General features: G+C 37.7%; 2 protein-coding genes and 2 long non-coding RNA genes across 6 annotated transcripts; 1 reads left to right on the top strand and 3 right to left on the bottom strand.

Moving 5' to 3' along the window:
• Nucleotides 1-21,376: 21,376 nt before the first annotated feature.
• LOC118498589 lies at nucleotides 21,377-30,343 on the bottom strand. The gene is made up of 2 exons (XR_004901077.1): nucleotides 28,930-30,343; nucleotides 21,377-21,632 (listed from the first exon to the last, which is right to left on the bottom strand). It is a non-coding gene; the product is annotated as an uncharacterized LOC118498589 (long non-coding RNA).
• A 3,232-nt stretch (nucleotides 30,344-33,575) lies between these two features.
• HPRT1 (hypoxanthine phosphoribosyltransferase 1) lies at nucleotides 33,576-63,746 on the bottom strand. Of its 2 annotated transcripts, none has more exons than XM_036017111.1 (9): nucleotides 63,490-63,746; nucleotides 52,733-52,839; nucleotides 51,278-51,461; nucleotides 42,636-42,701; nucleotides 39,174-39,191; nucleotides 37,255-37,337; nucleotides 35,748-35,794; nucleotides 35,518-35,594; nucleotides 33,576-34,976 (listed from the first exon to the last, which is right to left on the bottom strand). In XM_036017111.1, the coding sequence occupies exons 1-9, from the start codon at nucleotides 63,583-63,585 to the stop codon at nucleotides 34,929-34,931; spliced, it is 726 nt and encodes a 241-aa protein (XP_035873004.1). In that variant the 5' UTR covers nucleotides 63,586-63,746; the 3' UTR covers nucleotides 33,576-34,928. The 2 variants fall into 2 exon arrangements, with proteins under 2 accessions (XP_035873004.1, XP_028378617.1); XM_028522816.2 differs by having other exon boundaries at nucleotides 63,559-63,744.
• A 4,444-nt stretch (nucleotides 63,747-68,190) lies between these two features.
• LOC118498575 lies at nucleotides 68,191-81,201 on the top strand. Its single transcript, XR_004901064.1, has 3 exons — nucleotides 68,191-68,334; nucleotides 79,104-79,178; nucleotides 80,608-81,201. It is a non-coding gene; the product is annotated as an uncharacterized LOC118498575 (long non-coding RNA).
• Nucleotides 81,202-82,445: 1,244 nt separating this feature from the next.
• PHF6 (PHD finger protein 6) lies at nucleotides 82,446-134,587 on the bottom strand. 2 transcript variants are annotated; one of them, XM_028522206.2, is made up of 11 exons: nucleotides 134,416-134,587; nucleotides 130,373-130,558; nucleotides 130,045-130,146; nucleotides 115,074-115,207; nucleotides 114,764-114,807; nucleotides 98,070-98,239; nucleotides 97,760-97,903; nucleotides 96,665-96,769; nucleotides 93,590-93,723; nucleotides 85,916-86,045; nucleotides 82,446-85,593 (listed from the first exon to the last, which is right to left on the bottom strand). In XM_028522206.2, exons 2-10 carry the CDS (start codon nucleotides 130,508-130,510, stop codon nucleotides 85,916-85,918), a joined length of 1,101 nt encoding a protein of 366 aa, XP_028378007.1. In that variant the 5' UTR covers nucleotides 130,511-130,558; nucleotides 134,416-134,587; the 3' UTR covers nucleotides 82,446-85,593. The 2 variants fall into 2 exon arrangements, with proteins under 2 accessions (XP_028378007.1, XP_028378005.1); XM_028522204.2 differs by having other exon boundaries at nucleotides 98,070-98,236.
• Between the last annotated feature and the right edge of the window lie 9,592 nt (nucleotides 134,588-144,179).

The following is a 144,179-nucleotide window of genomic DNA, read 5'->3' as shown; positions in this document are numbered from 1 at the left end:
GCTTAGACCCCTGTGGGGATTGTAAATTTATCCATTAGGGAGAAGCCTGGAGAAGACTCCCATTTCCCTTGGTTGCTCAATGTGGAGCTCTATAAACTAAGCAGTGGTGGGAGTTCAGGAGGTGGCCCTGGGAGCTGAGAACTAAGGTAGTGAGAGTCTTGATTATTTTGAAGTGTGATTCTCCCAAGGCAGCTTCTTCACCTATTCCCCATCCCTACACCTACCTCCTCCCTAGACCAGACTGGTATCCCAAGAGCAGACCTTTTAAAGGCCTGGCCACAAAAACCACAATAACGAAAATCATAATAATTCCAACATCTTGCTTTTACAAATGCTTTCATATTTTCTACTCACGACAACCTCAAGAGATAAATAGGATAAGGCGGTCAAAATAAACAACTATAGAAAAGAAAAGTGGGACTTCTGGAATTTAAGGATTTGTTGTTTGAGGCCTCTTCCTCCAGACCTTGTGTTGTAGGGACTGCACATTAGTGACTAGAGCAGGAAATGGAGGTGAATTAGTTTGGTTAGAAAAATTCAATGTGAAACTGATTAGTTTTATAACCGGCTTTTGCCTACACACTGTACACTTCCTGGGGCAGTCTCAAGTTTGGCCCCAGGATGACTAAGTAGTGACTATAAAATACCTAGCTGTGTACAAGTCCCCTCCCACCCCAAAGGCATGATTTAACTCCATTTAAAATCTCTGGCCCATATTTGGTACTTTCTATAGTTTCAACCAAATGGAATGTTCAACCATAAGGGTTAACTTACTCAATGGAAACTTTTTCAGTCATTGCAAATAATATTTATAAAGACTATATAGAAACCTGGAAAATGCTTATGATATCAAGTTTTAGAATTCAGGGACATAAAATCACATGGATACCACTATTGAAAAGTGGAAAGGACATGTAACAAGCATACTGGTTGCTTAAGTTGGTGGGATTTGAGCTGAAGTTTTTCTTTCTTTACTTTTTTATGTGTTTTTGTTATGCCATGTTTTTTGTAACACTGTGAAACGTAATTCTCTAAAAAGTCTTTAGGAGTCATGGGTGACATGGAAACCTTGGATCAAGGATGCACAGACCTCAGACATCTCGGGGATCATCATGTCACGAGATACCACTGTGCACTTGTGACAGATTGATAACTGAAAGGTCTGGGAGCCACTTCTTCATAGCAGAACAACTGGTAAGTATTACAAGACCAATCAAATGACAACATCAGGAGAAAAATGGGCCCTGAGCAAGGAAGAAAATGGCCGCCATGGTGGGAGGAGGGGAACACCAGTTATATTTTCATAGTTTAATGGGAGGTGGGGGAGGGTCACCGTTTGTGTCCTTCACTATTATTTTAAGTTTCTTTTTAGTGAATTGAAACTTACATAAGGCATAGGATTTTATATTCATGCTAGAATGTTAAAACAAAGAGTTTATGCTCAGGCAAACAACAACTGAAAAAACATTAGCTATAAGTATTGCAGACACAGGGTCATCTTTAATATGTTGGGTTCATTTACGTGGTCAAGAAAAAAAACATTAAAACTACATGAATAGAACATCACAGAAAAAGAATACATAAAAATGTTCATTTCAGTACTTTTAAGGATGGAAATTAGAAACATCCTGAATGACGAACAACAAAGGATTGGGTTAATAAAATGTGGTACCTTTAATAAGTGACATGAGAATGTGCTCCTGGTGAAATATTTGGTGATTTTAAAAAAGGGGGTAGGATCGAGGGTGGGAGGTGGGGATGGATGGGGCAGGGGGGAGTGGTGGGGGGGAAAATGGAAACCACTGTACTTGAACAACAATAAAAATATAAAAATAAAGTGCAAAATTTTTGCACTGTTTCCATTAAGCAATCCAAGTATATAGGGAGCAATCTATATGCAGCTTTGTTTCAATATACAGGCTGGGAGGAAATATACCAAAACTTTAATAGTGGTTATTTCTAAATTGTGGAATATTAAGTGATCAAAGAGATGCTAACACTATTTTTGCGATATGTTCCTAATATGTAATATAAATGTATTGGGAACATTTTGCATTCATAGTTTTGTATCAATAATATGGGAAGACAGCTAGGAGGAAGTCTACATCAAAAGTCTATCAAAAGAAAGATGCTAAACTATTTTTGCGATGTGTTCCTAATATGCAGTATAAATATATTGGGAGCATTTTGCATGCATGGTTTTGTATCAATATACGGATAAAAGGCTGGAGGGAATAAACCAAAAATCTTATAATGCTTATTTGGGGGTTGTGATATCACAAAGTGATAAAAGTAAGGTACAAAATTATTTTTGCAATATGTTCCTGAATATGTAATATAAGTGTATTGGGGACATTTTGCATCCATAGTTTTGTATCAATACTTAGAAAAAAGGGTAGGAAGAAATATACCAAAATTTAATAGTTGTTGTTTCTGTGTTCTGGTATTATAGATGATATCTGGTTTTCTTTTTATACTTTTATGTATCTTCCAAGTAATATTGGTATAAACAACAAAATGCATTACTTTAATAGTGATAATAAAACTTATTTTATGTTTTAAAAGAGTTTTGTTGTTTTGTTTTTTTTTTAAATAAAAAGCATGGACCCCTGATCTGAGGATGGGGAGGTGGGGAAAGGCTTTCTGTTTAGGCAGCAATAGGCCTAGAATACGTTTTCAAACCTGTCTGGGCAAACCCTACACAGCTTGGGTTGGCTCTGCAGTGCAAATCTGTGTTATCATTTGCTCTTGGCAAAGCAAAAAGAAAGTATAATTTAAAAATATAACCATGACAGAGTAATAATAGCAATATTTCTAAACAGACTCCTTGCTATCTCCTGTCCAATCAAAGTAACACTTTAAGAAGTACAGAGTTGAAACAGGCTTCTTTTCCTCTAGGAGCAATTTAGGACGGCAGGACTTGGATGCTTGCCCAGGGCCTCAAGACACAGTAGCCAGTTTGGGACATGCCTGAGTCAGGAAAACATCTTACCAAAAGTCTAATTCCATTTAGCTAACTTTCTACAGTTGCAGATGAAGCCCCCTGTCTTTTCCTACCTATTCCACTGAACTCCATGACAACCCTGGTATTGGAGAATACATTTGACACCCAAATGTAGGCTTTCCATGTTCTGTTAAGAAAGATACAACCATTTGAAAATATAGCAGGCCCACAGCCTGACAAGACACCTACATTAGCATTTTATTTAATCTCTACTGTATTTTTAAAGATTTTATTTATTTATTTTACAGAGAGGGGGAGGGCGGGAGAAAGACATCAATGTGTGCTGATCTCTCGCGTACCCCCTACTGGGGACCTGGTCCACAACCCAGGCATGTGCCCAGACTGGGAATCAAACTGGTGACGCTTTGGTTCTCAGGCCAGCACTCAATCCACTGAGTACACCAGTCAGGGCTTTATTGTATTATTTTCCATTACCTTTTAGTCCCCTTATACCTCCTCCCCCAGCAATCACCACACTGTTGTCCATGTTCACGAGTCCTGTTTCCATTTTGCTCAATCCCTCCCACCCCCTAATCTTCCCCACCCCCCACTAGCTGTCTTCCTGTTCTCCATCTATGAGTCAGTCCCCATTTTCCTTGTTAGTTCTGTTTGTTCATTAGATTCCACATATGAGTGAAATCATATGGTATATGCTAGGTCTTTCCCTGACTGGCTTATTTTATTTAGCATAATGTACTCCAGGTCCATTCACACTATTGCAAAGGTTAAAAATTTCTTTTTTATGGCCTGGCCCACAGGTGGCAAACACAAGGCCCATGGGCCAAATCCAGCCCTCCACTTTGTTTTATCTGGCCCAGCACCTTGTCTCTACCCGACGGCAGCGCCGAGCTCTTGCTTAACTATTAAAGAGTAGTTACACTTATACAGTCCTAAAATTGCATTTAGCCCTTTGAAGGCAACCGTGAGGCTGATACGGACCCCAGTGAAAATGAGTTTGACACCCCTGGCCTAGAAGTATTCCACTGGAGACACAACATTAGAAGAGGACCTAGGTTCCTTCCCATCCTTTTAGAATCACTATGGGGAAACATTTTCCCCCAGATAATTATTTGTACTCTGTAGCAAGTCCATACTACTAGCTATTACTTCATAGTATATGTCTATACTATTCATAAAAGCAGAAACTAAAGTTTTGAGGCAAAAATATACTTTGAGAACATTCTTCCAATTTTCTCATGCCATACCCTTCCTTGTCCTGCTTGAGAATGAATAATCATAAAATCAAACTTGTCCTTTTGTGAATTGTGTGCTCTTCTTTAAATCTTTCATAAGCAATTTTCTCTGCCACATCCTATCATTCAGAACACATTTTCTGGGTGCTTAGCTCTGTGGTATTTATTGGGAGAGGAGAGGGCAGGAGACAAGAGAGAAGAGGAGTCTAAGGTGATACTGAGCCACAGCAGCCTTGACCACAAGAATATCCTTTGCTACCAGGTACAGAGCAGGAGTCAGCTGGGGCTTTGACCTTCTTCTGAGCCAGATGGGATCACACAGAGAATATGCTTGGCTCAGCCATATTATCTAGTGTCCTTCTTTTCCTAGGCTTCACTCCAGTCCCTGCTAGAAAAAGAATAGGGGAAGGGGAAGAATGTGGAGGGCCCTCTTCCTAAATGAGAGAGAGAGGGAGGTAGGGATCCTTAATATAAACACTGACCTTAAATTCTTTACATTTACCAGTAAAAAAAAAAAAATAAGCTCTAGCTCCTGAATTTCTAAACTAATAGAGTGTCCTAGAATTTGGCTAGTACAGCGAATGATCCTCCTAGCTGGAAGATTGCCAAGACGGGATGGGGAGATGGGGAGCACCTGGGCAGGCACAGAAGGAGCTGGGAGTTGCACTTTGTTAGCTAACAGGGTCAATGCTGTCCCTCATTTCACAAAAAAAGGAAGCTCAATTACAGACAGAGGAAATAACTTGCAGAGAGATCATGCAGAGAACTGGTGACAAAGTTAGAACTTGAAGCTTGATCTTAAGGGCCCTTTCCACTGTAATATGCTGTGTCTAAGAGATGCAGGGAGTGACCCAGGAAGACACTATAAAGGATGTGGGACTGGGTAAGCACCTTGAAGGTGTGCAGGGCCAGAAGAGGCAGAAAGGGCAAGGGAGGACAACCCAGAGAGGGGAGAATAGATGTGGCATGACTCTAAGGCAGTCAGGAAACAGGTCTGGAGAAAATAGTTAAGGTCAAGTCTGGCTTCTCAAGGTGGGCTATACAGACCTTAGAGGGTACAAGACAGTGTCCAAAGAGGTGCAAAAAAAATAAAAACAACACAGAATAGTTAATGGCACAACTTCCTAGAGCATAGATTTGATTCAATGGTGAGTTCTTTAAAGCATTGCTTTTCTGATAAAATAAGCACAGATTCAAAAAGATAAAACAGACCTCAAAGCCGTTTTATGTATGCTGTAGGCCCTGTGGGCTGTCCCACGACTCCCACCCGACTCTCCTTCTGAGGGAGTATTTATGCACTAATCTCTAGATATTTGGAGGTTTATTTGTTTTTCCTGCCAGTACCAAGGACCTCAACTCCTGATAACAGCTCTTTCCTTTGTTGAACTGCTCCTCCTTGGCCCCAATCACAGTATACTGCTTGAGCCTCCCACCAGACACATGATCCAGGTCAGGGCAATGGTCTCCCATGCCTCTTTCCACATCGATTGTGGTAGAGAAATCTCATGTGACCCTAGCCTAATCAATGAGAGTACTTCCCTGGGAATTTTTTAAAAATCGTTAACGGAGACAGCCTTTCTTCTGCAGTTTAAGCCTGGAGCTGTATGTGGCTTTGTCTTCACGCACTGGCTCTACCATGTCCATCACCTGGAGGAAAGCCAACTTGAGCAAGATAGAATGACAACAGCATGCACACAGAAGCACATGGGAGGGAGGGAGGGTGAGACAGAGAGTGATAGAACTAGAGCTAGAGACAGGAATAGAAACAGAGATAGAGGAATGATGATGCATGAATCCCTGGACCCAGGTAGTTCTGAGTCAGCTACAGTCTTGTGTCTCTTAGTTACAAAGGCATGCATGTATTGCCCCTTTTTTGTTTAACCTCATTTCATTTATTCATTTAACAAATGCTTATTGAGTGCCTTCTCATGCCGGGCATCATTTTAAGGTCTGGAAATAGAGATATGGAGAAAAGAGACAATGGTCCTGCTCTCAGGTTCGCATTCTTGATTGACTTGTATGTCTGTCACTTGCAACTGAAACAGTGCTGCCTTCCAGATCATGCAAGACTTTATATGCTAGGTTAAGGACCAGAGAGAGTCTATACTATAAACAAGGGAGAGTCTTTTAAAATTCTTGAGCAGAGGAATCACACAATCTTCCACAAAATCTAGACTTGAGGCAGGCCAGATTGGAAAATGTGACTATTGAAAAAAGCTGGAGTGGCTGGGACTTGGACATGCTCCATTTTTGAAATAGCCTCATGAAGAGGATGTCATACCTAAATCAAGGTCTCTGAGATGAAACCCAACTTTGAAGGAAAATAAAGTGCTTCCAGGAAGTGCTCCAGGCACAGTTCTTCCAGCACTCCCCCATCATCCTTGATTGGTTGGTTCAGCCTTCACTGGTCTGCTCCATTTTCCTGTCCTTTGCCTATGTGCTTCCCAGACATTTACCTGCATACATAATGCATACGTCACTGACTGGAACATGTTAGCTGAAGCAAAGACCCACAGGGACTCCTGCCTAGGCTGCCCTCTCCCTGCCCCAGCCCACTGCAACTTCAAGACTCATTCCAAGTGCCTCCTTCTCCAGAGGACTTCCTTCACTGCCTCCAACCACACTGAATCTCCCTTGAACTCCCGTAACACCCATGTCCGGGCACTCAATCACAGTAGATGTGAATTTTTTCAGCTGTGCCTCCTATAATTCAGTAGGAAGCTGCATAAAGGCAAGAACCAGTCTTCCCTTCACCACCTCCTGCATGGAGCCTACCTGCCCTGGGGGGGTGCCTGACACAGCAGAGGGGATGCTCACCCCAGGCTTGTTGAAGGGACTGGTTGTAAAAATGGATGACGGATAAAAATATCTGAAGTCCTTTTCTGGGTATAGTCCTGGTTTAGGCTCATTTTATTGTCACTACTATCAATAGCAACCTCTTACCCTCAAAAGTGTCCCATGATGAAATACATTGTCACCTACTCACCTGAAGAATACCAAAGGGGCTGTTGTCACAGCCAAGTTGAAGTGGCTTCTAATATATGACAGAATATTTATAAAATCAAAACAGCACTATATTGCAATTCCATGTTCTGTCATTTGGAACTGAACATGCTCCTTCTAGAGCTCCGGAAAGTCTTGCCTGCTTGACTGCATCTGGCTCCTATACACTCCCTAGCACATGAGTCATTAAAGCCACAGTCCAGCCTGTCACAAGATTCAGATATTGCCTCCATTTATTTCACACCATGGGTGTGTAAAATAACACTGTTATGTCCCACAAAGACTGGAAAGGCACACAGGCTCAGCTCAGGACCAGAAAGAATTCAAAGGAAATGATGAATAAACTGCAAGTCCAAAAGATAGGGCAGACTGCAGCTTGATTATTGTTTTCAGCTCTTAGCTTGTGAAAGTTGGCCTCACAGAGGCAACCAGGAACAAAAAGCATTCTCAGTCCATCAGCCTCCCATTTCCCTATCTACGTCTCTCTCCCCCAAATCATGGTTTCATTCTGCTCCTCACACTCAAATTGGGATGTTCTATTTGCGTAGGATACTCATGGTCTCAGAGTGCAGCACCTGCAAAACAAATGTCTCCCTTTGGTGGATTAAAGGCAGCCACAGAATCTTTGACATTCCTTTCACTGGACTATGGGGTCTATGTCCTTTCCCCTCAAATCTGGGCTAGCCCAAGTGACTTGCTGCCCCTTGTGGCAGAAGTGGCCTTGCAGCTTCTACCTTGGTCTCTTGGGGCCCTGAGCTTCCGATTAGGAGTCTAGCTACTCTGAGAGACTCGTGCTGGAGAAACCATGGAGAGATGCTACAGGGAGGCCCTGAGACTCCATTAAGGAGAGAAAGATGCCAGGCAGCCCCTAACTGTTCCAGCCCCTGGTAGTTCAAGTCAACCCAGCTGAGTCCTTAAATATCACAAGTAATCCCTGCCAGATCACAGATTCTTAAGCAAAGTAAATAACTGTTGTTGTTTTAAGAGAATAAGTTTTGGGGTGTTTTTTATGCAGCTATTGATAAGCAGGGCACTACTTCTTGCCAGTATTGATTTATCACTTCTTATAGCATAGGTCTGATGTGCAATTAAGCTTTAGGACCTTAAAAAGTGAAGATGAGAAAGGACACAGGAGGTAAAGGGAACAGAGAACCTGTTATAGTCACACTCCTAGTGCAGTAATGTATGAGCAGTATTGGTGGTAGGTGAGGAGATGATTAGACCATAAAGAGGAAAACTTAAAATTTAGTACTATGTTTTTTCAGTTTCCTTTAATTTGTGGCAAGTGAAAATGGCTTTGTGTTAACCATAGTGAAATCAAATTATACTTAAGAATAAATTTATGTCACAGCCATTAGGGTGGCTACTCTAAAATAAAACAAAACAAAACAAAACAAAAACAGAAAATAAGTGCTGGCAAGGATACAGAGAAATTGGAACCTTTGTGTGTTTTTTGTAAAATGGTACAGCTGCTGTTGAAAACCACATGGCAGTTCCTCAGAAAAATTAAGCATAGAATTACCATACAATCCAGCAATGCCAGTTCTGGGTATAGGCACAAAAATAAGGGAAAGCACAGGTTCAAGCAGATACTTGTACACCAGTGTTCATTGCAGCATTATTCACAATAGCCAAAAGGTAGAAACAACCCAAATGTCCACTGACAGATGAATGAATAAAAATGTGATCTATCTATACAGTGGAATATTCTTCAGCCTTACAAGGAAGGAAATACTGACATGCTACAATGTGGATGAACCTTGAGGACATACTAAGTGAAAGAAGCCAGTCACAGGACAAATACTGTGTGATTCCACTTATATGAGTTATATTACTTATGTGAGCAGTCAAACTCATAGAGACATTAATTCTGAAAGCTAGCTGCATTCTTCAGCTACTCACGAGCATTGTGATCTGCTACTAACAGTCCCCTGATTTTATTGGATGTGGGGGCGGGTGGGGGGAAGAGGAAGAGCCTCCCTCACCCAGCATAGCCAGTAAGAGACAAAAACAGACTCCAAGAGGTCTCAAGGTTTAATCACAGGACACCTGCATGGTCCATGGGGGTGAGCTGGGACAACCCACAGGTGCCCATGGGTCCAGCCTCCTCCAAAATGCAGAGCCAGTGCAGGTCCCTATGACCTCTGATCTCTGAGTTGCCCCACTCAAAGGTCCCTCCCAACGGCTGTGGGGATGGCAGATGGCAGGGCGGCGCATTAAGGGCCACAACCAGGGCTTGCCTGGGCTGAGTCTGAGAGAGAAGGGCTAAATGATCAGACCCAAAGGTGATCTCCCAAGGGTCTTTAAACTTCTGTGCCCTGATGCATTGGCTACCTGGAGACCAGTTAGGGGGGTGCAAGGGCACCTTCTCAATGTTTACCCTCTGCACCTGTATGCAGGACACAAACCTCAGCTAGCCATGAAGGGACATACATGTGGACAGGCTCCTTAGCATTAGGTGCCTGGGCTGAAAGGGTTAAAGCAGGCATCAGTATTGGGTAGGGGTGAATTAAGGAAAATCTGTTCTTGATAACACAATGTAGCTGAGAGGAGTTATTTGCCAAACCCAAATTAGAACAATTAATTCCACTGCCTTCACACCCAGCCTCCTCTTCCCACTATGCACCCACAATGCTGGTAACCTGGTTTATAACCCCCAGACAGGAGACTGGATTTTATTCTAGGTAGTAGACACCTCTGGTGCCCCATGTCCCTTCCCCTTGAGCCACATCTGATTTCAGTTTGCATAAGTGTACCATTTGATACGAGATCACACTGACCTCATGCTGGCATCATTTGACCTTCAGGAAACATTAGATCGCTTTCTGCTTCAGTTTCAAGGCTGTATCTAATGCTGTGTGCTATGGTCTAAACGTTTGTGTCCCTCCCACACCAAATCCGTATGTTGAAACTTAACCCCTAAGGTGATAGTATTAGAAGGTGGGGCCTTAGAGAGATAATTAAGAGGGTAGAGCCATTGTGAATAGGACTAGTGTCCTCATGAAAGAGCCTCCAGAAAGAGCCCTTGCTTATTCTGCCATGTGAGGACACAGCAAAAAATAACAACAACAACAACAACAACAACAACAACAACAAAAACACAGCAGCCTGTGAACCAGGGAGTGAATCATCACCAGACACCAAACCTTCTAGTGCCATGATCTTGGACTTCTAGCCTCTGGAAATGTGAGAGATAAATTTCTGTTGTTGAAAAACCTCTCAGTGTATGGTATTTTACCAGCCTGAATGGAATAAGACACTGTAGGAGAGCCTACCTGGCTCACTTTTAAGAGCAGCCAGTAAATGTGGTCAGTTAACACCCCAGGGTTAACCCTTAACTGATGGGGAGATGGGAGCTGTAGGGGACCACTCTGTGTGGTTTCCAGGACTGTAACCCCACAAGAGCCAGACCTGAAAGGGGCTAGTATGTCTCCCTGGAAAACCAGGTAAAAACACAGGTGGCAGGAATGACCCAACTCTTAACACCAAGGGTTCCTGTGGGAATCAAGCCTGATAAATACATGGTATCCTTTGAAGCTTGTTCTGCTTAGTTTTGTATAGCCCTGCTGATATAAGCCGAATGTTTAAGTACAAGGCATAAGGAGGAAACTCCTTATTTTGTGAAATACATCTTAAAGACCCTGTGGTGTCAGCATGACTAACAGACCAAGATCTATGACAGATCTGTGTTCCTTCAATTTTTATCTATATATAATACCTGTTTTTGTATGACTATAGCCTTTTGACATTGATTGATGAACTATGCATGTATGCTGTGTACACCTACACATACCATTCCCAATACAAGCCATTTGGGAGAAGGGCTCAGGGCATTCTCCACTAGAGAGAATTGCCACCCCCCTTCCTGCCAGAACAGCAAGATTGTGTCTGGGATGACTTATTTCTCATCCGTGGCAGACGGGAGGATTCTGCAGGCTAGAGTTCCTCCCACAGGGGGGTGGTAGTGAAATGCTCTAGTTTCCTGTTCTTCACTGGTCAATATTGTGTGGCCTCTGAATGATTCTAAGGAGGATGAGGTTCTCCAAAGGAGTAACCTCAATAACACACTTTTATATTGGCTTTTTCCCCTTGTGTCACTCTCTCAGCTCCCTCACTCCAAATTCCCAGGATCTACTCCCAAATAAACTACTGGCTCTCAAATCCTTTTCTCAGTTTCTACAGTTGAGGGAACCCAAATTAAGGTATTCCTCATGAGGAGAGGCCATAATGAAATGTCTGTGTCCTAATAAGCACAATCAGAAATGAAAGAAGAGAGATTACAATTGATACCACAGAAATACAAAGGATTGTAAGAAGTTACTATGAAGAACTGTATGCCAAGAAATTTGAAAACCTAGGTGAAATGGACAAATTCCTAGAAAAATATAATCTTTCAAAATTGAATGAAGAAACAGAAAGCCTGAACAGACCAATAACAGCAGATGAAATTGAAGCAGTAATCAACCTCCCGACACACAAAAGCCCTGGACTAATTGGCTTCACAGGAGAATTCTACAAAGCATTTAAAGGAAGAGCTAACCCCTATCCTTCACAGACTATTCCAAAAAAAAATCGAAAATAATGGAAGACTCCCAAACTCTTTTTATGAAGCGAGCATCATCCTAATCCCAAAACCAGATAAAGACACAACCAAGAAAGAAAACTTCAGGCCAATATCGCTGATGAACATAGACACTAAAATCCTCAACAAAATACTGGCAAACTGAATCCAGCAATACACTAAAAAGATCATACACCATGACCAAGTGGGATTCATCCCAGGGATGCAAGGATGGTAAAAGGAAAGACAAAAATTACATGACCATATCAGTAGATGTGGAAAAAAGCATTTGATAAGGTACAGCACCCATTTAGGATAAAAACACTCAGCAAAGTGGGAATAGAGGGAGCATTCCTTAACATGATAAAGGCCATATATGAGAGATCTACAGCCAACATCATACTCAATGGGCAAAAACTAAAGTCTTTTTCCACTAAGGTCAGGAACAAGACAAGGTTGTCCACTTTCACACTTCTATTCAACATAGTATTGGAAATTTTAGCCACAGTGAACAGACAAGAAAAAGAAATAAAAGGCATCCAAATTGGAAAGGAGGAAACAAAACTGTCACTGTTTGCAGATGACATGATAGTGTACATAGAGAATCCCATACACTCTGCCAAAAAACTGCTTGAACTAATAAATGAATTTGGCAAAACAGCAGGATACAAAGTCAGTATCCAGAAATCAAAGGCATTTTTGCACATCAACAATGAAACAGCAGAGGCAGAAATCAAGAAAAAAAAATCCCATTTGATATAGCAACAAGAAAAATAAAATACCTAGGAATACACTTAACCAAGGAGGTAAAAGACCTGTATTTAGGAAACTACACAAAACTGAAGAAAGAAATCAAGGAAGACACAAACAAATGGAAACATATACCGTGTTCATGGATCGGAAGAAGTAACATCATCAAATGTTCATACTACCCAAAGCAATTTACACATTCAGTGCAATACCTATTAAAGTGCCAATGGCATATTTCACAGACATAGAACAAACATTTCAAAAATTTAGATGGAACCATAAATGACCCTGAATAGCTGCTGCAATTTGAAGAAAGAAGAGCAAAGTAGGAGGGATCACAATACCTGATACCAAACTGTATTACCAGGCCACTGTAATCAAAACAGCCTGGTACTGGCATACAAACAGGCACATAGACAAATGGAACAGAACAGAGAGCCCAGAAATAAGCCCAAGTCTCTATGGTCAATTAATATTCGACAAAGGGGGCAGCAACATAAAATGGAGTAAAAAAAGTCTCTTCAACAAATGGTGTTGGAAGAACTGGACAGCAACATGCAAAAAAAAAAATGAAACTTAAGCACCAGCTTACACCATACACAAAAATAAATTCAAGGTGGATAAAAGATTTAAATATAGCCCTGGCTGGTGTGGCTTAGTGGTTGAGTGCCAGCCTGTGAACCATAGGTTCGCAGATTCGAGTCCCAATCAGGGCATATGCCTGGGTTGCAGGCCAGATCCCCAGGAGGGGTCATGTGAGAGGCATCCATATATTAATGTTTCTCCCCCTCTCTTTCTCCCTCCCTTCCTCTCTCTAAAAAATAAGCAAATAAAATCTTAAAAATAGATTTAAATATAAGCCATGACACCATTAAAGTCCTAGAGGAGAACATAGGCAGGAAAATCTCACATATTTCACACAGCAACATTTTCACTGACATGCCCCCTAGAGTAAGGGACATAAAGGAAAGAATAAACAAATGGGATCTCATCAAAATAAAAAGCTTCTTCATGGTTAAAAAAAACAGTATTAACATAAAAAGAGAACCTACCATATGGGAAAACATATTTGCCAACGATACCTCAGACAAGGGTTTAATCTCCAAAATATATAAAGAACTCACAGGACTCCACTCTAAGAAGACAAGCAACCCAATTTAAAAAATGGGCAAAGGACTTGGACAAACATTTCTCCAATGAGGACATACAGAGGATACAGAGACACGTGAAAAGATGCTCAGTATTGCTAGTTATCAGAGAGATGCAAATTAAAACCACAATGACATACACTTCACACCAGTCAGAATGGCCATCATAAACAAAGCAACAAACAACAAGTGCTGGTGAGGATGTGGAGAAAAGGGAACCCTAGTGCACTTTTGGTGGGATTGCAGACTGGTACAACCACTATAGAAAACAGTATGGAATTTTCTCAGAAAACTAAAAATGGATCTGCCTTTTGACCCAGCATTTCTACTGCTGGGATTATATCCTAAGAACCCTGAAACACCAATCCAAAAGAACCTATGCACCCCAATGTTCATAGCAGCACAATTTACAATAGCCAAGTGTTGGAAGCAACCTAGGTGCCCATCAGCAAATGAATGGATCAAAAAACTATGCTACATTTACACAATAGAATTGTATGCAGCAGAAAGAAAGAAGGAGTGCCTACACTTTGCAACAGCATGGATGGAGCTGGAAAGCATTATGCTAAGCGAAATAAGCCAGGCGGTAAAAGACAAATATCACATGATCTCACCTTCAACAGGAACCTAAACAACAAAACAAACAAACAAGCAAAATACAACCAAAGACACTTAAATAGAGAACAGGCTGACAGTGACCAAAGGGGAGAGGGGAGGAAATTTCAGGTGAAAAGGGGAAGGGTTTGCAGGAACAAGTATAAAGACACATGGACAAAAACAGTGGAGGTGGTGGAAACAGGAGAGAGGTGGAGAGGGCTGCGGGGTGGGCTGGGATGGGAGTAAAAGGCAGAAAACTGTACTTGAACAACAATTAAAATAAAAAAAAATTAAAAAGAAATGTCTGTCTTGCACCAATCATTCTAGATTGAAGCAGTACACAGGCCCCACCCATGCCACAGAGCTTCCAGTCAGCATTTTATTGTCTCATCTCTAAATATGGATCAATATACAGGATTGGGACTAGAATCAGGCAAATGAGGTGGCCAGGGAGCAAAATTCAAGGACACACTCACTTTCAGGTGCTGACCCTGCACCTGCATCAGCCTGAAAACTGAGTGCCGCCTTTGGGGTCCTGTTTGCCTCACCCTAGCATTGGCTCTGGCCAAGACATTAGTAGCAGCCTCTAAGTATAAAACAGACAAAAAAGAAACTTAAATGAAAAGGAAGTAATGCACACAGAAGAAAACAACTTTAAAAGACCAACAGTATTCTCAAAGACTTAAGATAATTTATGCATTCATCAAGAAGGGAAAAAAGGGAACTTCTAGCTCTCCCTGGCTGGTGTAGATCAGTGCAATATCTGAATCCCCATCAACTTGGCTATCACTATTCACCCTGCCCTGGTGATTCCTTCAGACCTAGCCCCACAAAATTTTGGTCCCGCCCAAGCTATTTCCAGTGGCTTTTCCATATGAATGACCTCCTTGGCTCACCCTTCTGCCTTTCCTAAAATTTCTCAAACAATCAGCATCTGGTCTCAGTGTGCCCTGTAACTACTGATAAGTGGCCCCAGGCTCAGCAGTAGAGACAGCTGGCCTTGGTTTGCATGTTGGCCTCTGCTGGGTACTTCCAAGCCCAGTACAAGTAGTAGGCAGCTGCAGATTGTTTTATATCTCATGCTTGCTGGCCCCTGGGCAGAACACAGGTGGTAGCTGACCTTGGCATGCACCTCCTGAGAGGCCCCAGAGCCACTGCACCTAATAGACAGGTTCAGACCATGTCGAAGCACCACCACCCAACCACCTCCACAAGGAAGAAACTCAGGGGACAGACTCAGCAGACACAAGAGAACTGGTGAAGTAAGTCATGCTCCACAAGGTGGGCCCCTGCACAGCTGATCCTCCACAGTGGTCACAGCCAGTCCTTGCAGCTGATTGTCCTTGGGGTCAATCTCTCCCATTGGCATGCCAACAGCAATCAAGGCTCAACTACAACAGGAGGGTGCACACAGCCAGTGGAGTGGGGTATGGTGGGATGTACCTAGAGTTTCCAGCTCAGATGAATGGGGAGGCTGTGCCACTAGACCCTAGAGGACCTACTACCTTAGGCCATTCTACCAAACCCGAGATATATAGCAGTTCTACCTAACACATAGAGACAAACACAGGGAAGCAGCGAAATAGACAAAAAAAAAATGTCCCAAATGAAAGGACATATAAAAACTCCAGAAAAAGAACTAAACAGAATGGAGGCAAGCAATCTACTACATACAGGGTTCAAAACACTGGTTATAAAGATGTTCAATAAATTTAGGGGAAGAGTCAATGAACTTGGTGAGAACTTTAGCAAAAAGATGAGAAACAGAAAAATAGCCCTGGCTGGTGTAGCTCAGTGGATTGAGCATGGGCCTATGAACCAAAGGATTGCTGGTTGGATTCCCCACCAAGGCACATGCCTGGGCTGCAGGCCAGGTCCCCAGAAGAGGGTCTGTGAGAGGCAACCACACATTGATGTTTCTCTCACTCTCTTTCTCCTTCCCATCCCCTCCCTCTAAAATAAACAAACAAACAAATAAATAAATAAAACCTTAAAAATAAAAAAGCCATCTTTAAATAAAAGAAAACATAAAAACAAACCACTTAGACATGAAGAATACAATAACTGAAATAAGAACACATTAAAGGGGGGTGGGGAGAAAATACAGACAACTGTAATTGAACAACAATAAAATAATTTAAATAAAAATATTTTTTAAAAAGAACACATTAAAGGGAAATGAACAGTAGATTAGATGAATTAGAGAAGCAAATCAACAATTTGGAAGACAAGGTACCGAAAAGCATCCAATTGGAAAAGCAAAAAGAAAATATAATTTTAAAGTATGAGAATAGCTTAAGGGACCTCTGAGATAAGATCAAGTTTAACAACATATGCATCATAGGGGTACCAGAAGGAAAAGAGAGAGAACAAGTGATTGAAAACCTATATCAAGAAATACTGACTCAAAACTTCCCTATCCTGGTGAAGAAAATAGACATAGAAGACTAGGAAGTACAGAAAATCCCAAACAAGATGTACCCAAAGAGGCCCACACCAGAGCCATCATAATTAAATGCAAAAGTTTAAGAACAAAGAGAGAATCTTAAAAACAGGAAGAAAAAAGCAGTTAATTACCTACAGGGGGGTTCCCATAAGACTGTCAGCTGATTTCTCAAAAGAAACTTTGCACACTAGAAGGGATTGGCAAGAAATATTCAAAGTGATGAAAAGCAAGAATCTACAACCTAGGTTACTCTACCCAGCAAAGCTATCATTTAGAATGGAAGGGCATATAAAAAGCACCCCAGAGAAGAAAAAGCCAAAGGAAGTCATCACCATCAAACCAGTAATACATGAAATATTAAAGGGTCTTCTTGAAGAAGAGAAAAGGAGGAGGAGGAGCAATAAAAATATTAACAATAGCCCTGGCTGGTGTTGCTCAGTGGATTGAGTGTGGGCCTGTGAACCAAAGGGTCGCAGGTTTGATTCCCAGATCGAGGTACATGCCTGGGTTGCAGGCCAGGTCCCCCGGTACGGGGTGCATGAAAGGCAACCACACGTTGATGTTTCCCTCTCTCTTTCTCCCTCCCTTCCCTTCTGTCTAAAAATAAATAAAATCTTTTTTTAAAAAAATATGAACAATAAAATGGCAATAAATATATATCTATCAACAATTGAACCTAAATAACAACAAAAAAACAAAATAAATGAACAAGCAGAACAGAAACAGACTCATAGATACAGAGATCATTTTGATAGTTGGCAGCTCGGAGGGGGGTTGGGGGAATGGGTGAAAAGGTGAAGGGATTAAGAAGTACCAATTGGTACTATCAGAATAGTGATAGGGATGTAAAGTACAGTATAGGGAATATAGTCAATAATATTGTAATTATGTACGATATCAGATGGGTATGAGATTTATCAGGATGATTACTTAGTATGTTATATAATGTCTATTCACTGGGGTGTACACCTGAAACTAATATTATATTGTATATCAACTGTAATATAAAAATAAAAAATGATTTCAAACAAATAACAAGAAAAAGTTGTTGGAAATTAAAAGATTAGGACATCTCTCACAGAGGAAAACAAAAAGGCAAAATGAAGAAAAATAGGGTTAAAAAAAAAGGATATCGGTAAAATGAGTAAGAGGATACTATAGGATTGTTCCAGGAGAAAAATAATAGGTGCTCTAGAAAGAAAATAAATGTGGAGAGAATATTATCAAAGAAATAATACTTGAAAATGTCCAGAGCTAAAGGACATGAATTTCCAGTTTAGAAGAATAAACTGAGTGCCCAGCATAGTGAATGAAAAAAGCACACAAAAGGTACCTCATAATGAAAATTTCACACACCAGAATATAGAGAAGATTCTATGAGCTTCCAGGACCAAAAAAAAAAAATTGATTACATACACAGGATCAGAAATCAGAATGGATTTTTCATGAGAAATACTGGCAGCTAGATGACAAGAAAAAAAAATCCCTTTAATATCCTGAAAGAAAATTGATATTCAAACTCAAATTCTATTGTATATCCAGTCAGAACAACAATAAAATGTGAGTATAGAATGTAAACATTTTCAGGCATGCAAGGTCTCAAAAAATTACTTATTATGCACTCTTTCTCAGGAAGCTACTAGAGGATGTGCACCACCAAAATAAGGAAGAGAGACTTCAGCTTCTGTAAATGGCAGACTAGGTCATTTTTTTCAAGATTTTATTTATTTATTTTTAGAGAGAAGGGAAGGGAAGGAGAGAGGGAGAGAAACATCAGTGTGTGGTTGCCTCTTGCATGCCCGCTACTGGGTACCAGGCCCGCAACCCACGCATGTGCTCTGGTGGGGAATTGAACCAGCAGTCCTTTGGTTCACAGGCCCACGCTCCATCCACTGAGCTATACCAGCCAAGGCAGGCTAGGTCATTTTGATCAACACCCCTGCTGAAGACATCAAAGAAGGTGGACAGAATGATTTCAAAATATCTTTAAAAGCATAAAATACTTAAGAAGACAATGAGAAAATAGTGGGCCAAGATCCAGGAGAGGACAAAAACCCAGAGAGATGTGTCTAGGTATTCAGGTCACTTTAGCTCAGGGAGATTTTTCCAATCAGAAGGAGGAAGTAGATCCAGGGCTTCTACTGGCCTCCTAGTGACAAAGAGCAAAAGTCAGAGTCCAGAGTCAGCTCAAAACAAAGACTCTGGTAAACCATTGCTTTCCTTGGGCTGTTATCCTGAAAAGCTGTACCCTACAAGAAATAATGGCTTGGAAATAATCCAGCTCTCACACACATTGCAGCCTGCCTTCCATTCATCTGAGTAACTTAGAAAATGTCATACTCTAAAATTGTATTAAGTTTCTTTCAGATAGCTAGTAGCCACAGGCATCTGGGGAAAATAAACCAAAATCTTGTTTGGAAGAATATAACAATATCCCGGGATCCAATTATTTCTTTAAATTAGAATCTACTGTGCAACATATAATCAAAGATAATCAAATGCATAAAGGCTTAAGATATAATGAGCAAGAAATAATAGCCCATAGAAATACGTACAGGGCTCCAAATATCAGAATTTTCCAGCATGACTGTGAAACAGTATTGCTTTTTTTTTTTTTTCAGGTAGAAAATGCCAAGTTCTACAATCGTGACAGGAAGCAGAAAAGTATAAAATAAGACACAAGATTTTGGGGGGAAAAAAGAAACCAAAATGTTAGGGTAAACCAATTAAGAGAAAGATATGGGATCTATCAAATAGGGAATACAACACAGGAAATATACAAAGGGAATTCCCAAGATGATAGTGAAAGGAAGATGCCAGGATGAAACCAGTGCCCTAGACCTTGAGAGCTACCAGGACAGATTAGAGCAGGGGATGGAAGTCCTCAAAAAGGTTGTTTTACAGAAGGCGGTAAAAAGTGAAACTGATAAGCTAATGTGTTGCCCATATAAAAAATTGGGTTTGCCCTGGCTGGTGTGGCTCAGTGGATTGAGCACTGGCCTCCAAATCGAAGGGTCACCAGTTCAATTCCCAGTGAAGGCACATGCCTGGGTTGTGGGCAAGGTCCCCAGTACGGGATGCATGAGAGGCAACCACACATTAATGTTTCTCTCCCTCTCTTTCTTCCTCCCTTCCCTTCTCTAGAAATAAATTAAAAGTCTTTTTAAAAAGGAAAAGGTGAAAAGTTGTGTTACAAAGTTATTAGACATTGTGAGTAAACTTAGGCAAGGATTTAAAGAAATTCAAAAGGGGGGAAAGGCAAAAGAAACAAAATATTTTGCATAAAAGATATGTAATCACTCAGCAGTAAATAATATTTACATAGTCATAATAATTAAAACAACAAATATGAATTAATCAAAATTTGTCAACATGTCACTGACAGGATAGAGGGAGCTTAAATGTAATCCTCATCTTTAATAGTAGTCGATGGAAAATATTTAAAGTTGTAAAATCTGGAAAGAGCAGCATTAGCACAGCATTTTATTGTTTACAAATCTAATTTCTCACATAATGTCTCCTTTGATACATGGGTTATTTAAAAGTGTGTTAATTTACTAACATTTGGGAATGCCCTCCCTTCTTTAAGGTTAATACAATATTTTTAGTGAGACATGTTATTTCTTCTATTGTCTTCTTAGTTATACCTTTTTGTTATTTTTCTAGCAGTCCTCTAGGGTTAACAATATGCATCCTAAAGTATTATAGAACCTATTTAGAGTTAACATTGTATCTCTCACAATTCATGCCTGAAGCATCAAACTTCCGTTTATTGACTACCTACCCCATGTTGGAAATGGACTCCCAGCAGAAACTGGGTTCAGATAGGTTAAGAGCCTTCCTCAGACTCCATGGGCAGGAAAGAAGTGAAGGTGAGTACAGGAATCCATTTCTGTCAGTAGATACATATTGGCTTCTTGGGCAACAGCCTGGAAATGCGTGTAACACACAAAGCTAAGCAGAAAAAAAATTTTCAATCATATATAAATTATGACTACAATTAGGGTAAAAAACACTCTACTTATGATTATGTTTGGATAACTTATTTCCTACTTTTCTATATTTTCCACATTTTTAGAAATCAGAGAACATTAAAAGTCATAGAAGCACAAATTGGGAATTTCTTCTTGGTGCAATCAGAATGATTGAAAAATAATTAAAAAGAGAAAAAAGTCAGAGAGTATTAGCTTCATTTTAAAATTACTTTCTTCTTTCTCAGTTTTAACTACAATAAAGTTTCATTTTTCTATGAATGTATGTGTGTGTGTGTGTTCAAGAACCAACCAACCTTATTTACAAATGGACTAATGACTTGAGTAGACGTTTCTCCAGAGAAAATATGCAAATGACCACTAATCACATGGAAAGTTGCTCAACATCACTAATCATTAAGGAAATATGAATTAAAGCCACAATGAGATACCAAGAAAACAGACAATAACAAGTGTTGGTGAAGATGTGGAAATATTGGAACCCTTGTGCACTGCTACTGGGAACATAAAATGGTGCATTCAGTGTGGAAAACAGTATGATAATACCTCTAAAAATTAAACTTAGAATTATCATATGTACCAGCATTTTCAATGATGAATATATACCCAAAAGAATCAAAAACAGGGATTAAAACAGGTATTTGTATATCTATGTTCATAGAAGCATTATTCACAATAGCCAAAAGGTAGAAGGAAGGAAACCAAGTGTTGTATGATTCAAGGTGCCCTAACAGAATACTGCAGACTATTATTTAAGCCAATAACAGAAATTTTTCTCACAGTTCTGGAGGCTAGAAGTCCAAGGTCAAGGTGCCATCATGGTTGGTTTCTCCTGAGACCTCTCTCGGCTTATAGATGGCCACTTTTCTTGCTGTGTCCTCATTAGGCCTTTTCATACATCCTTGGTGTGTCTTCCTTTTCTTATAAGGATACCAGTCCTGTTGGAGTATGGCCCCATCCTTATGACTTCATTTAAACTGAATTACCTCTTCAAAGGTCCTGTCTCCAAATATAGTCACATTGGGGGTTAGGGTTTCACATATGAATTTGGGGGAGGACACAATGCAGTCCATAAAACCAAATGTCCATCAATGGATAAATGACTAATCAAAATGTGGCATATCCATATAATGGAATGTTATTCAGCCTTAAAAAGGAAAGAGATTCTGACACATGCTATATAAGGATGAACCTTGCAAACAACATCATGCTAAGTGAAAGACGCCAGTCACAGAAGGACAAATTTTGTATGATTCAACTTATATTAGGTGACTAGGGTTGTGAAATTTATAGAGATAGAAAGTAGACTGGTGGTTGCCAGGGGATGGAGTGAAGGGTTACTGGGAAATTATTTTTAATGGCTTCAGAGTTTCAGTTTTGGAAGATGAAAAAGTTCTAGAGACCAATAGTGCTGATGGCTGTACAACAGCATGAATGTAATTAATGTAATTGAATTATATATTTAAAAATGGTCCTGGCTGGCGTAGCTCAGTGGATTGAGCACGGGCTGTGAACCAAAGTGTCGCAGGTTCGATTCCCAGTCAGGGTACATGCCTGGGTTGCAGGCCATGACCCCCAGCAACCGCACATTGATGTTTCTCTCTCTTTCTTTCTCCCTCCCTTCCCTCTCTGAAAATAAATAAATAAAATCTTTTAAAAATGGTTAAATAGTAATTTTTATGTATGTTACTACAATAAAAAAGTACAAGAACCTCCCTGAAATAATAATCATTAAAATTTTAAAGACTCATCCTCTCATGAATTTGTCTACATTTAGGTATACACATATTATGTTTTTCCTTTTTGTCCTAGTAGAAGTAGTCTTATTCATTATTTTAAAAATGTTTTTATTATATGATATTTCAAACAAAATATAGTCACAATGTAGATGCCCATGTAATCAGCATGCAGCTTTAACAAAATTTTAACATTTTGCCATGCTTGCTTGAGCTCTTATATAAAAGTTGTTTTTACTATATAATATTCAGCCCCTATAATAGTATATCATGAATGTAGGCTTTTAATTTTAATAAGCTATAATGCATACTTGAATTATATACTTTAATGTTATATAATATTCAGCTCCTATAATAGTATATCATGAATGTGGAATGTTTAATTTTAATAAAATTAAAATGCATACTTGAAAACTCACCACAATACCCAACATCAGAACTAGGCCATTATGGATACCTTTGACTCTGCCTGTGTTCTTCCCCATCTCATCCCCCTACCTGTACCTCCCTCTCTCCCCAAGTACTATCCTGACTTTTGTGTTTATTATTCCTTGCTTAAAACAACAAGTTCTATAATATATATATTATATATAGATAGATACAGATATATATATAGTTCTATATATATATATTATAGATATAGATATAGATAGATATAGTTCTATATATATATTATAGATATAGATATAGATAGATAGATAGATAGATAGATAGATAGATAGATATTCTTGCTGGCAGACACACTACCTCAAAAGTTAGTGACTTAAATCATCAACCATTAATTATGTCTCATGATTCCGTGGGTCAGGATTTCAGGCAGGATTCAGCTGGGTGATTCTCCTATTTGTGTGGCAGAGGGACCAGTCTGGAAGGTCCACGTCAGCCCCACTCAAGTCAGGAGCCTTGGTGGTAATGAGTAGAACACTGAGTTAACTGGGACTGTCTACTACAGCATAGCCACCAGAATGATAGTCTCTGGGTAGTCAGACTTCTCACATGGTAGCTTAGGAGTTCCAGAGTGTTCAAAAAGAGCCAACAAAACTATCAGCCTTCCTACGACTTAGCCTCAGAAGTCCTGGAATGTCATTTCTGCTGCAGCCTATTGGTCAGGCAAGTCTCTAAGACCAGACTGTATTCAAGAGGAGGGAAATTTGTTCTATTTCTTAATGGGAGGATTGGAAAAGACGTTGTGGCTACCTTTAATGGAACTTTTAACCATCACAGCCTCTAGAAAATATGGTTCTTAGTTTTTTTAATGCTATATGGTGGCAGGGGCCCTGTACATGCTGAGCATTCCACAGCAAATGTCACCTTCTGAATAAGGCTTATCCTAATATGTTGCTTTTCATCCTTTCTTTAAAAAAAAAAAAACTTGCTATGGAAAATTTCAAACATATAAAAAGGCAGAATATACCACCCAGCATCAATAGTTATCAGCTCATGTCCAACTATGTAGCCATATCCCCACCCATTTCTCCCATTCCTGTATTATTTTGAAACAAATCTAGACATCAGCCATTTTCATCTGCAAATAATTTAGTATGTATTTTTTAAGAGATGGCTTTAGAAAACATAACCACTATATTATACCACATTTTAAAAGCCACAATAATTCCTTGATATCAATGTATACTCAAGTCAGTCTTCAAATTCCCATCTCATAAGTATCAAAAAAGTGTGTGTGTTAGTTTGTTTATTTGAATTGAGATGTAAATGAGGTCCGTACACCACTACAGGTTGATATTTCTTGAAGTCTCTTTTAATCTATAGGTTCCGCCTTCATGTCTGTTTTCCTTGTAATTTTTAAATTGATTTGAGAGACAGACATACACTTGTCATCTCATTTATTTATGCATTCACTGGTTGACTCTTGCATGTGTTATGTCCGGGATCCAACCACAACCTGGGCATATAGGGATGACAATCTAACCAATTCAGCTACCCAGCCAGCGCCTTTTTCCCTTATAAGTTACTTGTTGAAGAAAGCAGACTGTTTGTCTTGAAGAAAAACAATTCAAAGCATCTTAGATGCAATGAAACAGGAATATCTTGGGTTTATTAAAACTAACATTTTTTCATGTTCCCCATTTTTCACTTAACTAGCACAATACTGCACTTTCCTGGCACTTGAGGCCACAGAGGTCATTGTTGGCACCTCCACTGTACCAATTCCCTGCTTCTTCTTTCTTCATTGAATCCAGATTTTGTTCAATGTGTCTCAAGGGAAATTAACTCTAATCTGAGCTCCCACTGTGGGTCTGACTGGGTGAAGGGCAATCCCACCCCCAATTGCCAGTTACTGGTTAAGAATTGGACATTTCAGCCCATTTGGGCTAATGAAATTGAAAGAGATTTTTCACCACTTCTAAGAGAGAATTTACACAGAAAGCCTTTCTTGAGGAAGCCAGATGACTGCTGGCAGCCCTCACCTGACCACAAGAAGGACCAGCCTTAGGATGAAACTGGCACTGCAGGCAGCACAGTAGTGTGATGGAAACCACGTGACAGAGATAATGGAGCAGAGGATCAAACTTATCAGGCCTGAGCTACCTCTGGACTTTCCAATTATGTAGTTAATAAACCTTACTGTAAACCGAGCTTGAGCTAGGCGAACTGACTGGAAGCCTAAAATATGTTAACTGATAGAGGCCCTTAAGATGACCCCAATCTATCTGTTTGGCTTTTCTCTAATCAGTCCCCTCTACATCCTCACTGCCACACCCAAAACAGACTACTCATCATTTCTCACACTGCCTTGTGATTTCTTTCTTTACCTACGCCTTTGCCTAAGCAGACCTTTTGGCTGAAACATTTTTTCCCCAGCCTTCCTTCCTCTATTTCTACCCATACAAACCTTTCCTATTCTCCAAGTCTCATTTTAAATGTTGTTTCTCTCTGAAACTTCTCCCAGAATGCCCCCCACCTTTCCACTCCCTGCCCCCTACTTCTGAGTTTCCTCTCTGAATTCCCACTACATTAGTTGTGCCCCCTCTTTTAGCACTTGTTTTGCATTGTAATCACTTATATACTTGACCACTCTCCCCCACTAGACCTTAAGACCCTCAAGAGCAGGGACAATTTTCATTCATCTTATCCTCCAAGCACCTAGCAGAGCCTGTGGCCCAGGAAGGCCTTATAATTCTGAATTGAACAGCAACAATGATGAATGTGGTTGCTCCTTTAATTTATGTGACCCCAGTTGTTTTCTTGAAGGCTCTGTGACCTTTCAAAGAAATTGTTATGTCTCCAAATTACAAGTAACACATGTACACAGTTTTGTAATAGGGAGGGCAGAATCTACTGAAGGTGACATCTGCCCCCAGGTTCCAACCAAAGGCCAGGTAGCCTCTTGTGAATCTTGTTTAATTGCATCTGAATAACTAGAAGAAGGGTCCCAACAAGTATGTATTCAGAAAGGTGACTTGGGAGGGCTGGGCTTCAGGAAGAGCCAGACTGAGGCAGAACCAGACAATTTTAAGAAAAAGGTGGTTCAAACACAGGCCCTGGCATCAGATGCTGGTTTGAGTATGCTTATGTTCCAGATGTGTCATATTGGACAAGTTCCTTAGGCTCTCTGGGGTCAGCTCCCTCATCTAATGAAATGAGGGTAATAATAGTACCTACCTCAAGGGGTTGTTGTGAACTCTGAATGAAGTAATGTGTACAAAGTGCATATCTATAGTATGCACTCGATAAAGATAAAGATGTAACTGCCATTAAAAACAAAAAAGATGGCCCTGGCTGGTGTGGCTCAGTAGTTGAATCCCGGCCTGCGAATCAAGGGGTCGCTGGTTCGATTCCCAGTGGGGAGTGCTTGGGAGGCAACCACACATCAATGTTTCTCTCCCTCTCTTTCTCTCCCTCCCCCTCTCTAAAAAATAAAATGAATGAAATCTTAAAAATAAAAAAATAAGAAAGATGATGCTCACAGAGTAGTTGGGAAAAAAGTTGAAAGTAGGAGTAGTGGAAACAGGATAGTGGGAGTGGGGAGGGAACAAAATATCTCAGAGCAGACTTTTTTATAGCTCTCTTAGTGTGTTTCACCATAATAACTAATTAATTACAACTAGGGAATGGAAGTCGGGGTCTAAATGGAATACAAACACTAACAAATAAATCAAACTGTGCTACAGATTAATAACAAAGCCACACTGAAAGGGATGGAGAAGAAAATAACTAATAAAGTTTATGACAAAAAAGATCTGTCCACAAACACTAGACTTTAGCTGGTAAATCTGTTATAGGCATATGTAACTACTTTATGATACTAGGGTGAACAAATAAGTGAATGAAGCCACATTCTTGTTGTCAAAGAAAAAAAAAAGGGCCCCTGACTGGTGTGGCTCAGTGGATTGAGTGCCAGCCTGTGAACCACAAGGTCACTGGTTCGAGTCCCAGTCAGGGCACAAGCCCAGGTTGTGGGCCAGGTACATGGTGGGGGGGTGCATGAGGCAACCACACATTCATGTTTCTCTCCCTCTCTTTCTCTCTCCCTTCCCCTTCCTCTAAAAATAAGTAAATAAAATCTTTAAGAAAAATAATGAAAAGGGGTCCTAGTTGGTGTGGCTCATTAGTTGGGCATCTTCCTGCAACCCAAAAGGTCTGGGCACATGCCTGGGTTGCGGGTTGTCTCCAGTTGGGGCATGCAAGAGGCAACTGATCAATGTTTCTCTATCACATTGATGTTTCTCTCCCTCTTTTTCTCCCTCCCTTCCCCTCTCTTTAGAATCAATAAAAGAAAAAAAACTAAGTAAGGAAACAAGGAAGGCTAGCGAGGATCTTGTGGTGTGGATTAAAGTGGAAAATCATGATGTTTATTTTTGTATATATACAGATAGACAGAAATAGGTATAGGTGTGTGTGTGCATGGGTTAGTATGCTTGATTATATTGCATAGAGCTGTCCACTGGGAGGACCTAGAAGCAAACACCCCAATAATAAACACACTTAGCTCCCAGATCTTGGTTTCTAATACCATTCTTCAATAAAGGAACCAGGGCTCCTTGGAGTCATGGCTGTTTATGGACCAGACCAGGGCAAATAAAAGGTGAACCTGTAATATCTTGTGGTGCCAGGAAATTGGGAAGTGCTTGAAAAAGAGTGGAGGCATGACAAGACGACACAGGAGCCCTATGGGAAGATGTGGGGGAAATGCTTCAGAGGAAGCCATGAGCAATATAACTGAAACTTTGATCTATGTTCAGAGCCCTCAAAATACTGTCAAAATGAAAGCAATAGAAAAAAAGGTTGGGAAAGGAAGTTCTACCGAAAAACTACCAAGTTTGAAAGTCACTTCAATCATAAATCTTAACAAGGAAGCTCATTATGAAGCACACCCATATTGTTTAAAGAGAAAACTTGAAACTTAATTTGGCAGTTTTTATCAGTTAGTGCTTGAAGTTACAAATAATAATGAAAAAACATTAGAAAACCATTATTCTTTCAAGTGGTTTGAAGTATCTATAAAATTCACATTTAAAAATGGCAAAGAGCACATACAATCCTTCATGCCAGAAAGATATTTTGTCTAAAGCTGCCCACAGGGCCATAAAAATAAGCCAGCAGAAAAATTTAAAGATCACATTGAAGGAACTTTGTAATTATCTTTGAAAACGTTTCCTAATGCCAGAGGAAGACAGTTTACATTCTTAAAAATTATCTGTGACCTCAAAAAGCTGTTTTATGTACAAGTCATTTGGAAGTATTACCTTCAAAGAGCTTAATATTTTCCTCTATGCTGTCAGTTGTATTTGTTTCCACACAAGAGCTGGGGACTAAAGGTTAAGTGGCAATGAAATAAGAGCGCAGGTTCTGGAATAAGATCGCCTGGTTCAAGCAAACCTACCACTTTCTAGCTATGCGATCCTGGGCACATAATGCAACTTCTCTTGGCCCAAATTTCCTCATGTATAAAATTGGAATTTAAAAAACCCCACTTCACTGGAATTATCATAAAAATTTGAAAGTGCATAGTACAGTTCCACTGCATATGGTAATAATTCAGCAAATGTTAGCTATTATTAATAAATAGGGGTTGCTTTGCTCAACCTGAAAAATATAAGCTTTGCTTGTAATAGTAGGTAATTCGGATATAATTTCAAAATCTTATTTGGTTTTAAACTATCATTTATACAACAAATATGCATTGAGCACTATAATTTGCAGGCACTCTTGTAGGTGCTGGGAATATGGCAGTGAACAAGACCAGCAAGGCCCTGCCCTCATGGAGCTGCGTCTACAAGGGGAGACAGACAAAAAGTAGAGAAATAAAGGAAAAGGTCAATTTGGCGGGTGCTTTTAAGGGAACAACTCTCCCATGGACATCTCCACATAAGGCCATGCACACAAGGTCAACTGCAGTCTGACCCAGGTCTCAGAGGAATACCCTGTGACCCTCCCAGGAACATGGCAACATAAGCAGCCTTCTGAGGAGCTGTCTCAAAGCCACTTGTTATCCACCTCCCAATCTTGTAGGAGCCACCATAGGGCAATTTCTCACCTGTCTCCCTGGTGCTGGTGAGGCATGAGACTTTCAAACTTGCCTCCCCACTTAGGGTAGAGCTGCAGGCTGTAAAATCATTTAGCTGGAATATGGAGCCAGCTCGTTCACAATAGGGCAATCCACTACTTGTGTCATCTGTCCTTTCTGGTTTGGTGTCATCCTGTGGGACTGGGGATGAGGGAAGCTAACATCATGATCTTGCTCATACTAAGTAATAAACTATGTGTATTCACTTGGGCTCTTTCCTTCCCTGCAGAATCTATGGCAAAGTAGCAAGTCCAACCTAGCAACTGTAGTAGTTGCCATTTAAGGACTGCTTGACTGCTGACAGTGCTAAGGACCAGGAGGAAACTAAAACAGAGGTAATGTAATAATGAGTAACTTTGAGGCAGTTAAGGGAGGCAGATCAGAGAAAGGTTCATCGAGGTGATACGTGGGCCAGCCAGGTTGATCTAGGAGAATGGAGTGATAGGCAGAAGGAGCAGGAGTTACAAAGGCCCTAAGGCAAGGGGGAGATGTGAATGGCAGGCTTCAGGAACTGAAGAGAACAGCAGTGTGGTTGAAGTGAGCAAGGCGGGGGATACATTTAGACACGTGGGCAGTGGCCAGTTTACAGATGGACCAAATGATAGAGTTTTTGAGTGTTAAGCAGGCAAGTGATATAATCTGAAATATATTTTTCAAATATCATCATCCAAAAAAAGAGAAGAGGAGAAAAAAAAAACAATGATTTTCCAAAACCCTAACTGCAGGGTGGGGGCAAGAGTGGAGGCAGGGAGAGCAGCTGGGAGGCTCTGGCAGCAGTCTGAGCACTCTTGCAAATAGTTAAGGTGGTGGTGCACACAGAAGGGGAGTGATTCTGGAGCTTGCTCAGCATGCTTGTGGTACAGTGGCAGCCAGGGTGCTTGAAGCACTGAGGTGGGGAAGAGTAGATTATCCACCATTGTAAGGACTTTGGCTTTCACTCCGAGATGCGGAGCCAAAGAGTGACTCATTCTGACTAATGTTTTAGTTAGGATCACTTTGGCTGCTGTGTTAAGACTGTGTGTGTGTGTCAGGCAGGGGAAGGGGGGCAAGGATGGAACTGGAGATCTGGTGGGAGGCTACCGCAATAATCCAGAGAAGAAATGCTGGCCAATTTGTCCATGGCAGCCTTCCCTCCATTAATTTGGCCACTGAACCTCTAAAACAGTCTCTTCTGTGAAATGTGCTGCAAATCAATAAAACTAACGTATATAAATAAAATAATGTATATAAAGCACTTAGCACAACATCTGACACACATTAAAAGTATTAAATACTGGCTACTACTGGCATTGCCAGTTTTACTCCTGAAGCCCCTGCACCTACTTGTAGAACAGTTTAGAGGTTCTTGTGCCTTTAAAATGCAAATAAAATCTTTTCATTCCCTAGTTTATTTTTTATTTCAATTTTAGTAAATTTATTTCCATAAATTCTGGTTTTCTTTTATTTTAGTATTTTTAATTTTTTATGGGGGTGACATGGGTTAATGAAATTGTATGTTTCAAGTATATGATTCTGTAATACATCACTTATATATTGCATTGTGTGTTCACGACCCACAGTCAATCTCCTTCTGTCACCAATTATTTGACCCCCTTTACTATCCCTCCAACCTCCTTCCCCTCTGGTAACCACCATACGGTTGTCTGTGTCTATGAGGGTTTCTTTTGTCTTGTTTGTTCATTTGTTACTTTCAGTTTTATATCCCACATGTGAGTGAAATCATATGGTTCTTGACTTTTTCCATCTGACTTATTTCACTTAGCATACCACTCTGAACGTGCCGTATCTCCTCACTCCCTACACTAAAAGTATCGGTGCCTTCCCATAGCAGAATGCAGAAAATCCAAAGGCCTTGCCACAGCCTGCCAGGTTGTCCATGGTTTGGCCCTGACCTTCCTCTCTAATCTCAGGTCCTACCACTCTCCTTAATTGCAGACACTGGCCTTCCTTCTTTTCCTCCAATGCCTCAGATATTTTGCCATGTCAAAAAATAATTAAAAAGCCCTGGCTGGTGTGGTTCAGTGGATTGAGTGCCAGCCTGCAAACCGAAGGGTCATTGGCTCAATTCCCAGTCAGGGCACATGCCTGGGTTGTGGGCCAGGTTAGGCCTCCAGTAGGCAACCACACATTAATGTTTCTCTCCCTTTCTCCTTCCCTTCCCCTCTCTCTCAAAATAAATAAAATATTTAAAAAATAATAATAATAATAAAAAGACCATTGAAATGGAGCTGGGGCTGCTATTGCAGAAAAACTGTCTTGCACATCTCATTCTCAAACCTTTGGAATGTTCAAACAGGGCAAAATGACCTAAAGACCGGGTCTAAAGCAAGCTTGTGTCCCAAAGAACTGTTTGCAAAGATGAACAGAAAGCAGGTATGACTACAGGACCAATGACTACTGAACTGAAAATTAGAAACACTGTTTAGAATTAACACCACCATGTTCATGTTGTGTGTATCTATGGAAATGCCTTCCTTCTATTGATATAATTGTTCCTCCTCATGAATATCCATTGTCTTTGTCTCCTAATTGGAACATTATTTGGGCTTCTGCCTGAATTAGTACTTCCCAAATGGCTATTATTTGATCTCAAATAAATGCCTGTTGCTTACTTTGAACTGCCTTTTTATTTTCAGGTTAACAGTCACCATCTCAGCACCTTTTGGATTTGCTATTCCTACTGGAAGAACTGTCTATACCTAGCCCTTCACGTGGCTGGTTTCTTTTCTATTCATTTGAAGCTCAACCAAGACCTTCCCTAGCTACCTTATCTAATACATGGTACCTACACCTCATCCTGGCCCCAGGACATTGCTGTTCCAGGTTCTTCACAGCCTACCCCTCTCCTCCAGCACACTGCTGTGTTAGGTTCTTCACACCTGCCACTATTTGAAATTATCTTGTTTACTGTCCCCCTTTGCCCAGAAATGTCTAGAATGAAATCTTCATGAAATCAGGAATCTTGCCCTGTCTTCCCCAGTACCCAGTTTCCAAAATCTGAAATATAGGGAAGGACATTAATTGATTAACTTTCCAAGCTAATAAATTAGAGCAGTGGCCAAATTATCTATAAATCTTTTATACATGGAATTAAAATGGAGACAACTATATTTATAGGTATGATACACATATAATATTCTAAGCATTCACAATACAGGAAAACACGATGGGTTCAAAACATGAATTTTCTGGGTCAATACCTCTTCTTTAAGTAAGCACCAACTTCCCTTGGATGGTAATACTTGTATTCCTAAAACAGATCCCATGCTTCCCTATCTCCAAGAAACAAGCAAATGAAGTTTCATTTTCTTTTCCTTATGAAGGTCCTTTATTATACAGGGTTGTAATGAAAGTGCAGCCCTTAGGGATTACTGAGGTGTGACATTTATGATCATTTGCTACTATACTGAATGACTAAATGACCCCAGGAGGCTATGCCTTATGTCTTATTAATATTTCTTTTCAACCTTTGATGGACTTATCCTAAGAATTACTGCTGCTCCTATCAGCATCACCCTTTCCCCATACTATGAACAGACTATGTCTAATCTGTTGAAAATTGATTAAATAAATCATTAGAATTGTATGCCCAAAGAGCAGGTTAAAGAAGGTCTGAGGAGGGTTGGGTGGAGGGGCTGGAATGGGAGTAGGGGGCAGAAAACTGTACTTGAACAATGATTGAAATAAAAAAAAAAAGAAGGTCTGAGGAATATTCTTATCAGAAAAGTACATGAGCTTCAGGAGGTTCCTTCCTAGGTGTTAGCTGGGTTTCTTGTTGGGTTTGCCAACCAGCTAAAACATTCCTTAACCACAAACTAAAGATTTTTGGTAAATCAGAAGGAGAAACAGTTCAGCTTCTTTATGATATTGTAGCAAGAATCAGTCAGATTTTGGGTTCAAGCTTTGCCTCTTACTAGCCATGCACCTAACTTCTCAAATCATTCATTGTTTGAAGTAGCAACTAATGTTTAAGAAGCACTTGGTATGTCCCAGGCCACTGTTCTATTTTGCCTGTGCTATCACATCTAGTTATTTCTTACAATAAGTCTGTGAAGGAGACAGCAGTGTCCCCATTAGTCAGTTGGGTAAACTAATTCCAAAGTTAAGTAACTCGATGTCATATAGCTATATAAGCCAAGGTCAGGACAGTCTAACCTCGAGCTCTTAGCTATTTATTCATTCATTCAACAACAATCTGAGCTCCTATTATCTTTGAGGCAGTAAAACATACATCAGTGAACAAGACAGATAAAAATTCTTGCCTCCCTTTATGGAGCTTACATTTTAAGATGTGGAGGGGAGAGATAGTGAGCAATAAATACAAATGTAAATTATACCACCTATTATTAGGTTACACCACTCAAAATTGCCAATAGCCAACTACTTTTACCTACAAAAATGGTAGTTTCACAGGGGAGAGTAGTAAGGGGGGGGGATAGGAACAACTTGGGGGTACTTGAACAATAAAAAACAGAAAAAAATGGTAATTTTATATGGTTCAACCTAATAAAATGGTTAAGTGCAATGGAAAAGTGATGGGTAAGGAGGATCAGCAGTGGCAGAAGGCTGCAGTTATAAATTACATCAGTGAGTTGACATATTGGGGTGGGGTGGGGAGGAATGAGGAGTTATCTTAGATACTACACTCCCATGTGGTAACACCAACTTCAACCTCACAGGGTCATGAAGATCAGATAACAAAAATAAAAATTTTTATAAACTAGAAAGTTCTAGTACTGTAACAAACTATTATTAAAGTTTCCTACTTTGCTGCTGGGAATTGCGACAAACATTTAAGGCATAAATATAACTGGATGGCTCACAAGATTGCTAGTTCACACCTTAGTTGAAACAAAGAAACAATTAACAGGGGAATTTTTTTTTTGGTTTAAAACTTTTCTTCCTGCTCCCAGAAAACAAAGGTTTTGTTGTTCTTGTTCTCTAGTCAATAAAGTATTATCTACCTAAAGAAGGTGATAGTACATGTCTGGAAACAAATTGTTGCGATGCAGATGAGATTGCAATCCAAACGATTTCCAGCAGAATTCCAAGAGAAAGTCATGTTATTTTAGCATAGTAAAATGTAATAAAGTATACCATGTGTCTGAAATTTAACATCTCTGGAGAGGGTAAGAATTTCACTAGCTTCACCAATCCATTCTACCAGATAATCATTATTCGCCATGCTTGGGAAAGATTACAGTTAAACTAGCTACTAAAACTTAACAGACAAGGAAAAAGTAACCAAAAGAAAACTATACTAGGTTAATCTGTAGAGAAGTGATAGGTATGCATAGTTTCTTTTAAAGAGACAGCCTTTATTTTAAGGATTTTTACACTGAAGAATTCAAAAGGTGGTAAAGTTTTTTTTAATTTATTGATTTGTATTTAAAAGGAACTGTTGACAAAGAGTCACTGAAAATAATCTGAACAAGCAGGAAAATACAGTTAGTGATACTGAAACACTACTAAAATAATTCCAGAACATATGGTTTATCTGCCATAACAATATCTCTTAGATGTGATCATTAATACAAAATCTGACTGCTTTTTACTTTTCTCAACACACAGTGGTATAATGAACAATATTCAATCGCTTCTGTACTTTCCTGAATATATAAAAATTAAAATACCTATTAAAAACTAATATATCTTCTCTTTAATTTTTTTCTTACAGATACAATTACAATATTTCCATTCAATAGTGGTGTGGTTTAAGAGATTTTTCATTCACAAGTCAAATAACAATCCACCCAAAGGGAACTGATAGTCTTTAGGCTCATAGTGCAAATAAAGAGCTCAAGAATGCAGCAACTGACATTTCTAAAATACAAAACAGATAAAATTCTTAGAAGATACATGCAACAAGCTCTACTAAGCAGCTGGCCACAGAACTAGAACATTTGATAACTTTACTGGTGATTTCAATAGGATTCCAGATGTTTCCAAACTCAACTTGAACTCTCATCTTAGGCTTTGTATTTTGCTTTTCCAGTTTCACTAATAACACAAACATGCTAAAAAATAAAAATCCAGAAATTCACATTAGAAAAGTGTGTTCTGAAATGGAAGGCAAGAATAGAACTTTGCATATCTTATGTGAATAGTATTATGCTGCAGGGTTTGTTTGTTTTGTTTTGTTTTTTACTAAACAAACTGAAGTTTGTGCAGTCTCCCGAATATTCTTCACTTATATTTAGAAATGCATTCTCAGGACTCCTGCCTCCAGAGGAGACAGGCATTTGAAGGACAGTGAAATAAAAGACTTAAACTAGTTCATTTATTTCTTACTTACGACCACATCTATCATCTGAAATAATAATGGGACAGTTAGTGTATATGAAAGCTGTTCAACTATTTCAGCCAGCAAGAAGTGTCACTGTAGCCTGGCCAAATTCCAGATCTAAGGACGTCTTTACTTGACTACAGCTTTATGTGACTAATGGGAACCATCAGTCTGCTCAAATTATGAGGTGCTGGAAAGAGAAAACAATTCTCTTTCATAAATTTTTATATGGGTTCTGAAAAATGAGAGTGAGAAAAATAAGTTTTACTTACATTCAAATCCCTGAAGTATTCATTATAGTCAAGGGCATATCCTACAACAAACTTGTCTGGAATTTCAAATCCAACAACTAAAAAGAATCATAATTCATCATTTAGATATGGAAAACATCACTTTCAAATCACATGTACCTTCTCTAAAGTAATTCTAAACCATTTCATTTATAAAACTTGTTTGGGTTAAAGATGATGGTTAAATGATTGACAAGAAGTAATTCACTTACAGTCTGGTCTATATCCAACACTTCGAGGGGTCCTTTTTACCAGCAAGCTGTTAATTTAAAAAATGTGATATGTGACATTTTTAAACACTATAGGGCATTACAAAAGAGAACATAAATGTTCTGAAACCTAGTTTCATCTGAATTTAGCATACCATGGTCAGTTTTAACATACCCAAAGAAAGACCATGAAACCCTGTCTAAATAAATCACAGGGATCACTGAGCAAGGGCAGCAATGAGTTCACACTACAGATGAAGCCCTTGATTGATCTCCACCTGGAACATGATGGACTCTTCTGAGAACTGCACCCGACTACCCACGCACCCATTGAAGGACAGCTAATCAGGAGGATACATAGCGGGAGAGTGCCAATGAGCAAAGAAAGGCGCTCCCAGTCCAGAATCCCTAGAAACACAATCCCTTAACCACAAAGGGTGTGGGAGAGGTGAGCATCACCTTTCAAGAGTTTTAATACTTTGCTTACAAAGAGGAACTTTAGGTTAAAAAGTAACTACCATACTAAAGGAGCCAGTATTTATGTTTCAGAGCAAAAACTGCAGACAGGATGAGTGAATTCTAACAAAAGCTAATTTCATAATTCAAGTGTTGCCTGCTAAAATTTTTTAGCCATTAAAAAAAAAGTTGTAGAGTGACAGTGCTTTGAAAGCCTTGCTGTGTGTTAAAGGCAGTCTCAGTAAAACTTATGATTTCATACCTTCCTAGATAAATATGTTTAAAGAACTGGAAATGACCTAAAAGTGATTCTCAGCCTTAACTGCACATGAGAATCATCTGAGAACTTTAAAATAAACAAAACAAAACAACACTCAGATACCTAGGCCACACCCCTAACCAATGACATCAGAATCACTAGCCATGGGACACAAATTTTTTAAAAAGTCTCAGGTAATTCCAAAGTGCCACTGAAGGTGAGAACCACTGGCCTAAGTCCTAGGCTCCAAGGGATCATCTAATCAAATCCTTCATGATTCTCTTCCATTAATTAAACAGATTCACTTGGAGTGAATTTCCATTTAGAAAGAAAAACAATGAACTACTCACAGCAAAACCCATCACTCTACCTTCACTCACTGAGGAACACTCCAGAAAAGATACCATCAAATTCAGTGCAAGCTTTACTAAGGGTTCAGGGGAACTCAGCACTTCATACGCCTGTAGATCTGAATGTTTAATAAAAAGTTCTATCTGTAAGGTATGATGGTAACTTGTTTTTTAAGCAATTTCAATACTTTAAGTGTGTAACCACTCCAGAGAAGACATACAAATGGTCAATAAACAGATGAAAAGAATCTCAAGATCACTGTGTATCAGAGAAATGCACAATCATTTACAAAGGATACTAAGTTTTATTTGAGATCACATTGCTTTTTGAAGATAAAACAACTGTTGAGAGCATTTACCCTTACAAAGGAATAACTACTTAATCCCCTTGCAAATGAAAAAAAAATCCTATGACAAAACGTTATATATATATATATATATATACCTTGCAACCTTCACCATCTTCGGATTATACTGCTTGACCAAGGCAAGCAAGGTTTGCATTGTTTTGCCAGTGTCAATTATATCCTTTAAAAAAAGACATTTAAATGGTAAATAAAACCATCAAAACTTTAAATTCAGAGTCATCATATGAGCACAAAATACCCAAACCTCATGTATAACTGGAATAATGCCATTTTTTCTCAGTACAGTAATCCTCACCACAATTCATACACTAGATATTCTAGAATCTGTAAAGCATCTGGCTCTCAGCAAGCAGTAGGAATACTGGTCCTCCAAACTGGATTTCAGCAGGCACCAAGAAGTCAATGACAACTAACCTAAATATATAACTTATTATAGATTATATATTACTTATGTATATTTATTATATACTATTACCTAATATACTTATTTTATATTATTTATTATATATAATTAAATTTATACTATTTAAATGTATTTATTCAAAACAAACCCATCTCTCATTGGGAAAATATTTCTTAAACCATAACCCTAACACTCTTCATTGAAAATACTCTCTACAAACAGTATAAAGCAGTGCTTTACAAAATGGGGTCTATGAGTCATCAGAAACAGCAGGGCTGGAGACTTGTAAAAAATGTGTATCTCTGGACTGTGGCAGACAGAATTCTGATGGCTTCCAAGACACTCCTGCCCTCTGGTGTACACACCAGGAAAAATTCCCTCCTGCTAAGGATGAAGACGGAACTGTGAAGAAGATGGGATGGTCACTCCTGTGACGAGTAGGTTATATTGTGCAAGATAGTTGTTAACAGACTGGAGAGGATTCTCCAGCTGGTTTTGAAGAAGTCAGCTGCCACGTGCAACAGCCATGTGCTACAACATGAGGATGGCCTTTAGAAGCTGAGAGCAACTCCCGGCTCTCAGTCCTGCACCCACAAGAACTAAATTCTGCCAACAACGTGAGTGAACTTGGAAGGGGCTCATAGGCCACAGGTGAGATTGTAGCCCCAGTTTTGATTCAGCATGATGAGACCCAGAGCAGAGGACTCAGAGCAGAGGACCCACCTAACCTGTACTTGGGCTACTGACCCATGGAAACAGATAATAAATGAGTGTTGTTTTAAGCTGCTAATTTAGGCATTGCCCCAGAAAAAATGAATCAATCTGAAATGGAATTAATGAAGCTACATTTTAAGCTACATTGTTGCTCTTAAGCCTTAAACCATTTTTACGAAAGAGAATGAGAATGTATTCCATTGCTCAGAGTATAAAGTATACACCACTTTGATAAGTCATTTGGCAATAATAGTAAAATTAAAAATGTACAAATTCTACAACCCAGTCATTCTACTTCTAAGCGCCAATATTTAGAAGGAATTCATATAAATGCACGTCAGGACATCAAAGGAAGGCTCTTAGCAGCCCTACGGTAGTAGGAAACATTGTAAGCTAAATCCCTATTTGCAGGGTATAAATTGGTTGATTTCTATACTGCAATGCTATACAGCATTTTAAAGCCAACTGACTCTATATGTGTCAACACAAATAACCTCAAAACCAATTTTGAGTGACAATAACAAGCTGCAAGAGAGAATATATATAGTGTGGTACTATATCAACTTTTGAATCAAAATATATTTTGTATATGGATACATATATGCAATTGAAGCAATAAGAACATGCATGTGAATAATAAACATTAACTTTAAAAGAAAAAAAAATTTCAAGCCAAAAAGAGGGGTAAGAAATATTCCAAAATGTTTTCCATTATCCAGTACAAATAAATTAAAGTATTTTTGACAACCTCACTCTCTTATAACACAAGCTCACCATTAAAATTGAATAAGAGGAATTTCTTTTCCTAGCTTACCTCTATGACTGTGCATACTAAGTTAGAAAATCACAAACACTATATCAAAAGTATGGAGAACTTACTTCAACAATCAAGACATTCTAGAAAAAAAAAGAGAAATGAAAATCAGTACAATGAATCAGACGGTGTTTCTAATTATAACTCAAATCATAACATAACAAATTCCATCTGTTGAGATTTGGAACTCTTTAATATGAAATTTTCAGTGCAATGGAATTTTAAAAAATAAAATTTGACCCATATGTTCATTTTTAAAAGTTTTTATTACTTAAACAGAGATCTAATCTTGGACAAGTCATAAAATTTCTCTGAGCCTCAGTTTCCCACGAGTAAAATGAGGGACTTGAATGAATACACATCTTCAACTCTAAAAGTCAATAACTATAATTCAGAAAATAATTCCAAAATCATGCATTTAACTTACCATATGGAATCTAATTCAAAACCCATTTACTCATTAGACTGAAATTGTTCTATATTTTCTGCATGTGTTCATATTCTTAGACTAAACTAAAGAAAAATACGAATCTTTGCTTCCTCCCACCATAAATTCTCACCCCAATTTCTACCTCTCAGAATTTTATAGCTGGAAGAACCCATACAGAAAATACCACTGGACTACCTCCAAGGTACAGAAGAATCCTACTTATTCTTACATTAGTTATAGAAATGAAGCAGCATTTCACATACTGGTTATAATCACTAGCATAAGATCCATACTACATTATTTATTTTATATTCCATTTCTCTGTCATATACATATAACATCAAAATTTTAATGTTCTATATATTCTTCTAAGTCAGTGGTTACCAATGGAGGGCACACAAGATCCATTTAGTTGCAAGAAAGGAAAATTAGAACTTTCTAAAAACCTCAATTTGCATAATCTGTAATGCTCCCTGTACTTTACAATACACATAATATTACTACCACAGTTCATATATAATTTACTCCGCTCTTCATATCACAACTAATTTATCTTTCAAAAGATACTGCAATCTAAATCTTTAGTAAAACTGAATATAGTAATTAATACACCAATAATTTTTTCACCACTATGTGGTTCTTTCTCAACACTCTCTACCCTAGCTAGCACATCTGAAGGATAACAATTTGCTGTCAGTAACTGTGGCTCATTGCTGCAGCGATGTGCACCATGGGATGATATTATAGTTTGAAAACACTGAATTAGGAGAAAGAAAAACTGGATTTTAGTCTTGGATCTAATACTAAATACCTGCATAACCTTGATTACCAGTAATTCATAATCATAGACTTTTGGTGGTATGAGACAGTTTATACAAATCAAAATCCAGAGACGTTAATACTATTTTTTAAAAATAAAAGAATGAGAATTGCTACCATTGTTGAGGGCTTATTTTATGTCAAATAGCTACATCATCACTTAATAAATTAAAAAATTAAAGCTCAGAGGTCTGTGACTTGCCTAAAGTCACAAAAATAGCCAAGTAATAAATAGAGATTTGAAGAGGTGTTTTCACATATTCTTATCCATTAACTTCAAAAAGAGTGGAGAGGATATTTATATACGTATCTGCATATATATAGTGTCCCAAAAAGATGAATATAAACTCTAAATAACCCATAATCTAACCAGCAAGAAATAACTTCATCCAATTTATGTCTTGATTTTTTCCACAATAAATTGTGCTTTACTGTGACTAACATGAAAAGAAAGTTATTTTAGAAATAGAGATCTTTTAAGATCACAGAGCTACATAGTGGAACAGAGCCATTAGATGGGAAAGGCAAGGTCAAATAAAATCACAGAAGGTGAAATCTAGGCCCCCTCCAGCACTAAAAACTGACAGTAAGAGTAAGGTTTTCAAATGACTTCAAAATATGGGCAAACCATACTGAAAGGGAAGGAGGACAGGTCTGGCAGTGGTGTATAGGATGGACAGGGAGGGAAAAGAATCCATAGATTATAATTTCTCCTTTAAAAGTCTTCCAGAGATGTTGAGCAGAACAACATTAACTTAGCATGACTCTGATAAGGGATCACAGAGTATGACACAAGTGCTGTATGCTGAAATTTCCTTGCAAAGTCAAATAAGCTGTAAACATTAACATGTAAAAAGCCAGGTCTTGAGCCTGACAGACCTAGATTCACAAACAAGCTCTACCACTTACTGGCAGTATGACTTAGAATAAGTCCTTCAACCTAGCTGAGTCTTATTTTACTGATCTGTAAAATGAGAATAGTATTTACCTCACAGAATTCTTCTGAAAATGTAAAATTATGCATTTATATTTGGCACAGAGTCATTAAGTAAAAAAGTAACCGGCCACTTAAAAATGTAGCATTCTAGCCCCGGCTGGCATAGCTCAGTGGATTGAGCGCGGGCTGGGAACCAAAGTGTCCCAGGTTCGATTCCCAGCCAGGGTACATTCCTGGGTTGCAGGCCATAACCCCCAGCAACCGCACATTGATGTTTCTCTCCCTCCCTCTCCCTCTCCGTCTCCCTCTCTCTCCCCCTCCCCGCCTTCACTCCCTAAAAATAAATAAATAAAATATTAAAAAAAAAGTTATAAAAAAAATGTAGCATTCTATCATTTATCACTGGTTACTCAAAAAAACATTTCATTGTATCAGAAGAAAAATATTCAGACATCTTAATATCTCTATTAGTTCAGCCAATTGTCTATACTGGAAGAATTTTGATGTTTTTTAAATTATTTTTGAGATCTCTTAAAATAGTCATATGCTTGAATTTACTGGGTGTTCTAACTATCAAAAACTGTTGTAAGAACTTGATGTGCAGCCCTGGCTGGTGTGGCTCAGTGGATTGAGTGTCGGCCTGCGAACCAAAGGGTCACCAGTTCAGTTCCCAGTCTAGGGCACCTGCCTGGGTTGAGGGCCAGGTCCCCAGAGGGGGGCATGTGAGAGACAACCACACATTGTTTCTCTCCCTCTCTTCCTCACTTCTCCTTTCTCTAAAAATAAATAAAATATTTTTTAAAGAACTCTACACTCATTGTTTCACTTAATCTTCTTAACTGTGTGAGGGGAATGCCATTATCACCCCGACCTTACGTATGGGAGACAGAGAGGTTAAATAAACCGACCATGGTCACATGTTAGGAAGCAATGAGCCAGGCTTTGAATCAAAGCTGTCTGGCTGCAGAACCCACACTTTCAGCCACTACACTATTACTGTTTCTCTATCTTTTAAGAAATTATGTGTGAGTCTATTTTTAAAAAGAAGACTGTCTTTCTCCCCATACATATCCTTTCAAAGGATCCGAAATTAGATCCTCAAAGAGGCAGCGAACAGTACTTGGCAACATGGACTTTTAAATTTAATGGTGGATTCTGCTGCCTTGTGGACATCTGGCCTAAAGAAAGATACCTAACCTAGATTGTTCCCAAGGGTTAAATAATCCTGATTTATGTGCATAAGTAACTATGTAAACTGCCTCTTAGTGACTGATTGACCACACAGTGTTACTAATTGACTTTTGGTAGAAAGGGCTATTTTTTCCCCTTCAAGATACATACCTTTCCAGTTAAAGTTGAGAGATCATCTCCACCAATCACTTTTATGTCCCCTGTCGACTGGTCATTCTAGTAAAAAAAAAAGATATAAATATATATGTACATCCTTTTGTGTATACACACATTCACATTTTGTATTATCAAACGGGAACTAGAAGATTTAAGAAGTTAGCTTTCTAATGTCATAGCATTATGAACACATTGTAAGAATTATGTTTCTAGAAATGAATGACTAGGTAACTTTCAAATAGAGATTAGTAAAAACTAAAAAGTCCTAATTAGCTATTACTGACTTGATGCTTTAGGAGTCTTAAAAATAGGGTGCACCCATTTTCAAGTGGGCAGTAGTACAGCAGCCACCCATTTTCAGTCACAGTAATTTCTGAACCACGGGGGAAGTTATTAGCATGGCAGGTGTCTGGTTCTGGCCCTAGACCATTCCCATGAATTAAACAAGTTGAAGGGTCTGGTCTACAACACACTCAACCCCAAAGATATTTCCCTGAAAAGTATAGCCCAGGTCCAGTTCATCTTCGGCAGGGTCTGGGAAATGAGGTCTCATCAGTAGTCCTTTAAGGCATCCCTCTTAGGTTCCCAGTTTTCCAGTATCACAGAATCCAGTAGAAACTCTTATAGGAGTTTCAAAGGAGAATGCTCCACACCCACTGTAGTGGGCGGTGATAATGATCATCACTTGGCTGCACTGGATTCAAGACAGAAAACTGGGGCGAAAGAGCAGGTAAACAAAAGAGCTTGGACTTGCCCTACCAGAGAACAAACCATATCAAAGCTACAGCAATTACAACAGCGCTGTACCAGCACAGTCATAGAGAAAGAAATCAAGGAACAAAATAGAGCCCAGAAACAGATCCAGGAAATATATGAGGATTTAGTATATGATAAAGATGGTATTTCAAGTCAGTAAGTAGAAGATTAATTATCTAACAAATGATGTTTGATCAACTAGTTATCCACTTGGGAAAAAAGTAAAGCATGATCCCTACCTCACAGCATACACAAAAACAAATTCCAGATGGATTAAAATCTGAATGTGAAAAATAAAGCCATAAGCAGAATGGAAGAAAATAGACTATTTTCACATTCTTAGAAAGGATAAAAACCTAGGCATGATATGAACCCAAACTGAAAGAAAAGATCTATAACTAATATTCCCATTGGGTTCCAACAATAACCACCCAATAGGAAAATGAAGAACAAACACAAACAGGCAATTCACAGAAGAGAAAGCCATAACATATAAAATTAGATCTATCTGAGAAACAAATGCTAAAACAATGTGATTCTACTGTTTGCCCATTCATGCTGGCAAAACTTAAGCCTCATGATACATGTGGGCAAAAGTGAGAGAAAAAAAGAACTCTTGTTGCTGCGAGTACCAATTTATATTGGTACAACTTCTTTTGAAAACAATACAGCAATACCTATTAAAATTGTAAATACACATGCCATTTGCCCCAGCAATCCACTTTCAGGAATCAATGCTACAAAAACACCTGTGAGTATGCAAATGTACATAAAAGGAAGTTCACAGTATCAATTGTTTATAAAAAAGAAATACTGGAGACAACCATGTCTTTTAATAGACAACTGTTTAAATTAAGTCCTCGTAAAGTAAATACCATGCACCTACTGCAAAGAATCTGATAATCTATCCAAACTGACATGGAATAATGATAATTAAAAACATCTACTAGTACAGCAATATGTTGCCCATGAAATCACTTTTGTTCAGCATTTTAAAAAAGTCTGTAACAGCAATTACATCTAAATGGTGAGAATGGGGATAACAAGACTTTTTACTTTTACTTATTTCTATTTTTGTCATATGCTTCTATATACATGTTCAATTTTTATGGAGTGTTGTTTTTTTTTTTTTTGAAAAACACAAATGGGCCAATACTGTTAAGTGTTGCAAACTAAACAGAAGATGTAAGTATGACTTCTGATATAAAAAAAATAGCTCATATTACTTCTAATTTTAAGGAAATTAAGGCCCTGGCTGGTGTAGCTCAGTGGATTGAGTGTGGGCCTGTGAACCAAAGGGTTGCCGGTTTGATTCCCAGTCAGGGCACATGCCTAGGTTGCAGGCCAGGTCCCTAGTAGGGAGTGCGTGAGAGGCAACCACAGATTGATGTTTCTCTCCCTCTCTTTCTCCCTCCCTTCCCTCTCTCTAAAAATAAATAAATACAATCTTTTTTTAAGAAAAAGGCAGCTATGCACACCCTTTATGCTAACTTAGACCCTAGATTTTCAAATACAGAGAGAACTGATAAATAGAAAAAAATTATACAAAACCTTTCAATGAGAGTGACTCATACTAAAGGATTTACACTGTAAATTAAGTTAAACAGTGACATCTTCTGTAGAAATTTGGTATTACAGTCCAACTTCAATTGACCCTCTTTTACAGAGAAAAGGAGTAAAGATCTGAGAACTAAAAAGTATGGAGACACAGAAAACCCCCAGTGATCCAAAGGCTATGGCAATAGGGTAAGAGACATAGAAACTCTAAAAATTCAAGACACTGCTGATCCACTAGCCTCCCAAATCTCCATATTCCTGTTGGCCCTAAGGTTTTTAGCTTAAACCAATTCTCTTCTGGGGCTTTTTTTCACGGAAACAACACCATCTTTTAAATGGAGGCTAATAAAGAAGACTCATTTAAGAAAAACATTGCAGCCCAATGTGCTAGAAGACAGGTAGTAAGTGCCCAGATTACATATAAATGGTACCCATGGATCAATTACCCCACCAGAAGAACTTCTCTCTCTTCCTCCCTTCCTGTCTAGAACAAGCTTCCCATTGTACCCCTACTTCATTACATTACTGAGTGGTCCTTTTGTGCCTAATCTTAAGATAATTGGACTGGCAGAGTAGAGGGGAGAGATTCCCCTCTCCTTCCCTCCCCTGTCCTGAGTTGGTCTTCCTTCTCTATCATCCCACCTCCTTTTTCCTCCCAGCCAGAGAACCCAATCTGTCAACTACATAAAATTCCCACAGAAACAATTTGGGTCTACCAAATCATACCCTTAGCACTTGTGTTTCTATTTTGTCTACTTTTCTTGAGTCCAGGTGAAAAAAAAATAGAAAGAAAATAGAAAGGAACTATGCTTCTTTCTATTTGTCTGTCTCTAGACATTTTGAAAACCTCTAAGTACCAACAAGAACTGCAGCTTGGTATAGGGAAAGAGCAAAGCTGTGTAAAACCATATAATGAATGGGCTGGCAAAAGAATTACTGGAACAAACAGGTTGAGGCCATAAGCAGAAGACGCATAGAGGCCAGTCACCAAGGCTGGGGTCCCAAGAAAGCAAGGCTAGGAGTATTAGTAAGGTAGAAGTGTGGCCTTAACATTTAGTGGCTTTGCACTCTGCAGAGCTTGCTTTTTGCTGTGAACTTCCGATCATTATTTCAGGAGCCTACAGTGGAGTTACTGGGGAAAGAGCCATTCCCTTGAACATCCAGTGAGGCTTCAAGTCCACCACACCATCACACTTTTCCTTCACATAATAATCTCAACTATCCTCTCTCCTTTAACTCTTTTCCTATACCCTGATTAAACATCAACAAAAGTGAGAATATTAGAATCATATACTTTTAGATGTAGACTGCACCTCAGATGAAAAGTGGCAGATATCTGATTTTCTAAAATAATATGCAGAATAAAGCATATCTGGAAGGATATATGTTGAGATAATAAGTTAATTTATTTACTGTATCTTATAAGGTATTTTAAAAGAACGGATCCCTTTAAAAAAGCTATTATGTTTAAAAATATGCTGATGTAGCTGGGCCCTTATAGATTGTCCAATCCTGCACTATTCAATACAGTAGCCCCTAAGCATATGTGGCAATTACTTACAATTAAATAAAATTAAAAATTCAGTTCCTTTGTTGTACAACACGTATTTCAAGTACTCAACGGCCACATGTAGCTAGCAGCTCTATATTAGACAGCACATATAGACTATCTATATCATTATAGAAAGTTCTACTTGTCTGCACTGATCTAATCAAATCAAAGATACCACTTAGCAATAATAGAACACCTGGGAAAATTGAAGAGTTAGTACTGATATTTAATACCTAGCATTTTCAAGTATACTGTTTTCAAAGTTTCAGAAATTATTGCATCTTTTCTTTATGTTTTTCAATCCATGCCTGATTTGGGACTAGTACCCAGTATAATAAATATGTTCAACAGAACTACTTTTCAGGGCCTAAGATAGTACTTTGTATATAACACATGATCAATACATGTTCGCTAAGTGGATCAATCTACTTCCTTAATTTATCACAGCATCTGTAGTTTCATGGGCCCAAACTGTAACTCTGCTCTTATATTCTAAGAATCAGAGTGCTTACATAAACCTTAACTTGTCCAACAAGGACCACATCAAAGTGAAAATGCACAGGGAAGGGCTAGAAAGTATACTCTGACCCTAGTTCTGTTAAAGTTTCCTTATAACACAGATAGCAAGCATATATCCCTATTCCTGCTAAACTAAATAAAAAGTAGGAGAAAAGTATAAATCACTTCACTAGCTTTATATACACATAAACATGGATTTATAGAAGATAAGATTTACATTATATAGTGTCAAATTTAAAAAGATACACATATTTAATTTCAACTGTTCTGAAGAAAGCACACCTCAAAAGCAATTTACCAAATACAGAGAAAAAGATCAGAATGAAAATACTGATCTCTTCTAAGAGACACATTAAAAAACTACTGCAATAGTCCTGACTGATGTGGCTCAGTTGGTAGGGTGTCATCCCACAAAGTGAAATGTCATTTGTTTGATTCCCAGTCAGGGCACAATGTTTGGTCTCCAGTCGGGGCCATTTGAGAGGCAACTGATCCAACCAATCGATGTTTCTCTCTCATATCAATGTTTCTCTCCCTCTCCTTACCCTCCCTCTCCATATCTCTAAAAATAAATAAATAAAACATTTTAAAAAAGTAACTGCTGCAATATTTTCTACATTGTCTTTAACAAGCTTACTCAAATAGCCACCTTCTTAAAAATTACAATAAAGTAATTTGCATCTTCGATATATTAAACATCCCAATTAAGCTATTAATCAAGCAAATTCTAAGATCAAGACTGAAAGTTACAGCTTATATATCTTGAGTACAACCGAGGGAAAAACTCCGTAATTGGTTAAATGAATTTTGGTTGCATGTAAAACTTCTGACTAATAGAGAATGAAAATAATAGGAAGCCAGCCCTGGCTGACATAGCTCAGTAGATTGAGTGTGGGCTGCGAACCAAAATGTCGCAGGTTCGATTCCCAGTCAGGCCATATACCTGGGTTGCAGGCCACAGCTCCCAGAAACCGCACATTGATGTTTCTCTCTCTCTCTTTCTCCCTCCCTTCCCTCTCTAAAAATAAATAAATAAAATCTTAAAAAAAAGTTCTTTAAAATAAAAATCGGAAGCCTATATTACAGGATCCAATTCAGTTAAAAGTTTTCCCAAATAAGACTCTGAGTTCTGCACACAGAGTTAAATGTTTGGGTTCCAATCAAAGACCTGTATGATCTTGGGCAAGATATTAATCCCTCTTTACATCATTGTTCTCAAATATACATGGAGACTAAAAGAAAGTGTAACAAAGGAAAAAAATAACAGGCTAATTTTCCCTTTTCTTAAGGCCCACACAAAAATATTCCCACAAAAAATTTCCTTGTCTGACAACTTTTCCTCCTGAAGTGTCATCATTTCTTATGAAACTATTTTAGTAAAAAAAAATTACTAAAAAATTGAACTGACAATAGAGAAACTACATTTCCATACTTATCAACTGCTTAATTTTTCTGAAAATCACAGAGCTTTAGGGATAGAAAAGGCCACTGACTATATAGTACTAACACTGCATTGTTCTAAGATGCACATTCACATTTTAATACCTCTGAAATCAACATACTACAACTGATCACAACTTACTACCATAACTGACAGTGTGTTGTTTTTTTTTTCTTAACAGTAAAAAAGCACTAAGCCTTAAAATCAGTGGTATCTTAGAATTAAAGAAAATGGTATTTGGAATCCCCAATTTTCCATCTAGGCACTAAGCAAATAAAATCCTGCCTAGCTTCTTTGATAAACAGTAGGTAAACTATAATATATGTGTGATATGTATGTGTGTATTCAAAGAAAAATCATTAAAATATTAGAAATAAAAGTGCTGGTGAAATTTAGAATGACTTACCTCCTTTATACTTTTTGTGGTTGTATGTTTTTATAATGGGCTTTTTAATCAGAAAAATGCAATTTTTATTTTGAAGAAAAACACGATGGGGTGTGTTGACATTGCTAGTGCTTTTTAAATAATCCAGTAATACTTAACAGCTATGAAACATTTCTTTAGGATTAGTGCAAACCAGTCAATGTTTAATTCACTATTTCAAACTGAAATCAGCATGTAAAACTATACTAACATTAATTAATGTTACTGATACTACAAACAATTTTAAATTTCCATTTTACAACTTCATCAAATTAAGTTGCCTAGATTTTTATATGGATGTGTGAATATCTTCCATGACAAACTGAAACATTAAAGCACATGGATGGTTTTCTTAATTTCTGTTGCTTAGCAGCAAATCCACATAATTTTCCACAGAATTTCACATAAAACAGAAAATATTATTTTCATCTATGTGAAAATTAAGCTAAAAATCTGCTTTGCTTATGTTTAAGATTTCACATTTTTTAATCAGTTGACAAGTTCAGTTTAATAATCCTCTAAGATCTAAAACTACTAAGAGAAGAAACTACAAGTAGAAAATGGAATTAAAATGTCCAAGTGCTCCTTTCCGTCAAATTGCTCTTACAGCTATAAAATACTTTTTTAAAAACTTGTTTTAAAAACTTATTTTTATGAGTTTTCTTTTCAAAGAAAGAACATTCTGCCCAATTTCCCAGAGGAATGAAGTATGGGTCATAAAGTAACAAGATTTTATTTTTATGTGTGTGTGGGTGGGGTGCCTAAGAAGATCAAAGAAAAATCATGCCATGGACTTTGAGTACATGTTTTGACTCTAAGGAATAATATATTAAAAACTGGGCAGCTATACTGTCTAAAATTAAATCTTAATTTAAACCAGCAAAATAAATAACCTATGATGAGTAAAAATCCAAGTTTTTTGCCCTGGCTGGTGTGGCTCAGTGTATTGAGCGCCGGCCCGTGAAGCAAAGAGTCATCAGTCCAATTCCTAGTCAGGGCACATGCCTGGGTTGCTGAACAGGTCCCCAGTACTACAGGGCATGGGAGAGGCAAGCACACATTGATGTTTCTTTCCCTCTCTTTCTCCTTCCCCTCTCTATAAAATAAATAAATAAAATCTTAGTTTAAAAAAACCCACATTTTGTATTAAATAAGTCTTTACTTCAAACAAGACTGACAAGTTAAAAGGAGCTTATAAATATGAAATAATGTTATGATGTATAAGCATAAATGGTTTTAATGGGATAGGGAAAATGTCTATAATACTTAAGTAGTTATGTAGTCACCCACAGGACTGGTGAAAACGTGAAAAAGATCAAAGACTTGGGTCAAATAAATGATTAACAAAGAGAATGAAGGTTGAAAGTTAAATGTGGATAAGTGGTCTTATTCTCAATAAAAATGTGAAAATAGGTGATTTTCTACAAAGATGTACTAGAATACTGATTCATGAAAGAGCAAAGACTGAACATTTATGAGAACTTTTGAAGAAGCTAGGAGAAATCCCATTTTTTAAGGAAAAATAGTAATTCACAGACACCACACTGCTAACTTATAACCAGAAGCAAAGCAACAGTATAAAGTAATAAAAATTAAACATGCACATGATTAAAGAAATCATCCACATGTGGATGTTCATGTGCAAACATCACACCGATCTTTGTTCATTCCAGTGTCAATATTCTGAAGCATTTGAGTTCGTGTAACACAGATAGAGTATCTGTGAACTAAAAGTGTTTTTTTCAATGTGCTAATGCTCTCACTCCATATGTTTTCTAGAAATAACTGTTGACCCATCTTATTTATCAGAGCTAACTAGGACAACTTCCCCACAAAGCAATCTAGTTCCAGAGAAGATATCTGCCACCAGTAAGTAGAGTTAAACAAACAAACAAACAAACAAACAAACAAAAAAACTATCACCCAAGTCCCAACAGCAACTCTTAAAGGGGTTATAAAAACTACAAAAAATAGCCCTGGCTGCTGTAGCTCACTAGATGGAGCATGAGCCTGTGAACCAAGGGATTGCTGGTTCGATTCCCAGTCAGGGTACATGCCTGGGTTGTGGGCCAGGAACTCAGTAGGGGGCACAGGAGGGACAACCACACATTGACGTTTCTCTCCCTCTCTCCTTCCCTTTTCTCTACAAAATAAATAAATAAAATCTTTAAAAGAAAATCCAAAAAACAAAACCAAAAAATTAAAGGCTTTAAAATAAGTACATAATCTCTAATCTGACTAGTTTGAAAAAGATAATATTCACTTGGATATAAAGTACTGGTAAATATATTAGAAAATCTCTAACCAACTGAAATGAACAGGAAACCCTACAACTGCCATGTTTTTAAAAAATTTTCATTGAGTAAACATGTATTAGCTGTACTTACACAGTAGCTTTTCAGTCTGATAAAATCTACAGTCATAGGAATGGATCTATCACTATTTCTGTTCAGTGCTTTGATGTAATCCAGCAGGTCAGCAAAGAATTTATAGCCCCCCTTGAGCACACAGAGGGCTACAATATGATGGCCTCCCATCTCCTTCATCACATCTCGAGCAAGACGTTCGGTCCTATGGAGATAAAATTAGGAATTTAATAGAAATTTATTTATAATAAAAATGCACATACCTTTATAACAAACGTTCTTTAAACATTAAACTTCCACAAAATACATCCTTGGCCCATATAAAGTATATCCTTGCTTCATAATGCAAAGGCAAAAATTTCAAAAACTTTCAAAAGCCAGGTAAACTATAATACCTATAATAAATTTTTAAAATGTCATTTAGAATAAGATACCATTTTCACTTATCAGATTGACAAATTTTGATTCACTGAAATTTCCATGGTAATACACACTATTAGACGAGCTTGTGAGGAAAACAGGACTCTCATATACCAGTGGGACTATAAATTAACATAACTTTCTGGAGGATGATTTGGCAGTATCAGAACATTCAAGAAACACCTTTCCCTTGACTCAGAATTTCCACGTGAATAAAGTTGAGCAAGTGCCCGAAGGTGTATAAAAGGATGCTCCCTTCAAGTATGGTCTATAAAAGCAAAATAATGAAGAGATCTTGTATGTCCATCAATAGGGAACTAGTTAAATTAATTATGGTACAGCCAGACAATGGAATGCTCTGCTATCTTTAAAATACATAGGTATATGGAATACCTCTGGATATACTAATATGAAAAAATGTCCAATAAATGTTAGACCTTTATGATAGTACATACACATGTGTTAAAATATATCTGTATATTTGCATATAGTATATATGCATAGCCAGTAGGTAGAGAGGAATATACACAGCAGGCTGAAAATAGAGAACTCTACTCTTATTCATAGCCTCTACTATTAGAATATTTCACAACACAAATGTATTATTGTAATTTTAAAATCAAAACCAAACTAACCTGACACACAAGGCAAGTATTTAAATACCAAGTAAACTGTTTCTCTGTGATTCATTTGAGGGGAAATTTCAAGCTAAATGTGCATACCAATCAACATCTGACCTTGCCTTCTTGTGATTCAAGCCCAGCCAATTACCCTATTCAGAGCTGAGAAATCAAAGACTGTGACTAGAGTTCATTCTTCCAATCTCCTTTCAATGTTTACTTTATTCTACTCCCTACAGATTCCCAGTACACCATGACTGATGTTGAATGATTAGTAAGCCCTCCCTGCCCTTATTGTAAAGAGGGCTTTTAAAATAGAAAACATCTATTATGTGACAAGCTGGTCTGGTTTATGATCAAATAACAATTACTTAAAACATTTGCTGACACCTACAATTAATATAAGACAAAAACTTCAATTTAAGATCTTACTAACCTGTCCATAATTAGTCCATGTGGAATAAACACCTTTTCCAAAACCTCGGTGTAATGCTTAGGTATACAGAATAAATCTAGGTCATAACCTGGTTCATCATCACCAATCTGAAAAAGAAGTATCACTGTTTCAATGACAGCATTACAGGACACAAACACTTGATTGAATTTAGATGTTAAAAACTTTAGCCTTCCAAGAGAAATTTAGGTATCAGATATCAAGAACTTTCATTAACTTTGTAGGTATAATGAATTATAGTTATATAAGAAATCAACCAAACTTCTGGTCAAGATGGCGGTGTAGGGAGACATGGATTGCCTCTTCCCACAACCACATCAATATTGCAACTAAAATAGAGAACAGCCATCACTCAGAACCATCAGAAATTGAGTTGAATGGAAGTCTGACAACTATGGAATTACAGAAACCACATCCTTCCAGACAGGTAGGAGGGGCACAGAAGTGGAACAGGCTGGTCTCGCTTCCATGTATAGTGGATAAAAATTAGGGAAGGCTATCTCGGGAGTGAGGAGTCTGAGACCCACACCAGGCCCACACCAGTCTGAGACTCCATCAACCTGGCTAACACTGTTTGACTTGCCTTGGAGATCCCCAGAGGCTCTGTCCTACCCAATTTACGGGCCCCACCCAAGCTGCTTTTCCACATGAATTGCTGGTCTTAGCTCATGCTGCACAACTTACTAAATCCTATCAAAGAAGCAACAGCTGGCCCTCTTTAAGCCCCATGCCCTGCACTAGCAACAGCCAGCATAGATTCACAGCTTGGCTTTTCCTGGGAATCTCTAAGTCCAACACAAGTGGCAGCCATCTCAGACTGCTTTAGAGCAAACCCAAGGTGGCCCTGGGCAAAACACAGCTAGGGACTGATCTTGGCCTGCACCACCCAGGAAACCCCAGAGCCAGAACACCCAGTGGACAGCTACAGACCATGTCGGAGCACCACCACCCAGCCCCTGCACAGCTGATCCTCCACAGAAGGCAGAGGTTGGTGGTATGTGGTCACAGCCAGTCCTTGCAGCTCACTGGCCTGGATAAGTCCCTCCCATTGATCTGCCAACAACAACCAAGGCTCAACTGCAAGAGGAGGATGTACTCAGCTTACACAAAGGACGCACCTGAGTACCCAGCTTGGATGACAGGAGAGGCTGTGCCACTGGACCCTGCAGGACACCTACTACACAGGCCACATTACCAAGACAGAATCAAAGCAGTTCTACCTAATACATAGGAACAAATATGGGGAGGCTGCCAAAACAAGGAGACAAAGAAACATGGCCCAAATGGAAGAACATCAAAATTCCAGAGAAAGAGCTAAACAAAATGGAGATAAGTAATCTATCAGATGCAGAGCTCAAAACACTGGTTATGAGGATGCTCAAGGAACTTAGGGAGGACCTCAGCAGCATAAAAAAGATCCAGTCAGAAACAAAGGCTACACTAAGTGAAATAAAGAACAATTTACAGCCCTGGCTGGTGTAGCTCAGTGGATTGGGCACAGGCCTGCAAACCAAAGGGTTGCCGGTTCAATTCCCAGTCAGGGCATATGCCTGGGTTGCAGGCCAGATTTCCAGTAGGGGACACACAAGATGCAACACACACTAATGTTCCTCTTCCCTTCCTTTCTCTCTATAAATAAATATAATATTTTTTTTAAAAAATAACAATTTAGCCCTGGCTGGTGTAGCTCAGTGGATTGAGCGCAGGCCTATAAAACATAAGGCTCACTGGTTCAATTCCCAGTGAGGGCGCATGCCTGGATTGTGGGTCAGGTCCCCAGTAGCGGGGCATGGGAGGCAACCACACACTGATATTTCACTCCCTCTCCTTCTCCTTTCTTTTCCCTCTTTCTAAAAATAAAGAAATAAAATTTTTTTTAAAAAGAACAATTTACAGGGAAACAATAATAGAGTGGATGAAGCTGAGAATCAGATCAAGGATTTGGAACATAAGGAAGCAAAACACAACCAATGAGAACCACAAATTAAAAAAAAAAAAGAGGAGCCTCTGAAACAACTTCAAGATGTCCAACATTCACACCACAGGGGCACCATAAGGAGAAGAGAAAGAGCAAGAAACTGGAAATCTATTTGAGAAAAACAGTGAAAGAAAACTTCCCTAATTTGGTGAAGGAAATAGACATTGAACTCCAGGAAGCACAGAGAGTCCCAAACTATATGGACCCACTACAAGACACATCATAACTAAAATGCCAAAGGTTAAAGATGAAGAGAGAATCTTGAAAGCAGCAAGAGAAAAGAAGTTTGTTCCCTACAGAGGAGTTCCCATTAGACTGTCAGCTGATTTCTCAAAAGAAACTTTGCAGGCTTGAAAGGACTGGCAAGACATATTCAAAGTCATGACAATCAGAGATCTACAGCCAAGACTGCTTTACCCAGCAAAGATATCATTTAGAATGGAAGGACAGATAGAGAGCTTCCTAGGCAAGGAAAAACTAAAGAAGTTCATCATCACCAAACCATTATTATGTGAAATGTTATAGGGACTTATTTAAGAAAAAGTAGATCAAAACTATGAATGATAAAATGGCAAAAAAATGCATCTTTCAACAACTAAGTCTAAAAACCAAACTAAGCAAACAAGAACAGAGACAGAATCATGGATACTGAGGGTGTTTTGATGGTTGTCAGATGGGAGGAGGTGTGTGGGAATGAATGAAGAAGTGAGGGGATTAAGAAGTACAAATAGGCAGTTACAGAACAGCCATGGGTTATAAAGTACAGTGTAGGAAATGGAGTAGCCAAAGAACTTATATGCATGACCCCTGGACATGAACAATGGTGGGGGGATTGCCTGAGGGAGTGTGGGGCACTGGGTGGAGGGGGACAGAGGGGCAAAATCAGGACAACTCTAATAGCATAATCAATAAAACATAATTTAAAAAGAAATCAATCATATGTTTTACAGATGAATGGTTAAGATTGTAGAAGTAAAATAACATATGAAATTTCCTTTAGCTCAGCAAAGAAAAAAATTTTAAAGAGCTAAGACAAATGTGGCAAATCTTGATAATATTTTTTAAAGATTTTATTTATTTATTTTTAGAGAGGGAAGGGAGGGAGATAGAGAGAGAGAGAGAGAGAGAGAGAGAGAGAGAGAGAGAGAGAGAGAGAGAGAGAGAAACATCAATGTGTGGTTGCTGGGGGTCATGGCCTACAACCCAGGCATGTGCCCTGACTGGGAATCGAACCTGCGACACTTTGGTTCGCAGCCCGTGCTCAATCCACTGAGCTACACCAGCCAGGAAATCTTGATAATATTTTAAACATGGGTGATGAGTCTATGGAGATACAATATTCTCTCCACTTTGAGTATGCTTGGAAATTTAGTTTAAAAAAATCTTAATATACTGTAGTCTATCATATTAAAATAGCACTCCGAACAAGAAAATCTGCTGTTCCCCACCCCACATCCAAATACCCTCTCATCTCACAATGGGGAAATTTTTTTTAATATTTTACTTATTTATTTTTTAGAGAGGGAAGGGAGGGAGATAGAGAGAGAAACATCAATGTGCGGTTGCTGGGGGTTATGGCCTGCAACCCAGGAATGTACCCTGGCTAGGAATCGAACCTGGGACACTTTGGTTCCCAGCCCGTGCTTAATCCACTGAGCTACGCCAGCCAGGGCGGGAAATTTTTTTAAATCTAACTGATTCCTTAAAAACGCAAACTCCTAGAAGTCTGAGATTGTTATAATCCACTCATAAGGTGCCTTCACTGCAGAAACTACAAGATAGTTTGAGAAAAAACATATACTGGCTGTCTTGGTATGCCCAGTCCCTGGCATACAAACTACTTAATAACATTAATAATGTGATACCTGCAGTGGTAAAATGTACAATGATTACAGTTTTATAAATATTATATATGCATCTATACACACAGAAATTATATAACAAAATCTTGAAAACTATTATCTTGCAGAGGGAACTTACAGAGATTTTACTTAGTCCTTATACCATATATTCCAAATTTTCTTCAGTGAGTATATACTGTCTTTTTAAAGATTCAACAGTCTTTCTTATAATTCATTTTTGGCAATATGTGGTTTTACACATACATGTAAAGAGTATGGGAAATCTTAAAAAATATACTAAAACAAAACCTAGAAACAAAAAACTGTAATTCAAAAGGAAGAGAAGGAGGGAGGGAGAGTAGTAAGGAAGGAAGGGTGGGTGGGTATGAAGAATAACCAAGCAATGGTCAAACAGAAGTAGGAACTTGCCACTTCCTACACGTTAATATTGACTTGCTTTTTTCTTCACTGTTGATTTCACTTTTTAAATTATAGTAGATTTATAATTCTCAATCACCATTATATTTAAAGCTTATTCAAAGAAATAAACCAGAATTATAATACTCTATCTCATATGATATTCAAGACTAAATATCATCCAAATAATATCCAAGAAGTTGATATGATAAACTCTAGCAGTTTTCAAAAAATATAGGTGAAACAATAATAAAATTCAATGTATCTGTTAATATCTATTGAGCACCTCCTCTTTCAGTCAGTATTGTATTAGGTAGCTGCTTAAGGACAAGCAGCATGGCTTTTATATGTAAGATTTATAATGTTATTCCCAGAATTTACAATTATATTCTGAGAAATGTGAGGTTCATGTTTTCTCACTTTCAGTCTCAAAAACTGTTTTGAGATCTCCAGACTTTTGGGGAATTGGAGGTACAGTGATGTCAGGCTAGTAGTACCTGCACAGTGCTTCAGTCTGCCCACAAGGCCATGAGGCTGGCTGTGACTCAGGTAGCCCAGGAAGAGCCCACAGGCATGGTCAGGCAGCAGCACATAGTGCACACGTGCTTTCTCAGATGCTGATCTGAGGGCAGTTGAAAGTCTATTGATTTCTTTTTAAAACAAACATACACTACTTTCATTTGGAGGGGGGGAAGATCATGCAAGATCCTCTAGGGCAAAGTGCTAATATATCATGCTTATTTCAAAATGTTCACGGGGAGTGGGGGGTATAAGGGGGATAAATGGTAATGGAAAAATATAATAAAATTCAAAATAAAACAATAAGGGCCCCCCCAAATTTTCACTACAAAAATAATGGAAATGGGACATTTCTGTCACCTACAGGAACATTTTAAGAGTACTTTATAACAAGCAAGTTCTGACTTACCATTTACTCAGCTCTCAAATTTTAACCTACCTGTAATATACGTGTTAATGATAAAATCCAGACAGGTAGTTTTATTAACATGAAAGACTGAAAAATATAACATTAATATCTACCTTTTCTCTAGAATCAAACTCAATACTTTTGTTATCATAAATTACCAGAATCATTTCACTTTCCAGTAAAACTGACATCCCACATTCTTAATAATTATGTGTTTCACATCTAAATGGCTTTTGAGCACTGGATGGTGTGGCTCGGTGGATTGAGTGCCAAGCTGCAAACCAAAGGGTTGCCAGTGCAATTCCCAGTCAGGGCACATACCTGGGTTGTGGGCCAGGTCCCCAGTAGGGGGCGTGCAAGAGGCAACCACACACTGATGTTTTTCTCCCTCTCTTTCTCCCTCCCTTCCCCTCTCTCTAAAAATAAATAAATAAAATTTTAAAAAATGGATTTTTTATGTAACAATGTGATTTATACATAAAATTTCTAATTACAAAGATACATTATCTAAAATTACACCTGGCTGGTGTAGCTCAGTGGATTGAGCACCAGCCTGTAAACCAAAGTGTTATAGATTCAATTCACAGTCAGGGCACATGCCTGGGTTGTGGGCCAGGTCCCCAGTAGGGGGCATGGAGAGGCAACCACGTATTGATGTTTCTCTCCCTCTCTTTCTTCCACCCTTCACGTCACTCTAAAAATAAATAAATATGATCTTTTTAAAAATAAAATAAAATTACAGTAAGCAAGGTATTTAACTTGAGGTAAGACAACACCTGCAACATCAATTTATCATCTGTGACTAGCATTGCTTAAGTTTCTCTGTGGTCAAAAATGACAATGTTTGTGGGTCCAAACAAGACTAAATAGAATTGAGGAAATAAGTCTTAAAATGAGCTATGTGAATTAAAAGATGTATGGTAATAGATAAAACAAATTTTATTTTATTCCTAGTAACCAACAACTCCAAGCTGCTAGAATGGGCAGAAATTGCTAGGTGGCATATTTTTATATTTTTACCTTCTATATTTGGATACTTTAAAATTCTCAAAAAGCACCAAAGCAGATATGCCATCCCTTCAGATAATCTATGATAATGCAGGGTATTATAAAACCAAAATTATGAATTACTGATACACATATTCCTAAAAGTGAAAATAATTTAAGCTAGAAGTATATTCATCTTCCAATTTGATATATATTTTTAGAATAATGTATTTTTATTCATTAGTAGCCTGACGGTACTCTATGTTACTTCTCCCCATATAATTTTTTGGCTTTGAAATTACCTCTACTTGTGACACTTTTCCCTATTGTCTATACTAAAAAGAATAATTTAGTAATTCATTTATCATGGTTATTTTTCTTATTCATTAATTTATTCATTACAGTATTCTTTTTCCACAATTCATTATTAGTGATGTCATAAACATTTTTTAGAATTCTTGTCAAATTTAGAAAAATGTCAATCAACTTCATTCACAGATAAGCTCTGAGAGTTTTGGGTATTTCAAGTTTTCTTCCAGTGAATAAATACTCTTAGGTGACATCTTCCAAGCTTATGTCAGTCTTACAAATAAATTACATATATAACTTGTTTTCCTTCCCTTCTAAGGTTTAAGAATTAAAAGGTTCAAACCCTGGCTGGTGTGGCTCAGTGGACTGAGTGCCGGCCTGCAAACTGAGGGATTGCCAGTTGGGTTCTCAGGGTGCATGTCTGGGTTGCTGGCCAGGTCCCCAGGAGAGGGAGCATGACAGGCAACCATACTTTGGTGTTTCCTTCTCTTTCTCCCTCCCTTGCACTCTCTAAAAATGAATGAATATTTTTTTAAATAATTAAAAGGTTCACAACAATGTAAGGATTATAAGAATTAAAATCAGCATTCTTGCCTATTCTACACAGGGATAAATTATTAACTGTTCCCAGGTAAGTGGCCTCATGAGCAAGGATATGAATTTATTCAACAATAAGATCTTCCCTTTTATTAGTGTGCACAGTGGAATAATAAGTATGTTCATTCTGGACAAAAAATATATACCTATCAATAATGAGAAGCACAGTGGTGAAGATAGCAGTTTCATAACAATTTGAAGTATCTGTTTGAATTCTTATTAGTAGCAAAATATTCTAGATGTTAGTAATTTCATTACCACTGCCAGAAAAATATTGATATTAATGATGGTGGTCGATATTTTTAAAACATGCAAATTTTACTGAATGCACATAACATAAACTTACAGGAAGAAAAAAGAGTACACTAGTTCATCTTTAGCATCTCTTGACACAGGGAAAATGACATGGCCCAGTTACTGCCTAATGAACTACACAAAACTCCAAGGCCCCTCTTCTCTGCTGATGTGGTTTGTCCTTGTGTCTTTTTCCCTACCTCCTTACTATGGACTTCCTGCAATACCTAGATACAAACAATGGAAAACAATTAAGAAGGATCTAGACTGTATGTCCATTACTCAATTTGCAGAATGAAACCCTCAAAGTGATCTACTCCATTTCTTGGCGGTCACAAAGAATAATTTTGGTCTATATTGACCACTGTCAGTCTAAACCCTGTTGGTCATTGTGCCATGGCTGGAGTGGCTCAGTGGATGGAGTACCAGCCTGCGAACCAAAGGGTCCTGGTCCGGGCACCTGCCTGGGTTGCAGGCCAGGTCCCCAGCTGGGGGTGTGTGAGAGGCCATGGATCGATGTGTCTCTTCACACATTGATTTTTCTCTCCCTTTGTATCTCTCCCCTTCCTCTTTCTAAAAGTAGATAAATAAAAATCCTTAAAAATAATAAATAAATAAAATGGCAGGGTTGTAGACCAATAAAATGTACTATTTTATCAATTCTGTGAAAATTATGGGCAGGGTAAAGTTTAAACTTAGTTATTACAGGATTACATTTCTAGCACTACCATCCTGAAATTTAGAAGATATAATATCCAAATAATGTATATTTGATGTTTCACATTAATTTGCAAAATTCCAGAAGGTTGTGCTTGCTTAGGTCAAGTATATCCAAATTTATATTGGCAGTTCAATGATAGTTACAAGCAGCATGGGTTATATCAGGCATATCTGGGGGACAATTTCATGTAAATGATGTTGGACAAGTTACTTCACCCATATGTGCCTCCAAAGTCACATTAGTGTTTATCTACATCATAAGATACCTATTATGTAACTTTCAGACAGTTATACTCAGTGATGTCTGCAAAATATTTACCTCAATGCCTAAGACATAGTAAGTACTAAATAACTTTCCACAATTGTCACTAACCTAAAAGTGGAGATGTTGAGAGCAGACTCTGGGGCCAGATAAATTATATTCAAATTCTAGCATTGTTGGGTGATCTTGGGCAAGTTATTCAACCTCTTTGAGCCCCCCAAATTATTTCCTAAATATCAAACCAGTTCATATACATAAAGGGCTTAGAACACTAACCAGCATATAGTAAGCACCATGTAAGTGTTTGTTATTGCTAACATGCAGAGAATTTCTGGGAAGGAAATTTAAAAAGGAACAGGAATATGCAAACCAGAAACACAAAATTAACACCAGCTAGTTCTAGCAATAATAATTCACCCTATGCTGGTGTAGGCATCATACCCCAAGGCTAAAAGCATCTAACTTCCTTGGCAACTGAATAAAAACAGTCCCCACCATTTTTTGAGTACCTACTACTATCATAACATTTAAGTGCATGGGCTCTTAACATACCTAGGTTTCAGCCTGAGCTCCTCTAAATGTAAGTATGACATGGGTATGCTATGTTGACATTAAATTACTTAAACTTTCTGAGGCTTCAAAGATTCCTTTTCTGTAAAATGGCAATAATCGTACTACTGTTACAGCATTGTTTTGAGGCCTAAATAACTATTATGTAGCTATTATTACTATTCCCATACAAAGGTTGTTGATTCACATAAACCATCTTATAATCCTTTCAATAACACCATGAAGTAGCTAACACTTCAGTTATACCTAAGGACACCAAAGGGAAGTAGAGTTTGCTAGCCAGAATATGCCTTTTGGGATATTATTTTAAACTGGTTATTTTCAAGGAACAAAAGCCTCAGGAAAAAAACTGTGACCTTTCCCCAAACTGCCTAAAAAAAATTAGGCAGAGGGGAGCTATCATCATAGATAACTATAGTTTAATATGAACTAAGTGTGATAGACAGGGAGAAACCTATCAAGGCCCCTTTGGTCAGTCTTCTGGGTCCCATTGTTAAAGGTGGTTAGGCAAACATTTATTTACCAAACATTTCCTTTTCCATCTCGCTGCAAACTGCCTTCTACTTTGACATCCAAAGCCACAACTTCCCCTTAATTCAAGATCACATAAAAGCTTCAACTATTATGGAACCCCTGCTTGTTCATAGGTAATAAATGTGATCACTTTCTCCTGTTACTGTCTCATGTTAACTTGATTAATCCAGCCAGGAGAACTTAGAGGGGTAGAAGGATAATTATTTTTCCTCCCTATTTCCTTAAGCCCCAAAAGGAGAAGTAAGTTGTTCAAGGCCACACAGCAGAATTCCAGGCCAGATTCCATTTTAAGAACAGTGCTCTTTTACCTTAAGTCACAATGGATAAAAAGAAATAGAATCTTTTCTCTTTTAGGGCTCAAGTGATTATTTAATTTATTAATTCAACAAACCATTACTGAGAATTTCTTACATGTCGGATACTATACTATGAGCTTGGGTTACAGTGGTGATTCCTGCCCTTATAAAGTTTATATTTTAGTGGGAAACAATCAACAGGTTATGAGGAAACTCCCTAAATAATGAAAATGAAGATGCAGGCTAAGGCATTTAAGTGTTGAGAGAGACTGGCTATTTTAGCAAGCACGATCAGAAAGGGGAGGGGGGAGGGGTGCAGCTTGGCTTGTTCTAGAAACAAGAAAAAGAACCAATGAGGTTGGAGACAATATGAGAGGCTGGTTATGGTGTGAATGTCCTTGAAGATAAGGAGCAGACTGGCATTTTTTGCAGCATCAAAGAGCATGCGGTACAGTTTCAAGCGTATCTGAATTCGAAGTCTGCCTCCTCTACGCCGGTAAAATCACCTAATATCGTTTCATTATTTCCTCCATGTGTAAAAAAGGTAGGCATGGTTACCGCTACTAAGGCTGCGGTGCGGAATCAGTGAGGCACAAATATTCATTATAATATTTGCAGAACTAGATGAAAGCACTGGTCCCCACGTGTCCTCCCACGTAGTCATTTCCGTGCCTGGGCCATCTACACAGGTACCTGGACGCCCTTACGTCCAACCCCCCCAAAGTGTACAGAGAAGGGCCTCTCCCCCACCCCACCAAATCATTCCTGAATTGGCCCACAGCCCCTCCCCCCCGCGCTCTAGCAAGCGGCACAAGTCGGCCCACACGCCAACCCCCGCACACACCCCGCTCTTCCCACACGCTTTCCCAAGACTCTCCAGAAGCACCCACTCCTACCTCGCCATTCTGTCCCCAGCCTCCCTGGTGTGACAAAAAGCTGAACCCAGGGAGCTGACGCCGCCTGCCACCCACCACCCACCGCCCACCGCCCACCGCCCCCGTGTCACCGCTGCCCAGGCCCGCACTGCGGGCCCCGCGCCTCCCCCGGGTCTGGGGAGGCGCGCCAAGCTGCTCACCACAACACTGGGGCTGGAAGTCGCCATAACTGAGCCAGCAGGCGCGCCAACTGAAGGGTGCTGGAGGAAGAAGCAGCAGCCACCCGGGCGAAAAGTGGGCGGAGGCGCAGCAGGAGGAAGGGCCTAGCCGGAAAACGTAACGGTTTGGCCACCGCTCTCCTCAGCCTTAGTCACCACAGCTCGGAGCTGAGGAGCAAGTACCGCCCCCTTTGCCCCGCCCCTCCCCGCCCCTGAGGCCCCGCCCACACGCCGGTCCCGCGCTCCCTGCGCGCTTCCGCCAGTCAGTTTCCACGTTCACTAAGTGGCCGTGGGAATTTTCTTGGGAAAGAAGTGAAGACGGCTCCCGCCCAGCCTGTGTCCCTCTTTCCTTCAGCGTCCCATTTAGATGGCTCCCAAATTTCCAAACCTGTCGCGCTAATTTCTTCCTACAGGCCCTAATGGCTCCACCTCTTCAAGGTTCAATGACCACGTGGTTCTATTTGCCTGGGGTCCGTTGAATTGCGTGGACTTCATTTTCCTGACTTGTGGCCCAATTTTCACAAAAAAATCTGTAACTAGTTGTCAGAGTGGAGACCTAGAGCCCTATAGTCAACCAGATCAGGATACAAATCTAAGGGGAAGGCTTAACTGGTCTGTGACCTTGTGCAAATCAGACTCTAAGCCTGTATTTCCTCCCTTGTAAAAATGGGTATGTTAATAGCATTCTTGTGAGGAGTAAAGGACATGATACATGTGCATGCATATATATGTATATATGTGCTGTATATGTGTATATATGATCTACATGAGGTCTGTCTGGAAAAAGTCCAGCAGTTGTTAATATAACAAGAATGCTTTGTGTAACATCCATATAGCTGGGCCGCCAAGGAGAGTGGACTGGAATGCAATGCGTGAACAATGACAACTTTAGTGTACTAATCCGTGGGGGCAGTAGACACTGTTAAGTGAGCATCTGTACTGTGTGGCCATCACATTCAAAGCAACTGAGCGAGCAGAGCAATGAATCTGCATCAGATTTTGCATTAAGTTGAACATTCCTCCATGGAAACTGGATGATTCAGAATGTCACAGCTATGGGCAACTATTGATTGGCAGTTTCATCAGGACAACATGTCCGCTCATGTATCAAGCCTCCTGCCAAGTGTTTTAGCAAAACATCAAATCACCTAGGTGACTCAGCCCCCGCCCAGGGCCCAGATTTGGTACCCTGTGACTTCTGGCTTTTCCCAAAACTAAAATCACCTTTGAAAGGGAAGAGATTTCAGACCATGGATGAGATTCAGGAAAATAAGACAGGGCCACGGATGACGATTGGGAGAACTGTGTGAGGTCCCCAGGTGCCTACTTTGAAGGAGACTGAGGTGTCATTATCCTATGTACAACGTTTTTTTGTATCTTGTGTCTTCTTCAATAAATGTCTCTATTTTTCATATTACATGCTTGGATACCTTCTGGACATACCTTGTATACATGCGTATATATATATAGAGAGAGAGAGAAAGAGAAAGAGAAGTTTTTAAATTTTTAAAAACATTTTATTTACTTATTTTTAGAGAGGAGAAGGGGGGAAGAAACAGAGGGAGAGAAACATCAATGTGTAGTTACCTCTTGCATGCCCCACTTTGCCGGAGACCTGGCCCACAACTCAGGCACATGCCCTGATGGGGAACTGAACTAGTGACTTTCTGGTTCACAGTCTGATGCTCAATCCACTGAGCCACACCAGCCAGGGCATATGGTTGAAGAACAATATTCAACTAAGCAAATTGGAAGATCTAATTGGATTTGTTAAGCAATTCATAAAACAGGCAGCATTCCACTAGCAACTGGAAGGACACTCCAATGAGTTGTATAGAATTGAAGGTTTTTATAGGCAGAGAGTTGGACTAAGAAATTAGGAATGGTTTATTTCAGGCAAGGTTACCATCACTTAGGAGAAGGCAGGGGGTTTAATCAGGCAGTTTATTTCCCCAGTGGCCAGGACTTTCTAGACTGATTGGTTTAAAATTTCATTTCTGAGAGAGGCTGAAACTGAAATCATGTTAGTTATTAAGTTTTCATTATGTGGTATGGCTTAGCGGCTTAGCAAAAATGACTCCATTTTGGCCTGTTGTTTACAGTTTATATCGTACAGCACCTTTTAAAAACAATTTATTTATTTTTTTAAGATTTTACTTATTTAGTTTTAGAGACAGGGAAAGGGAGGGAAAAAGAGAGGGAAAGAAACATCAATGTGTGGTTGCCTCTTGCAACTGGGGATGTGGCCCACAACCCAGGCATGTGCCCTGACTGGGAATTGAACCAGCGACTCTTCGGTTTGCAGGCCAGCACTCAGTCCACTGAGCAACACCAGCCAGGGCTTAAAATAATTTTTATATGTGGTACTGCACTTAGGACAATGCACAATTGTCCTTAGTGCAATTGTCCTTAGGACAAGGCATAATTATCCCAATTAATAAATGGGATCTATCACTATTACTGATCTTTAGTTTTGCCTCCACAATTCTCTATATGGAACTGGAAAAAAATCTTTTCCTACATTCAAATATGTCAGGTAAGCAAATAACTGTTCTTCCAGTCCTAATATACTCATTTATATAGCTCCAACACCCACCACAGTGCCCAGCACATAGTTGGTAGCCTCCATTAAGACTACTGAGGGATATGGGATGGCACAGACTTGTGAAACTGAGAAAGTCATTGAACTTCTCTGAGTCTCAGCCTCTTCATCTAAAAAATGAGAATAATAAATCTTGCTGTCAAGGGTTATTATGAGAATTATGAAACATCATGAAAGCACCTAGCATAGTACATGCCACATAGTAGGTGCTCTAGAAACAGTAGCAGTTATTAATTTTAGCATGTACGAATGTGTGAACTCCATACTTCCTTAGTTTCTCTGCTCTCCCTATATCAAGGAGAAGCAACAGACTATAAATAGGAAAAGGTACATGTGGGCTTTGAACTGAGACCTGAGTTCAAATTCTAAGTTCATCACTAACTAGAGTTATGACCTTGGGCAGGATCCACCTCTGTGTGCCTCACTTTCCTCATATGTCAAATAAAGATAATATCTCCACCACAGGTGAAGCTTAAGTAAAAGAATGCAAAAGTGCCTAGCACAGTGCTTGCTTTAATAAGTGATAATATCAATGTTATGTGTTCCATATTTTTGCCTCTACTTATCCTTCTGGCCTCTAATACTGCTTATCGATCACCCTGTTGATGGATATATGGGCAATATACAGGTTTGGGTTATTACAAATGGTGCTGCTATAAACATATTTTACATATCTTTTGGTAAACATAGAAAATGCATTTCTCTGGGGCATAGACTTTGAAGTTCATATCAGCACATTTTTCTTGTTATCTTTTTAAGAAACATGTATTCCACTGAGAAGTTAATTCAGAGTACTTCCGGGTATACATTTGGCATGTGACACACGCAGTTTCAGCTACCCACATTTGTTACTAAGTTAGGTATCCAGCACTTCAGAACCTCTCCAGCTTGCTTCTGGCTTGCAGTTTTTTCTCCAACCCCTGTAGTACCACATACTTCTGTATTTTAAAAGAGATTTGAAACAAACATTGATAGCTCTGTGATTATAAAGACAGAGAAGAATACTATTTTCTTCAATCCTGTCATACTGTGTGACAGTTTGGGGCCTTAGTTTGTGTTTAAAATTTAAAACAGCAAAGACTGCAACCTGCAAGACATAATACTTTTGTTTGGTTAGTGAACATCTGGTTCATATATAAAATATTTTACTAAATATATTTAAAATCGAAACGTATTCTTTTAAAATTTTGTTTTAAAACTAGACAAAAATCAAGATAATGGTTCTTACTAATTACTATAGAAAAATTATCATATAACAAAATAATTTTTTATCTTTTATTGTTGCCACTATTACAGATGTCTCCCATTTCCTCCCTCCTTCGCCCCCTCCACCCAGCCCCCACCCCACTGTGTCATTTTTTTGTTTAAAAATGATCTATTTTGGTTGTGAAATATGGTAGGTATGCCATTGTTCTGTACTGGAGTATCTGCATGCAGGAAGAAATAAGGAAAGCATTCAGTATAACCCAAAATTCCCCTTCCTCATTCCTGCCTTTCTACAAACAACTTCATAGTTTACTTGTTTGGACTCAAGAGGAATTATTTGTGCACCACAAACAATTGTCAGTATATTTCTCCTCCACATGTTTCTGCATTTAGTAAAAAACCTTGTTTTTACCCTGGTCCTGTGCACCATCAAAATTTGTACTTCTGTTAAAAATTATCACCACAAAAATACTTACCCTAAATGTTAAATTTTAAAACTAAATTTACAGTAGTTTTCTGTATAATGCATATGTTTCACCTCCATCAGAATGAATTTCCATAAGCTTTTCTTTTATTCCTTGAATTGGATTTTAAAAATTGAACAATTATTGGAATTAACTAACGTGATAGTTAATTTTATGTCAACTTGGCTGGGCCATGGTGTCCAAATATTTGATCAAACATTATTCTGGATGTTTCCATGAAGCCGTTTTCTTTTGATGAGATTAATATTTAAATCAGTGGACTTTAAGCAAAACGGATTATGTCCCATAATGTGGGTGGGCCTCCTCCAGTCATTTGAAGGGCTGAGTGGAAGAAAGGCTGACCTCACCTGAAGAAAAAGGAACCCTGCCAGAACACTGCCTTTAGACTCCAACTGCAGCTCCCTGATTCTCCAGCCTGCCAGCCTAACCCATCAGACTTTGGACTTGCCAAGCCTCCACAATCAAGTGAGCCAATTCCTTAAAATAAGTCAAATTTTCACTCTCTCTCTCTTTCTCCCCCCGCCCTCCTTTTCCCTCTCCATACACACACACCTGTTTTGTTTCTCTGGAAAACCCTAATACAACTGATTTTCTATTTTAAGCACCTAATGTTAATATAAAAGTGGTATCATTTAACTGTGTTTGTGAAGTTCTGCTAAAAGAGCTATGTATTAAAAGCCATCACTTCACTTTTTGTTGTGTACAAGGAAACTTGAAGTAAAAAATGAGTAAGTGAGTTTGAAGAAGTCTTTTTATCTAACAGAAGGCACTCACAGAGCAATGTGCATATATACTCTCTGCAACTGCACCTCGTTAAATCATCATCATTAGGCAGTCTTCTTAAAATAAATACAAACCTTTGAGGTAGATGCTGAGTCAATCTCCACAGATTTATGTCTTCTGGTTTTCATGTGGTCAGTGATATCAATATCCCCATGCATGTGAATGATATATGCCAACAGATGTTTTTGTTTATGTTATACATTCATGATCAATTTCCTTGAGTGGTAGATGTGTTAATTTTTTATTAATTATGCACTTCAGTTTTTGAATTCACATGTTGAAAGGATGGGTTGCAATTAAAAAATAAAGAATTGTACATTTGCACCATATAATTAATATAATTAATGACATAACCACTGTACCAAAAACATTCAGACTACTTGCTGAATACTCCTCCCCTTCACCCAGCCCAGGCAAGCATAAGTCTGTTGTCTCCAATTCCTAGCATCTGAGTACACTTGCTTTATCACTGAACACCCAGCATGCTGTCCTTGAGAGGGGTAGATGCTAAGTTATGTTGTAATGGAAAAGATTAGGAAAAGGGAGAAGCCTTATCACTGGTTGTATGTTCTGTGGCAGGACTCCTCAGCCTCTATTTCTTGAATACATCTTACATACACATAAATGGACGTATTTTCTCACATCCACTGGCCTAGCGACTGCTGGTCTGGCATCTTGATGTATCTGGCAGGCTTTGGCAAGGGGCAAACCCAGCTGGTAGACCCAGTGTCCAGCAAGGGACACAATGGTGAATACTCCTCCCCTCCACCCACCCCAGACAAGAATGAGTGTGTTGTCTCTAATTCCTAGCATGAGTACACTTGCTTTATCAGTGAATGCCCAGCATGCTGTCCTTGAGAGGGAGGTGTTAAGTTATGTTGTAATGCAAAGGATTAGGAAAAAGGAGAAGCCTTGTCACTGGTTGTTGCTTAGGTTTAACTCTGTGTTAAAGTGAGAACTTGATTCTCTGTGTGTGCATCTCAAGCTTGTGCAGGAAACCAAGGCACAAACAGGAACTAAAAAGGGATGTTTCAACAGACCCATCCTGGCTTATTTCTATTCAACTATTAATACTTACACTTCATGGCAAAATGAAAAACCTAGGATAAATGCTAAATTGGACAAGACGCCTGGATAACAGACATAAATTGGGACTGACTTGGGCCAAGTGGAATGGAATGTATAGTCCCTCTACAGTGGTATAGGGCTAGAGCGGGGGATGCTTTCCAATGCTGCTGATGGTAGCACTTAAACTCCAGTATCCCAATCTCTGACCAAAATTTTCTTACTCTCCAGTTCTCGTTGGCCACCCTGCCTAGCATAATTGTGCTTCAGACTCAGGGGATACCTCCAACTCTCCAGTCTACCACCCTGCTCCTGGCTTCCTTTACTTCCCAGTTGTTTGGATCCCACTTGAACTCCTCTCTCACCAACAGCCGGAAGTCCTTCATACCCATGTAATTCTGTTCTGCTAAGAGGGCAAAACCACGCCCTGGCTCACACCCACAGCCTGTTTTGTCTATCCCTACTAGGCTCCAGAGTGCTGCTGGAGAAAATTCCCACAGCCATGGGGGTTGGTTCCTCTGTAGACTCTCACAGTCCAAACCTTAACTGGGCCCTAAATACCCTTCTATAATTCTTTAGAAGTCCTTGGTAAATTTTCCCTCTTATTCCCCTCAGTAGTGTCCTGAACATTCGTCCTCGCTCAACCTCATCATCCTCACTCTAGAAAGATAGACTCAACTCATTAACTTATGAAGAGGTGGAAGGAATCAGGCATGAACCACATCAGTATCCTTCTATCTACATCTGCACTGCTTCTTCCTCTCCAGGCTCAGAGGAGTCCCTCCATACTTGCTGTCTATTTTATCACTCCAATTTTCTCAACACACTCATTGCAGCCTGTCTTCTGTACCCACCCTTGTATCAAAACAGCTTTGACAAAGAACACCACTGACTGCTATATTGCCAAATCCAATGGACACTATTTTTTGGCCTCATATAACTGTCCTTCGTATTGCATTTGATACGATTTATCACTTTGTTCTCAAATCTATTTCTTTGGCTTCTGGGACACCAGCCTCTTGATTCTCCTACTTCCCTATTTCTTCTTGCTTTGTCTTTCAAAGTTTTCAGTATACCCTTCCCCAGTGTTTAAATTCAATACAACCACACCCAGTATAATGATCAAAATCAGGAAATTAACACAGATGTAACAGTATTAATATAGAACTCATTTAAATTTGACCAATTTTCTCATTAATGTTCTTTTCCTGGACCAGGATCTGATCCAGGAATGCATGTTAAATTCCCATAAATCTCTTTCATTCTGGAAGAGTTCCTTAGTCTTTGTTATGACCTTGACATTCTTGAAGGGCACTGGCCAGTTATTCTATAGAACTTCCCTGAATTTTGGTTTGTCTCAAGTCATTAAATTTCAGGCATTCCACTTTGGTCCAGAAATACAACAGTGAGGTTGTGTGCTTCATAGTGCCTAGTATTAGGAGACACATGCTATAATTTGGATTCCGGTAGTTAAGGTGGTATCTGCCAGGTTTCTTCACTATAAAGATATGATTTTCCCCTTTGTAGGTAATAGGGATTAGGAGGAATATTACTTTGAGACTATCTAAATATTCTGTTCCTCATCAAACTTTCACCCACTAATTTTAGCATCCATTGATGATTCTTGCCTGGTAACTTGTACTGGGCTCTTTATCTAATGTTGAATTTCCATTAATGTCATTCTCTCTTAATTTATTAAGTGAAAAGCCACTGTAATGAAGACTTTTCCCTTCTCCCCATTTTTACTAGGTTATTTACGTCAAGGACTCAGGGATTCCAATTTTATCCCAGGTAATGAACTATTAATAGCAGTTATTACTTTGTTGCTCAAATTGCCCAAGATGAGGCTATCGGGAGGCCCTCTATGTTGGCTCCTGTGTCTTTTTTGTCTTTCCATATCATTCTGTGAGCATTTTCTTAATTTCTGGCACTGCACAATACTCTAGGCTGATCTTGTACTTTCTCTGCCCTAGCCTTGGAATCTGCCATTTTTCCAAAAAGCTCTGGCTCCTTTCATTGGTAACCGGTATTAGAAGCCAAGCTCTGGGCATTAGGCTATAACATTTAAGTCACAATGGTAAAAAACCAAGTGTCTTATAAGCTATTTAAGAGTATTTATGGCTTTTAAATTAAATTTAAAATTTAAATAATCCCATCCATAATCTTTTAGTAGTTTATGTATGTTTAAATTTGTACACTTAGCCCTGGCTGGTGTGGCTCAGTGGATTGAGCACCAGCCTATGAACGAAGGGGTCGCTGGTTCGATTCCCAATTTACATGCCTGGGTTGCAAGCCAGATTCCTGGTGGGAGGCACATGAGAGGCGATGACACATTGATATTTCTCTCCCTTTATTTCTCCCTCCCTTCCCCTAAAAAGAAGTAAAATATTTTTAATATAAATTTACATACTTAATATTGAAATATGTATATTAAGGTATGTTAAATTCGTTTTGAAAATAAAGCCCTATGTATAATATTGCAGAATTAGTAGCTCATTAAAAACTATGCATAGTATAGCTTGTTCTCAATGTGAGGCAATACTTTCTATACAGAAAGCAGAGGTGTTGCCTCAGAAAACATAAATGTGTAGTATCAAAAAGGTCTGCCAACTTTCCTGCTCATGTGCTGCATTTGAATGTTTCTACTATATACAACTGTAAAAAAATTAGCAAATAAAACAAAGAGTAAGAGTTCCTTGCTTCTAGAGCACCTAAAATCCCTAATTATGTCTCCTTCTATTGTGGTTTTCAGAAAGCATTGGCACTGTGGTTATTAATATAGCTAAGGCTGTGACTCTTTGAGATTCTCTGTATGCTGACATCTCTTTCTAATGATGTTGCTCTTTTCAAGGATCAGGTCCCAGATTCAGAATAATAAAACTGACAAAGTATCTTACACCCAAACCATCCTTAGCCCTCTCTTAGATGGCCTCGAGCACCAATGGCTCTCTCCCTCATCTCTTGACCTACGATGTGACGTCACACACAAAAGGGGTGAGGGAGGAGTGTGTTAGAAATAATGAGGCATGATAGGTATGCTTCATATATTTTCAAAAATATTTTATTTATTTAGAGAGGGGAAGGGAAGGAGAAAGAGAGGGAGAGAAACATCACTGTGTGGTTGCCCCTCACCTGTCCCCAACTGGGGACCTGTCCCGCAACCCAGGCATGTGCCCTGACTGGGAACTAAACCAGCAACCCTTTGGTTCACAGGCCCACACTCAATCCACTGAGCCACACCAGCCAGGGCTGCTTCATATACTTCTAATGATCTCAATAGTAAATTGTCTTAAGTTACTTTAGGTTAACTCTGTATGGGTCAAGTATGCCTATAGGAAGTTGTGTCTTTTTGAGGACGGTAGCGCCATATTCATGTCCATTTGTAAGGGCTAACATGGTGACTCTTCAGTACTCTTGATGATTTAACAAGATGTTCTCTGTTTATAATATGATCTTACCTCAGGGTTATCATACATGAAGTAAATAGTTACAAGTAGGTCCACAAACTTGTGTACTATTTCCTAATAAGGTGTTCCACTTACCTCTATTCGGATACTTTTGGTTACTAAAATAAGTGAAACAGAACTATTCCATCTTTCAACAGGTGGTCTCTGCTCCCCACTCACACTTGCCTAAAGGTTCCTGCTATAAATTAGATAGAGCTGTGCTGTCCAATATAATAGCCACTATCACACATGACTATTTAAATCTAAGTTTAAATGAATTAAAATTAAATAAAATACAAAAGTTTGTTCCTCAGTCCCACTAGCCACATTGCAAATGCTCAATAGCCACTTGTTGCTAATGGCTGCTGTATTAGATAACACACACACACAGAACATTTCCATCACTGTACAAAGTTCCATAGGACAGCTTTGGGCTACGGTGGGTCTCCTGGAAGGAATGATGACTAAGAGTGGCCTAGAGCCTTGGTAGGAAGGGCTCTATTAGAAGCAGGCTTCCTGGTGTGACTTGATACTGCTACCAGGTACACAGAATGGATGGGCTGTTCCAGTGCACCTAAGAGTCAGGATTTCCAGGACTACTTTGGTCCAGAGGCAGATGACTTCATGAAACTGAACCACTACTCGAAGTGGAAAATGCAACAGGACTGAGTCAACTTGTTGAGCAATCTAGTTGCAGTTGTCTTAGAATCTTACAGGAGTTGTTTTTCATGTTCTATTTTCTGACACGCATAGACAAAGCTCTCTTTTTTTCTTGCTCCACTTGAACCCTCAGTTGAGTAAGCTGTATCAATGCCACTGGGATATATGCAAGTGCTCCAGAATTCATTAGCAGTGGACTGCCAACCTAAATCTAAATTTTGAAACCAAAATGGTAACTCTTTCCCTTACTGGGAGGTTACTTCAATTATCAGATTTGGGTTTTTTGGGGGGTGGGGATGCTCTTAAAGAAAAACTTGTAAGGGAGGAATTGAAGCGTAGCCCTGGCCTGACCCTCTAGGGCAGGGATGTCAAACTCATTTTTACTGGGGGCCACATCAGACTCGTGGTTGCCTTCACAGGGCTGAAATAATTTTAGGACTGTATAAACATAACTACTCCTTAGCTGTTAGGGAGTTGAAATTAAACTCGGCTCTTTGAGGGCAACTGCAAGGCTGATGTGGCCCTCAGCGAAAATGAGTTTGACACCCCTGCTCTAGAGGAAAGAACTGCAGTAGTCCTGCCCTGAAACGGGGAACAACAATTATGTCCCTTGTTCCTAGTATCAACGGCTACCTGGTAAAACAGGAAGTGTAGCCTCCCAGGCTCCCATCAGGCAAGGGCAAGAAGCCAGGTATAAGCTGTGACCTTTTTTCACTGGTTCAGAAAGAAAAAAACATTCTTGTTTCCCCCACCCCCAAACCAGTATCCAATTCAGAATTGTCCACTACTTTTAGTTGTCATGACTCTTTAGTTACCTTTAATCTGGAACAGTTCTTCAGCCTTTTTTTTTTTAAAAAAATTATCACCCAAGGACACGTTTTCATTGCTTTCAGAAGGAAAAGAAACATCGATGCCATCGATTGGTGGCTCCCATATGCACCCCCCATGGGAGATCATACACACCACTCAGGGTCGGGGAATGAACCAGCAACCTAGGCTTGTACCCTGATGGGGAATCAAACCCCACACCTTTTGGCTATGGGTCAACGCTCCAAACCAAGCCACAGTAGCCAGGGCAGCCTTTCTTTGTTTTATAACACACCAACTTTTTTGAAGCATACAGACTAGTTGTTTTGTGGAATAGTCTCCAATCTCAGGTTCTCTGCTGTTTCTTCATGATTTAGAGCAGAAACATTTGCAATAGCAAACTAATAGCAACAACCAACCCTGGAAATAGCTAAATGTCAAACGGTATGGAAATGGTTAAAGAAACTATAGTACAGCCACAAAATGGACCATTATACAACCAATAAGAATGATAGAGTATATTTACTGACTTGAAGATAGTTTCAATTCTTCCATGAAAAAAATACAATTTAGTCATATATGAGCCATCTTATATAATTTACATATATGCATAGAAACCTTTGAAAAGCTTATAAAAACACTTAATGGTGACCAACAGTTGGATTATGGGAGATTTGAAATTTTTGTTTTTAGCCCTGTCTGGTGTAGCTCAGTGGATTGAGTGCTGGCCTGCGAACCAAAGGGTCACTGGTTCAATTCCCAGTCCAGGCACATGCCTGGTTTGCTGGCCAGGTCCCCAGTAGGGAGTGCATGAGAGGCAACCACACATTGATGCCTCTTTCCCTCTTTCTCCCTCCCTTCCCCTCTCTAAAATAAATAAATAAAATCTTAAAGAAAAACAAACCTTCAAGTTTTTATTTTTACTTATCTAGACTTTATAATTTTGGTATTTTATCAATTCCATGAATAATAAAAATATAGAAACCTTTAAAAAGTGACAGTATAGTTTTGTTTTTATATCTGAAGGATCACTGTGTGGGAAAGGGAATAGGTATTACTTTTCTGTTTTAAAGAAGGAACAAAAAGCAGTTACCTACCACAAACCAGCTAATTTCACTTAAAATCACTTTATCTCATTTGCTTTTTAAGAAAAATACAGTGGCTTAAGAGACACTATCCTTATTTTGACAGATGGGGTGGGGGATGAGGCTGAGTTGGAGGGAAACTTGCTCAGAGTTAACTGCTTACTAGTGGCAAACTAGGATTCAATCCTAGATCTTTCAGAACACAAAGCCTTGCTTTCCCCATCTCACATTGCTCCCATGTGGCCCTTGTTCAGCTGTCTGCAGCCTGGCTCCATCTGGAAATGGGGCTTGAATTTTTGACAATTCCCCAGCTTTTGGCCTCACCATTACCTCTGGTGATTTTTGTAGTTTTTGTAAGTAGGCATATGCCTTGTTTTATTTTTTTTTCTACTAAAGAATTATATGTGTATATCTATGTACATAAATGCATTTTGCTTTCTGATGTGCTTAAAGCTTTGAGTTGCATTTTTCATAAGCTGGTTAATCAACTCTATTACCTCCTCACACCACTGGCCTCAGCTTCCTACTTGTCCCCCTCCTCTTCCACCTTTTTACCTCTCTGATGCCTACAGTTCACCCTGCCCTTATATCTCTTTCCTTTGCCAAAGAAAGACCAGATTTTGCACAGACCCCTATTAAATCTCTGTGAGTGGGGAGAAGGTAGGTAGATTATCTTTGCAGAGTCCCAGCTGATGGAAGGACTTTTCAGTCTTGGTCCTGTCATCCGATGTAACTCTTATTCTTCAGTCATTTGTGAAAACAGATTAGCAGAGATTCACGTGACAGTGCCTGGACTATCTGGAACAATAGATCCCAGTCAAGTGAGAACTAAAAAGCACACATTGGCTTTAGCAGCAGCAGTAACCAGTGAACTTTGCTGGAGGGGTTTTAGTGCAGTTGAGAAGCAGAGGTATAGCAAAGTGACTTGACTTTTAAGAAAATCATGAGAGAAATATGGTAAAACTAGAGCATTAGAACTGTACACTGTATCAGGGGATGGGAGAGTCTTAAATCTGTTTCCTCCTTTAACCCTTACAAGTCTATGTGTGAACACTATTTTAACCTGCACTTCAAAGATGAGATCATGGAAGTGGAGATTCAGTACCTTATTCAAGGTTACATGGAATCCGAACCAAGGTCACCAAAACCTAGAGTCCATATGCTTATTTTTTAAATTTAATCTTTACTGTACTTTTCCCATCACCATTTAGTCTCCTTATAATCCTCTTCCCCCATATGCTTGTTTTCATAGTTTCTAAGTATACTGGGAAGGACAAATAAAAAAAGATTTAAGATTGATGTGGGTAACTTGAGACTAAACATCAGTGTATGTGGTGGCATCAGTCCGCAGTGTTGTGGTTTCCTCTAGCAGGCCATCTTCCCCAGATTTAAGTGTGGGGTGAACTCTAGGTACAAGAGAGGTAAGAAGTATAAGAGAATTAAGTGGTAAGTTGAGGCCAATTGTGTCAAGAGGTAATGGAAGTGATTAACCATTTTATCCAACCCGAGTAGAAAGTAAGGCCAAGAACTGCTCACTAAAGAAAATGAAGGAACTAAGAGTCTGATAAACATGGGTACAAAGTGAATCTGGGCAAAATGTTAAAGAAAATCAAACAGTGGAATCCAAAGTAGTTTATCAGTAGTAAGAATAGAGAGGATGGATCTAAAAGACAGAATAACAGATTCTGAGGAACTCAGGCAAGTAGACATCAAGATCTAAGCAGACCAATTGTAGCCCTGTTGACTGATGGTGTCATTAACAAAGAGATAAAATTCATGTGAGGACAATTTATTTTTATATTTTTATTGTATTTTTTTTCCTTTACCAGTTAGTCCTGTTATACCCCCACCCCCTAGATCAGGACCGTTTGGTTTGACACTCAAGCTTGAGATCCAGCAGTCTGGGTAAAAATATCCAGAATAGTAGAGACTCAGCATGGAGCCTTACTGGGTAGACCAGACTGTGGATAGGGACTGGGGCTCTCAGTAGGGCACACATGCAACAGTTGTAGCAATAGATCGTGGTGATATGTGAGAGCAATATAAGGTGGCAGATTGAGTATCAGACTGATGGTCATTATAATCATACAATTGTATATATCAGTGAATATGGAATTAGGGTTGTATAAATATATTAACACAGGTATCACGTGAAATAGTAAACATGTAACTCATGATTTATATACAAAAATTAAACAAGATAAAAGCTTAATGTATAGTGAGTGATATTGGAAAATAATTCTTTTCCTTTTTTAGAAACAAAAAATACTTATATTTTAGATTTTTAAGGTGACTTAATAATTCCAATAAAAGTTTTGTTTCAAATGCAAAAATAATAATAATAAAAAAACAAAGATGGCAAAGACCAGAACACTGTGGAATAGTTACATCGGGGTAAGGAAAGGAGTCAGGAAAAGTGTGGTCTTAAAGACGCAGTATAATGGAAATTATGGAAAGAGTTTCAGGAAGGGGCATCAAAGTAAAAATAATAAAGATGTGAATGTATGAATTTTTGTGTCAATCTTTCTAGGAAGTGGTCTACAAACAGCTGGTTGCATTTCCAAGTTTCATGGAATGGAGTGACCCCAGTGACTAAATGTAAAGGCTGCCTAAATCTTCTCTTTCCTACCCTTCCTCTTCCCAAAGGAAAGAAAATCTGTCAAGCCTTTTTCATAAGCAGCATGTTTTCTTTAACAGCTCTCCCTGTGCCCCAGCCCCCACCCCGAGCATACTGGAGGGCCTCCTAAGCAGTTTGGGCAAATGGGATAGGTTGCAATGCTTAAAAACAACTCTTCTATGGGAGGTCCAGAAAGATATTTGTATCTGAAGATAATGCCAAAATTCCAGCTCTTGGATCTGCAAACTTTTAAGAAAATGCTTATCTTTTGTGCTTGCTCTCTAACCGAGAACATGAGACCAAGGTCCAAAGAATTACTGTTTCCTTGTAATACTAAATCAATACTAAACATAGAACATAAGCCTATTGGGTTTAAGGATCAGCAATGTTTGAAAATAAGCCTTTGTTAAATAATCTGGCTAATCTCTGAAATGAAAAGAGCAGCAATCTCCACGACCCCTGTAGTTTGAAGTTACAAAAAGAACTCTCTAATGTAATCATCCTGTTTGGTTGCCCTTCCTTAAAGACTTAATTATTTCATAAACATATGAAAATAGAGTACAAGGAAACATGATTAAAGGTTGAGTTACTGGCACATTAAAATTATTTTTGTAATGTTATACATCTGACAAATCCTTTTAAATAGAACAGTTGTTTGGCTAGTGTTATAATACATAATTAGCACCAAACGTGATTTTGAGAATTTGAAAAAGCTAATTTTCATGTGGCAAAAAATTATCCTTGACTACATTCACTTTATTCTTTATTTAGAAACTTTCATGTTGACTGACCAGCCTGACTGAATATTTGCATCATTTTACCAACAATTTCTTTTCAGACATGCAGGTAATTGTTGCTTGAGATTCTTGAATGAAAAAAAAAAAAAAAACAACTCATTTTCTAGCAGATTATTGAAAAGCATAAAGTGTATATCAACTCAATTTTTCTGGTTAGTCTTAGATTTTATTCATGCAAGGATGAAACAACTAGTTGAAAAGTAGAAGTCCTGGCTGGCGTAGCTCAGTGGATTGAGCGCAGGCTGGGAACCAAAGTGTCCCAGGTTCGATTCCCAGCCAGGGTACATTCCTGGGTTGCAGGCCATAACCCCCAGCAACCACACATTGATGTCTCTCTCTCTCTGTCTCTCTGTCTCTCTCTCTCTCCCTCCCTCCCTAAAAATAAATAAATAAAATCTTTAAAAAAAAAGAAAAGTAGAAAGTTCAATGGTTTTATCTTGTTTTCATGTAACTGACTAGTTGTTAGACACAGTCATGACTTTGGAAGAAGCATGACAACAATTAAAGGTCATAGGAACTCTTTAACAAAAATGGTACATGACCCCTTCAAGTGCACTGAATATATGACCTTGGATACTTGGAGAAGCAGATTTATCTGGAAACAGTGAATGCTACGAGCAATCTGTTACCTTTCAGAAAGCAGAAGTAAGGGAAATGATTCACCACTACTACTGTTATTAATACATATGAAACAAAATCTTTTGACTTAACCTTTTCACACATGAAATAAAACCTCTAGTTTCTCAAATAATTCATATTTCACTTCGACATGTAGCCTATATGATCTTTATAACCCCATCAAAAGATCAAAACCCCATCAAATTTTCTATAGAATGTATATGATGTTTTTTGTTGTTGTTTTTAAAGATACCATACCTCTTTTCATTGAAAAGCACACCTTTGGAATAGGGAAGCAGGGAAGCTTAATCCCTACAGATGGGACTTATTTAAATTGGTACAATTTTTTGGATCAAAACTTTAAATGTACACACTCTGCACTTCTGGAACTTCAGCCTAAGAAATTACATAAGAACATGAGGATATATGTGAGACATAGAACGATTCCAGTTAATCCATACATGGTGATACTGTGGAGCCGCTAAACAGAATGTGAGAAATCTACCTGTACTGACACCTTGTAGAGCCATTCAAGGAAAAACAAACAAACAAACAAACAAACAAAAACCAAGATATGGGACTGTAGATACAGCATGATCCTATTTATGCTAAAATAGTGCTTAAGTTATATATGTATACAAGCATTTAGAAGGACACACATCAACTACCGAGAAGTAGGGTTGTGGAGAAAGGGGAATTTTTCAGGTTTTGCTTCATATACCTTTGCATATTTTAATTTTGTACAAGGAGTACATATTACTTTTTTTATAAATTGAGGTAAAATTCATCCTTTCAAATTGTATAATTTATGGGTTTTAGAATATTCAAGTTGTATAACCATCACCACTATCTAATTTCAGATGTTTTCATCACCTCAAACAGAAGCACCATACCTGTAAACAGTCACTTCTCATTCCCCACCCTGCAGCCTCTGGAAACTACTCAGCTGCATTCTGTCATTCTGGACATGCCTATTCTGGACATTTCATCGAAATGGAATCATACAATATGTGACCCTTCATGCCTGGCTTCTTAGGATAACGTTTCCAAGGTTCATTTGTGTTGTAGCAGTAGCAGTACTTCACTTCTTTTTATGGCTCTATATGACTTTTACAAATAACAATCTGTACGTAGCTCTGATCTTAAAGATACTGAAACAGAAAAACCTTACCCCTTTGTACAAATCATTTTGTAGAAACTCAATGGCTCAAAGTCCAGTGTCCACATTAAACTTGTTTATTTCTATCTGCATGTTCTTAACACCCTCTTGAGTATCTACCCTCCCAGGTCCCATTTTAAAATTTGCCCCTTCAAACAGTACTTTCATTTTCACATGTCTATTTGTTAGACTGTTAATCATTCACAGAGCAGACCTAGTTAGCTCTTTGCCCAGCTGCATCTTCCCTGTCTCCTGGCCACTGTTCCCACCTCCAACATAAAACCACTTTTATATCCACAGAGAGCTATAGACAAAGGTGCAATTGGGAAGTTTATGGATCTCCTATATTTTGACAAGGACCCAGGTCTGACTTACTCGACTTCAGTACACTGACCATATGCAGAACATTAATTTTCTTAGTAACTGGTATTATATAGTTTTCATATTCTGAATAAAAGTCAAGAATAAAATTTTCCTTGCATCCTTAATGTATGCTTATGTCTGTTATAGTATAGTTATAGTTATGTCATTATGTGAACAAGGCAAAATTATGTAGCATTGGTTGATAGGTAAATCAGCACTGTGTGTGAGTGAGGCCCTAATATATAAATATAAGATTGATTGGGGTTTTCTCTTAAAAAGATGAACTAACCATTTGCTGGACATAGAATTCTCCTAGGAAATTCTACCAGGTTTATGTTTTAGAATAATCTCAGCAATTGATGACTGCAGCTGAAAAAGAAAACACAACAAAACACCAAAATAATCCCCCATCCAGCTGTCAATAGTTTCAATTAGCTAAAGAAAACCACATAACTCCTTTCTCCATATTTTTATGGTGGAAACTGAAATGAAACTAAATAATGGATTTTACACACATACATACACACACACACACACACACACACAAGCACTATTGGGTAACACTGGCAGGAAGGCACATCATTCTATTGTTGCAGCATTAATCAGAACCTATTGCTTGATTTTGCCCCCCTCTTGGGTGGGAAGGCAGGTTACAAAATGTGTGTATGGGATGAGCACTTTGCACTAATTAAAACTTTGATTTCGGCCCTGGATATGAGCACTGTACAAGAAGCAAGCTGTCCATGGGAAAGGGAGTAATTTTAAATCTATAAGGTGAAATACCTTTATGACAAAGATGTTAATCCTGCATCCTTATTACCAATCAGATTAACTGTACTAGGTGTTTTGGTTTATTTGAAGACCACCTTTTAACTAAGTTCTAGAGGATGCAATTTAGGTCTTAGGGATCTGAATCATGTAAGAGAACCAAGATGTAATATAGTTCTATTGTATTTGATATATTGCTGTTTTTCTCCACGATAAAACCTTTTATGTTGTGAAATTTTTAGGTAAACTCAAATTCACATTTCTCTCTCTCTCATACTTGTTTAACAAGTTATTAAACAAACTAAGCATTTCACCTTGAAATAAAGCAAGACTAAAAGGAGCACAATACTATTGCTGTTACAAATAAGCTTCATCATACCCCTTCACAAAAAGACATACATACAAACATGAAAGTCATAACTCATTTATTGAATGAATAGTATATGCAATACCAATAAAAGGAAACTAATACTACAAACTACAATTTTGAAAATAAAGCCAATATAACAGGAACAAAATATACATAACATGAGAGGAATGTTTGATTTTGACCCATAATGCATTCCTTATCTTTACAATTAACCTAAATGTCTGTTAGAACAAAACTGTATACCTTGGTCTAACTTTAGCGCTTTTTAAAAAAAGCAACATTCTAGAAGAACACTTTTCTTTTGCTTTGAGATATTTAAGATTCACACATTTGTTCAAGTACATAGATTCTGATTCAACAGTAGATCTACATAGCTTGTTATTCTGTTAATATCTTGAGTAGCATGTACTCCTGAGAAAGTACTGTCTGAAATCCTAAAATTGCTGATTTTTGAAATAAAATGTATTTCAGCTGTGGGTTTTTAATAAATTGAGATGAAAGTAAAATTCACCTCCCACCCCCCCCCAAGGAACAAAGAGCTCTTATTAAAGTATAGAAACTCAAGTCTATCTTTCTACTCTAAAGAACATTTCTTACTAACATTTCTGGTAAGGCAATAAATGCTCCAGAATAATCTTCAATATACGCTTGCAAAGATTACACTGTTTAATATCAATAACAAAAACAAAACGAAAATAGGAAAAAAAGAAAAAAGGAAAAAAGAAAAGATGCTTCAAAACTTCAAGCTAAAATATGCATAAAACACAGTCATGGCAGTCTTTTTTGAAATGATGTAAATGTTATATACTTATCAAATAATGTCATGCTTATTAAAACTACAGTTAAGGACTTAAGAGATGAACAGTAAATATACTGCTGAGGTCCATTTTTCTAAATACTCATACCACAATGTAATTACTACCCAGAAGATGATGATGCTACTTGGGAACATAAGTACTGTACAATTTTTACATTGTAAGGCACTTTTACTCAGCATGTGACAAACATGGACAGAAAATCAATATTGGAGGTTTACGACCAAAGGTGATTTTTCATGTGACTTCAATTTACATTTCAATTTTTTAATGAAAGATTATGTAGCCAATCACACCACAGTGAGAAAAATAGGTAGCCAGCCACTTACCTAGTCAACCAAAAGGTAAAGTGCTATTCTGGTTGCTAGTGGCAGAGAAAGAGTATGAAGAAACCCATACAAAATCATACACTTGATTACATAACAAATCTATTGACTGAAAGCTATAGTATTTGAAGTCTATTATGTGATTATTGACTGGCCATTATTACCCCTGGCGCCTTCCATTTTTCCTAAAAACATCATTACAGTAGTTGTCCAAAAATGAAGGCGCTCCATTGTTTCCCGGGTAAATTGATGGCGTATAAAGTAAAAATGATCTAGACACAGTGATTCAAAGATTTAAAATAACAGGTTTCAAGCTGTTGTAAGGGAATAAAGTAGAGATCCTTTGGGAAAAGTCACATAGCTTGGTAAACAAACATCTAGATCTGTTGTTGCACTTCAAGTCATGGTGAATTTTGAAAAATTCATCACATACACACAAAGAAACCCAATAGCATATTTAGAGCAAGAAGAGAAGAACATATAGGGAGAGCAACCAACTACTAAAGCTAATTTCCTTCTAAAAAAAGATGGTTAAAATAAAGCAATCATCAAGTCCCTCGATTTATGTAAATGTATGAATACACATTGACAACTCTGTCTTTAAGGGACTAGCAGTTAAAAAAATCAGTCATTAAGCACAGTGTAATTTTCCATCTGTTACATTTTAAAAATGCTTTTCCATAAGATAAAAAATACCTTGATGTACAATCAAGTTAACATGATTACTTCTTGTTTGCTAATTTGCTTTAATGTGGTAGGTTAACTAATAATTCAGATATCAGAATCCCTACCCTTAATCATGAGGTGCTATGGTAATATTAGGCAGACCACAACAAAAGGTTTTTTTTGGTTTTACTATAAAGAAATATATAAATGTGCTTCAGAAGATAAATGGAAGAAAATTTCACTAGCTAGAAATGCCAGTGAGAAAAATCCTTTCTAAAAAGCTGGATTCTTAGGCTTTGAGAAACAATTCTGATGATCCATAAAACAACAATGAGCCCTACCAGAGGCAAAGTAGGGCACAGAAGCCTATTGGATAGATAAGCAAAGCACTGCATGAAAACATTAAAAAAATTAAATAAGGTTTTAAAAATAGTGGTCACAAAATTAAAAATAAATACTGTTTTATGCAAAGACTGGTTTTTACATCTAGAGCACATGAGACCTCCTTACATACTTTGGGCCAATATAGGAAGTGTTCCACACAACACGGCACTTGAGAGGAATAGGTTTCAGACATGGTGGCTAAAGTCCTCAGTGAGTGGTAACCCTTTAAATTTTTAAAAAGGTTTAATTTGCTGTTTCCAAATGTTAGTTTAAACTTGAAAGGATCCAATCATTTTGCGAGAAGCTCTTTGTATAACATGAAAAAAGAAGAGGTTTACTGTCAAGAGAATTTTGGCATAAGCACTAGAGCTCATAGCTTACAATCACCAGTTGCCTGAGTCCATGCTGGTCAGTGAGAAAAACTTGAACAGGAACTAAATGAAATGCTTTAGCACACTTCTTGCAAGAAATTTTTAGCATTTGCTGTCAAAGCCAAGAGAAAAATAAAGTTCTCTTCATTTCTAGCCTCCATTACTTGAGTGTGAACAAAAAAATCACAAATTCTCATGTGTTGCAACCAGAGGCGTGTTTGCACTGTAAAGTAAAATTCGCTTATGCTTTCCCTCCAGTATGAAACCACTAAACAAACTTAGATACTCTAAACAGAACTTTCTTAAGTCCAAATGAAAAATGAAGCTTACTTCATTTCAATGTCTGCTTTAACTGTTGACACTATACACAGGGTTAATAGTGTTTCAATTGCTTCCCAGAAACTGCAAACTACGGCTATTGTATTATCAACACGTGAAATTCTGCCATCTAGTGAAGAAGGCTCATAAAACAAACAAGACGTTTTTAAGCAGTTCAATGAAGGATCTAAGACTTGGGCAGTAAAAAGTTACAAACCCTTTTTGATTTTAGAAAACAGTGGAAAAAAAGAATAGTAGTTATGGATGTCTTATTCATTCCCAGTTTTCTAACTCTGTCCCATGAACCTGTTTAAAAGATGATAAAAAAATGTAAAATATGATGCTTGACGGGAAAACAATAAATATAATGTTATTGAGGAGTGAGAATATCTTACTGATTTGACATTACAACTACATTTATAGATAAAGTAGATAGCTTGTTTTTACTCTTACAAAATCAGCTAGTTTAAAAAACTATGCAAGCTTACACAATCCTTAGCATTCTAGTAACATGCTCAACTAAACATAATAACATTTAAAAAATCATACTGCACACCATTACTTCAACATGTTTTTATCAGTGTGTATTATATTGTGACAACAGATCCGATATAATGAACTTTCATACCTAGTTTCCATTAAGTTGCTGCTGAGTTACTTGTTGCTGATCAATTTCTAATTTTCCCCGGCTTTTACTCTCCCGTTCCTCATCTTCTTCATCTCTCTCATCATTTCCACTATGATTTTTACAATATAGTCTACAATGATGAAAGATAAAAATCTCAAAATGTTTTGCCAGTGTTCATGAGAATATATTTATGTCATTAGTAGATGAGGTTGGTGTCCATTTAAAACATGGACTTCCTCATTCACACTTAAGAACACTTCATAATTACTTACAGGTACACTTCTATCTAAAAGATAGAATAGTACTCTATTAATGAGATATTAAAAGTTCATCTGAAATTAAACCTTTGCTTTAGCATGAAAGTCACCACATATACTCACTCAATCCCTAATTTTACCCAATAACATTAAAAACAAAGTTTTTGATATAAAATAATATTGAATGTCAACTGCAACTGAAAAATAAAATTTTAAAAATGTTTTAAGACTAAAACAATAAAAAACAAATTTTGACCAACTTGAAAGTGTCAATGTTAAGGTACAGAAATGAAAGATCCCAATTCTGTAAAGTTTCACACACATTATTTAAAAGTACATAGGAAATTATATTGTGTATGTAATCTGCTCACACTGCACATTGGGAATCACATCTTTTCTAATCATGAGTTCAAATATCAAGAGTGAGACTCCTGTCCTGGCTGGTGTGGCTCAGTGGATTGAGTGCCAGCTTGCAAACTGGAAAGTTGCTGGTTCAACTCCCAGTCAGGACACATGCCTGGGTTGCAGGCCAGGTCCCCAGCAGGGAACTCACGACAGGTAACCACACATTGGTGTTTCCCTCTCTTTCTCCTTCCCTTCCCCTCTCTCTAAAAACAAATATTTTTTTAAAAAAAGACTCCTACATAGTGCAGCTATGAAGTAGCTTCCCAAAAATACAACCTGAATATAATTAAGCTTTTGAACCAACTTATAGTTTATGGAAAATATGGAGGGGCAGAAAAATGAGGTAAATGGCCTCTTAACAAATCAAATAGATAAATTGAGAATGTAAGACTTTTAGGGGACAACTTACTAAGGTGTTTCAACAAGTAGCAGTAAGAGATGGGATGGAGTGGAGGAGATTGCTCTATATAGAAAGACTTGTACTTGAACAAAGATTAAAATAAAAAAAAAATTAAAAAGAAAGACTTAAGAGACACAGACACCAGATGCAATGTAGAGACCTTGTATGTATTGAGATTTGAGCAAATTAAGTCTAGAAGGACATTTTCAAGACAGCTGGGGAAGTGTGAACTGAATATGAGATGATGTGAAGTTAAAAAGTATGATAATGGCATAGTGATTAGATAAGGAACACCCATACTTTTCAGAGATGCATACTGAAGTATATGGGGGTAAAATGACCAAAGAATCTGGGGTTCTGTTTCAATATACCCCAGGAAAAAAGTAAAACAGATGAAACAACTATGGCAGTAACTTAGTACCCACTGAGACGGGCAGTTGTTATATTATTTTTATTTTTGTATACTTTTGAAATTTTTTATAGCAAGAGTTTCATCTAAAAGGATAAGCCCTTTGTTATTAGAACAAATTTTAATCTTTTAAGGGATTAGTTTCCACTCAAGCACTATTTCCCGTAGGCCCATTACGTGTCTTTCACCAGTCTAGACATCAAGGCCACAGGTGCTGACTGGTCAAACAAGACTACTGCTGTCACTGAACTTACTTTTCTACAGCGGGAGACTGACATTTTAAAAATACATATTTAAATAGTTTAAATATATAATAAAGATAATTAAAACAGGATAAAAGGAATCACTATGTAATCTTCCTTTGTACCCTTTTATTATGAATATATTCAGAATCCAGAAAGGCAGCCAAAAATGCCAGATAGGAGAAAGCCACTTTATTCAGAAATATTCCTCCTTGCATTTCCTATTTGTCTATTCTTTCCATAAACTACTACATGCATATGGACTGTTATTTTAACTCAATGGTCTCCATGATAAAATGATCTGGAATCCATATTATAAGTTGATTTTAGAAAAAATTTATTTTATTATTTTTTAAAGTTTTTTTTTATTTCAATTTATTTATTTATTTAAAGATTTTAGTTACTTTTAGAGAGTGGGAGAGGGAGAAAGAGAGGAAGAGAAACATCAGTGTGTGGTTGTCTCTAACATGCCTGAGGGCCTGACCTGCAACCCAGGCATGTGCCCCCAGTGGGAATCAAACCAGCAACCCTTTGGTTCACAGGCCCATGCTCCATCCACTGAGCTGCACCAGTCAGGGCTTTATTTATTTATTTTTAGAGGGAGGGGAAAGGAGGGGGAAAGAGAAGAAGAGAAATATCAATGTGTGGTTGCCTCTCATGCGCCCCTCACTGGGGACCTGGCTTGCAACCCAACCATGGGCTTGGGTTGGGATTCCCTTGACTGGGAATTGAACCAGTGACCTTTTGGTTCTCAGACTGGTGCTCAATCCACTGAGTCACACCAGCTAGGGCCAAATATTTTTGTTTGGAGATGGCCACTGCAACATGGTTTTCTAATAGTTAAAAAGTAAAAAAAAAAACCTACCTAAATGTCTAAGAAAGGAATCGATTAACCAATCTCATATACCCATACAACGGAATACTATAAAACCATTAACATTGTGATATAAAACTAATGTCACAGAAAAAAACGTCTTGGGGGTAGTAAGTGGAAAACAGTGCATATAATAAAATCTAGTTTTTATAAATATACTCATATATAAAATCACACAAATGTCTAAAGAAAGTATTCCAAGATTTAAAATCATTATCTCTGGTGACAGAATTAGAGTTGACATTGTATTTTGTCCTCATCTATATTTTTCATTTTCCCAAAACAAAAATGAATAACTATTATACTAAAAATACTTAAATAAAATTAAAACTTAAATATAACAATTCTCTATATATCTGATTTTAGATGTTTAAAACAGGACTGATATTTTCAAATATTAATTGTTACTATAAATAATGATTTTTTAGCCCTGGCTGGCATAGCTCAGTGGATTGAGCTCGGGCTGCGAACCAAAGCATTGCAGGTTCGATTCCCAGTCAGGGCACATGCCTGGGTTGCGGCCCACGTGAGAGGCAACCACACATTAATGTTTCTCTCTCTCTCTTTCTCCCTCCCTTCCCCTCTCTAAAAATAAATAAATAAATCTTAAAAAAAGAACTACCCTTTAAAAATGATTTTTAAAAAATTTTATTTATTTACTTTTAGAGAGAGGAAGGGAGGGAGAAAGAGAGAGAGAGAAACATCAGTGTGTGGTTGCCTCCCACACACCCCTGACTGGAGACCCAGCCCACAACCCAGGGATGTGCCCTGACTGGGAATCAAACCAGCGACCCCTTGGTTCCCAGGCCCATGCTTAATCCACTGAGCCACACTAGCCAGGGAAAATAATGATGTTTTACTCATAAAAATATCCAAACAGCACAGTATAAAGAATATAAAATTGCCTCTTTGCCTCCATTTATATGCAACAAATGAGAGGTAACAACTATTTACTGAATATGTTCCTAATAATTATATACAAAAAGTATTAATATCTTATACTCATGTACACATATACAACTTATTTTCCCCCTGACTATCACAGAAATACCTCTTCAACACTCTACACATGGATCTACTTCACTCCTTAACTGTTTAACAGTATTTCACTATGTGCATGAACTAAAATTCATTAAGTATCCTGATGAACATTCTGGTTTATTTTTTTATTTTGCTATTGCATTTCTTTTTGATTTTGCTATTATAGATAGAAGGTCAACATAAATCTTTTCCCATTCTTCATGACAATTTCACCTTTGGTTAACCCTGGCAACTTTGAAAAATGAGTGTGTCAACTATTTTACTAAGCTATATTACCCTTCAATTGGTAGACTCTATCTTGATTGGGACAATTATAAATATTTTCATATGAATCCACCTTTGGTCCTCTTTGTGGTATAACCTGAAAATTATGTATGCCTATATAACATATAAGAGATGCTGGCTCTCATGGAGTATGAAGCTTTTTAGCCAGGGTGGATCCCATGCCCACTCCATGTGGTTCCTGTCTTATTGGACCTGAGCTGTGCTACTATACTGACTACTGCAAGGACACCCACAGAAGACGAATATTTGATGCTGTCCTGCTGGCAAGTTGCAGTTCCTCTCTTGAGTAGAGTGATGCCATCTATGGTAATTTGGTCAGTCCTTATTATAGGTCTAAGATGCCCTTGTGGATATAGTAGCAATCATTAATAATAATACAATGATACTTCTTGCAGATACATCCTTGTGCTATCTGCTTATTTCTCTGAGATAAGTCCCTACAAAGAGAATGATAAATTACTCTCCTAAAAAGTTGTACCAATTTAACATTCTGCCTAAACATCCAATGAGAATGCCTGCCTCTAGAACCTAGCTAACATTAGATAATATAAGTTCTACTAATCTTTGCCCATCTGATAGGCAAAAATTTCTAAGATTTTGTTTTAATTTCATTTCCTTGTTTACTAATAAGGTTGAACAGTTTTTCACATGCTTATAACCAACCCATGATTATTTATTCTATTAATTACATGCTCATATACTTTGCCCATTTGGGTTGTATTTTTCTTAATGATTTGGAATTCTCTTTATGTAGCCTAAGTTTAATGTAGTCCAATAAAATTTGAGTATCCTATCACACTTAGAAAGGACTTCTTTCCTTGATTATAGAAAAATTCTCCTTTATTTCCTGCTGATTTTTCTTTATGATTAAGATTTTTCTAAAATTTCTTTTATAAAGCTTTTACTTAATTTATTTTTAGAGAGATGGGAAGGGAGGGAGAAAGAGAGGGAGAAAAACATCAGTGTGTGGTTGCCTCTCACGTGCCCCCCAATGGGGACCTGGCCTACAACCCAGGCATGTGCCCTGACTGGGAATCGAATCAGCAGCCCTTTGGTTTGCAGGCCCGCACTCAATCCACTGAGCTATACCAGCCAGGGCCATAATTAAGATTTTTAATCCATCTAAAATCTGTTCTGGGGGTACAGTCTGAGACAAGGATTCAAGTTACATTTTCTACATGGAGAGCCAATTGTATAAATGTCAGGCAGTGAATAATTCATCCAGTCTTCACAGATACAAAATGCTACCATAATTATTTATAAGCTGCCAACAAAGATATGGATCTGTTTCTTGGGATCTGTCATTATGCCACTACCACACTGTTTTAATTACTGTACAATAGGTTTTAATATCTAATAGGAGATTGCATTAAAATTTTTCTTGGCTTGTTGTGATAAAGACTAGTTCATTACCCCAATACCCCTTTTCTATCCCTTCCCCTGTAGTATTAAACTACATTTTATCTGGGTAGCCATGTTCCTACTAAGAGTACATGTCTCAGCCTCCTTTGGACATGTGACAAATGAGATGCTGAGCAGAAGTGTGTGTATAGAACTTCCAAGAAGGCTGATTAAAGTTAGATTTAGCTGGAGGAATAGCCACTTTGTCCTTCCATTTTCCTTTGTTCCTGCTTCTTCCTACTTCCTAAGGAAGTAGGCCCCAAAGATGAGAGAGGCAGAAGGATGGTAATCTGGGTCCCCAGTAACAATGAAAATCTGCCTACCACATCTGGACAGCTTTCCTCTGAATGTTTGAGGAGAGAGACAAACTTCTACCTTATTCAAGCTTCTGTTTCCTTGCTATATAAGGTAACAATAATTACTAACAAAAAATAATACCACATTTACTCTTATAAACAAAATTTTCAAAAGTCCAGATTTCACTTAAGGTGTGTTAAATATATAAATTAATTTGGGGAGAATAGCTATCTTTCAAAGTTGAGTCTGTCCATCAAGGAATGTAGTATATTTTGCCTGTATAAAATGCTAATTTTTTTAAACAAGGAAAGGTTCACCTTTAGTATATGTGTGGAGTGGGAAGTAGACATTTTCTTTTATTGTTTCTAACTAGTTATTACTGGAATTGTTTTTAAAAATTCATCTCATATGCCATCAACTTTACTGAGCAATTATTAAGTTTAATAAATTCAGAGTTGATTCCTTTGGATTTCCTTGGTAGACAATGATATTAATAACACTGACAGTTTTTTTCCCTTCACAGTATTTATTATACATCTTTTTTTTTCTTGTTGCACTGACTTAACCCTGCAAGAGGACATTGAGAGCAATGTTGGTTGCTGGTTCCCTTGTCTTGATCCTGATCCAAATAAAAGTATATTAGTAGGGTGGTTTTCAATTAGAGATGAATGTGAGAATCACCTGGAGCGTCATCAAATTACATGGTTTGGGCTTTGACCTACTCAATCTAAATCTCTGAAGAAGAGGAACAGACAAAGAACATTTCTAAAGAGTGCTCTATCCACCCCAAATGATTTTGAGGTTCAGCCCTGGTTAAGGACCATTGTCCCTTTAATACTAAATAAGCTATTTGCTGTTGTTTCCTCATAAACGCTTTATTAATAATCCTAACTTATCAAAAGCACTCTTGTTAGCTTACTTTAAAATTCATGGGTGTTGGCCCTGGCTGGTGTGGCTCATTGGATTGTTAGCCTACAAACCAAAGGGTCACCAGTTAGATTCCCAGTCAGAGCACATGCCTGGGTTGTGGACCAGGTCCCCAGTTCAGGGTATAGGAGAGACAACTGATCCCTGTATCACTCACACACTGATATTTCCCTCCCTTCCCCTCTCTCTAAAAATAAAAAAAAAAAATCTTTAAAAAAGTGGGAAGAATAACATGTAATCCCAAATCTCCAAAGTTTACTCTTTTTTTAAAAAGATTTTATTTATTTATTTTTAGGGAGGGAAGGGAGGGAGACAGAGAGAGAGAGAAACATCAATGTGCAGTTGCTGGGGGTTACGGCCTGCAACCCAGGAATGTACCCTGGCTGGGAATTGAACCTGGGACACTTTGGTTCCCAGCCCGCGCTCAATCCACTGAGCTACGCCAGCCAGGGCTTCAAAGTTTACTCTTTCATCATTCTTCCATGAGCATCTTCTATCTTCATCATAAGCCTATCCTATTCTAAGGTCCCAGCAATTCTCACCTGGCCCCTCAGCAGTAGCCTCCTAACTCACTCCCCATTTGTACCCTTGTTTCTGTCCCATTCTCTGCCTAGAATGCTTTCCCAAAACCCACATTCATCTTTGCCCTTCAGATCTCATCTCAAGCACTATTTCCTTAAGGAAATTCCTAAAAACTCTCCAATTATGGACTAGGTTAGGTCTTCCTTGTTAAACGTCCTTATAGCACTTGGTAATGTATCCTTTATAGAAGCACTTATGTAGTTTGTAATTGTATATGTAGTTATGTGACCATTTCATTAATATATCTCTCCCACTAGACTTTAAGCTTCATGAGGACACAATCTATGTCTGTTTTGATCACTACACTATGCCTAGATACTGGTACAATGCCTGACACATAGTAAGCATAATATATACTAGTTGAATGACTGCTTATCCATGGTTGTATAGTCAGGAGGAAATGCTAATGGCAGTACTCATTCTTACACGGATTCCTCATGATTCTATACTTTGCTAAATACCATCTAAAAACAGTGACCAAGTAAACGAATGTCATCTATATTTAGGCAGTTACTTACTGACAATTTTAGGAAAATGGACAATTGTTCTCTTACTTGTAAATTCCTCGTGACATATTTTCAATGTATTTAGCTTTGTCTTGTACTCCACAGTGGTAATGGTAAGTCTTAACACAGGCTTTTATTTCACATCCAATAGTAGCACCTGGCTGACTGCAAAGTGTGCACTTCTGTTTAAGGGAAGAGAAAGAATAATTATAAGCATTATTTCAAAGCTTGTTTTTTCTATTTTTGTCATATTTCAGCCAAACATTCCAGTTTACAAAGAAAACAGCCAATTTTCTATTGAAAAAGAATTCACTGAACTTATTATATAGCAATGTATTAAATTATGCAGCAATTTAAACCATACTGTGATAGATTTTGTAATATTAAGTCATCTCCTGATGTTTCCATTATTTAACTGTACTAACCATTAGAAATCTGACATCGAAACATAAAAGGACACTTCTTAATACTGCCAAACACAAAAAGAATGTTATTCTATATTTTCATGGTTTCCTTCTCCTCCCTGGAATCAGTTCCTTTCCTATTATGGAATCAGAAGAAAGGAAAGCAATTCCCCCAACACAGGGATTGCTACCAAATAGACAAAAGAGCAAAGGGTGACTAAAGAAGCTGAAAACTTTTCAAGACTCCTCAATTGGGCCTAGATCAGCTTTGCCTCAAGAATGTTCTCAGATTAAAAGGTGAATGTTGACAAAAGGGTCTCATGTCCAATTGAAGAAGTTTGAGAAATGCTAGTTTTATACAGATTGCTTAATAGGGGAACTTCTTACAACCTTTTCTCTAGGAAGGTGGGTATAGTAAAGGGTTCCTAAGTTTACTGAACTCCAGATTCCATTTTATGTTTGGAGAGCTGGTGGAGTATCTTTTTAAAAATTATTTTTATTTATTTAGACAGAGAGGAAAGGAAGGACAAAGAGAGGGAGAGAAACATCACTGTGTGGTTGCCTTTCACTTTCTCCCTACTGGGGACCTGGCCCGCAACCCAGGCATGTGCCCTGATGGGAAATCAAACCAACAACCCTTTGGTTCACAGGCCCGTGCTAATCCACTGAACCACAGCAGCCAGTGCTGATGGATCATCATGATGAACTAATGTCCTTTGGAGAACACTTGGAGAAATGCTAGGTTAGTGCTTACCCTAACACTCAACAATGCAGTGATAAATAAGCTGATCAAAAGAACTGAATTGTGCCCAGGCTGGTGTGGTTCAGTGGGCTGAGTGCCAACCTGCAAACTTAAAGGTTACTGGTTCGATTGCCAGTCAGAGTGCATGCCTGGGCTGCAGGCCAGGTGCCCACTAGGAGGCACACAAGAGGCAACCACACACTGATAATTCAGTCCCTCTCTGTCTCCCTCCCCACCACTCTCTAAAAATAAATAAATAAAATCCTAAAAAAAAAAGAAGTGAACTGTTATTACAGCCACCTATTTGGACTTCAGCTATATGATACAACACTATCCTTATGATACGATGAAGTGATTTTCCTCCCCTTTTCAGTCCATACATTATTTTAAAGGAGTTTCATTTTTAAAATGCAATTGAAGTATCAATAAACTGAAATGGATTTAAATGGATATCAATAATCATCATACCTTCAAAAGTGCAGTTACACAAAGAATCAGTCATTTCTAATGGACTCAGGCAAAGATCATCAATGCCTGAAACCACTAGGTGAAAGAACGGAGGGGGATTTCACAACAGAGAGGTCAGACTCACCACCTGAATCCAAGGGTCAGACATCATGAGTTGTCTGATGTGATAAAATATGGATGATATACTCCCACCTGTGAAATATTCTCACCCCTCAAAATGTTGAAACTGAATCTAAAAATCAAGATTTTACGCCTAACTTCACTTTAAAAGAAAATCTGGAGAATTGAGGGAGAAGTTAAATGGCATCATGAAAAAGCAAACAGACAAATAAAAACATGTGGGATAGTCTATAGGACAACCAATCAATTTTCTCCAACAAGCCAATGGCATACAACAAAAAGAAACAAGACAGGGAGGTGGGCGTGCCCTGGATCACTGAAGGTATAGCAACCACAGGTAATGTATGAACCTCCTATGGGTTCTGATTCACACAAATCAACTTTGAAAAGATGGTTTTGAGACAGCTGAGGAAATGCAAATACAAACTGAGTGGTAAATAACACTGAGGACTCATTGTTAATTTATAAAGTGTAATGACACTGTGGTTAGGTAAGAAATGTCCAACTTTTAAGAGATACATACTGAAATGTGTAGAGGTGAAATGATATGAAGTCTCAGCTCTGCTTTAAAAAACTTCAAGCAACAAGATTAAAATGCATTGATGAAACAAGTGCCGCAAAGTCTTGGTAACTGATGAGTCAAGGTGATGGACAGATGTGTGTTACTAGTCTTTCTTATTTTGATACGTTTAGAAATTTTCACAATAAAAAAATTCTAAAATTAAAGTCATTTCTACAGATAACTGCTACCTTAAAGAAATGATTTTGCATTCCAATGACATCTTATAATACTCATAAACTGTAAAGGGGTAAGTGATCAATAAAGATGCTGATATCACTTAAAGCTATTTATTAGTAATTCAGTATGCTTAAAAACATGAGACTTAGGCACATTTTACTGAAAACTTTAAAGCTATGATAAACATTTTAAGAAATATAACTGCATATGAACTTTAACTAAACAGAAAGCTCTCAAAAAAATCCTTTCCTTTTATTAAAAAAAAAGAATGAATAATAACATGTGGAGGTTCTCAGTGCTCTGTTGGGGTCAGGGAATTTTTCTTTAGGCATGCTTAAACAATATTAACATTTTAAACTCTGTAAGTTGCATTACACTCACATCTTCATTTTTTATTAAGACTCTCAAATACCCTAAAATATAAAAAGCTCAGTGTAACTCTCTTAAGTAATGAAGTTACATAAAAAAGGAGTAAGTTTCAGTCACACCAGCATCCTTTATTATATTACAAATAAGTCAAATAGATACTGTGTTTTAACATGTGAACCATTTTATGTAAATTTATGACTAGACCAATTTGAGCTGTGTTCTATATTAAAGCAGAAAGTCAAAAGCAAAATGTTGCATAGCATAAATGTAAAACCACAGACCATTCTTTTTCCTCGCTTAATCTCCTGAAGAACAGTTTTAATATCAAAATCTCCAAATTCTGCTCTTGATGTTGTTGTGAGCTGGACGGTGCCAGAAGAAAATAACTAGAGGAGAAAAAAATACAAGAACATTTAATATTCAGAATCCTTTTGAGAAAATGGTTAAGTATGTGTTATATTACTTTAATATTCTGAGAAAGATGACTTTTCCTGAATAATCAAGTACTGATTCAAGTGTTTTTAATCTTTTCCTACATCTGATTAAAAGATAACCCCAAATAAAAAGAATGAAATAAAATTAATGTTGCCAGTGTGGAACTAAAATCAAATACTTTTTATTAAACAATGTAGATTTCAACAGTGTCATGCTGTCATCTCCAATGTTTTACAGATCCACAAAGTTTTAAAAAAATAGTTTTAACTGGCAAATTTCATCCATTGATACAGATCTGTATTACCTGGGGATTTCTTTCCCTAAAACAAGACATGTTTGGAATTTACTCCTAGGGTATAAATTTTGGAAAAAGCTCCCCAGGTAAATCTAACACCCTTCCCAAGGTAAATATACACTTAATCTCTGGTTAAGAACCTCTGGTATAAATAATACATATTTTAAAACCTAATCACAAATGGGATGAGTAACTCCATACAGTCTAATTCAAAAAAGTTTATGTATACTATATACTAAGAATGCAAAAATAAGATACAATTCTTATCTTCAAGGAATTTAAGACTATTAAGGAAGAGATGCTCATAATTAACTGTAATACAGTGTATGACGTACAATGAGAGATATCTACCAGGTTATAGTGGATATTGAACATGTTATGTGTTTCATGATGAGCTCACCATATTCTAGATAACCTTAATTATAGGTTATCTAGAATATGGTGAGTATAATTAGAATGTAAACCCTACTAAATTATAAAGACTATTTTTTAAAAATCTAAACTTTATGAAGATTTAGGATTATAGGATATACTATTCATAATCATAAAACACTAACGCTGGAGAGGAAAGTACCAAATTTGCTCACTAGCTAAATGCTTCTCAGAAAACTTGGGTTTAAAAGCACATAAAATGAACCATGCTTACCATACACTTATAATGTGCAGCCGCCTTCTTGGCATTAAATATATGCAGTTTTCCTCTTGCTTCATTTTCTTCCTCACCTACATGACAAAATCCACATTTAGGCCTGGTGTCGCTAGGGCTGCTTCTGTGTGGAGACCTATCTCTCTGCAAATATAAAAGAGAAAAAAACTTCTTAAGAAATCCTTTAAAATAGGCTATTAGTACTGATCAAGCTTAGTCAACATTTCAAATGATGAATTTTACCGATAGGCACGGTTTAAATGAAATATTCATAGTGCAACAAGTAAGAATACAACATTTTTCTACTTACATAGGAACTACTTTCCATTTCATCTGTTCCATGGGAGGATGTGGACCTGGTATCTTCCGACAGCCCTTTAAAATTAGTTTTCCGTGGCCTTCCTTTGCGACTTTTCTTTTTACTTTTAGGTGATGCGGGCTCCAGTTCATGCTCATTAAAGCTTTCTTCTAAATCAGCTGCTTAAAAATGAACATAAGCTTTACACGGACCAATCTTAAAATGAATGTTAGTTCATGGATCTTTAGACTATAGATTTCTCCTAAGGATGAAATTGCCTTCAGAAATGAGGAGAAATAGTCTGTGGTATGTTCAATACAGCAACCTAATATTTCTTATAAATGCAAAAAAATCAAATAAAAATACTTTTATTATAATCACTGAAAAACTATTTCCATTGAATTTATAATTCTACAGAAATGAGTTCTGTGATCTTGACTGCACACATAATTCAGGAAATATTTCTAAACTCTTATAAGTTAACTTTAAAATTAGCTCATGTATTTTTTTACCATAGATTTTACAGCTTTACCTCACACTGTTGGTGAAATCAAAAGACTTACCTAGAAAATAAACTTAGAACAACTCAGAAAACAAAATGGAAAAAAAAAGTATATCTGTACTAATATAGTCGCCACTAGCAACATGAGGCTTTTAAAAATTTAAGTCATTTATTTTATTTTTTAAGTCATTTATAATTAAGTAAACTTAAACCTTCAGTTCTTCCATTGCCCCGACCACATTTCAAGTGCTTATTAGTCACATGTGGCAAGATGTGTCTCTACTGGACATTACAGACATAGAATGTTTCTATCCCAGAAAAGCCTACCGGACAGCACTACTCTTGATAGATAACTCTGTCAACTATCACGAAAATCAAATGATCAAATTCAACAAGGAACTCAACCTCTAGTGAACTAACTGATCAACTAATAAATACTAAGTATAAAATTAACATAACAATTTCTAACATAAGTGGTAGAAAAGCTATGTTACAGGTTTGCAATACATACTTTAATGGATTAAATTAAATATGTAGAAATTTCAGAATTGCTTTTCCCAGCATTTTTACAATTTATTCCATTAATGGAACGTGTTTCATTTAGTTGTTCACTACAAATATTTTATTTATTAAAAGCCTACTGTATCTAAGATAACATATTTAGTGCTCAAAAAATATAAAAAGCTAATGTTCACTTGACTGAGGTCAAACTATAGAAAATTTTACACACATCTCTAATACCTTCTTCATTTCTTTTTGTACTATAAGTTACTGATTATAATTCCAGGGACTACTTTCTTAATGAGAAAGCCTATCAACTCCTATGCCGGCCTTTCCTAATAAATACTGTGAAAGGTTTTTTTTTTTTTAGAAATAGAAGTAGATTCATTATGATAAGAAAAAAGTAATTAAATTAGTATACTTAAATATATAAACTTCAGGAACTGAGAACCTTAGACTGTTTGCAAAACAGCTAATACAAATTTGTGTCAATACATCTCAAAACTATTATAGGATTTGAGGAAGGAAACAAAAGGAAAAAGTAAAAGTTAGAGGATAGTGTTTTAGAGGCAATAAGACAACTTCATGTAAATAAATCTTGTGAAGACAAACAAATCAATTAAAGATATCTTCTAATCTTAACCTTATAGCAAATTTCATATCAGAATACACCACTTACTTTCAACAGTCAAACTGACAATTTTCTATCCAGAATTTCATTAAAGCTGTTAGAACAATTACTTACACTTACCAAAAATTAAAATTTCTTAATGAAATTAAGAAATGAAAAATCATAAGGAAATGATTTTTGAAAATGAAAAATATTTTCAAAATGAAAAAAATTATTTTTGAAAATGAAAAATCATAAACAGGTGTTTCAATAATTATAAATACTATATCATTTGTAATATATGATATTGTTATTTACAATGAAGACAATCAATAAAATTATAATAATATTGTATCATTAAACATCTATAAAGCAATTACTTAACTGATTCCATTATCGGGCCAACATGATTGGTTTTCCCCTAGAGCATACTTGTCTGTATTTTTAAAAAGATTTTATTCATTTATTTTTAGAGAAGGGGAAGGGCGGGAGAAAGAGAGGTAGAGAAATATCAGTGTGTGATTGCCTCTCATGCACCCACTACTGGGGACCTGGCTTACAACCCAGGCATGTGCCCTGACTGGGAAGCGAACTGGCAACCTTTCAGTTCCCAGGCCAGCACTCAGTCCACTGAACCACACCAGCTAGGGCATTGTCTGTCTTAAATATGAAATCATTCAGTATAAAATTTTAGAGGACTGCATAACAGCAACAGTAAAAAAAAATCACAAAAAAATGATAGATTTAACTATATTAAAACTTTCAAACTTCTGAAAGAGAAAAAAAATGATAAAATTACAAGGTGACTGAAAAAATATCTTTTGTACCTATGACAAAGGATTAGTATCCTTATGATATAAGCTCATAATGATTAAGACTCCAACAGATAAATGGATCAAGCATATGATCAAATAACCCGCAGAAGAGAATATGCTTTTAGAAAGTTTGCTTTCTCTAGAGTCAAAGAAGTGTAAATTAAGTGATATATCACTTGACCTATCAAAACAGCAGACTTAATATAGTTATAGAAAACTACAATTAACTCAGCAAAATGTGTTAAAAATAGAAATATAAAAGAAGTCCCACAAATATGTTCAGATACACCATGCTTCTGGATAAACAGGATCAACATTAGAATGATATCAGTTGCCACTAACCTAATTTAACACAACTCCAATAAAATGAAACTTAAAAGTTGATTTCATGGTTTTCTGGAAGAGTAAAAGTACAATATGGAATAAAAGATCTTTTCTAAAAAGATCTAAACATACTATAAAGCAACAGCAGTTAAAACACAGGCACAGGAATAGATATAAGAGGTCTGCCCAGAAAGTATCCAGCCATACACTATGAAAAATAGTGACACTTACTGAAGATACAAGATACAAGGCACTTTGTACATAGAAAAATGATGCCTCAGTCCTCTTCAAAGTAGGCACCTTGGAACCTCACACAGTTCTCCTAACTGCCATTAGCTGCCCTGTCATATTTTCCAGAATCTCATCAACAGTCTGAAATCTCTTCCCTTTCATAGGTGATTTTAGTTTTGGGAAAAGCCAGAAGCCACAGGGTGCCAAATCTGCACTGTAGGGAGGCCGAGTCACCTGGGAGATTTGATGTTTTGCCAAAACACTTGGCAGGAGGGGTGATGCATGAGCGGGCATGTTGTCCTGATGAAGCTGCCTGCCAATCAGTAGTTGCCCATAGCTGTGGCCTTCTGAATCATCCGAATAGTTTCCAGGGAGGAATGTTCAAGCTTAATGCAAAATCTGATGCAGATTCATTGCTTTCCTTGCTCAGTCATTTTGAATGTGATGACCACACAGTACAGATGGCCACTCAACAGCATCTGCCACCCCCACAGATTAGTACAGTGAAGTTGTTATTGTTCATGCATGCACATTCCAGCCTGCTCTCCTTGGCTGCCCAGTTATATGGAGGATGTTGGCCAAACCATTCTTGTTGTATTAACAATAGCTAGACTTTTTCCATACAGACTTCTTATATCAGCAGAAGAGAAGACAAGATTGAAGAGAAAACAAGATTGAAAATAGACCCACCCTAGCTGGTGTGGTTCAGTGGGTTGAGCGCTAGCCTGTGAACCAAAAAGTTGCCGGTTCGATTCCCAGTCAAGGAACATGCCTGGGTTGCAGGCTAGGTCCCTAGTTGGGGATGTGTGAAAAGCAACCGATTGATGTTTCTCTCCCTCTTTTTTCGAAACTCCCTTTCCCTCTCTCTAAACAAATGAATAAAATCTGAAAAAAAAAAAGGAAAATAGACCTACAGAAATTACATTTGAACTAAAATCTAAAGATAAACCTAATCTTTTCAAGCATTCTTTCCTTCCACTCTTATGGTCTTTTTAGACCCCAGTAAGTCTCACCATATACTGAAGTAAACAAAATTTCATAATAAAAAAAATAAAATGGACCCATATATATATATATGAGGGGATCCAGAATATTATAATGGAGGCATTTCAAATGAATAAGGGAAAGATTAATGGCACAGTTGGCCACCCGTTTAGAAAAAACATGAGATGCATTTCCTGAGCCCATATGAAAAATTAGAGATGGATAAAACTCCAATCATAAAATTACAAATGTAACAAAGGAAAATGAAGGAGAATATTTTTTATTAGGGTCAGGACGCCTAAGAAGCCATAAACAGAAAGATCAAGAGACCTGACTAAACTTTTCTGTGGCACAAGCACAAAAATGAATAAAAAGGCAAACAATAAGTTGAAAAATCATTTGCATTTAGTAACAGAATTAATATCTGTATTACACAGAACATTACAAATCAGCTTTAAAAAGACACACTTCAAGAGAATAAAGCACAAAGAATTAGGAACTGGCAATTTGCAGAGGAAATGCAGATGACTTAAAAAAAAAAAAAACAACCTAGCAGGCCCTGGCTGGTGTAGATCAGTAGATTGAGTGCGGGCCTGGGAACCAAGGGGTCGCTGGTTTGATTCCCAGTCAGGGCACATCCCTGGGTTGTGGGCTGGGTCTCCAGTCGGGGGTATGTGGGAGGCAACCACACACTGATGTTTCTCTCTCTCTCTTTCTCCCTCCCTTTCCTTCCCTTCCCTCTATAAATAAATACATACATACATAAATCTTAAAAAAAAAAAAACTAGCAGAAGCCCAACCGTACTAGTGATAAAACAAATGGAAGTTAAGTGACATAACCAGTCAAAAATGAAAAACTGATAATACCAGCACAGGTGTGGGGAACTAGACACTCTCATGCACTGTTTGTGGGAGCATAAACTGGATATATATGGCAGTGCTTGTTTCCATTGTTAAATGCACAAACCCTTTCAGCTGGCAACCTCATTTCTAAGCCTCTATCCTGTAGTATTGCTTGTACACATACTGAAGAACATATGTATGAGGAAGATCAATGCAGTTTTTTACTTACTTGTGAAAAAATAGATATAACTGATTTTTATTAATGCAGAAATCCTTAAACTATGGTTATACTTATTCTAGGTAATATAATTGTTAAGAAATATATCACAGAATGAAAAAAGCTGAGTTGTCTAACATCATTATATACACTATGAACCCACTGTGTTTTTTTAAAGTATGCATATGTATTTCTTATTTTATTTATTTATTTTTAGACAGAGGGGAAGGGAGGGAAACATCAATGTGAGTTTGCCCCTCATGTGTCCCCTACTGGGGACCCAGCCCACAACCCAGGCATGTGCCCTGACTGGGAATCAAACCAGTAACCCTTTGGCTCACAGCCCACCCTCAATCCACTGAGCCACACCAGCCAGGGCTCCATATGTATTTTAAGATGTAAGATTGTGCATATGTAAAAAAGGGTCTGGGAAAATATACATCAAACCATTATTACTAGTCACTCCTAGAACAGGGGTGTCCAACCCACAGCCTGCGGGCTGTATGCACACGAGGATGGCTGTGAATGTGGCCCAACACAAAATTATAAATTTATTTAAAACATCACGAGATTTTTTATTTTGTGATTATGTGTTGCAGTGTACTTAATGTATGGCCCAAGAAAATTCTTCTTTCAGTGTGGCACAGAGACACTAAAAGGTTGGACACTACCCCTGTCAGAGAATGTGATTTCAGGGAGAAGAGAGTGCTTTTGAAACTATTTCAATTTTAATAGTACTATTTTAATTTTTAAAACAATGGGCAATGTACTACCTTTGTAATTAAAAGAATGTATAATATCCAATGTGGTAAAAGGAGAGGGTAAAGTTATCCACTGGTGATGGGACTATAACCTAGCACAATCTTTCTAGAAAGAAATATGACAACCTTAAAAGGACTGAACCTTATGACACAGTGATTTTACTCTTGGGAGCTTAACATAAAAAATAATTAAAAATGGCACTGCCTAGTGTGGCTCAGTGCACTGAGTACTGCTTTGCGAACCAAAAAGTCACCAGTTTGATTCCCAGTTTCCACACATACCTGGGTTGTGGACCAGAGGGGTGCAAGAGGCAACTACACATTGATGTTTCTCCCCCTCTTTCTCCTTTCCCCTCTCTCTAAAAATAAATAAAATCTTTAAAAAATAAATAAAATAAAAAACCAGATTTTATTCCTAGCAACAGTGCACAGTGGTTCCACTTCCTCTACATCCTCACCAACAGGCTTATTATCTGTTTTTTAAAGATTTCATTTATTTATTGTTTTTAAAAAGATTTTATTTGTTTATTTTTAGACAGAGAGGAAGGGAAGGAGAAAGAGTGGGAGAGAAACAGCAATGTGTGGTTGCCACTCATGCAGTCCTTACTGGGGACCTGGCCCACAACCCAGGCATAGGCCCTGACTGGGTATTGAACCGGTGACCTTTCAGTCTGCAGTCCATCACTCAATCTACTCAGTCACACTAGCCAGGGCTTCAGTGTATACCCTCTACTGCTGATTGTTATACAATGTTCATATACTTAGTCAAACAAATAAATATGATAAAAAATAAAACCTTACCCTAGCATTCATAGCAGCAAACGCTGAAAATCCAGGCTGATAAGGTAAGTAACAAAATAAGCTTGCCCTTGTGTGCCACATAAAGACGCTCTACTTTTATGAGCACAGTCCCCATATGTCTGTCACTTTTAAGTACATATTACTGATTATTCTATTACAGTTGTCCCATTTTTCTCCCCTTTATTATGCTCTGCCCTACACACCCCCACCAGAATCCTCTTCCTTAGTTCATTTCCATGGTTCATACATATTAAGTTCTATGGCTTCTCCATTTCCTATATTATTCTTAGCCTCCCCCTTCCTATTATGAACCTACCACTCACTCCTCTTATTCCCTGTATCTTTTCCTCCACTCTGCCCCCTCCCCCTCCCTGCTGAAAACCCTCCAGGTGATTCTGTTCCAGTTCTAGTTGTTTGCTTTGTTTTTGTATCTTCATTTGTGGATAGTTGTGAGTTTGTTGTCATTTTACTGTTCATAGTTTTCATCTTCTTTTTCTTAGATAAGTCCCTTTAATATTCATATAATAAGGGCTGGGTGATGATGAATTCCTTTAACTTGACTATGTCTGGGAAGCACTTGATCTACCCTTCCATTCTAAATGAGAGCTTTGCTGGATAGAGTAATCTTGGATGTAGGTCCTTGACTTTCATGACCTTGAGTACTTCTTTCCAGACCTTTCTTGCCTGCAAAGTTTCTTTTGAGAAATCAGCTGATAGCCTCATGGGAACTCCTTTTTAAGTAACTCTCCTTTTCTCTTGCTACTTTTAAGATTCTCTCCTTACCTTTAATCTTGGCTAATGTAATTGTGTTGTGCCTTGGTGTGTGCTTCCTTGGGTCCAACTTCTTTGGGACTCTCTGAGCTTCCTGGACTTCCTGAAAGTCTATTTCCTTCGCCAGATTGGGAAAATTCTCCATTATTATTCTTCTAATGAGTTTTCAATTTCTTGGTCTTCCTCTTCTCCTTCTGGCACCCCTATGATTCGGATGTTGAAACATTTAGTTATCCCAGAGGCTCCTAAGCCTCTCCTCATTTTTTTTAATTCTTGTTTTTTCCTTCTGTTCTGGTTGAATATTTATTTCTTCGTTCTGCTCCACATGATTGATTTGAGTCCTAGTTTCATTCCCCTCACTGATGGTTCCCTGTATTTTCTTTATTTCACTTTGTGTAGCCTTCAGTGCTTCCTTTATTTTGCAGCTGTACTCAATCATTTTTGTGAGCATCCTCATTACCAGTGTTTTCAACTCTGTATCTGATAGGTTGGCTAGGTCTTCGCCACTTAGTTCTATTTTTGGAGCTTTGATCTATTCTTTCATTTGGGCCATTTTCTTTGTTTCAACACACATGTTACATAGTAAGAGGTGGAGCCTTAGGTATTTTCCAGGTTGGGACAACCCACTCTGCTGAGTTGTGGTGCTGTATGGAGGGGAATGGTCGAAGACAGAACAATACCACTTACTCCGCTCTCAACTGGCTTTCAGTCACTTCCCCTGGTAGCCACAGAATATTGGGCCCCTCTGGTACTGATTCTTGCGTGGGTGGGTTTGTGTATATTTCAGGACCCTGTGGGTTGCTACAATGAGCTCTCCTGTGAGGCTGTAAGTTTCTTCCACTGCCATAACCCCCACAGATTTTTATAGCCAGAGGTTTTGAGGCTTTATTCCCCTGCGCTGGAATCCTAGGTTGCGCGGTCTGTCCCACTCCCCAGTTGTCCCTCCCCATTTATCCACACACAAATGTGGGCCCACCCAGTCCTCCTGCTGCTGTCCTGCCATGCATCCTCTCCACCCTAGCTGCTCATCTTGCCCCTCCTACCAGTCTGGATGAATATTTCTTCATTAACTCCTTGGTTTTCGGACTTCCATACAGTTCAATTTTCTGGCAGATATGGTTGTTTTTGTTTTTAAATTTGTTGTCCTTGTTGTGGTTGTGCAAGGAGGCAAAATATATCTACCTACACCTCCATCTTGGCCCAAAGTGCCCTGTCTGTCACTTTAAAATGGCCAGGTTACCCTTCTGATTGTCCCTATGAGGCACAGGAGTGACCCATTTACTAGGAAACTAACTCTCCTCTTCCTAGTATTATAAAGTCCTATCTGTCCATTTACTAATTCATTCTCCTTCATAATCAGTGTTTTCTTATCTCCTTCCTTCCTGGTTTAAGCTACATATCCTTTCCCACCCTAAATTTTCACATCGGTTAAGAATAGAAGTAGAAAGAACCCCTGGACAGAAAGTCTGGAGACTGACATCTACTAGGTCTTAACTTGTTACTTAATGTTCTCAAGGCAAAGCCTCTTGGTATATCAAATAGCTATAATGACTAACACCTTACTCAAAAGGCTGCTTTACAACAAGGCTTCTGTTGCCCTGGCTGGTGTGGCTCAGTGGACAGAGCACTTGCCTGTTAAACAAAGGGTCACAGGTTTGATTCCCAGTGAGGGTACTTGTGGGCCAGGTCCCCAGTAGGGGGTGTGCAAGAGTCAACTACACATTGATGTTTCTCTCCCTCTCTTCCCCTCTCTTGTAAAAATAAATAAACCTTTTTTAAAAAAACAATGTTTGTCAAAAATACTTTGTAAAATATAAAATCGCATTGCAATCTTATTTATTGCTCTTGTCAGGCTTTAAGCTCTTTGTCCACAGGGGCTACTTTCTAAATTTAATTCCCCAATGTGTCCACACCCAGCAGGCACTCAATGTTTGCTGAAATTTTTAAAAATAAAAAGTGGGGGAAGGCCAGTCATTAAAGCTAGGGCAAGAATCACCACATCTGTTTTGATTCTTTAGGGCTGCTACAAAAGAAGACTGGAGATCACTTGCCCTGCCTCCTCCCGTGGAAATGTGGTGTGCATTTGCTCTGTGAGCTCCATGGCACTAGTAAACTCTGCATTCTGCCTTTTCAGTAATAGTATCAGGTAAATTATTTCTTTTATGCATATGAATATATAAATACATAGTACAGATAAAAATATATTATTCTTAACTATGTATGCTAATATGAAATATGATATCTGGTATTTAATTCAAAATAATCCAGACAGAGGAAGTGGATGAGGGGTATTTAATGAAACAACTGAACTAACAAGGAAAACAGGGACAGGCTCATAGATGGAGAGCAGAGGACAGCTAAGGGGGGATGGATGGTTAGGGGTGGAGGGATTGAGCAAAAAGGAAAAAGGACTCATGGACGTGGACAACAGGGTGGTGATTGCTGGGGGTAGAGGGGACTAAAAGGTAATGAAAAAGAATACAGTAAAGATTTTTTTTAAAAATCAAAGGTCCCACTGTTGGGTGGGAGTGCAGACTGATGTTGCCACTGTGGAAAGCAGTATGGAGACACCTCAAAAAATTAAAAGTGGATCTGCCTTTTGACCCAGCGATCCCATTTCTGGCAATACATCCGATGGAACCAAAAACATTAATTTGAAAGAACATAAACACCCCTATGTTCATTGCAGCATTATTTACAATTGCCAAGAAATGGGAGCCATCCAAGTGACCCTCAGCAGATGAGTAGATCAACAATTATGGGACATTTACACAATGGAATTCTACTCAGCTATAAAAAAGAATGAAATTTTATGCTTTGCAACAGCATGGATGTACCTAGAGAACATTACATTAAGTGAAATAAGCCAGTCAGAGAAAGGCAGATACCATATGATTTCACTCATATGTGGAATCTAATGAACAAGCTGAACTAACAAGCAAAACAGAGACAGACTCATAGATGGAGAACAGGATGACAAGCTAACTAAAGCTGGGTGATGGGCTTTGTTTCAAACACACTCTTACATATGTTAGAAAGTTCTTATAATTAAAGTTTGTGAGGTGTGCTAAATCAAAGAGGGGCATAAATAATGCCTGGTACAGTACTTTGCACATAGGTAGTCAATAAATCTGGTGAATCAATGAACAAATATGGAGTCAGCTCTAGTGAAGGGTACAATATGAATATATTACTAAAGTTTTCCAAGTAAAATCACAAATACAATTTAAATACTATTATCTTCTGAGGAAGAACACATGAAAAGATGAGTAGAAATAAAGGTAGGTAGAGTTTTCAAGGAGTAATGCCAAGAACATTGCTCAGAGCTTTACACATATTAGTTCATTTAATCCTTATAATAATCCCATGAGGTAGGTTTTTTTTAAACCCCCATTTTACTGATATAGTATCTATGGTTCCAAGGCATACCAAATAATTTGCCCAAGATCACATAACAAACAATTGGGAGAGTTAAGATTATCTAAATATAGATCTGATTTCAACCAATACAGGAAACTACCTTTCTAGTACTTCAAAAATCCATTCAATGCTATCAAACTTAAAAGATTTTGCCCTGGCTGGTGTGGCTCAGTGAACTGAGTGCCCACCTGCAAACCAAAGGGTCACTGGTTCAATTCCCAGTCAGAGCACATGCCTGTGTTGTGGGTGAGGTCCCCAGTAGGGGGCGCATGAGAGGCAACCACACACTGATGTTTCTCTCCCTCTTTCTTCCTCTTTTCCCCCTCTCTAAAAATAAATAAGTACAATATTTTCAAAAAAGATTTCAAAAAACTTTGATACCCTATCAAAATCTTACCATAACTTCTACTTAATGAAGATTGAAAAATGTAGCATATGTTAGAGGAAATGAACAAGGAAAAGAATACTAAGGACATTTAAAGCAGGCAAAGGCTTTGAATCTACACAAATGATAACATACTTTCAATGCACTCCTAGGATTAATATAACTGTGGTGACCCTTTTTCCTGAAATATAAATTGAATTATATGATTTGACAAGCAAGCTCTAATACAAAGTTTCTGAACTGTCTGTTAGGTTATCCACCAGGTCTCTGAAAATCAAGATTAGACTTCAAGGTTAGGCAGAAAAGATTCCCTAAACCCCAGAACACCTGGGATTTTATGGTCACTGCAGCTGTGGCACTTATCACTACAATACCTCTTAAGGTAATTTCAGACATATAAAAATTTGTCAAAAAATCCTGTATGTCCTAGCCCTGGCTGGCATAGCTCAGTGGATTGAGCACAGGCTTCGAACCAAAGTGTCCCAGGTTCGATTCCCAGCCAGGGTACATTCCTGGGTTGCAGGCCATAACCCCCAGCAACCGCACATTGATGTCTCTCTCTCTCTCTCTCTCTCTCTCTCTCTCTCTCTCTCTCTCTCTCTCTCTCTTTCTCTCTCTCCCTCCCTTCCCTCCCTAAAAATAAATAAAATCTTAAAAAAATTTAAAAATCCTGTATGTCCTTTACCCAAATATCAATATCTTACATTTGATTTCTCATTCATTCTCTCTAAATATTCATATACTTTTTCCTGAAAGATTTTAGAGTAAGATGCAAATGTGGTGCCCCTTTATCTAAGTACTTCCATGTGTCACCACTGTATTTTAATCAGTTGGTCACATACCTGTCACTAAATTGTGTCTTCCTGCACCCCCCAAAAACTGAAACCCCATTGTTATTTTTTCATCTTGCTCAACTAACACTTGGTGAAAGACGAGCTACAGGACAAGGAAGTATCACCCAAAATAAATGACATTAAATACCGTGCTTAGATTCAAGCCAAGAAAATGAAGAGGTTACAAACATTTCTTGAGCACTCATCCCATGAAAACATTCTATTTTAGGTAATTTAAGAAAACTAATAAACCATAAGTTTGGCATTTTACAGTTTCAAGTACCTAAACTGCCTGAGGTTAGGTTTGTGATAATGACAAATTCTACACATTATTGCTGTGAATGGCTAACACTCAGCAGCATCTACTCTTGATACCATTTATCTTGTCACAGATTACTTCACTCCATATAAATTAGTAAATACAAAGGCCTTAACCCCTTAATGAAAATTGTTTTAAAAGAACCATTATTCACGTGTCGTCACAGTTCCTTGTAGGAACTCAAATGCTTAGTGATAACATATTACTGTCTATTAAAGCAATTCTACAAAACAGGCACTACCATCAATTACAAGCTAGAGCTTTTTGCTATTACCAGCATTTGACATTTTTTAAAATAATACTTTAAAAAAAGGTAGGGAATGTAATTATTATCTAAACATGCAAGCCAACAAAGGAAAAACACATGAGGTGTAGGAATTAATTCTGGCTATTCCTGTACATTTTTAATGTATACGTTTCTATTAAGAATAGGAAGGCACTACACTATTTTAAATGGCTCAATAACCCCACGTGGCTAGTGGCTACCATACTGTAAGGTGCAGATATAGAGCATTTCCATCGCCAGAGTAAGTTCTACTAGACAGCATTGTTGAGCCATTAGTTCTTTATCCTTTTGTAAAAAGCCCTGCATCATTGAGCTCCTTGCCACTCAGTGAAATCACTGATTCTCAGACTGTAATGTGAATACAAACCACTTGGGATCTTATTAAAATGGCCATTCTTACTTAGTAGACCAGAGGTAGAGCTTGAGATTAGGCATTTTAACAAACTCCCAAATGATGCCAATTCTGCTGGTCCAGAGGCTATGCTATCTTCTTCCCCAACTCCCAATCATTCCATTTCACCAATTAGACTTTCTTTAGCACACAACTCACGGTCCCTTTTACCCAGTCCATCCCTTGCCATCAACCTGGGTGATTTTTTTAAAATTGTATTTATTTATTTTCAGAGAGAGGAGAAGGGAGGGAGAAAGAGAAGGAAAGCAACATCAATGTGTAGTTGCCTCTCACACACCCCCTACTGGGGACCTGGCCCGCAACCCAGGCATGTGCCCTGACTGGGAATTGAACTGGCCATCTTTTGGTTCGCAGGCCGGCACTCAACCCACTGAGCCACACCAGGCAGGGCATCCTGGGTGATTTCAACTGTTCACATGGACAACCCAAGCAACACCTAGCCAGTTAGTTCATTGATCTCCAATAATGTCCATCAACTACCCAATCCCTATAATCACATTTTATAATCATCTAAAACAGTTCTCCCTCTGAAATAATTATATCACACTTTGGGACCACAAATGATTGCTTTCCCAAGTACTTTCATTTTCATTGTTTTTCAACTTTACCAGGACTTCCAGACTATAATTCTTTCCCATTTTTCTTTCCCTGCCTCCACATACCTACCTTAGATTTGTCTCTTGCAAATATCCTAAGTTCTCTTACCCCTTTTACTTCTTTGTTGAGTCTACTTGGCAAAATCTCAATTCTGAATTAACTAACTAGCCAGAATCCTGAATTGCTGGAGGAAAGTCACACAATCTGACTGAAGGTATCACTTCATAAAACTCTTGGTTACTAAGCTCAACTGGGCCCTCAACTGTCCAGAAGCTTTACATTTCTCTAAGCAAACTTTCTCACCCAGTCTTTACAACTATTATTTCAAAACTTCTCCTCTCTCCTTCAACTTCCAACCCTCACACCCCTCCCCACATTCTCATTCCCACAGAAAACAGACTAGATAGGAACGACCTATCCTCTTCTTTATCTCCTGTTACAGTGGAAATATCCTCCTATTACAGTGCAATTGTTCCACTTGTGCAATGAATCCTCCTTCCTGTACCTTCAATCTCTTCTTGCATATTGGATCTTTTCTCATAACTATTTATATATTGACTAACCACCCCCTCTCAAAAAAGGTCAACTAAAGGAAACAATCCAATCTGAAAAGGCCACATACTGTAGGATTCTAACTATTTGACATTCTGGAAAAGTCAAAACTATGGAGGCAGTAAAGAGATTCTCTAATTTGATATTTGAAAACTCAGTTCATGTTATGTCAGAGTAACTTTACATACTGAGATATATAGTGTTGATCATTTTAAGTATTAGCAAAGTAAGTGTTGAGCCACAGGTGGCAAATAATAAAGAAAATGACAAAGGTATCAATTCCTTCTTTGCTGTACAGACTACTGCAATACAATTTCCAAACAAAGACAGTCCCTAAAATTTGATCCTATAAACCCCATCATAAATTACAATAATAAAGTAGAACATGTTTCCATTAGAAAAATGAATCGGAAGTTTTGCTTCTAAAAATATCAAATAAATTCAATAATAAAAAAATATAGGTATTTGAATGTTATAAAAGTCAAAATTCAATGTGAACTCTGCAATACTTTTAAATTATGAAATTATGCTTCAAGTTCTACAATATGAGTGTAAGTACAATATATTACCAATAATACGAGAGGCCCCAATGTGCTACAAAAGTCTACGCAGAACTTGAAATTCAAATCTATTGTATCACAAATTTGAATTGTAGTAATCCTGCCAGTTACATGAAAAGAAAAGTCATCATGAGAAGTATGAATTTTTATCTTTCTCGTTAATAAGTTTCTCAAAGCAAAAAGGTGGTCAATCTTATTCTACTTTACATCGTCTGCAGTAACTTTTCTCTACCACTAGATGGTACTATCAGCTCTAGAAAGCTGAAGAATATAAGGGAAGATGTCTAAATTAATCATCCTTTCCATCCTCAAACACTCTGCACCTCAGAATACTCATATACTTGTATTCTTGAGGTCATAAGTCTGAATCTTTGGCTTGCCATAAATGCCCATTAAAATCTTCAAGAGAATCAAGTAAATACAGTGTTAAAATCTGAACTAATGTAAGGTGGGAAAGCTTCCTCTTAAGCTTTCACAAAAATTTCTCCAATTCCATTATAGAATTAAGTAATCAAAAAAACTTAAGGTAAACACTTATAAAGGTTTTATCAGTTGCATTTTAGCACCTCAGCACTTCAAAAACAGTATTTTATTATTATCTATTCAGTACATTTATCTTAAAAATAAGGTTTTGCTCAACGCTGTATTTTTAACCAGCACTTTAAAACTATTTGGATGAATCTGGAGTCCAAACTTGGAACCATACTATTTTTTTAAAGACTTTATTTATTTATTTTTAGATAGAGAGGAAGGGAGGGAGAAAAGAGAGGGAGAGAAACATCAATGTGTGCTTGCCTCCTGCGCACCCCCCACTGGGGACCCAGCCAGAAATCCAGACACGTGCCCTGAATGGGAATCGAACCAATGATCCTTTGATTCACAAGCTGGCACTCAATGCACTAAGCCATACCACCCAGGGCAAAGCAGTACTATTTTATATTATAAAGTCAAGATCTAAGAGATAAAAAAGGGCCAAAAATTTTAATATGCTAACACTGATAATTAGGTCCTTATAAAAGAAACAACTTCCTAGAACAATAGGCTTGAAATATTCTAATTCTAAGCAACACATTCTAGGAAGCTAAAAAAATGTTAAGAATCACTAATCTAAATGGAAGAATAGAACAATCTCAGGTTAAATCTAAGCCATTTTATATTGCTAGTAAAAGTGTCAAAACCACCTGTTTTAAAAGGTTAAAAACAAGAAGGAATTCAATTTGAAAATTTTCCCATACCTTTTAATGACCAAGAACAACTTGGCTAACTATATATAAACATGACTACCCTGGTTTAGGTTTATATTTTAAAATTGACTACTTCCTATGAACATGTCTGTATTAAAAAAAGAAGTACTACAATGTGAATAAAAATTTAACAGAAAGCCTGGTGATCACAAAATGTACTAGTATCCCCAGTTCATATTTCTGTATCAGACAGTAGCCCAGTTAGTTACTAATTGGCCTACTAACTCACTCACATAAACACAGAAATCCCTAACCATTATCATCATTTCTTTCTAAAGATAAAGACTTTTTAAAACATTTTATTTATTTATTTTTAGAAAAGGGGGAAGGGAGGGAGAGAGAGGGAGAGAAACATCAGTGTGTGGTTGCCTCTTAAGTGCCCTCTCCTGGGGACCTGGCCCGCAACCCAGGTATGTGCTCTGAATGGGAACTGAACAGCTGACCCTTTGGTTCACTGGCCAAGTTTCAACCCACTGAGTGAGACACACCAGCCAGGGCAAGATAAAGATATTCTTGATTAACTCTTTACAAGAAAAAAAAGAACTTAAGAGATAAAAGTATTCTTAAAAATTCAGATATTTTTCATTACTGTATATTAGTTTATGCTAATGCTTTTCCTAACTCTTTAAAATGTATTTAATATTGAGATATATCTTCTGGTAAAAATTAACATAATATAATTCACTCGTATTTTACTCAAATTTATTCTTGAAATTGAAAACTGGCTGATTGACATACCTTCCGAGTTATGTGCAGTTTTCTTGTGTTTCCGGCAATAAACCCTATAAAAAATGAAATTAAAAATTATCAAGTAAACAAACTAAACCCATTTTTCAGATTAAGATGTGCAGTACACTTCACCACCATCACAAATTGGATCCCCAAAAGCTCACTATTAAACTTCTTACGCCATTTCTGTAAACATTAAATTCTTTACCAAATATACCCTTTAAAATGATGATAAACTCTTCTGAAATGGGAAAAACTTTTACAAAAGCCTAAAGAAAGTATGACTGTTAAAAAATTTAAAGACAAGTTGAATAATTACATGTAAATTCCTTGTGAAGGTTTCTCTCGTATTTGAGCTTTATCATGCAATGCACAGTGGTAGTGGTACGTCCTGTGACATGTTTTGACGTCACAACCAATTGTTGCTCCAGGGCAATGGCACAAAGAACACATCTACAGCAAAACAATAAAATAATATTATTAGTATGTGGTTTTGCTAAGGGAGTGTTATTGGATTAGAGACATATCAATCTCTGTCAAGGAAAACAAACTGGTTATTGAAAAGTTTTGTAACTAATAATGTTATGTGTCTTGTCTTCCTGCCAAGAAGTAATTTCAATAATTCCTCTAGGGATATTTTTTCCCATGTTAAACATTAACAAATATAATGGAATATTTTTAATTTCTATTGTTTCACTGTGGTCAAGAGAAAATTTGAAATGTTGCAAATTAGGAATGTGAAATGTATGGAACTTAGACCTTTTCACAATTCAGATCTTCCTAGAAATGTGTAACTGGGTAAAATATCTCATACCAGAAAACATTTTCCCTTCAGATTTCCACATAATCAATGTGAATCTTTGAGGGAAAACTCACATACTAAGAGCGAAGGAAAGAAGATAAAAGAATTAGGTAGATTTCTCTTTTTTAAGATTTTATTTATTTTTTAAAAGAGAGGGGGAGCCCTGGCTGGCATAGCTCAGTGGATTGAGTGCAGGCTGGGAACCAAAGTGTCCCAGGTTCGATTCCCAGCCAGGGTACATTCCTGGGTTGCAGGCCATAACCCCCAGCAACCGCACATTGATGTTTCTCTCTCTCTCTCTCTCTCTCTCTCTCTCCCCCTCTCCCTTCCTCCCTCCCTCCCTTCTCTCTCTAAAAAATAAATAAATAAATAATAAAAAAATTAAATCTTAAAAAAAAAAAAAAGAGAGAGGGGGAGGAAGGAAGCCGGGGAGAGAAATATCCATGTGTCAGAGAAACGTCAATTGTCAACAGGTTGTCTCTCACATGCCCCTTACTGGGAACCTGGCATAACCAGGTGGCACTCCAACACACTGAACCACACCAGCCAGGGCAAATTAGGTAGATTTCTAAGTACCTCAAATTCTAAAAATATTTTGTGATGTCAAGTTGGTTGTGAAAATACATGCATCTGTTTTAATTTGTTACTTGCCACCTGCATTATGAATTCCAGCAAATAGATAAACGAACAGACTCTTTCAATATATTTTAATATACCTTACCTTATGACTTTATTGAGTAATTCATATTGTTTAACTAGCTTATAATCTAAATTTAGAAACACTCTTTTAAAAAAGTAACAACAATTACATAACAATGATTGTTAGTGGTTTGATTAACATATCACGGTATACTGTGCTGGGGGGACTTTTAATGAGGCTTTCTCCTAAGCCATAAATGCCATGCCAAAATAAACTGACAATAAGGTAAATCTTAAAAACTGCTCATTTGTTTTTAGATTGCTAGATACCTCATTTTAAACTGTTCTCATTCCTCTTTATTAATTTTAACATAAAGAACATTTACCATCCTAATGTTGCATCAGTTTGCCCCTAAGCAATTTTGTTGTACCAAGCAGCTAATTCTAATAAAATTTCTTATATTTCTCTAATCAAGTTGAACATTCAAGCTGTAATTAAAGGTATCATTCAAAAAAATACTCATATACATGTCAGAAACAGAAACATTCTCTCAATATAGGTACTTCCAAGAAAACATGAGGGCCAGTGTCCACTATTAATAGTTGTGAAATACTCCACTTCCTTAAATAAATAGAGAAACTTCAAACTATTACTGTAAAAAGAAATGCTATGCCAAATTACCAGGCAGGAAAATCTGTTAAATACCTTTAGGTGGCTTATAAATTCTTGAGAAGATGGAACATTTGGACTGCAGCTTAATTATTATTTTAATAAATTGCATTTCTAATCAAAACATAGACTTATTATAGAAATTTTGGAAAACACAAAAGAACAAAACAATTTAAAAATCACTCATACCCACCAGAGTCACCCTTACAGTGTTACAATGTTTATGTGAAAGTATTTTCCATGTAATTCTGTTATGTACCATTTTGCAAGCTGGTTTTTAACTTAATAAACTGAACATTATTACCCCACTTCATTAAAAGCTCTACTGCAAGTAGTCCATCTTGAAATTACATCTCAAATGGGTTTGCATAAGTACATTTTGAAAAAAATTATTAAATTAAATTAGCAAGCAAAAGTGAAAGGAGAGGTACTACTAATAATACTGTACTGGGGAAAATCCTCAACACACACAAACAAAGTGAGATGGACACTCTCAAATGCTTCTAGAAATTGGTACAAGGTCTCTGCACAGTAACTTGCCTTAATTATCAAAGAGCTTTTAAAAATGTTATCTTCTCTGATTAGTAATTTTAATTCTATAAATCTAGTCTAAAAATCAGACTCAAACCATGTATATACAATAATGTTCACTGCAGAATTACTTAGAATAGCCTGAAATATAAAACCACCTATGGAAAACAACTGAAAATTACTTAAATAAATTATCATTCACCCTCATGTTGAAATATTCTTTTTAAAGGAATTTTAATGTTATGGGAAACAGTTTATGTGTAATGTTCAGTGAAAAATGAAGCAGGATACAAAACTATGTGAATTATGATCCCAATTATAACATATATTCTTGGAAAATAGGTGGAAGTGAATATAGCAAAATTCTGAGCGGTTACCATGGATTGGTTAGTTTTCTTCCTAATTTTCTGTGTTTTCTGATTTTTCTACAATGGGCAAAAGTACTTTCACATACAAAAAATTGTTTAAGAACACTTGGGGGTACCCTGGCAAATGCTTTAAATACCCATCTTTCAGTTTATTGAGAATGAGAAGCAAACCAACTGTCTAAAATATATCAAAATGTGTTTTGCCTGGTTATAAATTCTAATCTGGCCAAGAATAATGAGTTCACTGCAGCAACTCAGGACAGATACTTTTGTTTTTTGAACAGAAAAACAGCCCTGGCTGGTGTGGCTCAGTGGATTCCCAGTCAGGGTACATGCCTGGGTTGCGGGCCAGGTCCCCAGCAGTGGGTGCGTGAGAGGCAACCACACATTAATGTTTCTCTCCCTCCCTCCCCCTCTATTTAAAAATAAAGAAATGAAATCTTTTTAAAAAATGAAACATAAAGATTCTCACTTTTGTCAATTTCTATCAAGGAAAAAAAGGAGGCATACCACTAAAAATGTTTTCAGAGAATGAAAATTCTTTTCAAGGTTAGGAGCAGGAATTTTTCTCAATTAGAATTTACAAGATCTACTTCATACAACACTCATATCCAACCAGAAACACCTTCTTGTATATGAAATTCTGGCAAGGTACTAAGAAAATAGCAAAACTATCCATAATAAAGCTAAATATAAAATTTAAATCTGCTTGCGTACCCCTGAATACAAAACAAGAACTTAACTGTTATCTGTAAATCTACTATGCTATATTCCAACCCCTGAAATAATTTTCCCCTCAACTCCAATAAGACTTAAGATATTCATTTTGGCTCTTACCATTTACCCCCATGTATGGCTGATTATCTTTATAAATGTGGAGATTCCATCCATCAATTGCTTCTAGACTGAGTTTTTTGGATGAATAGCACTGTGCCTTACAAAATAGTTGATTTTAAGCTTACTGTTATTGAAGATTTTAATATCTTAAGGCATATTTTTTCTCATTCATGTTTCTAACACATGCAGATTTAACACAATTATCTTCATGTACTTCCACAAATATTTAAACAATCTGATCTATGATTTGGAAAGGTGAAACGAAGACAAAAAATCCAGTTGAAGGGGCACAAAATGAATAGGGGCAAGAATATTGAGGGAAAAGATCAACTACTAATAAACAAGGTCAAAAATAAGGAAGAGATAAAAAGAAAAATTAAAGAATTTTTTAAACCAGATAGGTGGAATGTTATGGAAAATAAAGCAAAGGAACCCAGGCCAGGTAGCTCAGTTGGTCAGAGCATCATCCCCATACACTAAGGTTACAGGTTTGATCCCTGCTCAGGGAACATACAAGAATCAACCAATAAATGCATAAATGGGTAGAACAGCAAATCAGTGTTTCTCTGTCTCTCTGAAGTCAGCAAATAAACTTTTTTGGTTAAAAAAAGAAAATGAAACAAAGGACTTGAAAAAAAGTGGAATAGGAAGACAGGACCCATACCACATCAAGGCAGCAGATGGTAGGGCCTGAGTAATACTATCCTGTGTTCATTTGCCCTCCAATCATCACAATCCCTACTGGGCCCTCAGCAGAATGACTGTCAGCTGCCATTTAACATCATGCTTGCACTTTACCTAAAGCTCTCTCAAATATGGGAAAATGAAAGGTAACCTGACAAGAACATGTTTTTCAAGAACAATGGTGGACCATTTCCCCCGAGGAAAGGTCTGTTCCACATATCAAATATTCTGTTGAGGACTAACATCCTGTCCCCAATATAGGTACGTGAATTCCTAGCTTACTTTGCTTGTATCCTGATTTCAAGTTCTTGACTTAAATAGAAGTGAAAATTTATTTGTTGAAAATTTTTATTTTACTTTTACTCCTGTAGTTTGCTATTTAGTAGACCTAGTAAACCTCGATAATCACTTACCTCCTCCAAAATTGGGAAAGTGGTATAGGTCCCATCCTATTTCAGACATTTACATGTTATCTTTATTAAGTATGGTTAGAAGCTACACTATCTTTAATTTTTAAATAAAATTATATATATTTAAGGTGTACAATGTTTTAATATACATATACATCATAAAATGATTATTACAGTGAAGCTAATTAATACATCCATTTGTTTATGTAGTTACCTATCTTTGGTGCATGTGTTGAGAGCACCTGAAATCTACTCTCAGCAAATTTCCAGTATATAATATATTATTATTAACTATAGTCATCATTCTCTACATCAGACCTCTAGACTTATTCATCCTACATAACTGCAACTTTGTAGTCCTTGACCAGTATCTCCTATTCTCTAGCCTCCCCATCTCTGGTAACCACTGCTGTTTTCTGTGAAGCTATACAAAGTTAAGTTGTGACACATAAACAGAGTCTCAAGGAGCTGACCCACGGATGAAAGAGGAACTGAGTCACGCATGAGAGGAGACAACAGAAACTGAAAGGACCATGACTTAGCTTCAGTCTCACAGGAGCCCAAAGGTTGGAACATACCTGCTCTTCAGTCAACTGAACCTGGGCCAGGACTGAGATTCAGTCTGCAAAAGTAACAAGTCTTAAGGAATAAAAGGAAAAAAAACACTGCTTTCCCAGTAGCTATGGGGGAATCTCAAGGAAAAATCAACTAACACTGCAGGTTGATATAACATAAAACTAAAATAAGACTGTCAACTTCTAGGATAGGGAAAAAGAGAAGGCTCTTGGGGGAAAAGCTGAAATCTGATGGCTACCTAGAGCCAAGGGAGAGAGGGCTTTCTAAGACTAATGTTCACCCAGCTTAATTGCTGTGTATTTATACACATCAGTAACTGACTACTGTGTATAGATACGGATTCTCACAGTCACTCAGTTACTACTCTCAAGAAAATGTCTACAAATGTTCAGAGAATGTTTTTAGTCTGGAGGCAAAGAAAAAATGCCCAAAGTACTTGGAGTTGGGAACAGGGTACCTAGGATATTTTGACAGGAGAGGAGACAAAAAGTGAGAGCAGTTAACCTCACATTGGTGTTTGTTTTTAATACAAGCAGTATAGTGCAGTTGGGGCAAGTTTTTAAAGCTGCCTAAAAAAATGCTTAACTCCAAGTTCATTGTTTTATTTATAGTAATAACTCACAAATCCAACACAGAGAACAAAGTGAGCTATGAAGTATCTGGTTAACTAACAACTGTCCCATTTATTTGTTTTAAAATATTCCTAAAAGTGCACAAGAGAGTGGAACATGATCTTATAGCCATTCCTGGTTTATGGCTACAAGATCATATATATATATATATATATATTTATATATATGTATATATAATATATAGTATATAATATATATACAGTCTATAAAAATTACTAAGTCTAAATTGAAAGCTAGAACTCAAAAATAAAATCTGAAAACTGCCAAAGCCATTGAAAAGTGACAAACCTGATAGATTAGGACCTTAAATTTCAAGTGCTTCTAAAAAAACAGAGCCACTAGAAATTACCTGTTTCTGCTAGAGTAAAGGACTAAATCTAAGTAGTTACTGAATAAATCATTTCAGAAGTCTTTTGGAAATTGGAAGGTAATGAACTAAGCCTATCAACTTTGTACTTAACCTAGTCTCCTGACCTTGCTCTGAACACCACAAATTCAAACTCCATCCAAATTTATGAATCATCATTGATGAGCACTATAAATTATCTTATTAGAGCTTCTGAAGTTTCTTTTTTCATCTGAAATGTTCAGACAATTTCTCAGCTCAGATCATTAGGTTTAGGCTCTTCTCAGGTGCAGGTCTCTCAGGCTGAGGGTACTCTAAACTGTCATGCTGTTGCTATATTTAATCTGTGAAGAACACCAAATGCACATCCATGCTTCAGTAAGCACTGAGACACCCGTCAAAACCAGACATGGATTATGTTTTATTATTGATTTGAGTTCTCCTCCATTAGCACAAATAAATGAGAATTATATAATTCAATAAATGCACAATATTCCCAATTACAAAGAAGTATGAAATGATGGCAAAGGAAAAATATTTGAATGTTTTTAAACATTAACTGATTCAGTAACAAAGACCTGCTTTTCTCCATCATTAGAGTTGAAGTTTGTTTTTGGCCTTATAGTCATTCTTTTTAATCACCTCCAAAGTAAAACCAAGTTCATTTTAATATAAATGATGTAAAATATCTGCACACATTAAGATTAACCTACACGTCATAATCAGAGTCTTTTAAAAAATCGACATTTATATGAACATTCATGATTCATGTACACTTGTTACACGGCTGACGATACAGCCATCTTCTAGAATAAAATTCACCTGTCTCCCCGCAAGAAAAAAAAATACCATAAGGTGGAGTCCCGAAAGCCCAACCCATCCTACCACTTGTTTTTGTAAATAAAGTTTATTGGACTACATCCTCACTCTTTTTGTGTGTGTATTGTCCGTGGCTGCAACTGAGACCACATAGCTAGCAAAACCTTACATATTTATCTGGTCCTTTACACAAAGTTTGCCAACCCCTGGCCCAAGGCAATGGTCCATGGCATTTAAAATCGCTTGGGCCCTGCCCTGGCTGGCGTAGCTCAGTGGATTGACTGCGGGCTGCGAACCAAAGCATCACAAATTCGATTCCCAGTCAGGGTACATGCCTGGGTTGCAGGCCACGACCCCCAGCAACCGCACATGGATGTTTCTCTCTCTCTCTCTCTCTCTCTCTCTTTCTCCCTCCCTTCCCTCTCTAAAAATAAATAAGTAAAATCTTTTAAAAGTCACTTGGGCCCTGGCTGGTATAGTTCAGTGGATTGAGCATTGGCCCGAGAACCAGAGGGTCATCAGTTTGATTCCCAGTCAAGGCACATGCCTAGGTTGCAGGCCAGGTCCCCGGTAGATGGCACACAAGAGGCAACCACACATTGCTGTTTCTCTCCCTCTCTTTTCTCCCTCCCTCCCCCCTCTCTAAAAATAAATAAATAATAATCGTTTGGGAATCTTTTTCAAAAGATACCTGTCTGTAATCTCTTATGCTCCCTTTCTGACTTCCTAGTTGGTTAGGTACCACTGCTTGATTAGTAGCACAGTAATCAGTCACTTGACATTTTCTGCTCCTTTGTATGCAGTTAGCAGTGCTAGCATTCTGCACACTGTGGATGCTCCATTTTGTCCTTACTGAATACTAAATGAGCCACACATTCTACTTTAAATAGCGCTGGCATTTAATACTTAATACTTTAACCACTTCCTCCTCCTTGAAACTCTTCCCCCTTTGACTTCTACAGCATCGCTTTCCCAGTGGAATACATTTCAAACGTCACTTTCTACGAGGCCTTCTGCCTTCTTGGGTAGAATTAATTATGGCCCTTTTCCCCAGCTCTCCTGTGCCATTCTTTACATACTTCTAAAGCTAAACTGTATTTATTCATGGTTGCACCCAAAGTATTCCCATTTGTGCTTCGTACAAAGTAGACAGTCAATTGAGTATCTGATAAATGGACAAGTAGATGAATTCCAGACTCTAGATGGAGGCCTTGACAAATACATATAATGTCTATGTAAACACAAAAAAATAACATCATACTGGGTTACTGAAAGCTGAAGAAACAAAAACCTTCCTGTTTGAGGCATATACAGCTCTCCACCATCCTGAACAAATGACCCACCTGATTTTCCCCTCTAGATTTCACTCCTTCCTTTTCAAACTGCTGGAGCTGCAAACACTAAAACACTGATTAACCAAAATAGGAATTTTAGGCTATCCCACCACTTCCCTGGTCAATTTACACCTAGCTGATTAAGGCTTCCTACTATTGTCCAATTGAAGTTCTTCTCTCTTTCAAATTCAACCAACAATTAACGAGTGCCCACTTATTTATTAGAACACTACTGGGCAAATTAGGCATCAAGCACTGTGCCGAGTGTTTTCTATGTACTATTGCTACTTAATCCTATGCTAAGCAAACAGAATATAGTCTCTACTTTCCTCGAGTTCACAATAGTGTGGGGAAGAAAGGCTTGCACATGTGTAACAAATACAATTCATAGTGTGTTAAACTGTATGACTGAGGTGAAGGCTGGGTAGGACTCAAGAACAGATAAAACTGAGAGGCAACTAGCAGATGAGTAAAATCAGTACACATGCAGCAGAAGAGATGAGTAAAGGATGCTTGGGAAACTGAGAGAGGGAATGAAATAAGGAATGGAAAAGGTGAATGCAGATACGACTTCTAAGCCCTGACCAGTGTAGTTCAGCTGGTGGCGCATCATCCAGCAAGAAAAAAGGTCAGCAATTTGATTCCCAGTCAGGGCACAGGCCTGGGTTGCACATTTGGTGCCTGGTCGGAGTGCATACAAAAGACAACTGATCAATGTTTCTCTCCCTCCCTCTCTATCCCCCCTATGTCTCAAAATAAATAAAATATATTTTTTAAAAGATATGACTTCTGGAAGCAGGCTGAGGCCTCTGGATATTGTTGGATATTGTGTTGCATGCAGTAAGGAATTAGTAATTTTTTAAGATTTTATTTATTTACCTTTAGAGGCGAAGGGAGGGAGACAGAGAAGAGAGACATCAATGTGTGGTTGCCTCCTACATGCACTCCCCACTGGGGACCTGGGCCACCACCCAGGCATGTGCCCTGGCTGGGAATCGAACCTGTGACCCTTTCATTCGCAGCCCACACTCAATCCACTAAGCTGCCCCAGCCAGGGCTTACTAAATGTTTTGAGTCAGAGAGTGACATTAGATTTTAAAAGTAGATATCAAATAATTGCCAGCAGCATTTTGGAAGGATGGGAAGAGGAAGAATGGGTATAGGATACCATTAAAAAAGAAAAGACATCCTAGAAATATAATCAAGTGATTGATGTGGAAGTAGAAAGCATTAAAGGTAAAGGATTCAGAAAGAGAATCAGCTTTCATGGTGGGAGATAATGAATATTAGTTTAGACAAATTGAGTTTAAGATGCCTGCAGGACAACTATACTGTATACCAGACAAATATGCTGCCATCACATTTCATCCTCCACAGTGAGTACTGTATATCACTTATCTCCTGAAAAATCATGCATTGCCCTGCCCCATCCCCTCCTAGTCAAGCAGAAATTCCTGTTTAATGTTTAAAGACCCTGCAATCACCCTACATTACTCAATACTAACCCATGACTGCCAGTCTTTCAATGACCCATTCTAGTAAAACTAATCTGTTTCCTGGACTCATTCTTTTTTTTTTACCTCACCATCTCCAGGAAGCAGTCTTAATTACCTAAATAGGCAAGACTCTTCACCCACAGAAGAATTAAAAAAGTGTATACTGTAAATTGCCATATATGCAGATTCATGGCATGCTCAATATCTACAACACCAACTCTCAAAATCAAACATCCTTTTGTTCTGGGGTGCCAAGCAGTGCATTGGCATTAAGTAACAAGTAAAGACTATATAATTGGTCTTGCTATTTTCAGACTACAAAAAATATCTTGAGGGTAACAGAGAATCATAATATTCTTATTCAGTATGAATACAGCAATTTTACCCTAAAAACAAGATAACACTAATAACAGAATATGTTAATAGAAGTCTGATTATATCCTAAATGAGGTACTATGTCCACCTTTATTTGAAAACTACTAAGATCTAACTGGGGCATTTTTAAATGTGACTTTTGGTTAGGTAGACTAAAGGGCAGTGTAGTATAACCTAACAATTAAGAGCTCTGACTTTGCAGTTAACTGGCTCTGGATTCCAATTTCAGCTCTGCCCCTTACTAGCTATGTAACCAGTCAGGTTACTTAACTTCTCTGAACCTGTTTCATCTATAAACTGAGAATGAATACCTTCCTATCTCATGGTATGATTTGAGATTAAATAGGATCATATATTTAAAGTGCTATCCCAGTCAATAAATGTTAGCTATTTCTAATAATATTAAAAGTGGGAAAATATTCAGAGGATGTCTTAATACCTGTGAGCAAAATTTAATTTGAAAAGGTGAAAGTTTAGGAGTGACCTGAGCATAGTCATAAGATACATTAGGAATTTTTCAATAAGAAACCAAACACTTCCTTGAATGGAAAAGGATAGACCTATAATAAATGGCTTTAAATTAAGCAAGATACTTGAGTTCTACAGAAGGATGAAGTTTTTCACTCTGATTTGTATTATATAATGCAGGTCTTGTTTCGGATTGCTTGGGTTAGAATCACAATTTCTTGATATATTTAAGATTAGAACAGACAAAAATCTTATGTTGGATGGCTTGTATGTAGTCTCAACTAAGAGTAAGTAAAGTAAAAAAAAAATGATCTTTTGAACTCCTTCTGTTCTTGGAGTCTGTGATATGTCTGACACAGGTACCAACTGGAATAGTTAACTACCTGCCCTGGCTGCTGTGGCTCAAGTGGATTGAGTGCCAGACTGTGAATGAAACGGCCATCAGTTCAACTCCCAGTCAGGGCACATGCCTGGGTTGCAGGCCATGTCCCCAGTAGGGGGCGCTCGAAAGGTAGCCACGCTTTGATGCTTCTCTCCCTCTCTTTCTCCCTCCCTTCCCCTCTGTCTAAAAATAAATATATAAAATCTTTTAAAAAAAGAACAGAAACTATCCGATGTAGATACTCTTCATGATCTCATCACTATATTCATCCAGAAAAAGTATGTTCTTCAAATATACTGCTTTCAAGTGTCTCCTTAAACAAAATGAAAATAGCAATAACTCATAATTTTACTTGGAAATGTGCATTTCTTGGCTAGGTGATTGGAGAATAAGAGTAGTTGGTACAGATGTGGTGTCTCCATATGGCTTCAACAGGAACTGGAAACCATTCTGGAAATATATGTCTTAACTGCAAAAACAGAGTCTCAATTATAAAAACCTCAGTACTCGAGCAAATTTCTTCTGGTCCACCTTGGTGCTATATGCCATATTTTGCCACATATAATGGCTGCATACCATCAGCATAGGAATTCTGTATATAAAGCACAAAAACATGGGTGCACATTATACACGGGAGTGTTATTATACATGGAAGCAGGTGGGTAAAGGTGATGTAAAGAGATGAATATATTAATCTGAAATGGATTTTCCTCCCCTGATCCTTATGGCTGACATGAAAACCTTGGAAAATTGCCTGTAGCAGCAAGAACATACTACACACCAGTACCCACCCTGCCCCTTCGCTTTACTACAACCTCCCAACATCTCAAGACTGACCCATCTGGCCACCTATTAGCTTTCACCTCATGCCCCAGCCTCCTCTCTCTATGCTTTTCTTTGGGGCAAGTGAGAATCTCTGGAGCCAACACCAGGTACAGACTAGAACCTGTCTTGAAAGCACCCAGGGACTAGCACTCTTGTTTTTGAGTACTTTCAGTTGGGTATTCATAATCTGCTTTTCACCTAGAAATCTAGACAAACAGGAGCCAGGGAAAATAAGTTCACAGGATAAAATGCATTAAAAACTCAATTAGGGAAACTGATTATCTAGTTTATATGTAGTTTATCTACCTATATGAAACTCTTCACTTTTCTCTCCCTTCCTATTTGATTTATGGCCCTATTATCACTTAGACATATCTATACAGGGAAAAGTAAAAAAAAAAAACAAAACAAAAAACCTAAAATCCGATATTTTGGTTACCTAATAGTACTTCATATAAAAATGATATAATAGAAGGAGCAAAACTAAAGGCTAAAAGGAGACTTCAAAATGATTTTAATGTTAAACATATAAATGCTACTCTAATCCTATCTGTTATGTAAGTTATTTAAATTCTGACATTTTGGGAGAAGGAAAAGAAGCAAAATTATATACCCAGGCTCAAAATTCTGCCACTATTCTTTAATACCAGATGTCCACAGCCTCAACACGTCTTCAAAACACCTTTCCTAAGGTAACTTTTTGTATATTTCACAGCACTTTTTAGTCACACAACACCACTATTTAGCAAGCAATGATACAGCATTATCTGTTTACCACTGGCAAAAAGACAAATAAGTTAATGACTTGTCTAAAATTACATAATAGGTCAGTGGCACAGTTATTTAAAAAACAGGCTGCATGACTTCCCAGCCCAGCATGCTTTTCATTAGCCTACAATAATATTAGCAGGATCTGGTTATTATTTATAAGTCATACCTACAATGGTGGCTACAATTTATCAAGTCCTAACTACATGCCAGGCACTATGCTCAGTCCTGTATAGTCTTTCTTTAAATTCTCACAATATCCCTGTGAGGCAAGTACTGTTGTTATCTCCTTTTGGCAGGTGATGAAAACATGGCGTAGAGAAGTAAATAACTTGCCCAGGGTCACCAAGCTAGTAAGTGACAAAGCTGAAATTCAAATCCAAGTCTGTTACTATAGTTTGCAGTCTTCACCTTCAATATTACTCCACTCCCTAGATGAAGGAACAAGTTGTTATGTATAACTCAATACACGTGAGGGGGGAAAATCAACTCTCTACATTAGACCATTAAAAATTAATAAAAAACTTATAATAGTGAAATCTGTAAAAAGTTATAATGCTTTCTTCACATATAGTCCAGATAGATTAAGTTTCCACTGAATTTAGCAATACTGCCAGATGTATACTGCTGCTTCACGCGAAATGAGGCACTGCATTTGTTAATAATATAGTACCATTAGGGACCAAAACTGCTCCTGTTCTGATTAGAGCAACATGTCAAGTGACAAAAATTCTAACAAGTCAGGATGTAGAAGCACTTTCTAGGCATACCCATAGTGCCAAGGAAAAAAAATAATGGGGTGATAAGGCTTACAGTACAACCACTTTCAAGTAAATAGCATTCTTTCTTTTGTATCTGAATTTGTTTTAAAGGATGAGGAAATAAAAACATGCTGTTCCGGTTCTCAAGTCAGCAAGCCACTGTAACATGAAATCTACCACATTTAAACAAATAAAAATCACATTAAAAATGGAGCACTCTATTGCTACCCACAGTTTTGGGGGTGAGGAAGATAAACATTTTCAGTTAAGGTTTCATTACAACAAAACACTCCAGCTTCCAAATTCCCATTTGTGCCAATACTGAGTTTAGGGTTTGTGACTATTTATCTTTAAAGCAAATCTCAAATGTTATCCTTGAGTTTCTTCACACTGTTTTTTCCCTAATACTAGAAGAGTGACTACTTTTCAAAAGATTATTTCCTGATCATCAAAATGATGGCCCCCTCTTCCCATCTAACTCTTTGTGAAATGACACTACTCAGTGCCTAAGAATGCAAGCAAGATAAATGTTGTCAAACCCATCTTTAAAATAATGTAAGATTTCATACTGAAGCTACTTAAGATACATTTACAGATGCAATTCAATAACGAACTCAAAGGAGAAAAATAAGTAAAAGAAAAAACTGTTTTAATGTAAACCACAATGTATTATGAGTATCAACTGAGATGACACTAGTTTTCTAATAGAGCAATAACATAGTTTCTTGTTAACTGGTTTCTGGTAGTAAATACAGCTATAGGAACATCACTCTAGTAGAGCTTCAGAAAAACTGTAAAACTAACCTAAAATTATCCAAAGTCATAAATGCTGTACTATATACCTGAACCACAGTATAATACTTTGCTCAGCAACTGCTAACATTTTCCTGTTGAAAGGGTACTGTCATCTTCATTTGTAATAGCAACTCCTTTAATTGTGAACATATACTTAAGTGAAGACTTCAACACATGATATATTAGAATTAAGCAAATTGCTTGTTTTCTAAGTCAATACAGCCTCCAAGAAGGAGGCTGTATTAATTCTTTTTGGAAAGAAAAAGGTTTGAATAATAAAAATGTTGATTTACTTTTGAATTTTTTATTAATTTGAGAGAGAGAGAGAGAGAGAGAGAGAGAGAGAGAGAGAGAGAGAGAGAGAGAGAGAGAGAGACATTTGTTGTTCCACTTATTTATGCATTCATTGTATGTGCCCTGACTGGGGATCAAACCCACAACCTTGGCATATAGGGACGATGCTCTAACCAAGTGAGCTACCTGGCCAGGGCTGATTGACTGCTTTTTTGCATTTGCTATTTTTTAAAGTTATTGGGGTTAACACTGGTTAACAACATCATATAGTTTCAAGTGATTACTCTTCATTTGTTGTTGTTTTTGTTGATTGGTAAAGTTAAATCCAGCCTTGGAATTTGCTGATTTGGGGTGAAAAAAAAGACTGCAATTTAAAATTATATTTGGTTAATAAGTTTCTATACACTAAAACAAGAAATTGCTTCCTTAATGAGCTTAAAACAAATTTTATTCTCAAGAGGCAGAAATACCAACTTACCAGCTTTGTGCCTCTTTTAATTTCCTTTTGGACATCTTCAATAGAAAATCCACCAAGACTTTCATTATCAGAGTGTGATGATACCAAAGCAGATGAAAAGAGCTATAAATTACATTTAAAAACAAATTAAGGTTCATACATAAAGTACAGTGAAACAGTGAGTAAGATGTCAATTTTAAAAGAAAATATTCTTGTAAAGATGGCATAGTATTAGTGAAAAACCATTTCTCAAAATTTAACTGATTTTTTTCTTCTTTTTTTTTAGGGTTCAGGACTATTCACTAAGATTCTCATGGTTTCAGGTCTCAGTTGTTGTGGGTGTACTTACCATGCACTTATGGTGTGCTGCCACCTTCTGGTTTTCAGATATTAGTAACTGTCCACATTCCTTGTCTCTATTTGACTTACAAAAGCCACATTTGCGCTGTCTTGTAGGACCTTTTTTCTGTTCAACTGAGCTTGACATGATTTTTAAATTACCTTTAGAATTCCACTTTATAAGCCTCAAGAAATGCTACAGAGAATAAGAAAGGCAACAAAATGGTTAATTTCATGTACAATCAGTTTACACATAGTCATATAAGTTGATATCTGAGTTAAGTTTTAACATATGCATATTAAATGGGTTTTTAGTGTAGACAAATTAATATTAAAACTTAAGATGCCTTTATAATTAAAACATGTATTTATGTATAACGTAATGAAGTAATTGAGAAAAATCAACCCACTCTCCAATTATGGAAAATGTGAAATAATTAGAAATTATTCTGCATGGGTAGGTAAAAAATGCACAATGTGTGATATTAAATTCATCATCTGCTAACATAATTAATGCAACATATTTTTCATATTTAGCTAGGTCCCTTTCAAAGTAACAAAGGATTATTTATGTAAGAGAAGAGCAAAAACTACTAAGAGAACTACAGAATACCCAGAATGAACAGAATTCTATAATTGTATTATTCTTTAAAGTTTACATTTGATAAACCAAAAAAAGAAAAAAATGTACTTAACTATGGCTTTGAAACACTTACTTCTAAATTTGAATTATTTTCAAGTTGAGAAAAATCACATGTATGTGTTTAATAAATTAATTTTTGGTACTGTATTGTTTTCAAATAGAAAAAAATTAGGCTTATAACAGTCTATTCAAAAACACAAACTTTAGGAACCAATTATTTATAAAAACAACTGTATTATCTGACTCAGATGTACTCCCAATATGTTTATTAAAGTTACAAACTAACAGTACTGTTCAAAATACAGCTTTCATACTTAAATTAGTAATATTGTATAAGGTAGGAAATATTTCTGAGTCTTAAATTCAGTCAAACTATAATTATAGGTAGGATAGCCAAACAAAAGAGGGAAGAAAAGCTCTAACATGGAAGGTTTCATATGTAGATTATCAAGTTCGCTGTGGATTCTTCAGAAGTATCTAAACAAATGTAAAATCAGTTATTTGATTTGTGTCATTTTGCCAAATCAACAGAACTAAGCAGTGCAGGACCCAGGCTGCCACAAAATTAATCTACATAAATAAAATCTAAAAGATTTGCCCCAAAATTTACTATTTTTTCAATTTTTCTATGTAGTTTAACATTTTCATAATACCATGTGGAAAAAAGACTCACTAACACTACATTGTAGCTTTCTGAGATGGACTTCTTCGCCAAAAACAGTAGCAACTGAATGCCAGCAAGGTGGTGCCTACAAACCATTCAGCCCTCAACAATGTAACAATGCAGATACTTAATTAGAATTTAAAGTGAAGCCACAAAGAAACAGTTCTTAACAATTTATATCTAGATTTTTCTTTTCAACAAAACTTCACGGGCCCCAACAGCCCCTGCATTGATGGCTTTAACAAACTTTTAATGCTATCTACAATTTTAAATACCCAAGTCTTCCAAATGGCATCAGATGGTACTATATTCATAGAACTGGTTATAAACCCTGAAACTGATTGAAAACAGGCAGCAAATACTTTTAGGATTAAAGAAAAAAAGGATGTAACAGAGAAACAAAAGAAACAAAAGAGGAAGTGTGTTTGCATTTGCTCAGGCAAATGTGTTCAGTTGCTCTATCAAGAATATAGCTGCCAAAATCTTTAGAATTAACTATGCAAAACACCAAAATTCATAAATAGAACCTAAATTTGTTATTTGTGTTCTAAATTAGCTTTCTTTATTCCTATGCGATAGCAGGCACTATGAAACAACTATACTATATTCAGCATTTCTACCGGTCATCCTTGTTCAGTTGAAAGGATGGCACATTATGCATCTCATCTGTAGACATCTTTAATGTGTAATTTCTATACAATGCTAGTTAGCATAGGATATAAAGTTGGGTTAAAATAAAGAAAATTCCTAAATTAGAAAATTTATTTAATTCTGAAAATGGTATCCCCAAAATTTTATCCATATTGAATTCTGTGTCTTTCAATTCATAAACAGGTAAATTGCTCATCCTAATTTTGAGAACCTGCTTTTCTGGCTATGAAAGACCCCAAAATCTAAAAGAGAAAAAAAGGTACACTTTATTTTGCACTCAAAGATATTTTAGTGTATTTTTTCCTGCAATCTGTTTAAATATAATTTGTAAAGTGAACAGAAAGACACAAAAGTGCACAAAACCAATTAAAAACTTTCCCCAATGTGCAATGACTAAATGGATTTTTCCACTAAAATTCAAATAATGCATCTGTGCACATCTTGCTAATTTTTTTACAGCCTCCTTGTAAAACATGAAGTGGAGAACATCATGGAAACAATGAGTCCTAGCAAAACTGTCTTTATCATGAAAATACAGATTTTTATCTAATGCTGTCACATTTGTGGTTTCTCGTTAAAGAGAATAAGAGCATTCCAGGACCAATGTTAAGGGGTTCATAATAATCCACACAGCTATATGGCATTTTAATTTTAGTGTAAAAGGTTTTTCAGGGCATGCACAGATCAAAGTTTGATGCTTTCACCTAATCATGAAACCTTTTGCACAAAAGAAACATAACATTACAGATGTTATAAAGCAGAAATAAAGATGCAAACATAGCAGCAGTGAAAAACCATTTAAATGTCTGAAAAATATAAAAGCCCGATTAGTTAAGCTGAAACAATTCATGCGTTTCTGATTTTCCAAGATGCTGTGAGGCACCAATGTAGAAATAACCTGAACCATCAAGGAGAGCATTCAAGAGCCAACTCGAGAGCTCATTCAATGCCTGGTATCTGAAAGACCATTTTCACAGAAAAACAAAACAAAAACTGCAGTTCCGGAAGATCAAACAATCCACACGCAGGCAAGTTGAAATATATAGATAAAAATATATGTGATCCCAAAAGAAGCAGTATTTATGTCAGGAAAGTTACAGTGGAGAGAAACAAACGAATAAGAGATGAACCGGAAGGGCACCTGAATTTGGTTGCACGATATTACATGCTTCGCACTGCTTTTTTTGCGGTTATTCAAAAGGAAACTGAAGGAATTTTCCAGTTGTTTCAAACCCAAGGGTAGAGAAAGAATTTGATCTGTATGAATAAGACCTGGTATTAAGCCCGTAAGCTGATGAAAAGGAAGGGTTTTTCAATTACTAAAGGATTTTTCAACTTCCACGCAGAATATCGAAAGGAACAAATTTCAAAAGAATGTCGTGCTCTTCGTCCATATAATAAAGGATAGTACACATAGCGTACCGGATCCTCTCCGTTATTTATTAAATACACACTAGACTCCAAGATCTGCCTCCAATCTAGCGGTAGATAAACTCGCAAAAGTATCTTCCTCTAAAGCACTTTAGCAGGTTCCTTTCGGTCGTAAAGTCAGGGTCCCGTAATTGTCCTATTCTAATCCTCCGGAATCCAGAAAAATATCATTTGACCACTTTTTTTTAACCCTCCTCCCCTAGGAGTTCGCCCTCTAAGTCTTCGTTTCATATCTGTTTCACCCCTACGTCCCCCGACCCTGGAGCTTTTCCTCTTTCCATAAGGCTAACCCTCCTGCCATCCTAACAATTCTTCCTCTTACTCTTCCCAAACTGGGAGCCTCCTTCCTTCCCAAATATGTACTAGGCAATGGCAAAGACTAAAATTTCCCAGTAATTTTTCTTCCCTAAATGTTGCGCCCCCTCCCCCGAAGTCCAGGCTTAAGCCTAACGTCTCCCTTGGCTTCTCTAAAGCACTTTTCTCAGCAGCCTCTTATCCAAGCGCCTTCAATGCGCGGCGCTTCTGGGGTCCCCGACAATAAAGCGAGACCACCAAGAGTCCCCCCTAACAACGGGCAGGGGCGGCGGCCTGGCCACCGCCATCCTCCTTGTCTTCTCCCGCCAGACAGAGAATGGGGGGGCCCCAGGGTACTGTGGGGACTCACCAGTGCGGCCCGGAGGCAAACGGCAGGAGAGAAGCGCCAATGAGGCGAAAGAGAAAGAAGTCGGTCTCGGTTCTCCAGCAGCGCCTAAGAGCGGGGCTCTGTCGCCGGAGGTTGTTTCCTTTCATTCGAGGAGACGGGCTCGCGGAGCGCCCTTACGTCGCCCCCCCTCTCACGCAACGACTCACAGGGCGTTAATACGCCCGAATGCGCCGCAGGTCCTGATTGGCTACAAAGAAGGGACTGCTGAAGCTGGGGAGCCAGGGCGCCTGTGCAAATGCCGCCCCCAGTTTGGATCGGGGCGACGGGCCCCGCCTCCTGCTCGCGCGTGTACCTTCTATTCTCCGGTCCGTCGCTCAGCCAAGTGTTTGCAGGCAGGATCCGACGAGACAGAGAAAGATTCGAAGCTATAGCAATGGGTTGGGCTGAAAAGAATCAGGGTTCGGACTAGAAACCGTTGTATAGGGGTGCTGGGTAACCAGTTTTCAACACTGATTTATATGGGTAGGCCTTATCCCTTGCACTTGTTCACTGAGGCCTTTTCACATCCATTATTTCATTGTACTCTCGTGGCATCCCTTTGAGGTCCTCCGTTCTCTCATTTTACTGCCGGGAAGGACTGAGAACCTGGTACTGGAGTCAGTCTGCCTGGGTCTCAGTCCTTGGGCGAATCATTTTAATCTCTGTACCTTAATTTTTTTGCATTCGAAATGGGGATAGAAATAGTGACTAACGGGTTTATTGTGCAGAGGAAATGAGATGATGCAAGTGTCTATTGGCGTCCCTGGCATATAGCAAGCCTTCTATAAATGCTGACATTGTCATAATCAGAAAAGATAAGTGATTTTCTTTATAATTCACACAAGTCGACCAGGCACCTAAACGATGTGTGCATCCAGAGCTTGGGTTTGAATCCCTGCTCCCTACTTCTAGCTCTATGACCTTGAGCAGAGTGCATTACCTCTTTCTGCTCAGTTTCAACACGTCCAAATCTCCTAGGGTTGTTAGGAGAAATGAATTAATAGATGTAAATCACATAGCAGAATACTTGGGCAGAGAGTATGCCCTATGTAAGGGTCACCTTTTATTATTTTCAGCTCGGTTCAAAGAGTGCAAGCCATGGTTAAAGAGGGGGGTGACCCTAACAAACAAATGAAAATTAAGGATGTCCTTCAACTAGTTACTTTTCCTGTAAAGAGGGGATAGGTGGGAGGAGGAGTGCATTTCCATTGTTCTGACACAATCCTGTTTCATTTCTTACATTTTCCCCTGCAATGTCAACTTTAAATTGCAATCCTCCGGAAAACAGTAACTGTGTTAATGTAAACTTGTATCCCATACAAACAGTACCTAATAAAAGTAGACACATCAGTCATTTACCTGCATGGAACCCTTAGCCCTTTTACTCAAGCCCAGTACCATGAAAGGGAGTGGCTGGAGATTTACTAAAACCCAGAGCGTGTATTCCAAACACACTGTATTTGAAAACAGCATCATTTTCCGCCAGCTTTACACACTTACGCATGTGAAAATGAGACTGTTAATTGTGTAAGTGACAAAATATACTGCCTATGAACTGTCATTGTTTTAAATTCCCCCACATGCCCACATTTTGCTATTTTTGATTCATTCTATCATCCATGCATTCGTTTCAACAAAATTTGATTCAGTAAACATCTGCAAAACTACTAATTTCCAAACATGAGAGAGACATACATTGACTCAATTCATGACCTTAAGCTCATGTTCTATAAAGGCACACAAGCAAGCAAACACATACTGTATGGCCTTTGCTGGGTAATTCACTTGCTTACAGCATTGTCTTGATACACCAAGGTTGTGGGTTCAATATCCACTCAAGTCACATACAAGAATCAGCCAGTGAGGACATAAATAAATGCAACAAAAATCTCTCTCTCTCTCTCTCTCACACACACACACACACACACACACACACACATTTTCTCATCAATTAAAAAAAATTAAAATAACTAAGTATACTAGGTAGTGATAAATGCTATATTAGACTTGTTAGCCTGAAACAGACATCCTCTGCCTATTATGTACAAAGCACTGTGCTAAGGTACATCACACACTGAATAAGACACTGCCTTTGCCCTCACTTCTTTACAGTGTAACAAGGAAAAGACAAATAGCTATCATAGGAGATACACTGTTGTAAGTGCCTTGAAAGTTTGAAAGGAAGTGCACGGAGTTCAGAAGAAGAAGAGAAGAGTGACTCCAGTTAGTTTCAGTCCCCAAGTCTGGTAGCCAGTTCCAATTAGCACAACTGATAAGATGCAGCCTGTTATTTCAAGGGCTACAGAAAGGAGTCAGATTGAGATAACAGGCTCTTATCAATGCCTGAGGAGAGAAAAAAAAGATAATGCTGAGGATGTAGCACAGGATCTCTTAATCTCTTATTGACTCACCAGTACACTCCCACCAACACTCTTCCAGTCTTGTTCTTCAAGCTCTAGGTCCCACTTTTTGTACCTAATTCTCAGGAAAGACCTTATCTTCCTGATTTACTTAGAGTAGGGCCATCTGAGCAAAGCTATAGGAGGTCTGCCCAGAAAGCATCCCCGCATGCCATATGAAAAACAGAGACATTTACTGAAGAAGATACAAGGTACAGGACACAGTGTACATAGGACAATGACACCTCAGTCCCCTTCAAAGTAGGCACCTTGGGACCTCACAGTTTTCCCATTGCCATCAGCGGCCCCATCGTATTTTCCTGAATCTCACTGATGGTCTGAAATCTCTTCCCTCTCAAAGGTGATTTTAGTTTCGGGAAAAGCCAGAAGTCACAGGGCACCAAATCTGGGCTGTAGGGGGGCTGAATCACCTGAGTGATTTGATGTTGTGCCAAAACAGTTGGCACGATGCATGAGCAAGGCGTATTGTCATGATGAAGCTGCCAATCACCCGTTGCACATAGCTGCAGCCTTCTGAATAATCTGAATAGTTTCTGCAGAGGGAATGTTCAAGCTTAACACAAAATTTCATACGGACTCATGGATCTATTGACAGTCATTTTGAACGCAACACCCACACAGTACACGTGCTCACTGAAGGGTGTCCACCACCTCCATTGACTAGTACAGTGAAGTCGTCATTGTTCACACATGCACATTCCAGTCCACTCTCCTTGGTTGCCAGGTTACATTGATGCCACACAAACCATTCTTGCTATATTAACAATGGCTGGACTTTTTCCGGACAGACCTTATATGTTGTACACCTATTTTCTTCTGCTTCCTTCAAGACTCAGGAAAATTATTGTCCTTCTGCTCTTTAAAACCAGAGTTGTGGTTTTAATCACATTTTTTCTGTACTCTGGAAGAACTGATTTCCTACTTGTTCCCAGCTCCAGTACCACAAATTGCCCAGCTCTTATTTGCCTTTAAGCACATAGGATTCCTCTACCTTCACTGCCAGACTGTATTCTTTGCTTTCAATTGCTCTCCCATCACTCATTCAGCAGGCATTTGCAGATATTTTCTGTATGCCAGGTATTATGCCAGACATTGGTGATTTGAAAAGGATTGAGACGCATTTTCTGCCTTCAAGAAATTCTCAGCCTGAGGAAGGAAATCAGGTATTTCTAATGAGGAAGAAAACAGAATTAATTGCATTACAGTAGGTAAAATGGTGTAGTAGAAGAAGATACCACAAAGATTGATGAACTCTATTCATCAGAGGAGGAAATACCTTCATGGAAAGGAAATATTTTGAGTTGGGTCTTGTAGGACAGTTCCAGACCCTTCAAGATCTGGATTACATCTTTGGAACTTTTCTCCACCTTCATTCTTGATATGTCTATTGCATTGAACACTTTTTGGCTGTTTACTTGTTCTTAAACTTTCATTTTCCTCACTTTGTAACAAGGACCCTAACTCTGGCTCTCTCTAGTTGTGATTTCAGTAGCTTTTGTAGGTTTCCCTTCTTACTTTATAATGCTGGCTTTACTGTATACCTAGTTTTAGACCCTCCGTGGCTCTATTGTTATTTCACCCCAGGAATTCTTAAACTGTGGAAGTGAGAATTACTTGAGAAGCTTTGTTAAACATACAGATTTTGCACCCCCATTCTAAATGTTTGGGTGCAGAAATCTTCCTTCTTAAACTGGCTAGCTACTCTGATGCATACTGTTCAGGGCCACATATTAAGCAGCTGCCCTCCATTCTTTTTTGTAGAATTGATACAATCTCTTGACTACACTGAATCCTGCAGACAACTGCTTAGCAACTGCATCTGCTCTTCTTAGATCAGCCTGTCCTTGAGCTTAAATCACTAAGTCCAGTACAAGCAAAATCATCCTCTCCAGCAACTAAAAAGTAATTCCTTTTTCCTTCTTCAGTGTTTCTGTGTAAAATGCCGCTAGCATTTCTGCTCCTGCTTAGAGCAAAGGCTAAACCTACCTACAGGCCTATGACTTCCCTTCTGGCAGTAATCAACACCAGTACATCATTTATTCATTCATCAAGTATGCGTTAGATAAAAACAGTCAGGGTCCAGCTTGGTGTGGTGGCAGAGAAAAATATTAATCAAGTAATCACATAAACAAATGTAAAATTACACTGTCACTAGTTGAAAAACAAGTGCTGTAAATGGCACTTAAATGGAACCAAAGTCTATTTGCATTTTGTACATTGGATACATTTTATATTTCTTATTCTTTATTTTTAAAGTGGGTGGATTAAGCATTTCAAATGTTTCTGTGACAAAATAAAATTCTGGGTTTTTTCTGCTTGAGATGCTGCATGTGAATCAGAAGACCTGGGCTTGAGGCACTGGCCTTCCACTAACTAGCAGAACGACCCTGTGCTATCATTTGAGTTCTCTCAGCCTTAGTTTCCACATCAGTCAAATGAGATTAACATTACTCACGAATTTGTTTTGGGGCACAAGAACAGATAATGACATATGGAAATGGTTTTGCCCCAACAAATATAAGGCCGGATTTCTTTTGTATCCTTAACTGCCATAACATTTGATAGATCTACCTGCTGATGTTGGCTCCCAGCATTTGGCCCCTATGCTCTTCTACTTCGTTTTTGTGGTTGTTGTTTATTTTAACTTCCACTTACTATATTGGTGAGGTTTCATAACATTCTTAACTCTGTCCAGACTATAGAGCTACTCATATACCTAACTGAGGAGCTGGGGGCTCTGGGAAACTTTGTTGTTGATGTATCTCCCTTGTTTAGCAATTTGAAGCTGGGTAGGGTAGAAAAACTGCCCAGAAAATGTACAACTGTGGCAGGGGAAATGCTTTAGAGGCACGTGGACATCTCTAAAATGTTGTTTGTTGAATGTCGAATAAACCCAGAAACTGAACTCCATATTGATTGCAATACTGGAGAAGTAATTAAACTTTATAGTGCTGGTACTTGCAAAATAATAAGAGTTAACTGTCTTTGGACAAGGTGCTAAGCACCGTGCTAAGCACCATGCTAAGTACCTTATGCGCATTATCTTATTCAACCCTTACAACAGCCCCTTAAGGCAGGGAATATTATTAGTCAGATTTTTGCAGAGGAAGAGAGGCTGTTGAGCAATTAAGCAACTTGCCCAAGGTCACACCGCTGGGAAGAGGAAGAACCTTGTGTCAAGTGTATATTTGTTTTGACCCCATTAGTCAAGCTCTTTATCACTATGTTAACTGACTCTTATTCTCATGTTTATGTGTTTTTATCTGTCTCCATCAGCACAAGAGCTTTGTTTTGTCCTGTTCACTGCTCTCTTCCCAGCCCATAGAATTCTGTGCTTGGACTAGAGTAGGTATTCAATAAATATTTTTAAAGATTGTGGACAATGGAGAAGAGAATGTAATGAAGAATGGGAGAAGTGGAATTGGAATGGAATTAAACCATCTCAGGAATTTGTTAAGAACAGAGCAGCTGAGCTCTGCTACAGTGATTCTGGCATAGTGTGAAATGGGGCCCAGCAACTATATTTTAAGTTCTCCAGGTAAGGCTGATATACAAAAAAAAAAAAAAAAAAGAAAGAAAGAAAGAAAGAAAAACAAGTTTGAAAACCACTAACCTGCAGCCATCATGTTGAAAACAAGGGAAAAATGTGTATCACTTGGGCATTTCATCAATTACATCTGAGTGCTTGAGAGATTTCATTCTGATCAATATTATTCTTCAACATATGTTCTAGGAGGACACTTGCTTTAATAACTGGCTTTGCCATTGGGTCCTGGATGATCTTGAGCATCTTTGCTCCTCTTGGCTGTTGGTTAAAGAACATGAGTGGACAGATCTCTCTAATCGCAAATGCTATAATAATAAATCTAAAAATTAGAGGGATTATACATAGATAAAATTTGTAGGGCACTAATATTCACAATGAGATCTAATCCATACAGGAAGGCAAAAACCAAATGGCCTAGACACAACTGGTTTCAGGTTAACCTCTCAGTGCCTTAATTTCCTCATTTGTAAACTAAGGATAATGGAAGTAACTTTTTCAAGGGTTTGTTGTTGTTACTGTTCATTTTTTTCTTCTTGCTCCAGATTCTAAGTTCCTCAAGGACAACAATTGTCTTTTTTCTTCTTTTTATTATTTATTATAGTGTAGTTAACACACAATATAGCACTAGTTTCAGGTGTAAAGCACGTGATTTGACATTTATTCCATTTAAGAACAGCTATTAAATATTTCCAGTTTTTCTGATATGTGGGATAAACATAAAAGGCCTTTATTTCTTTAGTCAAGCTGTTCTTGCTTCCTAAAACCCTTTTACAACACTTTTGGACTAACTAGGACCTAGCAGCCTTCAAGATTCAGTTCAGGTGTCAGCCCGGAGATTCTCAGAAGCTTTACCTTACCCTTTGATTGGGATAAGCTCACCTCTGCTTTCATATACCCTGGCCAGACCTCTTTCATCATTTACCACCATTATATTGAAATTATATGTACTGCCCTGGCTGGTGTGGCTCAGTGGATTGAGTGTGGGCCTGTGAACCAAGGGGTTGCTGGTTTATATTCCCAGTTGGGGCACATGTCGGGGTTGCGGGCCAGGTCCCTGGTGGGGGACACATGGGAGGAGGCCACACATTGATGGTTCTCTGTCTCTCTTTTGGCCTCCCTTCCCTTGTCTGTAAAAATAAATAAAATCTTTAGAAAAAGAAATTATATGCGCTTTTGTCTCTCTCAAAAGGCAGCGAGTTTGGGAGGAAAGGACACCATGTCTTATTTTTTTTCATACCCCAGCCACCTAGGACAGTGCCTGCCCAATAAGTATTTGCTGATCTTACTCAAAGAAATATGTCAGAAATATGTTACTACTGTTGGAAGACTTTTTCCTCTCTAAGATTGCTGTCTTCTACTGAGCCTTGGCTCCTGTACCTTTCTGTTGCACTTAGAGACATGCAATGTAATTCAGCATGTAATTATATACTCTATGATGTATATCATTCTCTAATTGCTTCATATATTAGTCTACCACTTGTTTCCTCTTCCCTCAGGCACTAAGAAAATAAATGATTATAAATTGAAAGTGGATGGTCCAGCCGTAAGCCACACCCAGTTGTCCGTCAACTCTGTTCATTGAATGCTGAGAGGATTGTGAATCTTACTTACTATTATTCTCCAGAGGCAAATACAGATGAAAAAGTAGCATGATTTACTATGAGTGCCTAGAACAGTACCTTCACATAGTAGGCACTCAGTTAAAATTTGTTGAATGAATAAATGACCGAGTGAAAAAGAGTAGTGTATCTGGTTAGGCTAGAAATCAAGAACTCTGGCTTCCAAAATGAAATCTCTTATCTCATTTTGAAATTGAAAAGTCACTTCATCTTTCTGGAACATACTTTTATGTTCTGAAAAACATGATGGAATCAGGCTACATGATCTTTATAGTCTCTTCCAATTTAAAATGCAATTCTTCCTTCCAATACTTCGAAATTTCCTCAAGAATAAGTACGTGCAGTAAATATCTCTTCCAGACAGCACCCAGCACAGTGCTGAGTTGAGTAGTCAGAAGAAGTCAGAAGCATGATCCTCCATAATCACTGCAAGCCAATTTTTAAACATTTTTTAATCTTCACCCAAGGACATGTTTATTGATTTTAGAGAAACAGGAAGTGGTGAGAAGGAGGGAGAGAGGGAGAGAGACAATGTGAGAGAGAAACATCTATCCGTTGGGTTGCGTCCAGGACATGCCCCAATGCGGGATTGAGCCCACAACCTAGGTATGTGCCCTAACTGAATCAAACTCACACACTTTTTGGTGTATGGGACGACGCTGCAATGAACTGAACCACCCACCAGGGCTAAGTCATTTTTTTGAAGCACAACCAATGGACACCAAACTCTGCCATGAGACAAGCCTTATCTCTAAAAATGGATGTGAAAGAAAAGTAGGTGAAAACCTGAAAAATCTTTTTGAATTGTTGCATTTTAAAATCTTTAAAAAATTATGATTTGATATCCTAATTGAGGCTCCAGTTGACAATCAAGTACTTTTATTAATACAAGCGAAAACTTGAGGGCATGCAAAGTACAAGTGATATTAGGTCCTGTTCTCTCTCTTCTCTGGTAATCATCCACATCAATCACTTCATTTACCACCTACTGGGATTGACAATACACTCATTTTTGTCTCCAGTCAACATACCTCTTCTGAATTCTAGGACTGTGTATCCAACTGCCTATTTCAAGTTTCTTTTTCATCTCAAAGGCATCTCAAATTCACTATGTCTTAAACAGAACTCAGGACCTTCTCCATATAAACATGATACTAGCCCACTATCATATTTTGCTGTGTATAATGCACACTTTTTGCCCATGTTTTTGAAGGAAAAATAAAGATGTGCATTATAGATGGATAGTACTAATTCCCTATCTATATAAATGTTTTTAATTCTTGTATTTATGCTTATGCATTGAAAGTGTAACTCTAGAAAGCAATAACGATATCCATATGCAAAATAATACCCTGGAATACAATAATCAGTTTTGTATCTAAATATAAATACATACAAAATTGATTTAAAAAATTAAGACTAAAGTTTTTTTTCCTGAAAGTTTGGGCCAAAAATGTGGGTGTGCACTATACATGGGAATACATTCTATGCGGCAAAATACGGTATTTGCTAACTCACTGAATGGCACTTCTGTGACCCAGTTCTGCAGGCCAGCGATCATGGAGTCATCCTTGACATCACTCTCTATTTCACTCCACCCAATCATCTTCCCTCTATCATTAATCACAGCAAATTTGCCTCCTAATTATTTCTAAAATCAGTCCATCTTTATTATCTCCACTGTCTCTACCATCTCTAATCTAGAACTTCTACTAGCTAACTGGCTTGCCTATCTGATTCAATTTTTCCCCTCCTCCAATCTAGTCTCCACATTTTTGCAAGTATCATTAATTCATCAAAAATTATTGAGTGCCTATGATGTGCCAAACACAGGGGATACAGCAGTGAACAAAACAAACAAAAATCCCTATTTCATGGAGTTTACATTTTAGTGAGAGAGACACACTAAAAGTAATATGTAAATATATATAGTATGGGAGATTTACTTCCAGCATGATGAATTAAGGAGGTTACCACATCTTCTTCCTGAAACGCAACTGGAAAGCTGGACAACATTGTCAAAAACAATCCTGTCAGCACCCCGGAAAGGTGCTAAAGCCATAACAAGGTGACCAAGTATCCTTATTTCCTTGGTACTGTCCCAGTTTTAGCACTGGAAGTTTTGCATCTCAGGAAATTCGTTCCCAGGACTGGAAAAAA

The sequence above is a fragment of the Phyllostomus discolor genome, chromosome X, assembly GCF_004126475.2.
Source record: "Phyllostomus discolor isolate MPI-MPIP mPhyDis1 chromosome X, mPhyDis1.pri.v3, whole genome shotgun sequence".
Classification (NCBI taxonomy): domain Eukaryota; kingdom Metazoa; phylum Chordata; class Mammalia; order Chiroptera; family Phyllostomidae; genus Phyllostomus; species Phyllostomus discolor.
The sequence above is the reverse complement of the archived record's forward strand: the minus strand, read 5'-3'. Positions and strand labels throughout refer to the sequence as shown.

Coding starts and splice junctions, on each gene's coding strand:
- HPRT1 (XM_036017111.1), bottom strand. CDS start 63,585: ATGGCGACTTCCAGCCCCAGTGTTGTGGTGAGCAGCTTGGCGCGCCTC. Junction 42,702..51,277: donor TCAGACTGAAAAGCTACTGT/GTAAGTACAGCT, acceptor TTTTTTTACTAG/AATGACCAGTCGACAGGGGA. Junction 34,977..35,517: donor AATACTTCAGGGATTTGAAT/GTAAGTAAAACT, acceptor TTTATTTTTTAG/CATGTTTGTGTTATTAGTGA.
- PHF6 (XM_028522206.2), bottom strand. CDS start 130,510: ATGTCAAGCTCAGTTGAACAGAAAAAAGGTCCTACAAGACAGCGCAAA. Junction 114,808..115,073: donor CCTTCACAAGGAATTTACAT/GTAATTATTCAA, acceptor CATTTTTTATAG/GGTTTATTGCCGGAAACACA. Junction 98,240..114,763: donor AACTGCACATAACTCGGAAG/GTATGTCAATCA, acceptor TTCATTTTTAAG/CAGCTGATTTAGAAGAAAGC.